Source organism: Dendrobates tinctorius, unplaced genomic scaffold (assembly GCF_039654945.1).
Source record: "Dendrobates tinctorius isolate UK_male_01 unplaced genomic scaffold, ASM3965494v1 ptg000223l, whole genome shotgun sequence".
NCBI lineage: Eukaryota > Metazoa > Chordata > Amphibia > Anura > Dendrobatidae > Dendrobates > Dendrobates tinctorius.
Genome location: NW_027361890.1, coordinates 3005527 through 3127422, shown reverse-complemented (window position 1 = coordinate 3127422; position 121896 = coordinate 3005527). Strand labels below are relative to the sequence as shown.

General features: G+C 42.9%; 1 protein-coding gene across 1 annotated transcript; it reads right to left on the bottom strand.

Annotated features, from left to right (window-relative positions):
- Positions 1-1448: 1448 nt before the first annotated feature.
- On the bottom strand, positions 1449-70007 carry LOC141059045 (BPI fold-containing family C protein-like). Its single transcript, XM_073555255.1, has 16 exons — positions 69905-70007; positions 55918-56039; positions 51931-52042; positions 50710-50838; positions 49410-49565; positions 39644-39707; positions 36958-37018; positions 35423-35514; positions 34044-34223; positions 33901-33948; positions 15743-15913; positions 15566-15651; positions 14601-14643; positions 6301-6364; positions 6137-6204; positions 1449-2985 (listed from the first exon to the last, which is right to left on the bottom strand). The coding sequence occupies exons 2-16, from the start codon at positions 56024-56026 to the stop codon at positions 2953-2955; spliced, it is 1416 nt and encodes a 471-aa protein (XP_073411356.1). The 5' UTR covers positions 56027-56039; positions 69905-70007; the 3' UTR covers positions 1449-2952.
- Between the last annotated feature and the right edge of the window lie 51889 nt (positions 70008-121896).

Sequence of the window (121896 nt, the reverse complement as noted above, 5' to 3'; positions counted from 1 at the left end):
CTCTGCCTATAATCCGGAGTCTATTGGGCAAACTGAATGCACTAATCAGTCCCTGGAGCAAATTTTGAGATGTTTGGCATCCTCCAGACAGGATGACTAGTGTGATGCATTACCTGTGGCAGAGTTTGCTTTCAACGGTCAGGTGAGTCAGTCCACGGGAATGTCTCTCTTCCTGGTCAACTATGGGTTTAACCCATATTTTGGGGAGTTTTCTCGCATGGACTCAGATTGTCTGGGGGCAGAGGGTACGGTGCAACACTTAAAGGCCCTGTGGGTGGAGGTTCAGCGAAACCACCAAGGCCCAGGGAAGGTATAAATTTTTCCCGGACAAGAGAAGGGGGTCGGGTCCTGCGTTCCTAGTGGGCGAGAAGGTGTGGTTATCCACCGGTAATATTAATCTCAAGGTCCCCTTGGCCAAATTGGGTCAAAAGTTTATTGGCCTATATAAAATTATTTAGGTTGTCAACCCAGTGGCCTACAGGTTACAGCTTCCCGTCTCCTTCAAAATATCCAAAGTCTTTCACAGGTCCCTTTTGAAACCAGTGGGAGGGGTCGAGGAGGACTCCTCGTCCGTCAGTCCTCCTGTATTGGTGGAGGGCCACCTGGAATATGAGGTGGGGCGCATCATTGATTCTCGGTGGGTGTGCCGGAATCTACAGTATTTGGTGCACTGGAAGGCGTATGGTCCGGAGGATCGGCCATGGGTCTCAGCTGGTTCAGTGCATGCCGATCGGCTGATTCGGGCTTTTCATGCCAGGCATCCTGAGAAGCCTGGGGGTCCAGTGGCTCCCCGTTAAGAGGGGGGTACTGTCATGATTTTGGACAGTGTTCCTTCCCTGTCCTCTCAGGGTTAATTTTGTATAGCCTTCTTTGGTTTGGAGAGGGCTATATTTACCCGCCTTCGCCTGGGGATCCTTGTCAGTGATACATCTGTCTTGGATGTGTGTCTGACCCTCTGGTATGCATGCATACTGTTTAGTCTGATTGCTTTCTCATGTGTTACCTGGTCTGTTTTCTCATTCTATGCATTGCCTTGTGACTCTGTGCTTGTTGTCTGTTTCTGGCTCTGACCTTCGGCTTGGTATTCTAACTTCCAACCTGTCTGCCCCGTTTGTACTGTAATGCTATCTCCGGCTTCCTGACCTTTTGGCTACGTTCTGACCTCTCTTAGCGTCTCACCTTTTGGCACCTTATCGATCTCCCGGCTCGACTTCGACACGTTCAGTCTACTCTCGGGCTTCGCCGGTCACCGCCACTATTCGGCGTCTGGCTCTGCCTCCAGCCACTCCCCCTGGTGGTCACGGTCCTGCACTCTGGCAGGAAAGTTCACCGCAGTGCTTATCACACACTCTCTGTCCATCCGTAACACGTGCACAGACTCCTGCTGTAAGTCTGCAGCAGGGATCTTCATATATGCATTCATTATATGAACATATGTGTAACAGGAAAACAGTTTGACCAGAATTTTTATTTCTAAACAAATCATTAAAAAAAGACTCATTTGTCAGTTTAGCAAATCAGCTTGAGTGACTCTAGAAAGATGCGGTAGTTACCTTTATTTTATGATCTGTCCCTTTGAAAGGATGGACTGTAATATTAGACACAGCCCGTGTATATCAGGATTGCTATTTATCTGACATTTTTTCCAATCTCAGACAACCTTTTAATTTGTCAATATCCTTATTAAAGGGTTTGTCCACTGGAAACACACTATCACCTATCCAATGGGGAGCCTTAATCTCCGATAGAATAGAGCGACAGTGCACTGCACATGGATAGGTAGTTTAACCAGACAACCTTTTTAAAGGAAATCCATCAGAAGATTTTCCACTCCTAAGCTATTCATATGTGAATGCTAGCTCTTTCAAACACAATTCCATCAATAAGATTCCGCCACTCCAGATCTATTTTCGCCTAGCACCACTTTCTCCTTCTTGACTCACAGCCTCTATGCTGGGTTACTTCAAGCAAAGGAGTCATCAGTCAAGCAGGAGTAGGCCACACCGGGCAGGGAATAGAATGGAGCTGGAGTGATGGAGGCTTGAAAATTACAATAGTTCTCCAGCCTCTCAGTTAAGGAGAAATTGACTGACCATGTAAAAGAATTGCTGGACTTGTCTTTAAAAGAGCTACATGCACATATAAATAGTTTGAAGGGTGAAATGCTGCTGACAGATCCCATTTGAAACATACTTTTAGGTGAAAAAGTGAGCATAACAATTCTGAGGATAGGGCTAATTAAAATCTGTTAAACATATCTAAAGTCACTTATTTTGGGGAAAGGGATAGATAAAATTGAATCCATAGATAATTACCTTTTGCATTAAAAAAAAAAAAAGTAGTAGCCCCAAAAATGAATTTGAGGCATCTAAAGGTAAAAATTGCTCTATTTATATATTTACAGTTGACTTTATTACGTATTTTTATCATATTTGCAGTCACTAAACAGATAAATTCAGGCCTCATTTAGATATACATGATTTTCCTCGTACGGACCATTCTTCATCAGTGTTTTGTATCCAAGTTTCATTGTTTGGTCAGTGCGTCGGTTTTTACTATCAGTGTTTTGTTGATGAAAAAAAATTATTGCAAAGCTTCTTGTATATAAATCACGAATAACACATGGATTGTACACAGATGCCGTCCGTTTGCTGTCTGTTATTTTCATAGTAATTTTGATACATGACTCAAATAAAAAACGGACCAGTCGGTATGCAAAAAAACATGGATATTTGAACAGCTTCATACATTGTAATGGGCATGTTCTATCCGTATAAACCAGGGATAGGACACGCATATGACTCTTGGACATCTGAACAAGGCCATAGGATGAAATTCCAGTAGTTAGATGTTCCTTCATTTTGTCTAATAGCCATCAAAGAAAAATCACAATCCTCGCCGGTCATACGTAGTATACTTCCACTTGTACATCAAAAGCCACATGCTGCAGTTCTACTTCATATCAGCTGCCACTATAGCAAATCCCTGAAATAAAAAAATAAAGAATTATATCCAATAGTAACAAAGTCCCCATCCATGAAATGCTGGGTAGCTGCCCTTTTTGAAGCCACAATATTGATTAGTTGTTCTTCGAGGCTCAGTAATGAAAGGATAGTCACGTGTGCGGCTACAAAAAGTCTATATAAGATGCAGACCCTAGTTTCACCAGCTTCTCCCTCCAATACTAAGGCTCTGTTCATATGTCTGTATATCCTTTCTGTTTATCTAATCAGTGTTGAACAGACATATAGAACGGATAAATTAATTTAATATCTTGTACATTCCTGTTTCAAATGGAAACAGAGGGGCCCCATTGATTTATATGGGGTTCATCTCATTTCACTTTGGTTTCAGTGTTTTCTAGAATATGAACAAAAAATCCTGCATGAAGAATTTTATCTTCTTTTCTAAAAAATAGGCACACAGAAAACAGGCGGACACCTCTGCTTCTGAATGCAACAGGAATGCACAAGAAACTAATTCAGCTTATTTGTTCTAAAGGGAGTAGGCAAGCAGACAGCATACGGACACGTGAACATAGCCAAACCCTGAACTGTAATCTAAGACAGTAAGACTTAGGGTACCGTTACACTACGCGACGCACCAGCGATCCCAACAACGATACGACCTGGTAAGGATCGCTGGAACATCGCTAAATGGTCGCTAGTAAGCTGTCAAACAGACAGATCTACTCAACGACACAGCAATGATCCGGCGATCTATATAACAATCTCGGAGGTCGTTGGGACCTTGTCACACAGCAGCTCTTCTGACGACTCCCGCCTGCGTCCTTGAGTTCTGAGTCACCAACGAGGTTGCTCATCGGCATCAAACACAAAAATGCATGCTGGCCAGCGGGACCCCAGCGGTCAAAAAATGGCCCAGGACATTCGAGCATGATCAGCGAGATCGCAGCGGGGCCCGGTCGCCGCTATGTGTCACATGTAGCGAGATCGCTGGCGAGGTCGCTGTTGCGTCACAAAATCTGTGACATTTCAGCGATCTCGCTAACGATCTCGCTATGTGAGACAGGGCCTTTATTCCAAGTTTGCACCAGCTAAAAGGCAGCTGACAATGGTGGGGATTTTCTGCCACTTGAGTGAATCTGTCTCTCCACTAATGCGCACTAATGCTACGTTTCCATGTATAAGAATTATCTGGCCATCCGGATATGCAGAAAACATCCATCTGACGCCACAAATCTCATAGTTTACTATAGGATCATTCACATTCAGCCAGTTGTTGCCCTGGATCCTTCATAGATCGAGATCAGAAAATGCTACATATTGCGTTTTTTTATCCAACCCACGAGATTAGCAGTAGAAAGCTAGATGACCACTGATTCTGTTTTGGCATCAGTTGTCATCAGCTTGTGGCTCAAAAAAACTGCTGGCCCAGATATAGAGATACTGTACCAGTAGTGCTCCAATACTGCAGTTTGGCATGTACAGTGGGTACAGAAAGTATTCAGACCCCTTTAAATTTTTCAATCTTTGTTTCATTGCAGCCATTTGGTAGATTCAAAAAAGTTCATTTTTTTCTAATTAATGTACACTCTGCTACTCCCAACATACTCCCCCTTGCTGCCTTCTCTGCAGCTTTCCTTTGCTGCATCACACACATGCCAAGTCACCAGGCTCTTTCTGGATTGGCTGTCATCATCAATGCCTTCTCTTGCACTCTATAAGTGGTCCCAGTGACACACTGCCTTACTGTCCCATACTTTTCTTTTATTATAGTATGTGGTGCTGTAGTGGTATTCTTGGGCTCAAGGAACATTACAGAAGTACATTCAATGCACAAAATTACACTGGTGTGGGTATAACGAGCAATACTTACACATAAAGTATTTTGTAAAGGTGTAAGCTTGTGTTTTACAGTGCACCGCTACACAAAAACACTATGCACTTTTCTTCTGTTTGCGGCATTTGACTATGTTTGATGTATATGCATACAGTATAAGTATGCCAAAGCATGCGCCTAAGTCACCATACACCATAAATTACTAAGTAATAGTGTTGAGCCAACGTGCTCAGATAAGGTGTTATCCGAGCATGCTCAGGTGCTAACCAAGTGTCTTCGGTGTGCTTGAATAATATATTAAAGTCTTTGTGCCTGCATGTTTTGCGGCTGTTCGACAGACGCAACATATGCAGGGATCGTCTAACAAACAGGCAATCCCTGCATGTGTTGCAACTGTCATGCAGCTGTGAAGCATGCAGGCGCAGGGACTCAAACTTATTATTTGAGCACACCGAAGACACTTGGTTAGCACCCGAGCATGCTGAAGACACTTGGTTAGCCCCCGAACACACCGCAGACACTTGGTTAGCACCCGATCACACCAAAGACACTTGGTTAGCACCCAAGCACACTGAAGACACTTTGTTAGCATCAGAGCACATTGACGACACTTGGTTAGCAATCGAGCATGCTGAAGACACTTGTTAGCACCAGAGCACACCAAAAACCCTTGGTTAGCACCAGAGCACACCAAAAATCCTTGGTTAGCACCAGAGTACACCGAAGACACTTGGTTAGCAACCGAGCATGCTGAAGACACTTGGTTAGCACCAGAGTACACCGAAGACACTTGGTTAGCACTGGAGCACACCAAAGACACTCGGTTAGCACCCAAGCACACTGAAGACACTTGGTTAGCATCAGAGCACATTGAAGACACTTGGATAGCAACCGAGCATGCTGAAGACACTTGGTTAGCACCAGAGCACACCGAAGACACTTGGTTAGCAACCGAGCATACTGAAGACACTTGTTAGCACCAGAGCATGCTGAAGACATTTGGTTAGCACCCGAGCACACCGAAGACATTTGGTTAGCACCCGAGCACACCGAAGACATTTGGTTGGCACCCTAGCACACTGAAGACACTTGGTTAGCACCCGAGTATGCTGAAGACACTTGGTTAGCACCCGAGTATGCTGAAGACACTCGTTTAGCACCTGAGCATGCTGAAGACACTTGGTTAGCACCCGAGCACACCGAAGACACTTGGTTAGCACCCAAGCACGCAGGCTCAGATAGCACCTTATCCCAGCATGTTCTCTCATTACTACTAAGAAGTTAATGAACAGACATGTGAATGAATTGCATTATACAGGAAGAATCCTCTCACCTGCTGAATACTGACAGTAGCATTTGTCAGGATATTGCTGGGAATAAAAATTCCTCCTGCTAATTTTTCTGCAAAGTAAAATATATATGACATATTAACACATGAAAGGACTTGGTAGATAAAAATAAGAAGTTCTGAAATTAAAATAGGATTGTATTCCTCACCATTAACAACTGGCATTACCACGTCACGAAAGAGCTCCTGGACTCTTTTTTCTGACACATCCCCCTGGGACAATGAGAATGTGGTTACAATTACAAATTTCTGAGAATTTTAGAGAAGATGTATTTTTTGGTACATAGTCTGCACTCAGTCACATTGTAATCTGTAGGAAATACAGTAAAAGCCAAACCAGTGACTAAATCTGCTACTCTAAATACACTTGAATTGATGGAGGCGGGCACATGCTCATGGTTTAATTTTCCCAAAATAATATTTGTGAATCTCCCCACCTATTAGACGTTTATGAGCATAGTATTGTAAGTGCGGTCGCACTAGTGACTTGTAGAGAGGAAAAACTGTGTACAGTTTTGGTTTCCAATATATAAGAAGGACATAAGTGAACAACAGTGGGTGCAGAGAAGTGCAGCCAAGGTTATTCAACCCCTTGGCGATTTTACGTTTAACTTTATATTTTTCTGTCCACATAGCTGTAGAAGGGCTTGTTGTTTTCTGGACCAAGTTGTATTTTTGAATGATATAATTCATTGTGTCATGTGATGTCCTAGTAAGCAAGATAAAAATCTAAGTGCGTATAAATTGCAAACAAAAAGTGCAATTCCACAATTGTTTTTGGAGTTTTTTATTTACCATGTTCACAAAATAGTAAAACAGATCTGTCAATATGATTGTCCAAGTCAGTATGAGTAGGTTGATATTACACATGCATAGTTCTTTTTATTTAAGTAGTGAAAGAAATTCAGAAATGTATAAGAATTTTTTTGTATGCTTTTTTGCTATTTTCTCAGACCATTGACACTAATTTTTCAGGATATTGGGCTGTGTGAGGGCTTATTTTTTATGCTCTGAGCTGCCTTTTTGTGCTGATACCATTTTGAGTAGATATCATGTATTGCTCGTCTCTTTTGCATTTTATTGCATTGTTGCAGCTCAAAAGAAACATGATTCTGACACTTTGATTCCGTTTTTTGTTACATCATTTACTGATCGAATAATTTGCTTTATATTTTGCTAGATCAGAGTTTGACGAACAGAGCAATTCCAAATATGTCTATTTTTTTAATTGCTTTATTATTAATGGGACAGAAAGGCGATGATTTGAACTTGTTTTTTTGTCATTTTTTCATATTTTTTAAAATTTCTTTTTTTACACTTCTTACTGTATTTAATAGTCCCTTTAGGGGACTTGAATCTGCGATTGTCCGATCACTTGTGCTATACGATCTCCTATGTTCCATGAATGGCAACTGAGAACTCGCTTTCACATAAGAATCATAATGACAGGCACAGGGGTCATGAGCAGACCCCCATCTGTCATGAAAATCCATCGGCGCCCCGTAATCATGTCACGGGTGCACTGGTGGGAGCATGGAAAGATGCACCCACTGCTGGCACATGTTAAATATCACTGTCAAAGATTGACAGCAGGATTTAGCAGATTAACAGGCTGTCAAAAGTATATGTTGGCTGATTCAGCCATTATGTGTGGGGAAAGATGTACGTCAAAAGTTGTGAAGAGGTCAGGGAATGGGTGGACTGCAGTACAGAGACAACTTGGGGTTATTCAGTTTGGAAACACTAAGGCTTAGGGATGATGTTATTACAACGTACTAGGAAATGATGGGGCAGTAAAGATAACTTTGTTATGATCTTTTGACACCTATACCTGCAATGGTGGCAAAGGGGCATCTTCTACATGTAGAGGACAGAAAACTTAAAGGAGTTGTCCTGTCCATATCGACAAGTCTGTAGTCACTCTGGCCAGGAGTATAAGGAGTATAACGTATACATACCCTTCGGTCCCAGCTCAGAAGCTGGCAAATCCCTGCAGGGGTTGTCTGGTCTAAAGCTACAAGTCTGCAGACACCCTATGTGAGAGAAAACTTGGGAATCTTAACAACACGCGCACTGCTCGTTGTGAGGATTCTCTGTCGCCAGGAGTGGGAGGTCATTTGACTGCAAGTATGCGTTATGCATACTCCATCTAGATTATTTCTGGCCTCACTCAGTAAACTTGCATTGAGTGCAGCTGTGCACATCTAGTTGGAATGTGACTGGAAGTATACATATCACATACTTGCAGTCACATGACCGCCGTTCCTAGCCCCGGGGAATCCTCACAGCGCGTAGTGCGCACAATGTGAGTGTTCATAAGTCTGCAGTCACATAGTGTCTGCAGACTTCTATCTTTAGACTGGATAACCCCTTTAACCCCTTAGTGATGGAGCCAATTTGCAGATTAATGACCAGGCCAATTTTTACAATTCTGACCACTGTCACTTTATGAGGTAATAACTCTGGAACGCTTTAACGGATCCCACTGATGCTGAAAGGGTTTTTTTCGTGACATATTTTACCTCATGTTAGTGGTAAAATTTCTTCAATATGACTTGCGTTTATTTATGAAAAAAACGGAAATATGAGGAAAATTTTTACAATTTTGCAATTTTCAAACTTGTAATTTTTATGCTCTTAAATCAGAGAGATATGTCTCACAAAAAATACTTAATAAATAACATTTCCCACATGTCTACTTTACATCAGCACAATTTTGGAACCAAAATTTTTTTGTTAGGAAGTTATAAGGGTTAAAAGTTGACCAACAATTTCTCTTTTTTACAGCAAAATTTACAAAACCATTTTTTTAGGGACCACATCACATTTGAAGTCACTTTGAGAGGTCTATATGGCAGAAAATACCCAAAAGTGACATCATTCTAAAAACTGCACACCTCAAGGTGCTCAAAACCACATTCAAGAAGTTTATTAACCCTTTACGTGCTTCACAGGAACTGAAGCAATGTGGAAGGAAAAAATTAACATTTAACTTTTTTTTTACAAACATTTTACTTCAGAGCCAATTTTTTATATTTTCACTAGTCCAAAAAGAGAAAATGAAGCCCAAAATTTGTTGTGCAATTTGTCCTGAGTACGCTGATGCCCCATATATGCAGGTAAACCAATTTTTGGGGGCACGGCAGGGCTTGGAACTTATCTAGATGTGTGGTGAGCACTTTGAACCTCCAAGTGCTTCACAGAAGTTTATAACGTAGAGCTGTGAAAATAAAAAATAATTTTTATTCCACAAGAATGATCTTTTCGCCCCCAAATTTTTATTTTTACAAGGGTAATAGGAGGAATCCCAAAGTTGTTGTGCAATTTATCCTGAGTACACCCATACTCATATGTGGGGGTAAACCACTGCTTGGGTGCACGGCAGAGCTCAGAAGGGAACAAGCATCAATTGACTTTTTCTATGCAGAATTGACTGGAATTGAGATTGGACGCCATGTCACGTTTGGAGAGCCCCTAAACAGTGAAAACCCCCCACAAAAGACACCGTTTTGGAAACTAGACCCCTTTAGGATCTTATCTAGATGTGGGGTGAGCACTTTGAACCCCCAAGTGCTTCACAGAAGTTTATAATGCAGAGCAGTGAAAATAAAAAATCATTTTTTTCCTCAAAAATTATTTTTTAGCCTGCTATTTTTTTATTTTCCCAAGGGTAACAGGAGAAATTGGACCACAAAAGTTGTTATGCAATTTGTCCTGAGTACGCTGATACCCCATATGTGGGGGGAACCACTATTTGGACACATGGGAAAGCTTGGAAGGGAAGGAGCGCCGTTTTGGAATGCAGACTTTGATAGAATGTTCTGCGGATGTCATGTTGCTGCATTTGCAGAGCTCGTGATGTGGCTAAACAGTAGAAACCCCCCACAAGTGATCCAATTTTTGAAATTAGACCCCCACAAGGAGCTTATCTAGATGTGTTGTGAGCACTTTGAACCCTCAAGTGCTTCACAGACGGTTATAATGCAGAGCCGTGAAAATAAAAAGTTATTTTTTTTCCACAAAAGTGATTTTTTCCACAAAAGCCCCCAATTTTTTTTATTTTCCCAAGGGTAACAGGAGAAATTAGACCCCCAAAGGTGGTTGGTGGTGGTTTTGAACGCAAAATTGGCAGGAATCACTGGTGGCACCATGTCGCGTTTGGAGACCCCCCTGATGTGCCTAAATAGTGGAAACCCCTCAATTCTGGCTCCAACCTTAACCCCAACACATCCCTAACCCTAATCCCTAAGGCTAATCCCAACCCTAATCCTAATCCCTAATCCCAACCCTAATCCTAACCCTAATTCCAACCCTCACCCTAATTCCAGCCTTAACGCTAATTCTAACCCTTATTCTAACCCTAATTCTAACCCTAACCCTAATTCCAACCCTAATTCTAACTCTAACCATAACCCTAACCCTAATGGAAAAATGAAAATAAATATATTTTCTTTATTTCATTATATTTCCCTAACGAAGGGAGTGATAAAGGGGTGGGGGGTTATTTACCATTTTTTTTTATTTTGATCACTGTGATAGGATTTATCACAGTGATCAAAATGTACGAATGAATGGAATCTGCCGGCCGGCTGATTCGGCAGGCGCACTGCGCACACGCCCGCCATTTTCTTCCCGGAAGATGGCGGCGCCCACTAGAAGATGCAGGAGGGCCTGAGGACCACCCAGAGGTACCGGGGGGATCGGGGACCCTATTTCTCTCTCCTCTGATGTGCGATCACTTAACTACCGCCGTAGGCGTATCGGCGGTCGTTAAGGGGTTAACCATCATAACAGACATAGATTTTTTTTACTATAAAAGCAGTGAGACTATGGAACTCTGTCACATGATGTTATAATGATTGATTCACTCAAAAAACTCAAAAATACAAGCACTTGGAAATCTTATGCGTACTAGATTCTGTGATGGGACGTTGATCCAGCGAACTAGTTTGATTGCCATAAGTGGAGTAGATGAGGAATTTTTTCCATAATATGGGGCAATTAGCATCTGCCTCATGGGGTTTTTTGCCTTCATCTGGATCTACAAATTAGAGTATAGGTTGAACTCGATGGACGTACAGTATGTCTACTTTCAACCTTAAAACCTATTAAAGTATTTCAAGGATGAAAGTTTGGTGAATGATCAAAGCCAAAAAATAATTGCTTCTTAAACTGCAAAGCTAAGTTTACCAGTGACGTGGCAGCTAGCTGTGATCATTAGCTACACAGTGTTTTCTGTGGCTGCAGCAACTTCATGATTAATAACAAAATTGATACAGGAAAGATGTATATCTTTGTACCGTGTTAGCCAGCAGATAGAAAAATATTCAGAATTGAGAGTCCTCAGTGGTTGATACCTTTTAATGGCTAACTGAAAAGATGGTAACACATTGCAAGCTTTCGAGACTACTCAGGTCTCTTCATCAGGCATAGACTAATACAAAATCTGAAGAGTCACATATTTATGCACAATCTCGTCTATTGCATTTTTTCTGTGCTCTATTGTGCATAAATATGTGACTCTTCAGATTTTATATTAGTCTATGCCTGATGAAGAGACCTGAGTAGTCTCGAAAGCTTGCAATGTGTTACCATCTTTTCAGTTAGCCATTAAAAGGTATCAACCACTGAGGACTCTCAATTCTGAATATTTTTCTAACAAAATTGACTAATTCTTTAGTTATTTTAAATGCTATCATGAATCAGGAGGCTTAAATACTGAAAGATATTTCCAATGTGGGTATCAAATTCCGCAACAGATGTTGAGGCTCAGACACTATCTTGGTCTGTCTAGTGAGGCCCAAGCATAAGGGAACCCATAAATGTCCATTCGTTAAGTGTTTCACAGGTAAAATACAATTATTTTAGGCAAAAAGATATTTGTAAATATGTGTATATTTCATTATTTGGGCTTCAGGCACATCAACATTGGAGCAGATTCAAGAAATCTGTTAGGGGTCTTACGATTAAAGAGGTTGTCATGTACTTTTTTTTAAAATCCTGGCCACCGTAGTCCAAAAAATATATATTTTTATACTCACATAATACCTCTTCATACTGCTGCCAGAAGAGGATAGGTAAAAAAGTATAGATTCTCCAGATTCTCATTGTACATATATATGACACCTGCAGACAATCACTTTTCACAGCAATGACCCATTGTTCACTGACACAGTCATTGATTGGCAGCAATGGTCAAATTATATCCTCACTAGAACAAAAGGCTTGAAGATTCAAAGGAACCTAGAAGCAGTATGGAGGGGAATTGGCAGGTGAATATTTTTTGATATGCTGGAAAAAAACTAATTTAAAGGGAATCTGTCACCCTTTTTTTTTTACTATCAGCTGCCGGCATTGACATCAGGGGCTTATCTACAGCATTCTGTAATGCCGTAGATAAGCCCCTGATGTAACCTGAAAGATAAGAAAAATACGTTAGATTATACTCACTGGAGGGGGCGGTCCGGTCCGATGGGTGTTGCTGTCCGGTCCGGCGCCTCCCATCTTCATACGATGCCGCCCTCTTCTTCCCTTCCTGTAGTGGCTCCGGCGCAGGCGCACTGCTCTGCCCTGTTGAGGGCAAAGCAGAATACTGCAGTGCGCAGGCACCAGACCTCTTCCAGATGAAGGGAAGATGAGGACGGCATCGCATGAAGATGGGAGTAGCCGAACCGAACTGCAATACCCATCTGACCGGACCGCCCCTCCGGTGAGTATAATCTAACGTGTTTTTCTTATCTTTCAGGTTACATCGGGGGGCTTATCTACAGCATTACAGAATGCTGTAGATAAGCCCCTGATGTCAATGCAGACAGCTGATAGTCAAAAAAAAGGGTGACAGATTCCCTTTAAGTAAAAATTACGAACACCAGATGTAGTATTATATATATAAATTATATATATATATATATATATATATATATATATAGTAGAAAAAAATAGCGTTAAATGACCATAAAAATATTAATTATACAAACTACCACCAGTGTTCAGTGAAGGTAGAGAAACCACTAGAATGAAGAAACAACAACCAAACAACCAAGGGATCAATTGTCCAGGAAAGACCAAGCAGGATATAATTAATAAATGATCTTTATTATTTAGGTGGCAATATACAAAAAAAAAATTAAAAACAATGTGCACGATTAGGGACAACTTACAAAATTGTAAAAATAATAGACCCAATTTATATATTATATCCTCGATACATATTCCTCAGAAACACAGTAAAGTGAAAAGGTGTATAAATAACAAATATAATTTTTTTTTCAAAAGTGCATGTGCAAAAACAACAAGAGAACCATAATGTAGTGTCTCAACCAATGAAAAAATAGATAAACATCACAGATACTGCAATGTAAAGTGCAGAGTGCATGTGCTGAAACAACCAGAGGATGTCACAATAGTATCTCAAATAATGAAATCCTGATGAAGGAAGTGCTCTGAAACGCGCGTCGGGGTGCGCGTTAAATGGACGTGGTGACCCTTATTTATATTCCTCTCACATTGCACTCTGCACTTTATATTGCTGCACTTGTGAACCTATTATCCATTTGTATTTCATTATTTGAGATACTATTGTGACATCCTCTGGTTGTTTCAGCACATGCACTCTGCACTTTACATTGCAGTATCTGTGATGTTTATCTATTTTTTCATTGGTTGAGACACTACATTATGGTTCTCTTGTTGTTTTTGCACATGCACTTTTGAAAAAAATGTTTATATTTGTTATTATTTCTACACATTTTTACTTTACTGTGTTTCAGAGGAATATGTATCGAGGATATAATATATAAATTGGGACTATTATTTTTACAATTTTGCAAGCTGTCCCTAAATGTGCACATTGTTTTTAATTTTTTTTTTGTATATTGCCACCTAAATAATAAAGATAATTTATTAATTATATCCTGCTTGGTCTTTCCTGACCAACTGGTCCCTCGGTTGTTTGGTTGTTGTTTTTTGATATGCTGGAGCAGTTTATAAAAAAAAAAAAAAACTCCATTTGTCTACTGTATTTATTTTACTCACTTATATATCGCTATTAATTCCGCACCACTTTGCCGATATTATCGGCACTGTCTCCATTGGGGCTCACCATCTAGATTCCCTATCAGTATATCTTTGAAGAGTGGGAGGAAACCCATGCAAACACAGGGAGAAGATACAAACACCTTGCAGATGTTGTCCTTGGTGGGATTTGAACCCAGGTCGCCAGCGCTGCAAGGCTAAAGTAGTAACCACTGAGCCACTGTGCTGCCCGATAACCATATATAACAGTAAAATAATAACCAGATCAACACCAGAGAACATCTTATGTACAAATGCATTCATCATGTCATCATGACAAATTACTAATGCAGCAATTACTAGACATCTCTCAACTGGAACACAGAAACTCATATCAGTCCACTATTGACAAAAGATCGATGGGTATTTATCCTACCTTCTGTCCTTTACTGTCAGGATGACGCCCTTCTATTTGTAACCTGTAGAAAGTCAATTTTTTTCTTTAGTAATAGGTTCCAATTATTGAAAGCTGTAGTCTGTGTGTTAATTGCTATCCGCATTCAGATCTCACAAACTCGTTACCCTCCTTAGGGAAATGGAAAATTTCTATGCACTTGCCAGAGACATATGCATGAGGGTGTATTAGAGAGCCTCCTGGACTCTGTGTGTCTCTCTTTGAGGTATGATATGACTATAGATATCACTTTCAATGGTAATTTGATATTAAATTCTGTCCATTTATACTTCCCACAAAACGATTTATCAGTTTTCTCAGCTTCTCATCTATAATATGGAGCATGTGGATTGGATTGCATATTCAGTGTGACTGTCTCCTGCTAAATAACCAATATTGATGGGTTCATCCAACAGTCTAATTTTTCAGATTTTGGACTGCCGATCCTTTTTATCTCCTTGAGATAAGCTTCTGCCTGAGTTTTCTCATGCCAGCCCTCTCATAGACAAAACAGACAGAGTGAGCAGTCTTATGTATGGGAGTGTCGAACTAGATAGCTGCCAGCCGAATGATAGGCCAAATCATTATTCGTCCCCACTGTTATCTAAGGTGTATGGAATGATCCCTTCTAACAATATCTATTAATTTATTTTACTCGCTTATATAGCGTCATCATTCCACAGCGCTTTACAGACATCATTGGGACTCACAATCTAAATTCCCTATCAGTATGACTTTGGACTGTAGAAGGAAACCAGAGAACCCAGGGAAAACCCACGCAAACATGGGAACAACATACAAACTCCTTGCAAATGTTGTCCTTGGTGGGATTTGAAACACTGAGCCACCCATATGTGAATGACCTTTAGTTTTCTATAATCACTAAATACAAAGGAGTAGAAATAAATATGGCATACAAAAGGAAGTCAGATAAACAATGAATTTACCTGTTGAAGGTCAAAGAACCTGTGAAATTCAAACCCTGCGCTCCTATGGCTTCTGCCAATGAAATGCTGGCTTGGAAGGTGGCCACCTATACAAGAAATACACAAATGTTTCAGACTGACATGTTTGCATCATATGCTAAATTTTTATCTATTAGAAATGCTTAGTAGGTTACTTACTATGTTAACATTGAAGATACTTTTGGTTTCGTTCTCTGAAGGATAGGCATGTGTTTGTAAAGACCCACCAAACTGGATAGTCAAATTGTTTAGTTGAAGGAATACTAGTGGAGGCCTTGTTGAATGCAATTCGATTTTCACTGGTGTAGCGTCTGGAAAATGTTGAGAAATCTAAAAAACAGCAGCAAAATAGTTCATGTGACTCAAATGTGGCTCAAAGGGCAAATTTAGACATTGTGTACTTGTTGGAATTCGGGTTGTGGAATCAGCACCAGAATTCTGAAAGTTTCAGTACACTGTAAGTAAATAGGTTGATTGCATTAAAAATCGAAACTCTATCGTTTGCCCGAATGCCACTGATATTCACTGGATTTCATTTTTTTGTAGTGCACCAAAATTGACTGCTAAAACCTGCAAATAACACACGCTTAGGATTGTTTCACAATGTAATTTCTACACTGTGTGCCCATACCAAAATGGCTTCTGTAATAAGTCTTCTGCTCCATTATGATTATTTTTAGTAATATCAATGGATGACAGATTTGTAATAACACCCAGCCTTATGAGTCTGCAGTAATTTAAATTGTCACTCATACCAATCATATGTTATTAAAACTTATTAGTGATATTAGTGATTATGTACCTTGTCATGGATGTTGCTCTATTTATTGTACAATTATCAGGCTATGTGCACACGCTGCGGATCCGCAGCAGATCTGTAGGTGATGTACAGTACCATTCTAGCCTATGGAACATTGAATCCGCTGTGCAGACGGTGCGGATTTTTCCATGCGGTTTTGCCTGCGGATTCAAATCCGCAGAAAGAATTGACATGTCATTCTTTTCTGCGGATTCCGCTGCGGTTTGCGATCTCCTCCATTGTAGAGGTGATGAACCGCAGGGCAAAACCGCAGGCTAATCCGCAGGTAAATCGCAGGTCTTCTGACCTGCGGATTTACCTGCGGATTGTGCAAAATCCGCAGCTCAATCCACAGCGTGTGCACATAGCCTTAGTGACAGGTCACAATAGTCACACATTAGCTATTTTGCAAGGGTTATAGGACAGCCTGCATGCTCTTCTGTCGCATTCTCCTACATCTTATAGATGAAGGTGCAGTATGGACGATATAGAGTTTACAGAATGGCTAATCTGTAGAAGTAACCTTAAAGATATATAGGGGACACCATAATAAAACATAGCTGTTCCTCTGCAGTCTTTATTTTACAACTTTACTTTAACCCCTTCACAACCAGAGGTATTTTCATTTTTGCGTTTTCGTTTTTTGCAGCCCTTCTTCCCAGAGCCATAACTTTTTTATTTTTCTGTCAATATGGCCATGTGAGGGCTTGTTTTTTGCGGGACAAATTGTACTTTTGAACAGCATCCTTGGTTTTAGCATATCGTGTACTGGAAAATGGGAAAAAAATTCCAAGTGCGGTGAAATTGAAAAAAAAGTGCAATTCAATAGGTTGGTTTTTTTTTTAACCATGTTCACTAAATTCTAAAACTGACCTGCCATTATGATTCTCCAGGTCATTATAACTAGAGATGGGCGAACTTGAACAGTAAAGTTCTGCGTCCGTACTAAACACCCACTGTTCGGGCACGGACACCGAAAACGGACTTCACCAGGATGTCCGTGTTACTGTTCAGGTTTGGCTGCCCGAACATCGGGTATTTGTCACACTGTCAAGTGCGTGGCAGCGCGACAAACACAGCTTCTGATCGTTGGTGACTAGAGATGAGCGACTTTGCCTTTTTCGGGTCAAGTCGGGTTTCATGAAACCCGACTTTCGCAAAAGTAGGGTCGAACGAAATCGGCCGACTATAGGGAAAAGTCAGAGGCCGACTGAAACACGAAACCCAATGCAAGTCAATGGGGAAGCAAAGTCAACAGGGAGTGGAAGACAGTAAACACACCTACAGTGCATTTCAATGTCAAAAACATCAATTCTTATAAATGAAGCTTGTCAACCTTAATTTACTTCCTAATAATAGTTACGCATTGAAAACTGGGGGTTATTTGGCTAAAGTTGTGGGGGGTGTTTGGGTTGGCTCCAGGTTTTCGTGTGCCCTGGGCCAAAGAGTGTTAGTGCGCCCCTTTAACACATACCACAACTCATGATGCTTCGATACGCCACAGAAATATAGGTATAGTACAATGACACATACTTCACTGCTTACATGACATGACTGATCTATTTTAAATTGTACAATAGCTCAAAAACAGGTCAGTATATTACTCCATACAGTGTTATGGCCACCACATTGTGCGCCATACAGAATAATGAGCCCCATATATTTCTCCATACCAAATAATTAGTCACATATAATGTTCCATACAGTATCTGATGAGCTCCACATAATGCTCCATATATAATGGGCCCCATTTGTAATGCTCCAGTGTATAATGTGCCCCTTAGATGCTGCTCCAGTGTCTGATCTGCCCCATTTACTTTGCTCCAGTACATGATGGGCCTCATGGATGATGCTCCATCGTATCATGGGCCCTAATAATACTCCATATATAATGGGCCCCATTTGTAATGTTCCAGTGTATAATGGGCCCCTTAGATGCTGCTCCAGTGTCCGATCTGCCCCATTTACATTGCTCCAGTACATGATGGGCCTCATGGATGATGCTCCAGTGTATGATGGGCTCCAATAATGCTCCATATATAATGGGCCCCATTTGTAATGCTCCGTAAGATGGGCCCTAATAATGCTCCATATATAATGGGCCCCATTTGTAATGCCCCAGTGTATAATGTATCCCTTAGATGCTGCTCCAGTGTCTGATCAGCCCCATTTACAATGCTCCAGTACATAATGGGCCTCATGGATGATGCTCCAGTGTATCATGGGCCCTAATAATGCTCCATATATAATGGGCCCCATTTGTAATGCTCCGTATCATGGGCCCTAATAATGCTCCATATATAATGGGCCCCATTTGTAATGCTCCAGTGTATAATGGGCCCCTTAGATGCTGCTCAAGTGTCTGATCTGCCCCATTTACATTGCTCCAGTACATGATCAGCCTCATGGATAATGCTCCAGTGTATGATGGGCTCCAATAATGCTCCATATATAATGGGCCCCATTTGTAATGCTCCAGTGTATAATGTGTCCCTTAGATGCTGCTCCAGTGTCTGATCTGCCCCATTTACAATGCTCCAGTACATGATGGGCCTCATGGATGATGCTCCAGTGTATCATGGGCCCTAATAATGCTCCATATATAATGGGCCCCATTTGTAATGCTCCGTATCATGGGCCCTAATAATGCTCCATATATAATGGGCCCCATTTGTAATGCTCCAGTGTATAATGGGCCCCTTAGATGCTGCTCCAGTGTCTGATCTTCCCCATTTACATTGCTCCAGTACATGATGGGCCTCATGGATAATGCTCCAGTGTATGATGGGCTCCAATAATGCTCCATATATAATGGGCCCCATTTGTAATGCTCCAGTGTATAATGTGTCCCTTAGATGCTGCTCCAGTGTCTGATCTGCCCCATTTACAATGCTCCAGTACATGATGGGCCTCATGGATGATGCTCCAGTGTATCATGGGCCCTAATGATGCTCCAGTGTATCATGGGCCCTAATAATGCTCCATATATAATGGGCCCCATTTGTAATGCTCCATATCATGGGCCCTAATAATGCTCCATATATATTGGGCCCCATTTGTAATGCTCCAGTGTATAATGGGCACCTTAGATGCTGCTCCAGTGTCTGATCTGCCCCATTTACATTGCTCCAGTACATGATGGACCCTATTTTTAATTAACCCAGGCATGGTATGTGAAAAGAGCTCCATGGAGTAATCTGAGGTGTGTGCTTCCACATCCTTCACTTTTGGTGTGGGTGAAAGACACAAGGAAAGGGGTTGCTCCTGACTAGAAGCCTGCAGCTACGACTCAGTGCTTGCATTTTTTACAACTTCAGAAGAGGAGGCGATAGAGCTGGAGACTGTTTCAGCAATGTAAGCCACAAACAGTTCCTGATACTCCGGCTTTAAAAGCAGTCTACCTACTCCCAGAAAAGGGAGCCTTACAGGCCTTCCAGAGCTACTCCATGAGGCTGGCTCAACACCTCCTGCCTTAGCTGCTATTGTGTTTTTGGCACCAGCAGCAGATGCACCACCACCACCATCAGTACCAGGTGGCCCTCCACGCCCACATCCGCATCCTCTTCCACCATACTTCCTCATGTTTTTGAAAATGGACCCAAAATACCAGCAGATATATGGTACTGTATCAGAAGCGTACAGCTCTTTACAGTCTATGGATAACAGTAAATCTCTGTATATATTTAATGAGGCATACACAGACGCTCATAGGCTAAGTATGGATTACCCAATAAAATAACAAGTTGAAAAAGGGTACAGTATCACCAGATACAAGGTATATATAGTATAGTGTAAACATTCTGATTCTCCGTATACATTTCAGGAGGCAGACACAAACACTCTCAGGCCCAGTATGGATTACACAAGAATATGAAAAGCTGTAAATGGGTTATGTAACACAAGCGTACAGCTGTATACAGTGTTGGGGTAAATCTTTAAGTTCCAAATATATTGCCAGAGTAACAGAGAGACGTTTACAGGCTCATTATGGATTACACCAGAATCTAAATAGCTAAAAAGGTTACTGTATCAGAAGCGTTCTGCTGTATACAGTGTTGGCCAAATTGAAAATATCGGTATATATTTCCGTAGTGACCCTCAGACGCTCACTCAGTTTGGTTTTGACCATAATAAAAAATGTTGTAAAAAAGGTCCTGGATAACAAGATAGCAAGTATTTATTTTTTAGGGTACAATTGAAATCTCCGTATGAATAGTCCCATAGTCACTCTCAGACACTTACACAGTATGGATTTGACCGTAATGCTAAATGTCGAACAAAGGTTCTGTATAACAAGATACAAGCTGTAACGAGTATAGTGTAAAAATTTGTTTCTCTGATTCACCGTATATATAGAAGGCGTAACCCACACACGCTCACTCACTATAGATGATGTAGGGAAGGTGGACTGACAGACAAACCAGCCTGTAGTGAGAAGCAGAGGTGTAGCGCAGTGTAGGTGTGAAACCACTAAGATAAAGAGAAAGGGTGCAGTGTTTTAGCTTGCCCATTGGAGGGCAGTGGAGAGTGTAGGAGTGGGACTGAATAACTGCCATTGGTCAGAGAAACTGTTAGGTGATGGAGGGCGGAGTTACTAGAACTGGAAGTAAAAAAGGCTGAGGGAAGGTTCTGGAGGAGTCAGTCAGCGAAGGGAGCACAGTAAAGAGGAAGTTCTGCTGAGGAAATAGAGACAGTGGAAAGGCTCCAGAGAGGACTGACAGTTGAGGCGGTCACGGGGGGTGGCCCAGAGAACGGTAGCTGCAGACGAAGATGGCCTGGGGCTATCATACGGACGGTGTGCTCAGACTGATGCAGCGCTGTGGTGGTTGGGCCTAGGCCAGCCACAGTGGAAGAGCCACAGAGGACGCCACGATTATATTTACAAAGGAAGTGAAGGTACCGGGGCCTGTCTACAGAGAAATGTGAAATGGCTGTGGTGAATTGCTGTTGTCGACAGAAGGATGGGCACTAAAAACGGACCTGTTCAATACAAACTCTGTCTCAGTCTCGTGTTTGTCTGCGGCAAGAAGAGGGTCCCCCCCACAGTTGGTTATCCTACAGATGATACCTTAATACAATTTTTGAAACAAGGTTACTGTATCAGCACATACCAGATGTGTCCAGTCTAGGGTTAAATTTCCGTCTATACTTCCGGAGTCGGACACAGACACTCACAGGTTCACTATGTATTACACCAGAATTAAAAAAGTAGAAAAAGGGAAAGGTATTCATAGCCTACACCAGTATACTGTGTTGTGGTACTTTTAAATCTTCGTATATATTTTAATCTCAGTAAGCCAGTCCAGAATCTCCGCTATCCGATACTGGAAACTACATGGATACAAGTATAGATGCAAAGTGGAGTGTTAGCAGAAATTTTGGAATTACTCATGGGGGGAAAACCTCCCGGTAGATGTTGCAGAGGCGATGCAGACCCTCAATTACTGTGTCTGTGGAGAAAGCGAAAAAGGTTCTTTGTGAAAAAAGGATTAATTTATCGAAGTAGCGTGGATCACATCACCGTTACTCGTCTCCATCAAATTGTGATCACGGGGAGAGATGTACCCATGGTCCTCACTGCCTATCATGATGTGTCTGGTCATTTTGGAGTGCAAAAGAAAGAAGCCACAGGCCGTAAGCGATTCTATTGGATTGGCATGAGAGGAGACATTGAAAAATGGTGGCAGGAATGTCACACGTCTGTGACTATCACAACTGTGAAAGGTGATCATAAACCACCACTGCATCCGCTTGTAAGTTGACGTCCATTTCAAATGGTAGCCATTGATCATCTGAAGGTAGAGGCCAGCAGGACAGGCCATAGCTACATTTTAACCATCATTGATCAATACACCAAATTTCTAGTGGCCGTCCCTGTGAAGGATTTAACTGCCCAGACTACACAGCGGTGGAGCAGGGAGAGGTAAGTATTGCAACTTGTAAGTGCTGTGGCCATGACCAGGCAGGGGGGCACAATCATGGTCGACGGTACTGGCACAGGGCCCCTCATAGTACGCAGGTGTGCATGACTGCGAGTGGGCCCTCCCACCATCTGAGACACTGTATTGTACTATGAGGGGCCCTGTGCCATTGCCGTCGGCCATCAGTGGGCCCATCCACCTGTTCAGAGCAACGGCACTTGCCCGGGTGCGCCAGGTCTTGACCCCAGCCATTGGGGGGGTGGGCAGCCCAGTTAGGGAGGTTTAAAAATTGGCATATGTAGATGTGTTGGCTGGACATTCAACTGCTGCAAAGGGCGTAATTGGGCAAATCGAGGAAGAGGAGGAAAAAACCGAGGCACTTTTCTGGTAACCTGTGTCATCAGGGGAAGGTGGGACAAAATCCTTTGAAGCCCATGCATGGTTCATTTTAATGAAGGTTAGATCATCAATATTTTGGTTCGACAGACGGGTCCTTTTTTCTGTCAGGATTGATCCAGCAGCACTGAAGACTCTTTCAGATAACACACTAGCAGCAGAGCAAGCGAGCTCCTGTAAGGTATATTGTGCCAATTCAGGCCAGGCATCCAGTTTAGAGGCCCAATAGTCAAAGGGGAATGACCTGTGAGGGAGAACATCGATATGGGAGGAAAAGTAGTCTGTAACCATAGTTGACAACTGCTGTCTCCTGTCACTTTTAATCGATGCAGTATTAGCAGTCGTGTGAGCGGTACTTGAGAAATCATTCCTCAACATGGTCATTAAAACCCTGTCTCCAACGCCACTTCTGCTGTGTGCACCATGAACACCTTTTCCATTGTGCCCACTACGGCTCGTAGGAGAACCAGCACCGCTGCTGTGTGCTGGGAAAGCCTCAAACAAACGGTTTACCAGAGTTGCTTGTTTGTTTGCCAATATTATCTCTAGGTTCTCCTGTGGCATGATGTTGTGTAATTTGCCTTTGTAGCGTGGATCGAAGATACTGACCAGCCAGTAGTCGTCATCCCTCATCATTTTGGCAATGCGGGGGTCCCTTTTTAGGATCCACAAGGCATAATCGCACATGTGGGCCAATGTTCCAGGTGTCAATGCTGCACTGCCACTGCTGGGTGGAGGAGCACTTTCTGGCAAATCCACATCCCTACAGTCACGCACAAACACTGTCCCTAACCTTGGAACGCCAACATTTTCTCTTGCCCCCTGAGAAACATCCTCCTGCCCAAAATAATCATCCCCCTCATCCTCCTCCTCTTCCTCTTCTTCCTCCACCTCATCCAGGACAGTTCCCTGACCAGACAATGGCTGACTGTCATCAAGGCTTCCTTCCTCCGCTGCAGATGCCTGATCCTTAATGTGTGTCAAACTTTGCATGAGCAGACGCATAAATGGGATGCTCATGATGGCATCGTCTGCGCTTACCAGCCATGTGCATTCCTCAAAACACTGAAGGACTTTACAGAGGTCTTTCAGCTTTGACCACTGCACACCCGACAATTTCATGTCTTCCTTCAAACTGCCTGCCCGTGTATCCTCCCACAAATGCATTACAGCCTGCCTCTGTTCGCACAGCCTCTCAACCATGTGCAGGGTGGAGTTCCACCTTCTTGCAACATCTATGATTAGGCGGTGCTTGGGGAGGTGGAGTAATCGATGCAGCTTCTGCATACGACTGGAGTGTACGGCCGAGCGATGGATGTGCGAGCACAGTCTTCTCCCCTTATGGAGCAGGGATGTTAACTCTGGATAATTATTAAGGAAGCACTGCACCACCAGGTTCAAAGTGTGAGCCAGGCAAGGTATGTGTGTGAGTTTTGCACGGGCTATGGCTGCCACAAAATTATGGCCGTTATCAATGACTACCTTGCCTGCCTCAAGATGTAGACTGCCCAGACATGACTCTGTTTGTCGCTGCAAGTAGTCGGCCAGTACCTCCGCGGTGTGTCTGTTGTCGCCTAAAGACATCATCTTTAACACAGCCTGCTGGCGCTTACCACTAGCTTTTCGATAGTGGGACACCTTGTGTGCAACACTGCCAGCTGCGGATGTAGTGCTCGTGCGACTGCACTCTGTGGATGAGCTTTCGCTGATAGACGAGGAGGAGGAGCGAAAGTCTACAGCCAACTGTTTCCTATACCGTGGGCTAGGCAGCACTGTTCCACCGCTGCTGTCCCCAGTGGAGCCTGCATCCACCACATTAACCCAGTGTGCAGTGATGGACACGTAATGGCCTTGGCCATGCCTACTGGTCCATGCATCCATTGTGAGGTGCACCTTTCCACTCACTGACTGTTTTAGTGCATGGACAATGCGGTCTTTCACATGCCGGTGGAGGGCAGGGATGGCTTTTCGAGAAAAGAAGTGCCGACTGGGAAGGTCATAGCGTGGGACAGCGTAGGCCATGAGGTCGCGGAAAACTTTGCTTTCAACCAAACGGTAGGGCATCATCTCTAATGAGATTAGTTTGGCAATGTAGGCGTTCAAACAGTATGCAGATGAGAGGATGAGTACTTTCTTGTCCTACTCAGAGTGTCTGGTAGGGTGAGCTGGACGGGAGAGCTGCATATGGGGAAAGTAGCAGTGGACCGGATGGAGTGAGAGGGGGTTGGTGATGGTATTGGTGGTGATGGCCTAGATTCAGTGTTGTGTTGCAAAACCATTGTGATTCCCTGAGTGCTTTGGCCTTGCGACGACACCTCCACATTTAGTGCTGGTGGTGTGCTTAATGGTGGCAGTGGTCTTACAGTGGGGGTAGCAATGGAGCGTTGTTGGCTACCTTCAGTTGGAGCAGGTGCACATGTGCTACCTGAGGTTTTGTAGTCCGTCCACGCAAGTGCATGTTGATTAAATGTCTAAGCATGCAACTGGTATTCAAATTTCTGAGTTGTTTACCTCGGCTAAAGGTCCTTCCGCACTTCTTACAGGTAACCTTTGCCTCATCTGTAGGATTTTGGACAAAGAAGTGCCACACTGCACTCTTCCTACTATGGTAAACATTTTCTGGCTTTGCACACTGTGCAAAGTTGACCGTCTGGTCAAGCTGTCCTGCAACTCTTTTAGTTTTTGTTCCACGTTTTAGGACAGCTACGGGCCTGATAGATAACCGCTGCTGTGATGTCAATGCCAGCTGCAGATCCTTCTCCTTATCTGAACTATTGCCAGCGCCACCCTCCTCCCCCAATGGATGCCAATCCGGGTCCAGAACTGGGTCATCCATCACCTCCTCTTCAAAGTCATCTGCACCTTCCTCTTTACCTTCCTCTGTGTCAGCGTGTAAGGTGGTATAGTATGCGGGAAGGGGCACCTGGGTTTCATCAGGGTCAGATTCTGGCTCAATAGACTGCGAGGGAAATGTAATGCTGTGTGTCAATGTACCAGCAGAATCATCTAGCAGTGGCTGTGCATCAGTGCACTCCATGTAAGATTCATCTTGGACTGGGGAATTCAGGATTTGACTGGATAACCCAGGCATGGCATGTGAAAAGAGCTCTATAGAGTAATCTGAAGTGTGGGCTGCAGCATCCTTAACTTTTGGTGGGGGTGAAGGACACAAGGAAAGGGTTTTTTTATGACCAGAACCCTGCACTGACGACTCCGTGCTTGCAGGTTTCGACCGTTCAGAAGAGGAAGCAATAGAGCTGGTGGCTGTTTCGGCAATGTACGCAAAAACCTGTTCCTGATGCTCCGGCTTTAAAAGCGGTTTTCCTACTCCAAGAAAAGGCAACCTTACAGGCCTTCTTGGGCCAGAGGATGACGCAGGCTCAACACCTCCTGCCTTAGCTGCTATTGTGCTTTTGCCAGAACCAGCCCATGCACCACCACCATCAGTACCAGCTGTGCCCCCCTGCCCAGGTCCACGGCCTCTTCCACCATACTTCCTCATGTTTGGGAAAATGTACCAAAAATACCAGCAGAGAGATGGTACTGTATGAGGAGCGTCCAGTTGTGCAAGGTGTATTAAACAAATTAAATCAACGTATATATTATGTTAGTTACAGACACTCTCACAGTATGTATTGGACCGTAATCCAACAAGCAGATATAGGGAACTGTATCAGAAGTGTACAGCTGTAAAAGATTTTTGTGCAACTCACAATCTCCGTGTATGTATTTACGGAGTGTCACACATACACGCTGACTAGGTAAAAAAGTGACTGTAATGCGAACGGCAGATATACAATATTGTTGGAGAATCGGACAGCTCTATACGATGTGTGTAAGGAAAATTGTCAAGCTCCTTGTATTTGTATACGGACTGACACACGCTGTCTCTGTCTAGTTTTGACCGTCATCAAACAGAAGATATACGAAACTGTTTGAAAAACAGACACGACTCTAAGGTGTAGGTCTGGAAAAACTGAAAAACTCCTCGGATTTTTTCCAGAGTCACACACAGGTAGCTTCTATTTGTCCATGCTAGAAGGCGGTACATGGTAGTGTGTGAGGAGCGTACACCGCTGTACGGTGTGTGTATGTAAAGTTGTCAAGCTCCGTGTATTTGTATACAGACTGACACACGCTGTCTCTGTCTAGTTTTGACTGTAATCAAACAGCAGATATACAAAACTGAAAAATGGACATGACTCTAAGGTGTAGGTATGGAAAAATGGAAAAACTCCTCGGCTTTTTTTCCAGAGTCACACACAGGTAGCTTCTATTTGTCCGTGCTAGAAGGCGGTACACGGTAGTGTGAGGAGCGTACACCGCTGTACAGTGTGTGTATGTAAAATTGTCAAGCTCCGTGTATTTGTATACGGACTGACACAGGCTGTCTCTGCCTAGTTTTGACCATCATCAAACAGCAGATAAACGAAACTGTTTGAAAAACGGACACGACTCTAAGGTGTAGGTCTGGAAAAACGGACAAACTCCTCGGCTTTTTCTTCCAGAGTCACACCCACATAACTTCTATTTGTCCGTGATACCAGCCGGTACACGGTAGTGTATGAGGAGCGTACACCACTAGACAGTGTGTGAAAAAATGAGCGCTCATTAACTCACCAGGAAAAAATAATAAAATTTGGAGCAATTTGAAAAAAGCAGTTTGAACAGCAGTGTGCACACAGCAATGCAGCTAGCAGGTAGCCTTAAAAGGCAGCCTAATCACCACCAGCTGCACACAACAATAATCCTCCCCTTTCACTGCACACTAACTGTACAGTGAAAAGCACTATCAGCAGAAGCAGTTTTTTTTTCTTCTTCCCTGCCTAATGCTCTCCCTGTTCAGAATCAGCAACAGCACCTCTCCCTATTGTAAGATCGGCAGAAGTAAGATGGCGGTCGGCGTTCACAGCCTTTTATACCCACTGTGATGCCACACAAAGCCAGCCAATTACTTCAATGCCCGTCTCTAAGATTGTGCTGCACGCTGCGCATGTCATCGCGTTGCCCACAGTGTGCGTCCTCCATCATTGGGTGAGAAAAGGCGCTGAAAGCATCATTTGAAACACGACTTTGGTGCGCTGATCGGCGACCTCATGGCAGACCTCATGCTAGGGTTGTGTTTCGATCGGCGTAACCCGATTTTGGCGAAAGTCGGCGATTTTTGAATCTGACTGACCTGTTTCGCTCAACTCTAGTGGTGACATCATTCCCGCCGGTCAGAGAACCATGGTTCCCACGCTGTCAAAAGGCAGCATGAGCGCTCAGCTGTGATCGGAGGTAAAAAGCTTACCTCTGGTCACTGGTGTCAGCTGATGTGACTATTACTCCCATCATCCAACTCCTGCTGCCCTACTAACAGGAGAGCAGGAGTGGCTGATGGGTGTATTCATTAGCTGGTTTCTGCTCTGTAAATAAATAATAAAAAAAACCAACTTGGGTTCCCCTGTATTTTTTATAACCAGCCAGATGAAACTCACAGCTGGGGCCTGCAACCCTCAGCTGTCAGCTTCAACAAGGCTGTTTATCAAGAATAGAGGGGTCCCCACAATGTATTTTATATTTATCTAAATAATTTAAAAGGTGTGAGGTCCCCACATTTTTTACAACCAGCTTTGCTAAAGCAGACAGCTGGGGGCTGGTATTCTCAGGCTCGTAAGGGGCCATGGATATTGGCCCCCCAGCCTAAAAATAGCAGCCTGCAGATGCCCAGAAAAGACACATCTATTAGATGCACCAATTCTGGTGCTTTGTCTGGCTCTTCCCACTTGCCCTGTAGCAGTGACAAGTGAGGTTCATATTTGCGGGGTTGATATCACCTTTGTATTGTCATGTACCATCTATAAGACACCTATCCATTACCAATCCTATAGTTATATGGTAAATAAAGACACAGTCCGAATAAAGTCCTTTTTTAGAAATAAAACAAAAAACAGTTTTCCATTTTTATTTAAAAATAACAAAGTTATACTCACCTAACGCCTAATTCCACCGAAGCCCTCGTTCTCCTGCAATAAAACATATATAAAAAAAAAAACACAAAACCCCTCACCACTCCGCATGCAGTCCCACGCTGTAATCCTTGTCTGGGGATAAATAGTTTTCAACCTGGATGGTGCCAAGATGCGACTGTCCAGGCTGAGAACCACTGGTAACTGAATTGCTCTGAGCACAGCCTCAGTGACCGGTGGTGACGTCATGGAGGTTACTGCCGGTCAGTGAGGCTGTGTTACCAGCCAGGCTGAACCGCCGTGACCACGGTGAAAACTCTCACGATGCTAGTGGGGATCTCACGGAGGTCACGGCAATTCAGCCCGGCTGGGAACGCGCAGAGTTGACGTCTTTATTGGTACCATTTTGGTGTAGATACAATCTTTTGATCGCCCGTTATTGCATTTTATTGCAGTGTAGCGCAAACCAAAAAAGTAATTATGACGTTTTTAATTTTTTTCTCATTACACCGTTTAGTGATCAGGTTAATTCTTTTCTTATATTGATAGATCAGGCGATTCTGAACGCTGCAATACCAAATATGTGTATATTTGATTTTTGTATTGTTTTATTTTGAATGGGGCGAAAGGGGGGTGATTTGAACTTTTTTTGTAATATTTTTAAAAACCTTTTTTTTAACTTTTTGCATGCTTCAATAGTCTCCATTGGAGACTATAAGCTGTACTAATTCGATCGCCTCATCTACACACAGGCAATGATCAGATTGCCTGTGTATAGCAGAAATGCTCACTTGCTATTAGTGCCAAGACCTCTTGTAGTCATGCTGACCCTTCGGTAACCCGCGATAATGTGACAGGGTCACCTATGGGCAGGATTAGTGATGCACTTCTGGTAAATGCGAGTTAAATGCCACTGTCAGAAGTTGAGAGAGGCATTTAACTAGTTAACAGCTGCAGATGGATCGCGATTCCACTCGTGGCTGTTGCGGGCACATGTCAGCTGTATATATCAGATGACATGTACCCGGAAAGATGGGTAATTCGGCCTCGTCGTACTATTACATCCGATGTCAGAAAGGGGTTGAAAAAATGAAGACGATAAAATACTGCAAGTTTATTATCTTCTTCCAAATATGCACAGCGAAGTGAGCTGGGAATGCAGCCTCAGTGACCTGCGGTAAACTTGATGACGTCACCTTTAGTCATTGATGCTGCACTCACAGTAGCTCATTGTTCCATGGTTTTCAGCCTGAACAGTTGCATCCTGGCACCATCCAAGTTGAAAACCACTTATTGCAGACATGGATTACGGCGTGGGACAGTATGTCAGACAGGTCAGGGATATAGTTGTTTTTTATTTATTAATTTTTTTACAGGAGGCCAGGGCTTCAATGGAATTGGCATTAGGTGATATCATTGCTATTTATTATTTTCTATTTTTTCTACAGGGGACGGGGTCTTCAATGGAAAGGGCATATACTGAGTATAACTTTGTTTTTTTTTTTAAATAAAAAAATAAAACTGCATTTTTATTTCAAATAAAAGACTTTATTCTGGCTGTGTGTTAATTTACAATATGCCTATGGGGTTAGTAATGGAGAAGCATCTTATAAATGCCTCTCCCTTACTAAACCGTGGGCTTGATGTCACCTGGTAATTAAAGGTGACATCAACCCTACAAATATTAACCTCACTTGCCACAGACCACTACTAGGCAAGTGGGAAGAGTCAGGCAAAGTGACAGAATTGGAGCATCTACTCTTGGGAGGCTTGGGCTATTTTAAGGATGGCTGGAGGGGGCCAATATATATGGCTTCTTACCAGGCTGAGAATACCAACCCCTAGCTTTATGATTTAGCTTGACTGGTTGTCAAACATGGTGGGGACCCCACATCATTTTTTAAAATTATTTATTAACCTAATTAAAAAATTGTGTGGGGTTCCTATTGTTCTTTATAACCAGCCATGATAAAGCTGACAGCTGAGGGTTGCAGCCTACAGCTGTAAGTTTTACCATACTGATTATCAAAAATAGAGGGGAACCCTCGTCATTTTTGTTTAATTTATAGCACATGCGCCAGCTGATGAATACTCCCATCATCAGTACCTGCTCTCGCTGTTATCAGTGACAGAAGGCGTAGGCTGATGATAGTAGTACTCTCTCATCAGACGACACCTCTGTGACCGGCAGTAAACTTTTTACTGCTGGTCACAGTTGCTGGCTCACGTGTAATCTTACCGCTGATCAGAACCACCAATGTTTCTCGTATTGTCATGCACATCATAGCATGGCAAACATCAGATGTTTGGAGTGCCGAACCAAAACAGTGGCACAGACTTCCTGGAGAAGTCAGTGTTCAGGGTCCTTGCTTGAATAGTAGGTGTTCATTACGGATTCCGAGCTTTTCTGTTCGGGTTCTCCCACCTCTAATCATGATCAGAACTGTGGATGTGTGCTGTGTTGATTTAAGAAGAGACAGAGACTGAGGCTTTGGTCACACTATCAGTATTTGGTCAGTATTTTGCATCAGTATGTGTAAGCCAAAACCAGGAGAGGAACAATTAGAGGAAAAGTATAATAGAAACACGTCACCACTTCTGTATTTATCACAAACTCCTGGTTTTGGCGTACAAATACTGAGAGAAAATACTGACCAAATACTGATAGTGTGACTGTAGCCTTAGTCTGAGTCAAGCAACTGCTTTACACTATCATTTGTCTCAGTTCAAGCCTGATACCTTTTAAAGAGATTTTGTAACCATCAATCACATTGCCCACAAAGCTCTCCATAGTTCTCCACCACCCTACAGTTATTATTATTATTATACATTTATATAGTGCCATTTATTCCATGGCGCTTTACATGTGAAAAGGGGAAATATAGACAAGTACAATAAGCATGTGCAAGACAAGGGACACACAAGTACAGAAGGTGAGAGGACCCTGCCCGCGAGGGCTCACAGTCTACAGGTTCCAGTTCCTCCCTCATCTCTGTCTATCACCCTACCTTTGGTCTCCGCTCCACAGCTGATCTAAGACTAACATCTTCCATAATCCAAACCTCTTACTTCCATCTCCAAGACATCTCCTGCTTCACCAATGACCGTCAGTAACCTTAGTGACGTCACCGCCGGTCACAGGCAGCCACATTCTCACACTCAGCTCATCGTATTCCGGCTGACGTAGCGAGCGGTAGCATCACTAATATCACCGCTCACCACACCCTCTGGATGAAGCCGATTTTGGGATTGTCGTGGGACATGAGCATTATGGATTATTGTCAGAAAGGAGTATAACTTTGTTTTTTTAATTTTATTTATTGGTTAATAAATGGGTAAAAAGAGGGTCAGGGAGTGTTTATTTCAATTAAAGGATTTTATACTGTCTATGTCTTTATTGAATCTGATAGACATCTCTCGATTACTAGTCCTTTGACTTGATATCAGCGAACATAAAACAGCTGACATCAATCCCACAAATATTACTCCACTTACTACTGCACCAGGGCAAGTGGGAAGAGCAGAGGCTAAGTGCCAGAATTGGCACAGCTAATGGATGCACCATTTATGGGGTGGCTGAAAACTGATGTTCTTAGCGTGGGAGGGGGCTAATGTCCATGGCCCCTACTTAGGCTTTTAATATCAGCTCGTAGCTGTCTGTTTAGCCTTTCCTGGTTAATAAATATAGGGAGATCCGATGTCTTTTTACGGTGTCTCCTGTAATAACCAGTAAAGGCTAAGCTAACAGTTGTGAGCTGATATCAATAGCCTAAGAATCTTCATGGCTATTGGTCCCTTCCCAGAATATTAACACCAGCCCCCAGATGTCAGCTTTTCCTCAGCTGGTTAGGAAAAGTAAGTGGACCCCACGTCGTTTTTATTATTTCATGATTTAATATCTGCCTGCGATATACAAACAGCAGTGCTGACTACAACTCTCATTAGCGTCCCCTAGTCTCGCTGGTTTCATGGAGATCAGGTGACCATGATGAGAGCTGCATTCAGCACCCGGCGTCTGGAAACAGTGTTAACTGTACAGTTTTTTTCAGGTGTCGGTGCATGTCATACTTGTGCAGCATATGGAGGGGACATGGATGCCACTAGTATTTAACACATGAACACGGATAGCACCAGTACTGGTCTTTCCATTACTGGTGATATCGGTGGGCATTAGACCTGATTATTACATTGAGGATTTTATGAATCCAGCTGAGATGTATTATATTTTGCCCAGTCACCATGGCTAATGGTTGCAGTGTGATCTCAGCAGCAGCAGCAGAGATGGACACTGAGGAGACATCATTCAGTCTAGCAGATTAATGTTCAGAAAGTACTATACATCCATTCTGACATTTTGCTTAGAGCAGAAAATGTATTGGAAAAATCTGGTGATAAACCTGTTTTAATATCAATGGTGACTGTGTGTTTTCTGCATCTACCCCTAATGTGCATCTACGAGAGAATTTGTACTAAACAAAACAATTGCATCCACTTTATGATCTCATTCTCATGTTCCCTTCTGGAGCAGATCTCTGTGCTAGACATTATGCACATTTCAGAAAACAAAAAACACAAATATCCTAAAATAAAAAAGTAAACTGCAAATAATGCATAAAGGTAATAATAATAAGGGTATTTAGTAAACATAATTTTGATCAAAATAATGTACAAGCCATCCCGCCACGTCACGGCAACCCTTGTGGGACAGTACCTACTCTAGTATTTAAAACCTTTCCACTTGCCAAGTGATGTGAATGTGACCATGGATCAAGCGACTGAACCACTAGTAAAAGCTTAGGCCAGACAGGATGGTTTTCCCAGCTCAGAAAGAGGGCGGTCACACCCATATATGCACTGAATGCACAATGAAATGAATGAAAAACTGGAGTCTGAACTGCGAAAGTAAGTTAATGTGTATGCACAATGTAAGTGCATATTAACACATGACCATTACACAGATAAATTAAAAACAAAAAACACAAAAATCCTAAAATAAAAAATTAAAAGTAAACTGCAAATAATGCATAAAGGTTTTTTTTTTATTATGCACATTTCAGCTGACTAGTTGTACCAAATCAGATGAGACAATAAAATCAGTTGATACAAAAGCATCCAATAACTAGATCACCTCAGAAATTCAGCACATCAAGCAAGAATAACCTGATCATAACTTTACCTTCCTGATGATTGCACAGGAAATCCTAAAAAGCTTATTATATACTAATCTAGCCATTAATATAATACACTCACCTCTGGTATGTAGTTAGCTAACTCTGAAGTTGTTAACTCTTTGGAGCCCTGCACAATATAATTATTGAAATTGTCAGCAACAGGTAAGACAACAATATACTTACTATGTGTGCACTACTATCCTAGTGAGTCATCATGCTTACCATCATTTGAGAGACCTGAAAAGTCATAAAACCAGCAGAGTAGTAAGCAGAACATAGGGACTCCAATGAAGACTGGGATATTCCAATATAAAGCATAGCTCCATTCTGGACCGGAATGGTTATGGGTGCAGGAGAGAAGGTATTCCCATTATGGGATGCATTAGGTGAATGGAAATGACCCTGTATGGAGGAGATTTTTCTTTTTAACTTACATTCATATTTTAACGCCCTAGTTTGGAAGTTTTCTTACATATTCGGTGCATACAAAAGACAAAAATACAGATTAATTCTACATGTAAGGTAATTATATTTACTTGTGATAATGATTAACAATGTGCTACTCTTTACATTTGGTCTAGTTTTCAAAGTACCAAACAATCAGGACATACACGCAGGGGTGGACATACCATTGGTGTAGCAGGGGCCCCCAGAGGTAAGGACATGAAATTATTTCTCTCAGAAAATTACAATTACACATTTTGTAATACACAAGTTTATTCCCTTTGTGTGTGTTGGAACAACACCCAAAAAACAGGGAAAAAAGACAAATTGGACATCATTTCACAAAAAACTCCAAAAATGGGCCTGACAAAATTGTTGCCACCTATCCAAAATTCTGTTTTGTAAGTATCACATCTTGAAAATGGATGTAGTAAAAATATATGTGGCTGCTGAAAAAAAGGAGACACAAGAAAATTGGCCCATCATTAAAGACTTCAAGTGAAAATAAGTTATTACCTATCCACAGGATAGATGATGCCTTATTGATTAGTGGAGGGTCCGACCAAGGCACCAATTGGTTAGGAAGGAAAATATTTAGATGTGATAAGGAACTTTTATGCCTGTTACAAAATAGAGCATTAGGTTGGATGCTAAACTGTCATTCCATTCATTGTCTATGGCTTGGGTCTGCTGTAAAAAGCCATAGGCAGTGATCGACAGCCTCATTGAGAGTGAATGGAACAGCAGTCAAGCACGTGCACTGCCATTACATTACAATGGACTAGAAGTTAACAGATCTGCCAATCGCGGCAGATCCCAGCGGCATGAACATCACTGATCGACAAGTTATCACCTATGCTATATATAGATGATAGCTTGTTTTCAACGGGCAACTACTACTTTAAGACACATTTAGGTTTGATGGCTAAAGGGTTAAAGAAACAGAAAAGATTTTTTTTTTACCCTGGAAGATTAAACAATGAAGGCTCTGATGAAGAAGTGGCAAATATTGCAGAATTGTATCATTTTACAATAAACGACTTTTATTTGCTGAATCTAGAAGATAGCACAAACAACTGAATGCTATTTTTGGCAAGTAATGAGCCTTGGAATACTATCTTACCAAAACTTTAGTATTGCAGATGGGAAACACTCACCTTTAATCCCATGTTAGCATAGAGATCTGAAATTTCTGGATTACCCACAAGCGATAGGTCAAACTTGATTAAATGATTTAGAGTCAAATTCACTGAAACACAATGTAATACAATAATATTACTCTATCAATGATTATCCCATGTTTTTAAGTAATAAAAAGCTCAGGAACAGACAATTTGGTTGTAGAAGAAAAATGTCAGACTACAGCTCTATGCAAAAATATCATTATTACGTCATCACAATTTTGGGTAGGATTGATGGGCTAAAGCCCCATATAGATGTCTTGTGCTATCCGTGTTTTTTTTATATGTACCTGTTATAGTTTATGGAGCTATTCACATGTCCTTGTTTTTTCACGGTCTGTGTGTGTGTGCACAAATTGCGGAGTCATGTCCCCTTTTTTCAGTATCACTGATTAAAAATGCCAATACAATTCTATGGGTCTGTGAAAAACACGTATAGCACACAGATGTCATTCATGTGCCATCCATGTACTGTAATGTGTAATGTACCATATTTTTCAAACTATAAGATGCACCCCAAATTTTCAGAAGGAAAATAGGGAAAAAAGTTAGTGTGTCAAATGGGTGTCCGTTTTACAGTCCGAATTCAGCTTACCAGGGGTAGAAGTCGGCAGCGCTGATGGTTCAGTGATGATCTGACTCCCATCCCAGGTCGGTGCAGCAGGTTCGGCAGCATTCGGTGTTGTGTAGGCTTTACTGACATTTTGTGAAAGCCCCGAGCCCCGCACTTCCATTGCTGCAATGCGGTGACCTCCAGGAAAATGGCCACCGAAGACAGATTGAGATCTTGGCACTGAGATTTCATCTTCCGAGATATCGGAACGAGATCAAATTGCCGAGATCTCAATCTGCACATGTCTTGACTCCGGCGGCCATTTTGCCAGAGGCCACCGCATTGGAGCAATGCAAGTGCAGGCGCTCTGGGCTTTCACAAAACATCAGCAGAGCCCGTGCACTACCATGCACCGCCGCACCAGCCTGGGATGGGAGTCAGATCATTGCCCTGCAGTGTCGGACCAACGAAGACCCCCTCTTCCCAGCCCAGTGCCAGCAGAATCACTTGACTCCTGCTGCCGCCACACTAATGGTAAGTACATTCAGATTGTAAGATACACCCGCATTCCCCCCCCCCAATTTTTTGGGAAAAAATGCATCTTATAGTCTGAAAAATATGATATTTAACATTGCAAAGCATACCAGAAGCTTTTAATTAATTTATTTATTTATCCATCTGTGAAAAACATTGATGACACAATGATGGTAAAATAGACACGCGGACCATACATTGATGACACACTGATCCAAAACATTGATAATATCGGTACAATTTCATCAGGTACATGTTTAAACACAGATGTATGAATGAGGCATAATAGAGCGGATTATATTTCCCTATAGTTACTCAATGATGCTAGTACTAAAACCACATACATGACATTAATATTTGAACAATTGCTGATGTGTTACCAACCATTTCATACCCTTTTTGGCAGTGCATTTCTGGTACTTACAGTTTAACTGATTAAATGACTGATCCCATTTCTTTACTTCATTTCTCATAGATGAACACAACTATAATAGAGACCGTAGATTACATGATATAATGTATTATAATCCACATAGTGAAACAAGTATATAAGATTTATGCGCTGTACACATCTCTCTTCTAGCTTATATTGGAGGTATGAGTCTGCAGTATTCCCGGGCATATACTTATTATTTTAATCTATCGCTCAGTACTGTATAGGAGAGTGCAACAGACTACACCTTCCTATATAATATAAAAATTAAAAAAAAATGTTGCTACTTCTGCATAGGGGTGGACATTATTATTATTTATATAGCACCATTGATTCCATGGTGCTGTACATGAGAAGGGGTTACATACAAATTAGAGATATCACTTACAGTAAACAAACTAACAATGACATACTGATACAGAGGGGAGAGAGGACCCTGCCCTTTCGGGCTTACATGCTACAGGATGGTGGGGAAGGAGACAGTAGGTTGGTGGATTTCAGCAGTTTCGGTGTTGGTTGAGGTGATATCACCGGTAGTGGTGAGAGAGAAGGAGGTAGCGGGGTCATTGCAGGCTGTAGGCTTTCTTGAAGAGGTGGGTTTTCAGGTTCCGTCTGAAGGATCCAAATGTGGTTGATAGTCGGACTTGTTGGGGCAAAGAATTCCAGAGAATAGGGGCTATTCGGGAGAAGTCTTGGAGGCGGTTGGGTGAGGAGCGAATAAGTGTGGAGGAGAGAAGGAGGTCTTGGGAGGACCGGAGATTATGTGAAGGAATGTATCGGGAGATTAGTTCAGAGACATATGGGGGAGAGAGGTTATATAACTGGTGTAACCTGTGCAGTCAAACAGGGGCCCCAGGAGATAAGGGGGCCATTTCTACCTCTAAAGCAGGTGGATTTGTACTTTACAATTCTGATCGCTGCTGTTTAACCATTTAAATTACTCTGTCAATCTCCGACCCAATTACACATCCGGTGATGCAAATACAAGGTGCCAGTGCATTGTCAAGATAGCCAGGGCCCAATGGCTGCCATTTTAGTCCTTCCATGAAGCACAACCTCTAGTTGATCTTCAATGGTGAATGTATTTTCTTATATACTACATTATTCTATTTCAGTATGTAAAGGAAGTATTCTTTAGGGAGCAGGTGTCCCTAATGGGACTAAAATAAAAAGTAAAAAATTATACAAATGTTTTAACATAAAGTAAAAATATCAAATTTTGAATCACCTCCTTTTCCCAGTTTCAAATTGAAGAAATGAAAAAAAGAAACATATTTAGTATTGCCATGTCCCTAAAAAAATGAATCTATCAAAATATAAAATTAATTAAGCCATATTGTAGATGCCATAGTAAGAAAAATAATCAAAAGCTTGATTTGAAGTTTTTCAATAATTGCACTCTAAAAATGCAATAAAAAGCTATCAAAATATTGCATGTATCCCATCATAGTGTCAAACAAAACATCAGTTTTGTGATGTAAAAAAATCAAGATCTCTTACAATTACATCATTGGAAAAAAAAAAGATGGGGGACTCAGAATATGGCAATAAAATATTGACTTTTTTGATCATTTGACCAAACTTGGATGGTTTTTCTCGTTTTCCAGTATGTTATATGGTAAAATGAACAGTGTTATTTAAATAACTCGATCAAGCACAAAACAAGCCTTCATATGGATATATCACGACAGGAAAAAAAAAGCTATTACTCTTGGAAGAAGGGGAATAAAAAATAAGAATTGGTGTGGTTGGAAGGGGCTTGCCTCTTTTAAGGAATTACACAAACAACAATTACCAGTTTTAAGACAAGGCTCCTCCAAGAGAATCGGGGCAATTATGCTATTGACACATATTTTGGTGGTGCAAAATTGCAATTAAATTCAATAACATGCAATCAAAACACATGTTCACCAAAATTGTAGCGATAAAAACATCAGCTCTCACCCAGCTCCAGATCCTGAAAAATAGGGTTTCTGAAAATGGCGCTTTTTATATCTTTACAAACTTTGGATTTTTTTTTCACCATTTATATAAAAAAAAGAACTTATACTTGTTTAGTATCTGGGTACTCATAATGACCCAGACAATCAAAATGCCAGGTCAGCTTTTGCATTTAGTAAACATGGTAAAAAAAAACATAAAACAATTATGGAATTGCACTTTTTTTTGTAATTTCACTTGGAATTTTTTTCCCGTTTTTCAGTAAATATAACGATAAAGTCAATAATGTTATTCAAAACTAAAACTCGTCCCACAAAAAACAAGCCCTCACACGGCCATATTAACAGAAAAATAAAAAAGTTATGGCTCTTGGAAGTAGGGGCGCGACATAGGTTCTCTATATGTATATGCACATAACCAGAATAAGTATTAACTTTTCATAAATACAATCCCTGACTTCAGATTATCGCATGCACAGCATTATTTCAGTGCTTATCCTCAGGGAAGTTGCAACAAACCAAATACTTTCCTTGCAATTGTTGCTGCAGAGGATTTTATGATGATTGTTAATCCGTGTAATGCATGGATACATCATGTCTACCAGAATGGAATCTGCTTTCTTCCTAACAGAGTCCATGTACAGGTGTTGTCCTGATAAGACAACCCTCTTTACCAAAAAGCTTACAATCTTATATTCATTAGGACTAGGGCATCTAAACACTCTAGAGCCGCTCACCTGCTGAGTAACACTTCGTTTTACGACAGTTTCAATGGGTTCTTTTAGGCTGTCAAAGACATAGCTAGAAAATAGAGAAGAATTATTCTAAGAGCTGCATGGTGGAATACAGTAAAAGCTTAGTCATTGTCCGGTTTTGTGTGTTAAACTATTTGGACAGAACATGTAGATAAAGTGATGGTAGTCCAGCACTCAGTATAAAAAGTAATTTCTTCTTTATTTCATCAAAATACACATGATAGAAAAATTTTATACAAAGGTAAACCAACGCATTTCGAGAGGGAAAAAAAGCCTCACTTACTCATGGTATTCAATAAACTGCACTACGTGAATGTTCTCTTTATAACACGGAGGACATGAGAAGTAGATCCTATAAGGCACTGCGGTCATTAAAACCTAAACAATGTTTTCTGAATACAATCCTTTGTTAAGATCTATTGGTTGGTACATAGGATTTATAGATGATATCCTCATGTACATTTTCTCATAGCACTATTACTTTTTTAATCTGAAATTAATCGGGGGTCCAAAGTCAAGGGAAATCATTGTAGGAATTAATAGGAAACCCACTGCCAAAATGACTATTTTAGAGGCTACTAACAATCTCTCGAAACCTACAGTGAAAAGCAGTACAGTGTCAGAGTATAACAGGGAATTAAGATCCTGTTCACATTGTCTAGACTACAAAAAGGAATTAAATATTGCTGATAGCAGGTTGACTGCAAGAGGATATAAGAGGATGCTTAAAAGAGCCAGAAATATGACATCCAATCTCATTCGTAAGAGTAACAAATGGGATAATCAGTGCAGTTATCCAGTAAATTGTGTGACCAAATATTATCAAGAAATATTTACCCACTCTATTTCAGGATAATAAATCTAAAAGGATCTTGGATTAAGAATGTCATTATACAGGGTGTCTGTAAAGTCATGGTGCACTTTTGACCAGTCACTGGATAGCAACAAAAATAATAGAAATGTGAAATCTGCTCCAAATAGAAGAAAAACTCTCCGACTTTCATACCTATTCATCGCAGTCCGATGTGGGCTCCATTTGTTGCCCTGCACACATCCAAACGATAGTGAAGTTCTTGCTACACACGGGTAAGGACGTCTGGTGTAACAGAGTGAATAATATCTGTGATTCTCTGTTTTCAGTGATTAATGTCATTGATACATTTAATGTACACATGTTGCTTCACATAACCCCAAAAGTAAAAGTCAAAGGCCGTCAGATCCGGGGACTGTGGTATACTTGTATACTTTCCAGTGACTGGTCAAAAGTGCACCATGACTTAACGGACACACTGTATATTTAAAAGAGGTACCACTTTAGGAAATATACTGTGATCTTCCATGTTTATTTCTAACTCCCTCAGGGCATAAACTTGGTTAACCCCTTAATGACCAGAGGTATTTTTGGCTTTGCATTTTCATTTTTCTCTCCCCTTCTTCCCAGAGACAAAACTTTTTTACTTTTTTGGTCAAAATGGCCATGTGAGGGCTTATTTTTTATGGGACGAGTTGTACTTTTGAACGACACCATTGGTTTTACCATGTCGTGTTCTTGAAAATGGGGAGAAAAATTCCAAGAGAGGTGAAATTGCAAAAAAACTGCAATCCCACAGTTGTTTTTTGCATTTTTTTCACCATGTTCACTAAATGCTAAAACTAATCTGACATTATAATTCTCCAGGTCATTATGAGTTCATAGACACCAAACATGTCTAGGTTCTCTTATATTTAAGAAGTGAAAAAAAACCCAAATTTTGTTAAAAAGAAAAAAAAGCGCCATATTCCAATAACTGTAACATCTCCATTTTTTTCGTGATCTCGGGTTGGGTGCCGAGCAGACAATTTTAATTATACAATTTTGGAGCAGATACAATCTTTTGATCGCCCGTCATTGCATTTTAATGCAATGTTGCGACGACCAAAAAAAGGTAATTCTGGCGTTTTGAATTGTTTTCTCATTACACCATTTAGCGATAGGGTTATTTTTTTTTATATTGATAGATCGGGCCATTCTGAATGCGGAGATGCGAAATATGTGTTTTTTTTGTTATTGTTTTATTTTGAATGGGGCGAAAGGGGGGTGATTTGAATTTGTATATATTTTTTTATTTTTTCATATTTTTAAAAACATTTTTTTTACCTTTGTCATGCTTAAATAGTCTCCATGGGAGACTAGAAGCTGCCATAATCTGATTGGCTCTGCTACATACAGGCGATAATCAGATCAACTGTATGTAGTAGAATTGCTGACTTGCTATGAGCGTCGACCACCAGGCAGAGCTCATAGCAATCCAGCATTGACAACCATAGAGGTCTGCACGAAACCTGTGGTTGTCATGCCGACCCATCGGTGACCCCAATGGGCGGATTTCCGGCGCGATTGCTGTAATCGCATGTTTAATGCCACTGTCAGAGTTAACGGGTTAATAGCTGTGGGTGGATCGCTATTCCACCCATGGCTGTTCCGGGCACATGTTAGGCTGGTTTCACACTTGCGTTTTTTTTCGCGGTATTTTAGCGCTAAATAGCGCATGCGTTTTTTTTCCTATACTTTGCATGGGATGCGCTTATGTGCGCATACACATGCGTTTGTACGCGTTTTTCCGCGCATGCGTTTTTTTGCGGTATGCGCTCGGGCGCACAAAATGCATCCTGTTGCATTTTTTGGGCGTCCGACTTGCCTCAAAAAAACGCATGCGCGCAATGCGTTTTTTTACAGCAAGACACCCATTATAAGTCTATGGGTGCGCATATGTGCGCATTGGCATGCTTATGTATGCGTTTTTTTGCACATGCGTTTTTTTTTGTTAACCATGGAATTTAGGGGTTTGGGTTAGAGTTAGGGTTAGTTAAGGGGGTTTAGGGTTAGGGTTAGGGTCAGGGTCAGGGTTAGGGTCAGGGTCAGGGTTAGTTAGGGTTTAGGGTTTGGGTTAGGGTTAAGTATGGTTTGGTTAAGGGTTAGGGTCAGGGTTAGGGTTAGGGTCAGGGTTAGGGTTAGGGTCAGGGTTAGGGTCAGGGTTAGGGTTAGGGTTAGGTTTAGGGTCAGGGTTAGGGTTAGTTAGGGTTTAGGGTTTGGGTTAGGGTTAAGTATGGTTTGGTTAAGGGTTAGGGTCAGGGTTAGGGTTAGGGTCAGGGTTAGGGTTAGGGTTAGGGTTAGGGTCAGGGTTAGGGTTAGGGTTAGGGTCAGGGTTAGGGTTAGGGTCAGGGTTAGGGTCAGGGTTAGGGTTAGGTTTAGGGTCAGGGTTAGGGTTAGTTAGGGTTTAGGGTTTGGGTTAGGGTTAAGTATGGTTTGGTTAAGGGTTAGGGTCAGGGTTAGGGTTAGGGTCAGGGTTAGGGTTAGGGTTAGGGTTAGTAAAGTCATGGTTTGGGTTAGTGTGAGGGGCCACCTAATGTTGGAAAAACCGCAAACGCCGTAAAAACGCACTAAAAACGCATACAAACGCATAAAAACGCTGCGTTTTTTTCATGCATGCTCATAAAAATGCTTGAAAAAAACGCAGCAGTTGTATGCTTTTGTATGCGTTTTTTCAATGCGTTTTTTTGCGGGAAAAACGCGCTGCAAAAAAAAGCAAGTGTGAAATTAGCCTTAGCTGTTCAAAAGAGCTGGCATGTGCTGGGAAAGAAGTGGGCTCAGTGCCGGAGCCCACATCAAAGGGAGGTAGTCCGACATCAGCGTACTATTACGCCTGATGTCGGAAAGGGGTAAATCCAGCAAAATGTTTTCAAAAAGTAGACAATATTATTATATGATTCATTTTATTACTTAAATAAATAAGATTGACTGATTAATAAACATAATACACAAAGGAGAACATAAAAAGTGTTATAAAAAGAAGGGGGAGGGGGATGAATGTCGTACAGTATATCAATATTTCCAATTATAGAATGTGCACTGTGCATGAAAATTAATTTAAATACACAATTGATGGATGTTATTAAATGTAAACTAAAATAAATATAATTGTCTAGTGATCAAACAAGCAAAATGATCATTTCAAGTCAGATAAATAAATATTGCACAATGATGCAGTATTCAAGATCCCATGTGAGGGATCAAAAAAGATTCTTGCAACACCCAAAGAATTGAAGACATCATACTGCCAAAGTATGGCACAAGACAGCAACCTCACATTGCTCCATTGCGAGTTTCGCTATCTCTTTGAAAGGGAGAAATTTGAGTGTTGTCAGGGTGCAATTAGATTTTAAGTGCTGTAGTGCTTTATGGGATCTATTCCTCATGTGCTCTGTTTGATAAAGAGGACAGTCACATTGTGTGGTTTGTTATACACCATGAGTAAGAGCAAAGTAAGTTTTGTTTCACTTTGTTTTTAATTTTTCTATCATGTGTATTTTGAAGAAATAAAGAAGAAATTGCTTTTTCTCCTGAGTGCTGGACTGCCTCCACTTTGTGTATATGTTCTGTCTCTGGAACGCCAGCCCTGCTATTTTTCTTTGTGCACCAAGGAATTCAATAATATCGCTTGTTTTCTATAGAGTCCTAAGCTGATACCTTAATACCCATACTAAATGTCGCTGACTGATCTTGCCATAAGGAGTCCACAACCACAGAAGCTAATATCCTGTGTCCCCCTGGTGTTGATAGTACCAAAACCACAAAGAGTAGAGTTTGCAGAGACAAGTAGCTATTAAGAGATAAGAAAGTATCCAAAAAGGGTCTGGTGTACTAGTGACCCTAAACTACCTCTATCTAAACTGCGTCTAAAGGACTCAAGAATTTAGCAAACCTTCCACTGTTTGCAATAAACAAATCAAAGAAGAACAATTTAAATAGCTCAATGCAACTAACATAAAAAGTGGCTTCTCCAAATCCAACATAAAGTGCCACTTCTACTGACTATTTCAGTCTTAGAATTGTTCAACCCCCTTCAATGCAAGCATCTTTTTTACCTAGCAGAGCCCCTATTGCTGAATATAACCTGCTGCAAATATGAAACAGAGCCAGAGACTGCCTTCCGACAGTATTTCTGAGGAATCTTAGTCAATTCCTAATGTGCAATGTTATGAGTTCATTTTCTCCTTCACCTCTGATGTCTGATGAACTCCCTCTGCTGGTGAAAGGAGGTAGTGAACTTGATCAGGATGGGAAGAACCTGTCATCTGGGCAGGCGAAGTGTGATTGGACATCCGGAGTTTCTGAGTGGATATAAGGTAGCTGACGCCCTGCTGGGTTGCTGGTGATCCTTTCTGCTCTGAGCTCTGGCATCCAGTTTAGTTCCTGTCTACTAAAAGCTAAGTTTTTGCTCTGCTATTTTTCCATGAGATTTTGTCTGCTTACTTAGTGTTTGTTTTCAGCCTGCCCTGGTTGGGACGGGCTGAACTCCATTTTTGTCTCTGATCAGTTGATCTCTTTGCTCTGTCTTCAGAATATACCTGAGTGCTGATATAGTGATTTTGAAGTCTAGTGACTTCAGGGCCTTTTTTATCAGACGTGTTGGACATTATTTTTGACAGGGTTTTTTGCGGATTGCAGCCAGCATCTTTTCTGTCCTGTCCTATCTAGTTAGTTGGGCCCAATTGTTTGCTCAGCCTGTCTTTCTGTCTGTGTTTGTGTTTTCATCTGTTTTTCACCGACAATACATGTTGGGGGCTGTCTATTGCTTTGGGGTCTGCTCTGGGGCAGTTTAGATTTCCCCTTTCTTTCTTTAGGCTTATTTAGCCCTCCGGCTGTGACGAGGGGTCTAAGGCACTGTAGGAACCCCCCACGGCTACTGTTAGTTGTGGTGAATAGGATCAGGGGTCTGCAATCCGCTAGCTACCAACCTCTCCGGTTTTCTGGGCTTAGCTTGTGTTTTTGTTTTTTCCTCCTCCGGTGACTCACTCATAACAGAATCACCAGCCATACCGCAGATTCTAGGGTACTCAATAGCAGGAAGGAATTGTAAAAAAAAAAAAAAAAAAGGTGTCAGAATTTTTTTTTGTGTGTATATTTTTTCCTCTATTTCTTTGAGGCCGTAGGGGGAATTTTTTCTCAATGGAGATTAAGCAATTTTCTGATCGTGTGGAGCAGCTTGCTTCTGAAGTGCGGGGAATTTCCGCCTATCTTGCTCATTCACATGCTGCTGAACCAAAGGTGTTTTTTGGGGATCGGTCTAAATTTTTGAATTTTAAGAATAATTGTAAATTATTTTTTGCCTTGAAGCCTAACTCATCGGGGAGCTCTGCGCAGCAGGTTAAAATTGTCATCTCTTTGCTGCGCGGCAATCCCCAGGATTGGGCGTTTTCTTTGAAACCTGATGATCCTATCCTAACTAATGTGAACGCATTATTTCAAGCCTTGGGGTTGTTGTATGATGAACCTAATGCTATTGATTAGGCTGAAAAAGCCCTGTTGGCATTGAGCCAGGGTCAGGATTCTGCAGAGTTGTACTGTCAAAAATTCCGAAAGTGGGCGGTCCTTACTATCTGGAATAATGGTGCCTTGGCAGCTCTCTTTCGGAAGGGTTTGTCAGAAACCGTAAAAGATACTATGGTGGGATTTCCTGTTCCCTCTGGTCTTGACGATTCTATGTCATTAGCCATTCAGTTTGATCGGCGTTTGTGTGAACGCAAGACTGCACGAGAGGTGTTGCCACCTGTTGAACAAATGTCTGAACCTATGCAATGTGATAGAGTTTTGTCTAGGGCGCAACGTCAGGAGTTCAGAAGGCGTAATAAGCTGTGTTTTTTTTGTGGAGATGCCTCTCATATGATTGCTGTCTGCCCTAAACGAGAGAAACGGTTTGCACACACATTTGCTGTGGGTGGTGTTCAACCTAAGTTTCTTCTGGCAATTACTCTGATCTGCTCCTTGTCCACATTTTCCGCTAAGGCCTTTGTGGATTCCGGAGCGGCTCTGAACCCGATGGACTTGGATTTTGCTAAACGTTGTGGGTTTCCTATGACACCTCTGCGGACGTCTATCCCTTTGAGGGGTATTGATGCTACTCCTTTGGCGAAGAATAAACCTCAGTTTTGGACCCAGGTGGTAATGCGGGTCGCCCCAGACCATCAAGAAAATTGCAGATTTTTGGTGTTGCATAATTTGCATGATACCATTGTTCTGGGGTTTCCCTGGTTGCAAATCCATAATCCAGTTTTGGATTGGAAATCTTTGTCTGTGGTGAGTTGGGGTTGTCGGTGTGCCCTTAGTGATGCTCCTGTTTTCTCCACCTCTCCCCAGTCGCATGATGTTCCTGACTATTTGGCTGATTTTTATGATGTATTTAGTGAGAATGAATCTGCGTCTTTGCCTCCTCATAGGAGTTATGACTGTGCAATTGAGCTGAGCCCTGGGTGTAAATTTCCCAAGGGTCGACTTTTCAATTTATCTGTACCTGAGCATGAGGCTATGCGATCCTATATTAAGGAGTCGTTGGAGAAGGGTCATATTAGACCATCCTCTTCACCCTTAGGTGCTGGTTTTTTTTTCGTGGCCAAGAAAGATGGTTCATTAAGGCCTTGTATTGACTATCGTTCCCTCAACAAAATTACTGTTAAATATCAGTATCCGTTACCCCTGATTTCTGATCTATTCTCCAAAGTTTAAACCTAGATTTATTGGACCTTACAAGATTTTGGAGATTCTTAATCCAGTCTCTTTTCGATTGGCTCTTCCTGCTACATTCAAGATCCATAACGTGTTTCATAAGTCTCTGTTAAAGAGGTTTGTTGAGCCAGTTGTTCCTGTGGTGGCACCTCCTGACCCTGTATTGGTTGAAGGTAATGTGGAATATGAGGTTGAGAAGATACTGGATTCTCGTCTAGCTAGACGGAGACTCCAGTATTTGGTTAAATGGAAGGATTATGGCCAGGAGGATAATTCTTGGGTCTCTGCATCCGATATTTCTGCCGAAAGGTTGGTTCGTGCTTTTCATCGGGTCCATCCTGATCGCCCTGGTGGCGTGGAAGAGGGTTCGGTGACCCCTCAAGGGGGAGGTACTGTTATGAATTCATTTTCTCCTTCACCTCTGATGTCTGATGAACTCCCTCTGCTGGTGAAAGGAGGTAGTGAAATTGATCAGGATGGGAAGAACCTGTCATCTGGGCAGGCGGAGTGTGATTGGACATCCAGAGTTTCTGAGTGGATATAAGGCAGCCGACGCCCTGCTGGGTTGCTGGTGATCCTTTCTGCTCTGAGCTCTGGCATCCAGTTTAGTTCCTGTCTACTAAAAGCTAAGTTTTTGCTCTGCTATTTTTCCATGAGATTTTGTCTGCTTACTGAGTGTTTGTTTTCAGCCTGCCCTGGTTGGGACGGGCTGAACTCCATTTTTGTCTCTGATCAGTTGATCTCTTTGCTCTGTCTTCAGAATATACCTGAGTGCTGATATAGTGATTTTGAAGTCTAGTGACTTCAGGGCCTTTTTTATCAGACGTGATGGACATTATTTTTGACAGGGTTTTTTGCGGATAGCAGCCAGCATCTTTTCTGTCCTGTCCTATCTAGTTAGTTGGGCCCCATCGTTTGCTCAGCCTGTCTTTCTGTCTGTGTTTGTGTTTTCATCTGTTTTCACCGACAATACATGTTGGGGGCTGTCTATTGCTTTGGGGTCTGCTCTGGGGCAGTTTAGATTTCCCCTTTCTTTCTTTAGGCTTATTTAGCCCTCTGGCTGTGACAAGGGGTCTAGGGCATCATAGGAACCCCCCACGGCTACTGTTAGTTGTGGTGAATAGGATCAGGGGTCTGCAATCCGCTAGCTACCAACCTCTCCGGTTTTCTGGGCTTAGCTTGTGTTTTTGTTTTTTCCTCCTCTGGTGACTCACTCATAATAGTGCAAGGCCTCCAGTTCACCACTACTGTTGGGTTGTCCAATGAATGATCCCAAAAGTTAAGAAAAGAAATCATTGCTTTGGAAATATAAGAAAAAAAGATACAAAACAATAGCAAAGGTATTGAACATTCCAAGAGATACAGCTGGAAAGATACTTTGCAAGTTCAAAGCAAATGTACAGTGGCAGAAAGAGGAAAACTGAGGAGGCAAGTAAATATTAACCCTAAAGTGACTGCAAAAGATCTGTAACAAGATTTGGTGGCAGCAAGCAGTAAGGTTTCCATTTGCCCAGTAAGGCGCGCAATAAATGCTGAATGTCTCCATCTTTGCCATACACCTCTACTGGTCCAAAAGCACAAGAAAAACTGTACTCCAGTATGCACAAAACCATATAAATAAGGCACAGAAGTTTTTTGATTCTGTTCGTGGACAAATAAATCATAACAAATTTTCTGGGGTCTATGGATCAGCACAGGTGCAAACCACTGATGAAGACAGCCAGTAACCAAACAAAAGAGGGTCTGGCTGCCTAGTGGGAAAAATGCACAAGAAAAAGGCTTGCATAGGACATCAGTCACACAGATAAGTGTGGTGCACAGTGTCTGAACAGCCTATTAATGACGCCCATAGTATTAGGAGGCGGGCTGCTCAGCACTATATATATACATCACACAGAAAAAACCAAGCCAACATAAAGAGGCCTAGCTGCATCCTGCAAAAATGATAAAAAGTGCAAAAAGATATGGGGTATTAGTTACTATTTTGGCCAAAGCAGATAAGCTCGCAACCTGAATGTCACACTTATCTGTGTGACTGATGTCCTATGCAACCCTTATGTCCTTTCTAAGTTGGCAGGTATGCGCAAACAAAATGATTGCTTACAGCATTATGTAGTGCTGTTGCATACAGTAGTTCTCTTTTTTTGTTCTAAACAGAAATAATGTAAGCATGAAAAAAGATGAAAGTCCATACTAGTTTATTACCTTACTCCACCCAACATCTGAATATCAACATCTTGAACACTAGACTGGCAGTCAAGCAGGTATATGGATGGCACACCTGGATCGATTCTTCGAATCCCCATCATGATGTTGACAGATAACCCATTTAAGGTCAGCACAGATGATCCACTATCTTTGCTGAAATTAAAATTAAAAAAATCATTATTTTTCACGGTTTCATCTCTAAAATGGCTTAGTGATCGGACCCAAAGAGTGGTCGTAAATGGCTGCACATCCAGTTGGAAGAATGTCTCAAGTGGGGTACCACAGGGCTCTGTCCTGGGCCCTGTATTGTTCAACATCTTTATCAACGATTTAGATGAAGGAATTGAGGGTAAACTGATTAAATTTGCTGATGACACAAAGCTAGGAGGGATAGCTAATACTAGAGAAGAGAGAGAGAGGATTCAAAAAGATTTAAATAAACTGGAGAAGTGGGCAGCAACTAACAGAATGGTTTTTAACAGGGAGAAATGCAAAGTACTACATCTGGGCAATAAAAATGAAAAAAGCATATATAGAATGGGAGGAATAGGGCTAAGTGACAGAACATTTGAAAAAGACTTGGGTATACTAATAGATCACAGACTGAATATGAGTCAACAGTGTGATGCAGCAGCAAAAAAGGCAAATGCAATTCTAGGATGTATTAACAGAAGCATACAGTCTAGATCACGTGAAGTCATTATTTCCCTCTACTCCTCTTTGGTCAGACCTCATCTGGAATATTGTGTCCAGTTTTGGGCACCACATTTTAAAAAAGACATCAACAAACTGGAGCAAGTTCAGAAAAGAGCGACCAGAATGGTGACCGGTCTGCAAACCCTGTCTTATGAGGAAAGGTTGCAGGATTTGGGAATGTTTAGTTTGCAAAAGAGAAGACTGAGAGGAGACTTAATAGCTGTCTACAAATATCTAAAGGGCTGTCACATTGTAGAAGGATCAACTTTATTCTCATTTGCACAAGGAAAGACTAGAAGCAATGGGATGAAACTGAATGGGAGGAGACACAGATTAGATATTAGAAAAAACTTTTTGACAGTTAGAGTGATCAATGAGTGGAACAGGCTGCCACGAGAAGTGGTGAGTTCTCCTTCAATGGAAGTCTTCAAACAGAGGCTGGACAGACATCTGACTGGGATGATTTAGCGAATCCTGCTTTGAGCAGGGGGTTGGACCAGATGGCCCAGGAGGTCTCTTCCAACTCTACGATTCTATGATTCTATGATTCTATGATTCTATGAAAATGTAGGCGTCAATGTCCAGCAATTGAAGTGCTTACATTAGCCAGGTGTCTAGTTTCCAGTTAGAGTTGATAATAGCTTTGCCATTTTCCATTATTACATGCATTCCAGTCTCAGGCACCCACTGTGAGGAAATAGTTCCATGATGAAACTTTACCATTCGTATCCTAGAACACAAAGAAGCAAGAGGGTTAACTGGTTAATTTTATTATCTAGTTAAATTATTATTAGTATTAGTATCATCTTGATCAGTTGACAGTGGGTCCCGTATAGATTAGATGTGGGTATAACAAACCAAACCTGACAGTAGATGTTGGGAGTAAGCAGGATCAGACATGGTGGGTTTCAACATGCCTGATTCTATATTCTTGCAGGAGATAATCCACTGCCAAATTAGACTGGCAGTGGCTTATTTCCATCTCCTCACTGAAGATGCATTCATGCTTTGACAAGCTAATCATGCATGTTTATGGGGAAGAATATTCTTATTCTTTAATAGTTCAGGCCAAAACACAATCGGTAATATCATATACAGTATGAAATTTTTTTTTTTACATTTTTGCTATTTATGTTTGGGAAAAGGAGGGTGATTGTAGTGTAATCTAACGGTATGTATTTATTTATATACAGTGTATATGTATACATTTTTTTATTTTTCTTAAGTACTATTATTATGTTTAATTATGGTGACTTGAACATGTAATCATCTATGTAGTGCACTTCAATACTATAGTATTGCATTGTATTGTGAAATTGATGATGGATCTCATAGGAGATGGCTTTCATTGAAGATCTCAAGTGGCAGATATGGGGGGAGGCATCAGAAGGCCCTTGACTGCCATGGGAACTGATCGGCACCCACTGATCATGTCTCGCAGAGTGCCGATGCTTGTCAGAAGTGACAGATGCCACTTTGAAATGCTTGATATTGCAGTGATTAAACTGATGCGATCAGAATGCATCATTTATTGTCATTTGTCGGCTATGTTACAAAGCCGGAAGCCACGCTTCATGGAGCGGGCTCAGGAACTAAGCCTACTCTATACACTGATAGCAGAAGGCTGCTTTACATGTACAGTAACTATTGATAAGTCACCAAGGTACTGATCGTACCATGATTCATGTTTGCTGTAATGTTCCGATGACTAAAATAACCTGCTCCTCACCTTACAAGCCTTCCATGAGGAGTAGCTATATAATGCATCCACTGTAATGCTATTCATTATGCATATACTAGTATATCCAAACTGTTTACTCACTGTGTGAACTCATAACTCATATCTTCAGATGCTATGTTTTCTCTCCCGACCATATCTGGTAGCTTGTATACAGTGTTATTTGACATCATTTCACTCACTAGATATTCCACTCCTGCCAAGTAAAATAGAGAAATGTTACCTTGTTTTAAAGAAAAATTTGGTCTTGTACATGAACTCCTTTGAAAAAATTTATAGATATTGGGCACAGAAAGAAAATACTCTTGAACATCTGATGTGATATGCTAATGACCCTCGGCTCCATGTCTGTGAGTGTGAGCCAAGTGTCAGTGCTTTGAACCTCTCGCCAATTCGCAGCACAGCTGTGGAGGGGACAGAGAAATTAATTTCTCCATCTCCTCTGCTGCCGGCAGGAAACAACATCGGATATCACCGACGTTTCACACATTCCTATAGATTTGTGTTAGGCGTCGGGTTCCTGCCACTGCACAGCAGGAATCCAGAAACTTGCACTCGGCGGTCTCCCATTCTCCTTTGGCCGCAGAGGAGCCTGCTCAGCAGACTCGTCGTTCCCAGTGCTGTGCTCAGACCAGCACTGTGGGCTTGCTGGCTGCTGCCACCTCTGGTCCACATATAGCAATGCAGGCAGGCCAGCAGCGAGTCTTTCTAGGGTCTAAGTCCTCCTTTCGGTCCACTGAGCATGCCTGTGGAGTGATCTCCAATTGGAGACCGAAGGTCACGTGCTCAGGTCCTTCTCCAGCTCGGATTGGTCCATCCGAAAGGCCAGGAAGGCCCCGGAAGCACGCGACTATAAAAGGTTCACATGGCCGCTCGGCCATGCGCTAGTATAGACTGCATTATCCGACTATGAGGAGTGAGTGCTGTATGCATGTATGAATGTCTCTGGTGAATGACTCATTAAGAAACCCCTACCCTTGGTATGCATGTATTGTGCAGCCTAGCCTGTTAAGCACCCAGGCTTAGGTGTAGGTAGGACAGAGTCTGAGACAGGCATCAGTCTCCACCAGTGGCTCGGCACGCCTCAGTGCGCGTGCTCTACACTCCGTAGTCAGCGTCTATCGCGGCGTCCGCAGTTGCGGCGCTGCGTGCTCAGAAGGTCTAGAAGGACTCTGACCCCGTGTCCTTGGGGCAGATTTCTGTGACCGCTTTCTGTGCGCTCCTTGGCCGGGCTCTGTGAGCTAAACAGGCTCCGGCATTTATGTCAGCGGTAGTGAGGCTCTGTGAGTTAACAGAGTTCGCTTCTGTTCACACTGGGTGACGTTAACCCACGTGTGATCTTTCCACACCGCTTTATACTCCCGTCATTACCTAGCAGCAGTGTACCACCTCTGCACGGTGGACCCCGGGCTGCGAACGCACCTACTATTTTATAATTTGGTGCGTTCCGCCAGCCCTAACATTTGTATGCTGCGATTGTTTTCGCATGTCGAATTGCCATGTGAAAATTATCACAGATGTGAGCTGCCCCATAGAGTGACACTGGGACAAGTGCAATCAGATTTTTTTAACGCATAGCATTCAACCAATTTATTCACTCCTGTGAGCGAGCCTTCACATTCTGTATTTGGGATTGGCAGCATCATGTGGCCCTCATAAATTAAAAGTGCACACTAAGATGAGAAGATTGCAATTAATTGCCAAAAATAGTGTGCACAGCCGATATAATGCAATCAACATTCATACAGCTTTATTGGTAACATGGACAAACAACTGATTAAAAACATCTAAAAAAATGGAAGCATGATACAATAAACTACCACCACCCCTGAATATTGCATCAAATATATGGGTGAAATGGATATGCCACAGGGAGCACTAGTGAGGCAAGAAAGCTGTTAGTATTAGTAGCACGTCCAACTAATATATAAATAACCCCAAAGAAAAATAGTAACATTGCATGGTATAAGGGTCACAATGAAGTAGATTAGCTGATATTGGAGATGAACTGCAAGCAGAAGGGCAAATGGTAGACAGGAAAAAATATAATGCTTAAATAATACCAGGAGTTCCTGACAAAGCTGTTGCTTAACATCGATGCACATGGGGTTCACTCCCCACACCCCTGTCTTCTGTGTTTTTTGCTTATCATGGCAACTTTTGGTGTTCTAGGAGCATTTTCTATGCACGTGAGGTAGTACCATCTGTGGTAAACGCTCTGCATATTTTCTGAATTTCCCTTCATTTGCTGGCATTATGTAAACATTATTATTTTCCTGCTTACCATTTGCCCTTCTGTTTTCAGTTCATCTTCAATATCCAATATAATATATATATATACAGTTGAAACCAGAAGTTTACATACACTGTATAAAAAGACACACAAGCATGTTTTTCTCAATATCTGACATGAAATCATAACAAACCTTTCCCGTTTTAGGTTAATTAGGATTACCATAATTATTAATATTTGCAAAATTCCAGAATAATATGTGAGAGAATGTTTTAAGGCATTTTTATTATTTACTGCAAAGTCAAAGGTTTACATACATCTCATTAGTATTTGGTACCATTGCCCTTAAACAGAATGACTTGGGTCAAACGTTTGGGATATCTTTCCACAAGCTTCTCACAATAGTTGATCGGAATTTGGGCCCGTTCCTCCTTACAAAACTGATGTAACTGATCCAGGTTTGTAGGATGCCTTGCTTACACTTGCCCTTTCAGTTTTGCCCATAAATTTTCAATAGTATTGAGATCAGGGCTTTGTGATGGCCCCTCCAAAACATTGACTTTGTTATCTTTAAGCCATTTTGTTACCATTTTGTCAGTATGCTTCTTGTCATTGCCATTTGGCAGACCCATTTCCACCCAAGCTTTAACTTCCTGACTGATGTCTTGAGATGTTGCTTCAATATTGCCATATAAGTTTCTTTTTTCTCATGATGCCATCTATTGTGTGAAGTGCACCAGTCCCCCCTGCAGCAAAACAACCAAACAACTTGATGCTGCTACCCCTGTGTTTCACTGTTGGGATGGTGTTCTTAGGCTTCCAAGTTTCTCACTTTTTCCTCCAAATGTAACGATGGTCATTATGCCCAAAAAGTTAAATTTTAGTTTCATCAGACCACAGGACATGTCTTCAAAAATTAAAGTCTTTGTTCACATGTGCATTTGCAATCATTAATCTGTCTTTTTATGTTTCTTTTGGCGTAATGGCTTCTTCCTGCAGAGTGTCTTTTCTGCTTATGTGAATACAGCACTTATTTCATTGTGGACATTCACACAATCTTACCAGCCACTGCCATCATCTTCACAAGGTCTTTTGCTTTTGTCATTGGGTGCACATGTTGGACCAAAGCACGTTCACCTCTGGGACACAAAACCTGTGTCCTTCCTGAGTGGTATGATGACTGGACATTCTCATCTTGTTTGTACTTGAGTATAATTGTTTGTACAGATGAACGAGGCACCATCAGGTAATTTGAAATTGTACCAAAGGAGGATCCAGATTTGTGCAAGTCCAAAATTCTCTTCCTGATATCTTGGCTGGTTTCTTGAGACTTTCACATGATTCTATGCAAAGAAGCAGTGTGTTTCAGGTGTGCATTAAAATACATCCACAGGTGTGTCTCTAATTAACTCAGATGTTGCCAAAAAACCTATTAGAAGCTTCCAAACACATGACATCATCATATGGGCTGTCTAGACTTGTTTAAAGGCATAATAATCTTTGTGTATGTGAACTGTTAATTTTGCAGTAAGTAATAAAAATGCCTTAAAACATTCTCTCTCTCTCATTATTCTGTCTTTTGACAAATATTAATAATAAAATGGGAAAGGTTTGTTCTTATGTCATGTCAGATATTGAGAAAAACATGCATATGTGTATTTTTATATAGTGTATGTAAATTTCTGGTTTCAACTGTATGTATATATATATACTGTATATATTCATATATGTATACATATATACATATATATACACCGTATATACTGTATATGTGTCACAAATTATTACAGTTAGTTAATATTAAGTACGGTAACTAATTATATCAATTTTACTGATACCTTTTTGTAGGCCTTGTTCTGTAATTAGAATCTTGGCCCCAGGGTTTTCTCCATAACAAATAGTGGACAGGGTTAATAGAAGGAAAGTGATACTTGGAACCCACATCATTGTACTTCAATATCTGACAAATGAAATACAACACAAAATGATAGAACATGTAATACATAAGATTAAATCAGATTACTTTTCCTCCTCCATGATGATAAAGAAGATTGATGGTGTCCACCTTCCACTGACTTCTATGGTTCCAGAGAAAACGTAAACATATACTGTATATTATTACAGGCTGTATTGCTAAGTGTCACAAACTATGTGACTTGAATACAGCAAAAGTTCCATTGACTTACTTTTATACTCTCTGACATTAATAATTACTGTGCATCAATTTCTGAAGTTTGAGTTAATAAGATATGTTCAGACAGTCTTTTGATGAGGATGTTGGTACAGATTCTGTTTCAAAATCTGTATAGAAAACGATAATGTGAATAAGCCCCGTTTTGATCATGGCAAACATGGCATGAATCTAACACTCATCTCTTTCTTCTTCATACAGATACAGTATATATTTCATTCATCTACGGTATTGCATTCATCCCATTTAAAGCATGAACCCTCATTTTAATCTGGGCAGCATATATTAGTGGTATATATATTTCATTCATCTATTGAATTCATCCCTTTTAAAGCCTGGACCCTTATTTCAAACTGTGCAGCATGTATTAATGGCACAGATGAATCTCACAAAATTAGAATATCATCAAAAAGTTAACTTATTTCAGTTTTTAAATACAAAAAGTGAAACTCCATTATAGAGTAATTACAAACAGAGTGATTTATTTCAAGTGTTTATTTCTGTTAATGTTGATGATTGTGGCTTACAGCGAATGAAAACTCAAACGTCATTATCTTAATAAATTAGAATCCTCTATAACACCATCTCGAAAAAATTATTTTTAAAATCTAAAATGTTGGCCTACTGAAGTGTATGTTTAGTAAATGCAGTCAATACTTGGTCGGGACTCCTTTTGCATCAATTACTGTATCAATGCGGCGTGGCATGGAGGCAATCAGCCTGTGGCACTGCTGAGGTGCTATGGAAACCCAGGTTGCTTTGATAGCAGCCTTCAACTCATCTGCATTGTTGGGTCTGATGTCTCTCATCTTCCTCTTGACAATACCCCATAGATTCTCTGTGGGGTTAAGGTCAGGTGAGTTTGCTGGCCAATCAAGCACAGTGATACTGTTGTGTTATGAGTTCACCTGGGCAGGCAGAAGGCTCTACCTGCCCTGAAGAGAATCGAGGATGAAACCCAAAGTTACAAAAAAAAGGTGACATCAAAGTGGCCGAACTAGCTCTATTATTTAAAGCAAATTCGGCCAAGGGCAAAAATGAAACCCAGTCATCTTGATCAGCAGAAATAAAACATCTCAAATACGACTCCAAAGTCTGGTTTGTTCTCTCCGTCTGCCCATTGGTCTGAGGGTGAAACGCAAAGGAGAAGGACAGCTGAATTCCCAGCTTGGAACAAAAAGTCCTCCAAAATCTAGAGACAAACTGAACTCCTCTGTCAGATACAATGTTCTCTGGAATCCCATGCAAGCGAACCACCTGTTGCAAAAACAAGGGCACCAACTCTGAAGAAGATGGCAACTTAGAGAGTGGTACAAGATGGACCATCTTAGAGAATCTATCACAAATCACCCAAATCACAGTCATTCTCTGAGAGTCAGGCATATCAGAGATAAAATCCATTGAAATATGGGTCCATGGCCTCCTGGGCACCGGCAAAGGCATCAACAACCCACTGGAGCGAGAACAAGGTTTAGACCAAGAGCACATCCTACAGGACTGCACAAAATTCCTGACATCACGAGACAAGGCGGGCCACCAAAAAGACCGACTCACCAAATCTCTAGTACCAAAAATACCTGGATGACCAGCCAATGCGGAGCAATGAACCTCAGACATCACTCTCTTCCTCCACTGGTCAGGAACATACAATTTTCCAATGGGACAATGCTCAGGTTTGTCCTCCTGAAACTCTTCCAGAGCACGTCTCAAATCGGGCTAGATGGCAGAAAGAACCACCCCCTCACCCAAGATGGTAGCAGGCTTGGTCACAACAGGAGAATCAGCAAAGAAACTCCTAGAGAGGGCGTCAGCCTTGACATTCTTAGTGCCCGGAAGAAAAGAAACCACAAAATCAAAACGTGTGAAAAACAAGGCCCACCTAGCCTGTCTAGGATTCAAGCGTTTGGCCGTCTCAAGGTAGATCAAATTCTTGTGGTCAGTAAGGACCACGACTTGATGCCTAGCTCCCTCCAACCAATGTCTCCACTCCTCAAATGCCCATTTCATGGCTAACAGTTCCCGATTCCCCACATCATAGTTACGTTCAGATGGGGAGAACTTTCGGGAAAAGGAAGCACAGGGATTCATCTTAGATGTTACAGGATCTTTTTGGGACAAAACAGCTCCTGCACCAATCTCAGAAGCGTCCACCTCTACCTGAAACGGGAGTGAGACATCAGGTTGCCGCAAAACCGGAGCAGAAGTGAATCTTCGCTTCAGCTCCTGAAAGGAAGAAACAGCCTCCGGAGACCAATTCAGCACATCAGCACCCTTCTTAGTCAAATCAGTCAATGGTTTGGCAATACCAGAAAAATTAGCTAAAAATTTACGATAAAAATTAGCAAAACCCAAAAACTTCTGGAGGGCCTTCAAAGAAGTGGGCTGAACCCAATCGTAAATGGCCTGTACCTTGGCCGGGTCCATTTCAATAGTTGACGGGGACAAAACAAATCCCAAAAATGAAATCCTCTGTACCCCAAAAAGACATTTTGATCCCTTAACATACAGGGAATTCTCCCTCAAAATCCGGAATACAGTCCGAACATGTTCCACATGAGAATCCCAATCCCTGGAAAAAATCTAAATATCATCCAGATAGATGATCAAAAACTTATCCACAAAGTCCCAGAAAATATCATTCATGAAGGATTGGAAGACAGAAGGGGCATTAGTGAGCCCAAAAGGCATCACCAGGTACTCAAAATGTCCCTACGGAGTATTAAACGCCGTCTTCCATTCATCCCCATTCTTAATGCGAATAAGATTATACGCCCCCTGAGGTCAAGCTTGGTAAACCAGCAAGCACCTTTAACTCTGGAGAATAGATCAGAAATCAGGGGTAACGGATACTGATATTTAACAGTAATCTTGTTGAGGGAACGATAGTCAATACAAGGCCTCAATGAACCATCTTTCTTGTCCACGAAAAAAAACCCAGCACCTAAGGGCGAAGAGGATGGTCTAATATGACCCTTCTCCAACGCCTCCTTAATATAGGATCGCATAGCCTCGTTCTCGGGTACAGATAAATTGAAAAGTTGACCCTTGGGAAACTTACACCCAGGGCTCAGCTCAATTGCACAGTCATAACTCCTATGAGGAGGCAAAGATGCAGACTCATTCTCACTAAATACATCATAAAAATCAGCCAAATAGTCAGGAACTATGAACATAAGGATGAGTGACCTCATGGAGATCAACATCCAACACTGCGGAGACACCATCACATGTTTCTCAACGCAGTGATCTAGAGCAATGCCCCCATCCCTTATGGGAAATATGCAAAAGCATGTAAATCAACAGCCGCGGAGACACCATCACATGTTTCTCAACGCAAGCAATGACTAGCCAGGTCTTTCCCCGGGAAGGAACAACCACGGGAAGGGCAGTCTCCAATGAAGGAAACCACCTATGCCAAAACATGGTATCCATCCACAGACAGCTGTTTCGGGGTATTGCCCCTCATCAGTGTGGAGTAGGAAACTGGCTAGTAGGAGCAATGCCTAGTGAAAGGCTATGAACATAAGGATGAGTGACCTCATGGAGATCAACATCCAACACTGCGGAGACACCATCACATGTTTCTCAACGCAGTGATCTAGAGCAATGCCCCCATCCCTTATGGGAAATATGCAAAAGCATGTAAATCAAATAGTCAGGAACATCATGCGACTGGGGAGAGGTGGAGAAAACAGGAGCGTCGCCAAGGGCGCACCGACAACCCCAACTCACCACAGACAAAGATTTCCAATCTAAAACTGGATTATGGATTTGCAACCAGGGAAACCCCAAAACAATGGCATCATGCAAATTATGTAACACCAAAAATCTACAACTTTCTTGATGGTCTGGGGCGACCCGCATTACCACCAGAGTCCAAAACTGAGGTTTATTCCTCGCCAAAGGAGTAGCATCAATACCCCTCAAAGGGATAGGTGTTCGCAGAGGTGTCATAGGAAACCCACAACGTTTAGCAAAATCCAAGTCCATCAGGTTCAGAGCAGCTCCGGAATCCACAAAGGCCTTGGCGGAAAATGTGGACAAGGAGCAGATCAGAGTAATTGCTAGAAGAAACTTAGGTTGAACACCACCCACAGCAAATGTATGTGCAAAACGTTTCTCTCGTTTAGGGCAGACAGAAATCATATGAGAGGCATCTCCACAAAAAAAACACAGCTTATTACGCCTTCTGAACTCCTGATGTTGCCCCCTAGACAAAACTCTATCACATTGCATAGGTTCAGACATTTGTTCAACAGGTGGCAACACCTCTCGTGCAGTTTTGCGTTCACGCAAATGCCGATCAACCTGAATGGCTAATGACATAGAATCGTCAAGACCAGAGGGAACAGGAAATCCCAACATGGTATCTTTTACAGTTTCTGACAAACCCTTCCGAAAGAGGGCTGCCAAAGCACCATCATTCCAGGTAGTAAGGACCGCCCACTTTTGGAATTTTTGACAGTACAACTCTGCAGAATCCCGACCCTGGCTCAATGCCAACAGGGCCTTTACAGCCTGATCAATAGCATTAGGTTCATCATACAACAACCCCAAGGCTTGGAAAAATGCGTTCACATTAGTCAGGATAGGATCATCAGGTTTCAAAGAAAACGCCCAATCCTGGGGATCGCCGCGCAGCAAAGAGATGACAATTCTAACCTGCTGCGCAGAGCTCCCTGACGAGTTAGGCCTCAAAGCAAAAAATAATTTACAATTATTTTTAAAATTCAAAAAATTTAGACCGATCCCCAAAAAACACATCAGGAGTAGGGATCTTTGGTTCAGCAGCATGTGAATGAGCAAGATAGGCAGAAATTCCCCGCACTTCAGCAGTAAGCTGCTCCACACGATTAGACAATTGCTCAATCTCCATTGAGAAAAAATTCCCCCTACGGCCTCAGAGAAATAGAGGAAAAAATATACACAGAAAATTCTGACACCTTTTTTTTTTTTTTTTACAATTCCTTCCTGCTATTGAGTACCCTAGAATCTGTGGTATGGCTGGTGATTCTGTTATGATTGAGTCACCGGAGGAGGAAAAAACAAAAACAAAGGCTAAGTCCAGAAAGCCAGAGAGGTTGGTGACTAGCGGATTGCAGACCCCTAATCCTGTACATCACAACTAACAGTAGCCATGGGGGGCTCCTACGATGACCTAGGCCCCTCGTCACAGCCGGAGGACTACATAAGCCTAAAGAAAGAAAGGGGAAATCTAAACTGCCCCAAAGCAGACCCCAAAGCAATAGACAGCCCCCAACATGTATTGTCAGTGAAAACAGATGAAAGCACAAACACAGACAGAAAGACAGGCTGAGCAAACGATGGGGCCCAACTAACTAGATAGGACAGGACAGAAAAGATGCTGGCTGCGATCCGCAAAAAACCCTATCAAAATCATGTCCAACACGTCTGATAAAAAGAGGCCCTGAAGTCACTAGACTTCAAAATCACTATGTCAGCACTCAGGTATATTCTGAAGACAGAGCAAAAAGAACTACTGATCAGTGACAAAAATGGAGTTCAGCCCATCCAAACCAGGGCAGGATGAAAACAAACACTAAGTAAGCAGACAATATCTCAAGGAAAAATAGCAGAGCCACACTTAGCTTTTAGCAGACAGAAACTTGAACAGGATACAAGCGCTCAGAGCTGAAGGATCACCAGCAACCCTGCAGGGCGTCGGCTGGCTTATATCCACTTAGTATTTCCGGATGTCCAATCATCTTCTATCTGCTCTGATGATAGGTTCCTTCCATCCAGATCACTTTCACCACCTCCTTTCATCAGCAGAGGAAATTCCTCAGACATCAGAGGTGCAGGAGAAAATGAACTCATAACATGAGGGGGTAGTTCTTTCTGCCATCTCGCCCGATTTGAGACGTGCTCTGGAAGAGTTTCAGGAGGACAAACCTGAGCGTTGTCCCACATTGCTCCGCATTGGCTGGTCATACAGGTATTTTTGGTACTAGAGATTTGGTGAGTCGGTCTTTTTGGTGGCCCGCCTTGTCTCGTGATGTCAGGAACTTTGTGCAGTCCTGTGGGACTTGCTCCCGGACTAAACCTTGTTCTCGCTCTAGTGGGTTGTTGATGCCTTTGCCGGTGCCCAGGAGGCCATGGACTCATATTTCTATGGATTTTATCTCTGTTATGCCTGTCTCTCAGAGAATGACTGTTATTTGGGTGATTTGTGATAGATTCTCTAAGATAGTCCATCTTGTACCACTCCCTAAGTTGCCATCTTCCTCAGAGTTGGTGCCCTTGTTTTTGCAACAGGTGGTTCGCTTGCACGGGATTCCAGAGAACATTGTATCTGACAGAGGAGTTCAGTTTGTTTCTAGATTTTGGAGGACTTTCTGTTCCAAGCTGGTAATTCAGTTGTCCTTCTCCTCTGCATTTCACCCTCAGACCAATGGGCAGACGGAGAGAACAAACCAGACTTTGGAGTCGTATTTGAGATGTTTTATTTCTGCTGATCAGGATGATTGGGTTTCATTTTTGCCCTTGGCTGAATTTGCTTTAAATAATAGAGCTAGTTCGGCCACTTTGATGTCACCTTTTTTTTGTAACTTTGGGTTTCATCCTCGATTCTCTTCAAGGGTGGTGGAGTCTTCTGCCTGCCCAGGTGTTGACACTGTGGTGGAGAGAATGCACCAGATCTGGGACCAAGTGGTGGATAAGTTGTCTCTCTCCCAGAAAAGGGCCCAGCGGTTTTCCAACCGGCATAGGACCATTGGTCCCCGGTTTAAGGTGGGTGATATGGTTTGTTTGTCATCAAAGAATATCTCTATGAAGATGGCTTCTCCAAAGTTTAAACCTAGATTTATTGGACCTTATAAGATTTTGGAGATTCTTAATCCAGTCTCTTTTCGATTGGCTCTTCCTGCTACATTCAAGATCCATAACGTGTTTCATAAGTCTCTGTTAAAGAGGTTTGTTGAGCCAGTAGTTCCTGTGGTGGCACCTCCTGACCCTGTATTGGTTGAAGGTAATGTGGAATATGAGGTTGAGAAGATACTGGATTCTCGTCTGGCTAGACGGAGACTCCAGTATTTGGTTAAATGGAAGGGTTATGGCCAGGAGGATAATTCTTGGGTCCCTGCATCCAATATTCATGCCGAAAGGTTGGTCCGTGCTTTTCATCGGGCCCATCCTGATCGCCCTGGTGACGCGGATGAAGGTTCGGTGACCCCTCCTCAAGGGGGAGGTTCTGTTATGAGTTCATTTTCCCCTTCACCTCTGATGTCTGATGAACTCCCTCTGCTGGTGAAAGGAGGTAGTGAAATTGATCTGGATGGGAAGGACCTGTCATCGGATCAGGTGGAGTTTGATTGGACATCCGGAATTTCTGAGTGGATATAAGTCAGCCGACGCCCTGCAGGGTTGCTGGTGATCCTTTCTGCTCTGAGCTCTGGTATCCAGTTGGTTCCTGTCTACTAAAAGCTAAGTTTTTTCTCTGCTATTTTTCCATGAGATATTGTCTGCTTACTTAGTGTTTGTTTTCAGCCTGCCCTGGTTGGGACGGGCTGAACTCCATTTTTGTCACTGATCAGTTGATCTCTTTGCTCTGTCTTCAGAATATACCTGAGTGCTGATATAGTGATTTTGAAGTCTAGTGACTTCAGGGCCTTTTCTATCAGACGTGTTAGACATTATTTATTTTTGACAGGGTTTTTTCGCGGATTGCAGCCAGCATCTTTTCTGTCCTGTCCTATCTAGTTAGTTGGGCCCCATCATTTGCTCAGCCTGTCTTTCTGTCTGTGTTTGTGTTTTCATCTGTTTTTCACTGACAATACATGTTGGGGGCTGTCTATTGCTTTGGGGTCTGCTCTGGGGCAGTTTAGATTTCCCCTTTCTTTCTTTAGGCTTATTTAGCTCTCCGGCTGTGACGAGGGGTCTAGGGCATCATAGGAACCCCCCACGGCTACTGTTAGTTGTGGTGAATAGGTTCAGGGGTCTGCAATCCGCTAGCTACCAACCTCTCCGGTTTTCTGGACTTAGCCTGTGTTCTTGTTTTTCCCTCCTCCGGTGACTCATTCTTAACACTGTTGTTTTTAAACCAGGTATTGGTACTTTTGGCAGTGTGGACAGTTGCCAAGTCCTGCAGGAGAATGACAATTCCTTCTCCTAAAAGCTTATTGACAGAGGGTAGCATGAAGTGCTCTAAAAATTTCCTGGTTGATGGCTGCGCTGACTTTGGTATTGATGAAACACAGTGAACCTATACCAGCAGATGACAAGGCTCCAAAAACCATCACTGATTGTGGAAACTACACACTTCTTGTTATAAGAAAACTAACTCCTTCCCTGCTACACTCAGAAACCTTGTAAATCTCATTGATATTCCTTAAATGCCTTCTGTCTCTTTTAATTGTGCCCTCAGGCATGCACGGTCAGCGTGCAACAAACTCTCCTACATCCATTACTTTTTCCTTTTCAAATTACCTTAACCTTCTAGCGCTTGCTGAAACCTGGATCCAGCAGACGAACATCACCGCTGCTGCTGTTCTCTCATCTGGTGGCCTACATTTTTCTTATATCCAGAGATATGACAACAGATCAGGTGGAAGTATTGGTCAGCTCCTTTCAACAGAATGTTTTTTCAGGTCATCCCCCATCACTATCCCTTATCTTCCCTTATTTTTAGGTCCATATTGTCAGACTCAACTAGCCTTTCTCCTTGCGAATGGCGGCTGTGTATCTCCCTCCAGTCCCCCTTCTATTAGTTCCTGGATCACTTTGCCACCTGGCTTCCAAACTTGCGATCCTGTGACATCCCCACTCTCACTATGAGGGACTTTAACATCCCCATTGGTGATTCTCTCTTCTCATCTGACTCCCACCTTTTATCGTTAACTTCCTCCTTTGGCCTTTCACAGCTTTCTAATTCTCCTATGCATGAAGACGGAAATACGCTGGACCTAGTCTTCTCCTGACTCTGCTCAGTGTATAACTTTACTAACCCTCCTATTCCCTTCTCTGACCACAATCTTTTCTCATTCTCTCTCAAGAACTGTCAAACTTGGTCAGGACACCCCCACTTTCCACACTTAGGCTGCGTTCACACGTCGCGGTTTTTTTGCATTTTCGCTGCGGTTTTTAACGTGCGATTTTGCCGCGAAAACGCAAAAAAGCATCCCATGCAATCTTATGGGATTCCGCAATGCTGTGCTAATGCTGCGTATTTTCCCATGGTGGAATAGCATCGCGGAAAAATACGCAGCATGCTCATTATTTTGCGGAATCGCGGCAATTCCGCCCACATAGGAATGCATTGTTCTGCTTACTTTCCGCATGTGGCTGTGCCCACCATACGAAAAGTAAGCAGAACATTTGCGGATAGTACCCATGGTCCAGAGGAGAGGAGACTGTCCTCCGGGCTGTGGGTACCATATCCCTGTAAAAAAAATTAAAATAAAAAAATCGGGTTATATTCACCTTCCAATGTCCCGTGCACCGTCCCCAGGCTTCAGCGATACACGCGGCAGGTCCCGTTCCCAGTGAGGAATTGCGATAATGACCTTTGCTGTCATCGCTGTCTCGCAAAACTGTAGTGGTCTGCGAGACCGCAACGTCATCAAAGGTCATTGCCACAATGCATCACTGGGAAGGGGACCTTCTGGAGCATCGCGGAGGCCTGGGGACGCTGCGAGGGACATCGGAAGGTGAATATAACCCGATTTTTTATTTTTTAATTATTTTTAACATTAGATCTTTTTACTACTGATGCTGCATAGGCAGCCTCAATAGTAAAAAGTTGGTCACACTAGTCAAACACTATGTTTGACGAGTGTGACCAATCTGTCAATCAGCTCTCCAAGCAATGCTACAGATCACTTGGAAAATGCTAGCATTCTGCAAGCTAATTACGCTTGCAAATCACTAGTTTTTCCACGGGAAAATCACGGGAACTTAAAATGCGATTTTCCCACGGAATGGAATTCCGGAATTCCCGTGGTAACTTCAGAGGGAGTTCCGCTACGTGTGAACTTAGCCTTATAGAAATATACATGCCATTAACACCCAGAAACTTGTGAAGATATTGCAGTCATCGTTGACCCCAATCTCCTCCCTCTCGTGTCCTGACTCTGCACTGAAACAATATAACACCTCAACACAGACAGTGACAACCCTGGCACATGCTGCAAACACGTTTTCTCCTGTGGCGCTGCAGGTGCGCTTAATGATTGTGACTAATATTTATTCTGTCCGAAGATTTCATCCATTATGAATTTGAGCTTAAAACACCTCTTCAAATAAGCCTACTTTAACACCCTTATCACCTCAATATCGAATAATTTAACGACTGTTTGACACTTCTCACTCTCTCCTCAATCCAAGACTGCAGGCCCCCACCACCGACTTCAGCGCTGATGATTTAGCCAATTATTTCAAAGAAAAAATTGACCATATCTGACAAGACATTTTCTCCCAATCCTATAACTTTATGCATTCTCCACTCACTTGCATTACTCTACTTGCATCTAGCTCAGTTTCTGTCTTTGAACCAGTCACGCAAGAAGAAATAACCAGGCTCCTTGCATCTTCTCGCCCTACTACCTGCCCCAGTGACCTTATTCCCTCACATGTCCCACAGTCCTTTTTCCTGGCTTTCACCACTCACTTAACTAAAATATTTAATCTCTCCCATCTGTTCTTTTTCCTTCCTCATTTAAAAATGCCATAATACATCCATTATTTAAAAAAAATCCCTTGACCAGACATGTGCTGCTAACTGGAGACCTGTCTCCAATCTTCCATATACCTCTAAACTCCTGGAGCATTTGGTCCATTCAAATCTAATCCACTATCTCTCTGACTACTGTCTTCTTGACCCCTTACAATCTGGTTTCCGCTCTTTACAAACCACTAGATACTTTAGTAAGTGTAGTTTTCGTAATCTACTAACAGCTAAATCTAAAGATCATTACTCCCTGCTGATTTTCCTGGATTTCTCTGCAGCATTCAACACTTTGGATCATCAGCTTCTCCTCGCTATGGTATGCTCTATCAGCCGCAAGAACACTGTTCTCTCTTGATTCTCATCCTACCTATCTGACCGCCCCTTCACTGTATATTTTGCTGGTTCTTCTTCCTCTCCTTTTCCCCTTACAGTCAGGGTTTCCTCAAGTTTCCATCCTAGGCCCCCTCCTTTTCTCCTTAAACACTGCCGTATTGGACAAACCATCTCTATGCTGATGATACCCAATTATACACATCATCCCTGCATTACTACAAAATACCAGTGATTGTCTTACCACTGTCTCTAACATTATGTCCTCCCTCTATATAAAACTGAATCTGTCATAAACTGAACTTCTTCCTCCAGTAACCTATGTGTAGTTCTACCATGTTTTTGTCAAATTTGATTCAGATCTTTCCTTCACTCACCACAACCGATCACTCGCTCACTCATGTCCCCAGACCTCAAAACCATCTCTAGAATATGATCTTTTCTTACCTTTGACTAGGCAAAAACTCTTGCTGTAACTCTTATTCATTCTTGTCTGGACTATTGCAACTGTCTATTAATTGGTCTCCTCTTACTAAACTCTCCCCATGCCTATCTATCCTGAATGCAGCAGCCAGGATCTTATTCCTTTCCAACTGCTACACCAACGATGCCTCTACCGGTTCATGCAGCGTTATGTGCACACCCCATGTAGTATATTATGGCTGGACTCTTACATGAATAGCACATTGTATTATTTCCCTTTCGTGCCTCCCCTATGTCCTCATAGATTGTAAGCTTGCAAGCAGGGCCCTCACTCCTTTTGGTATCTGAGTCATGTGTTATTCTGTAATGTCTCTATTGTCTGTACAAGTCTCCTCTAAAAGTGCTGTAGAATATGTTGGCGCTCTAAAAGTAAAAAATTCTGTTATTATTATTATTATTGATTTTAACAGGAAACCATGCCTGGGAATCCATGTTTCAGCATGGAGAAAAATGCAATATGTCAATTCTTAAAGCTTTCTGCTTTGAATAAAGCTCCAAATTTGTCCAATGTGTAAATAGAAGCAGTAATAATTCCAAGTACCTTTAATACCAGGAGGCGAAATGTTCATTAGGCACACTCATGATGTGAGATTTGTACTGTTGTTGATGTACTGACTTTTTTCTTATGCCTATTTATGCATTGCATGCCTTTCCCTGATTTGTGGGTTTATCATGTCTACGGCAGTGAATTTTATTACTTTCATTATCCTGAGTGTAGCTCGTCAGTTTACTTCATAACACTGTGTTTTATTTGACCACTTATTATCATGGCTAATTGATTTTTTATTTTTTTTATGTTTCTTTATTTAGTCATATTTTATTATAATCTTTTCAGCACTAGTCACTTTATCAACATGTTTACACATTGGGACATTCAAGGTAATTAATTTGACAGACACAAATATGTCAGTACTTCATCATGATTTTTTTTGGAATTTTGAATACTATTTTATTTTGCATATTTATGGTAACACCTTAATCATGCATTTTAATCCTTTCTACAATCCCTTCTTCTGAATTTGTTTAATTAATATAATTAAAGCTGTAAATAGACATTTGTTTTGTGTATTGTATGTATATTGATGTTAGATGTGTTGTATGTTATATAGGCTATTTATTATAGTAGAACATGCAAAAAAAGTTTAAAAAAATGAAAAAATTAAGAAAAATGCAAATGTTTGAATGCTTTGTCCCATTAAAAATTAAACAATGATAAAAAAATGCACATATTTGCTATTGCTGCATTTGTAAAAGTCCGATCTGTCAAAATATTAAATAAATTAATCCAATTGGTAACGGTGTAACAAGAAAAAAGTCAAAATGCCAGAATTATGTTAATTTTGGATGCTGCAACATTGCAATAAAAGGCGATCAAAACATTGTATATACCCCAAAATGGTATCAGTAAAAATTTCAGGTTATGGAGCAAAAAATAAGGCCTCACACAGCCCCATATCCTGAAAATTGGAAATATTATAAGTCTCAGAAAATGGGAACATAAGCAACATTTTTTTTTGCAAATTTCTTAATTTTTAAAAAAAGAAAATATACATGTTTGGTGTCTGTGTACTCATACTGACCTGGAAAATCATTTACCATTTGCTATATATTGAACATTGTAAATAAAAAAAACCCAAAATAATTTCGGAATTGCACTTTTTTTTTTTGCAATTTCAATGCACTTGGAATTTTTTTTACCTGCTTTCCAGTGCATTACATGCCACAATGAATTAACTTTTCCCACAAAAAAACAAGCCCTCAGATGACTATGTGGACAGAAAAATAAAAAAAATGATGGCTCTTACAAGAAAGGGAGGAAAAGCAAAAAAAAAAATGAAAATTGGCCGTGGCATGAAGGGGTTAAAAGGATTTCAGCTTTGAATTTGTATGAACATTGCTGATATGGTCTCATCTTGAAGACTAGTTTTATAAAGAAAACTAATGTAATTCACCCATTCTCTATCTTTGTTTCCTGTCTCTGTTTTCTTCCCTTGTTACTATTTTATGTGATATCATATCTGAGTAGTAACTAATTGCATGTTTATTATGGCCCTTTCTCAAGTCTACAATCTTACCCTCTTTGATTAGGTTCCTCTAGAAGACAATCAAATGTAAATGTCTACAACTGGGTACATACCTCTGTGCGATCTACAAGCAAACTCAGATGTTTCTCACTGCAGCGACATCTGCGACGATCACAGGCAGAAAGCTAATAAATGATCACTGCAATGACTGGTCTGGTTCTTCTTCTTTTATTTTGGGTGTGTGAATAGGGAGGAGTTAGATGCATGAGACATTACTTTCATAATTCTAGCAGTGTTATGAATCTGTAGAAGGTAATACATATCAAATACTTGCTTTTAGTTTGACAGTCTTCATTTCAGGCCACACTTAACTGTCTTTCATTACTTGACTTTTGTAACTCGTTTCTACAGAAGGATTCAGACTGTTTGAAAAATTGATCATGGCACAATGACTTTGTCGTCATGAGAACCACAAAATTGTCATTCACATATAAGCTATTTTGTATATAAGTTATAACCCTTTCATGACTTGAGTATTGTTCATTTTAAAATGTTATTGTACAATAAGGTTGCAGAGGTCTAAAAAAACTCTCCAAAAGCCCAAAGTTTCCGTAGCTTTGGTCTGTGTCGGTCAGCTGCAGCTGTGACATCATGTCTAACCACTCAACTGGGTTCTACATCAGCGTAGCTGCTAAGTCCTGATTGACAGCAGTGGTAACAAGTAAAGTAGATGTAACATTACTACTGCAGACCACAGACCAGAGGAGCATTATCCGGCAGTAGCTCTGTTTGTTATTTGAATCCTCTGCAACCCTAATATTAATTTAATATGGTCTTGCTTTTAATACATATAGGAGGCCGCAATGGCACAGCGAATATAAAAAACGTAGAGTCGGACTGCCCCATATGAGATTGCCTTGGCGTGGCAAATGATTGATCAGTTGTTTGCTAAATGTCTCATTTTGAAATACAGTTAGAAATTAATATGTACATATGCACTTTATGTATTGCGTTCTAACCACAAGCAGCGCTGGCTTCTCCCCCTTTTTTACATTAAACTGGCAATAGCTCTGTTTGTTATTTGAAACCTCTGCAACCCTATTGTTTAAAACATTTTCAACTGAACAACCCCTATAGCTTTCAATGTTCGAAAACCACTAACAAATGTTTGGTATAAGCTGATTTAGAGGGTGTAAGCTAAGGGCGGTATTGTGCCTCAGTTGCACAAATCCCACTAATGACAACATCTGCAAGAAGTTTGTATGTTCTCCCCTTGTTTGCGTGGGGTTCCTCTGGGTTCTCTGATTTCCTTCTACATTCCAAAGACATATTGATAGGGACCGGTGAACTACTGAAGAATAAAAATAAGCACATCCATTTGAAGGGTCATACCCATTAAAGCTGAAATGACTGAGATGGAAATATCAGAGTTCAAGGGCCAGCCAAATGAGATATGGCTCCAGAAAAAGGATTGCACTATTCTATCTCTAAATCTCATAGAAATGAGTTTACTGGCCTCACCTCCTGTGGTCAGGACTAGAACATTGATATTCCCATCTTGGACATGAATGGCTTAGTTGAGAATGACTGTTAAGCTTAAAAGATGGTAATTTAATGTAAGGTATCAATGTAAGCAGATGGACATTCCCCCCTTGAAGACAAATGTATTTTTATGTGTAATGTGTATTGTAACATTCGTGATTACTGATGGCATTGTAGTTTGCCAGATAGCAAGGAGAGTTAGGGTTAATGTTGGAGACTAGCCCAGAGTAACAGGCGTCAAAGTGTAGGGACAAACAGTTTCCTATAAGAACGTCAGATAGGACTCTGCCTGCAGTAAAAGCAGACCCACAGTCACATGACGTGGATGTCCCTGACGGATGACCGAGGCAATGGATAGTGAGATCCGGAGTAGAGACAATGGAAAAGGACAGAAATAAAGAGTTATACTTTGGAGATGGGTCCTTAGACAGGACACCTAGTAGTACATCCCCAGGTACACAAGCCAGAGAGGTAACAACTCAAGAAGGAACAGGGAAGATGAGACAAGGAGAGTTTCCCAAGCGTGAGTTCCAAGGCGTCAACAAGCAGAAAAGTTAAGTAACGATGTTGGGTTGTGGTGAAGACACAAGAGCATGTGGGCAGAAGCAAGTAAGCCTGGAAGGGGTAGAGACTGTGTGTGAAGATGTATGTTGTAAAAGAAAAGTTCCTGAAATGATGCACCAGCTAGCTATTACATTACATTTGTATAGCTCCCATTGGCTGTGTGCCCATGTTCTGTACCTCATCCTTTTTTAGTCCTTATTCACACTGACGTCACTATGACGCGTAGTAACTTAAGGTTTTAATACTAGAGATTCGAACAATCCCAAATTTGAGTACACCTTGATGCTGGTGGAATGGCCTTTACGCTTTTTTTTGAGCAAAAACAGCGTTTACAATGTACCTTATGTATTTATATGCACTATTGCTTTTACTTATTCACATACAGCAGGGTATATATAAATTTGGTTTCTGTATTAGGTTTTGTCCCTTTAATGGCCATGCTCCTATTTTGCATTCATACCAACTTATACTCAAATTCCTTTTTTTTCCTTTTTAGACCCGCTATCAATTGTACATAGTTCCCACCAAGTTATTGTTCAGTTAAAAGCTGTTTATTGCTGGCTGGCAGTCTCCCTCATTGAACCTTTCAACACCTGCTCCTTGCCAGCCGAAGTCACCGGCATCAAGCTGCCTACAAGGATGTAGCTTCCCCACAGACAAAGGCCACACACCCTGCCAGTACCCCAATCTTCATTGTTCCGGGGCGTGAAAGACGAGTACCTCGCCCACGACTACCGCCCCGAGCTATGCTACATCAACAAGCCACACAGTGTAAAATCACGGGAAAAAATTAGTTGAATACAAATGCTGCTGGCAAAATATTAGACTGGCTCTGTTATTATTAATTATGCTATGCTGTGTGTATGTGGGTGGGGGAGTTTGTGAATTTTTTTTCTTTTAAAGAAAAAACATTGTGTAAAAATCAGAAATGTTTTAAGTTGTGATGTAAAGATTAGGAACTTGTGAAGCCCTAGTTGTAGACTGTCATGATGTCATAATAAGCTCCTCTTGTGTATATAGAGACAGAGCAGACTGTAAATGAGATCTTAAATGGGAGACTTTATGTTTTGTGGGGCATAAATGAGCTGAACTAGAATGGATGAAGAAAAGAGCGACCAAGGTTATTAAGGGAATGGGTGGACTGCAATATCAAGACAGGTTATCAAACTTGGGGTTATTCAATTTTGAAAAACAAAGCGTCAGGGGTGAACCAATTACAATGTTAACATGTATGAAGGGACAGTAGATCTTTTTATACTTAGGTCTGCAATGATGATAAGGGGCATCCTCTACGTCTAGAGGAAAGGTTTAATCATAATTACAAACTGTGATTTTATAAGAGTAGTGAGACTATAGAACTCTCTGCAAAATGATGTAGTAATGGTTGATTCAGTAAAAAAAAGTTCATGGAGGGCCTGATTGCCTTTCTTGTAAAAAAAAAAAATAAAAAAAAAAATACCGGTAATTATGTAGCTTTTGACTCTGAATCAACACATTAGGTTATATGTGAATTCAATGGACTTACAGTCCTGCTCATCATACTTGGCACCCATAAAGTGAAAGTAAATAATATGGAATATCTTCTGAAAATAATTAATCAAGTGAAATAGTTAAATACAAAAGAGCAAATGATAAACAATAATTTAAAAGAAAAAACAATAGGAAGGAAAAATAGAAAAACCTAAAGCTTGCTGTGACACTGATATTGGCACCCTTTAGGCTAAGTGCACACGTAGCAGAAAATTTCTGCTAAAAAACCTGACTCCCTTCCCAGAAACCGTGCGTTTTTTCTGCGCGTTTTCTGCGTGGTTTTTTTGCAGAAAACGCGCTGTTTTTATGCGTTTTTTTCAGCGCATTTTCAAAACGCATAGAACTAGCCAGAAACGCTGAAAAATCTGCAAAATTAATGAGCATGCTGCGGTTTTACCGCGATGCGTTTTTTTCGCAGTATAAAAAACGCATCAATATGCACAAAAAGTGCAAAATGCATAGAAATTAATGGGAAGCTTATTTTTAGCGGTTTTATTGGAAAAACCGCTAAAAATACTGCTAAAAAACGCTGTGTGTGAACACAGCCTAACAATAAATTAGTATGGAAACACATTTTGACTCACTTGTGGTAAATCAGAAATGAGAATCAACTATGAATAATTGTTGGTGCTCATGAGGCCTGAATTAGCCAATGAATGAAGACTTCAGTGTTTTAAAAAGCCACATGGTAGGCCCTGTTCCATTGTCACAACTTTGTAGACAAAGAAACTGTCTGAGGATATCAGAACTTTTTTATTAACAAACAAAAGACTTTGAATTGGTATAAGGTCATCTCCAAATTCCTTGGTCTACATGTTTCAACAGTGCACAGTGTTATTAAAAGTTTGCCAAGCATGGAACCGTCAAGAACCTCTCTGGATGTGGTGCAAGAGGAAAGGTATTTGAAGGTTGGTGCAAATGGTGGAAAAAACACTGCGCCATACATAGAAAGACCTAAATGCCAACCTGGAACAGACTTGGGTCATCGTTTCAACAAGTATCTTATGCCGCACACTAGACCAAGCAGAGGTTTATGGGCTAAGGACAAGGAAGATCCATTGCTGATGTAAAGACATAAAAAGGAGCTACTGAAGTTTTCCATGTTCTGTGGACAGATGAAACAAAAATAGAGCTTTTTGGCAATGCAAAGCAACAGTTTGTTTACAGGCGGCGCAATGAAGCTTATAAGGAAAAGAATACCCTACCAACAGTAAAGCATGGTGGTGGATCCATAAAACTGTGGGGTTGCTTTTCTGCACCTGGTACTGGAGGCCTTGACTGTATCACAGGACTTATGAAATCAGAGCATTATCAAAAGATTTTAGAGCAAATTGTCCTACCCAGTGTAAGAAAACTTGGTTTGAGTCGAAGATCATGGGTCCTCCAGCAAGACAATGCCCAAAGCACATATCCAAAAGTACACAGGAATGGTTGAAAAAAGAAAAAATGGACAGTTTTAAAATGATAAGCAATTCCTTTGAAAATATTTGGGGTGAGCTGAAATCTGCTATTGGGAAAAAAAAACCCTGCAAACATTCAAAAGCTTGAACAAACTGCAAAGGAAGTGTGGAAGAAAATACCAGCTGAGAAGTGCAAGTCTGCAAGAATCTTATAGATGGCTACAAGAAACCTTTGGAGGCTGTCATCAATGCCAAAGGGTGTGCAACCAAGTATTAAATAGGGGTGTCTTTATTGCTGCACATGCTGTTTATTCTGTTTCTTCTTTGAAATTGCAACATGTAAGTTGAAAAACAATGTTTTATTGTTGCATTGCTTTTGACCACCAATTAAAAAATCCTGAATATATAACTATGGTACATTTCCATTTATTTCTGAAGATATTGTACAGTCTATGAAAAAAGTAAGGGTTGCCAACAATGGTGAGCAGCATTATATGTCTTTGAAGAATAAAACTGTGACTTATTTTTGTAAATTTTATTGCATCAATATAAATACAGATACAAATACATGTAATTCCCAATCTGGATGGTTTGTTTCACAGCTGCATTGAAAAAAAAACACTACATGTGGTATGGTAATTGATATAATAGTTGTCTTACATGCATGCTAATCTGCTAATGATACACTACTACAAGTAAAAGTCACCAGGCAACCAGAATTCATCTCATATGGGAGAGAGCCACTAGATCACATGATCAGAAAAAAATAGGGTTAGTCAGCACATCCTAAAAAAATGCTGTGACCTCATTGAAGACTGCAAGCACACTGGAAGCATCAAGAAATATGCAAATATGATGTGATGTATAAGAATTTTTCTAAAATTCATTGGTGCTTTATTTACTATTAGTGATGAGTGAGCATACTCGGTAATGCTCGTTACTCACCTGAGCATCGTTGTACTCGCGGTACTTGGCCAGCGCTGATCATTTCCAGGTTTGCTCAGCGGGAATTCGGGTTCCCGCCCTGCATGTTTGGCGCTCTTTAGAGCACCACTCAACATGCAGGGATTGTCTGCCACGCACTGTAATGCCGCAGCCATGTTGGTTGTGGTATTACAGTGATTGGCTGGCCGCACAGCATCATCGGTCTGTATGAGACCTGCCGTTGCCCTGCTCATCACATTCACCTCCAGAATCAGACAGTGTAGGGAAAGCTGCTGCCAAGATAGGGTCAGATTTGGGGGTTTATAAGTTAGTATGGTTATACCATAATAGAATACACAAATCCAGCTTAATCAACAGTCCTTCTAAGGATTAATTACGGGGTATATAGATTGCAGTGCTAGGTAGGCAGGGAGTGTCTGTGGGTATATAGATATCAGTAGCAGGCAGGCATTGTATGTGGCATACTTCATAGCAAACATCAAGAGGGTCCATTCCATTACTGTCTGCTGCCTATTATATATTTTGACCTTATATACATAGCCCTAGATATATATTATTTTTTGCATCTTAATCCTGAATATTTTATTTGAAAGCAATCCTTTTTTTCTCCATTTGCTTGTTGACACTGCAGAATACAGCCAGATCCTTTTCATAGTACAGTGTGAAAATCCAGCTATTTTAAACGGGTTTGCCTGTTCCAGCCATCACATCTGACAGTGCAGAAAACTCTGCCATTTTTGAAGTACTGTGAAAAAAATTTTTTAGTGTCTTATATTATTTGTTTACACCATTTTGCTGGCCAAAAAATATTTAGCTGCCAAAAAAAATTTAGCTACAGAGCAAATATTTTACACTGGGTTTTGTCCGCCACATGGGTCAAATATCATTGCACTCCAAATTGTGCAATTTCAGGCCTCCATAGAATTTTTTTGTTGTGTCTTAGCCTACTTATTGACACAATTTAGCTGGGCATAAAAAAAAAGAAAATACAGGCCAGATATTTGAAAGTGGGCTATTTCCATGAGACGCCTCATCTATCTGTGGGCTACAAATTGTGGCACTTAAGGCCTCTATTCAACTGTTTTTGCTGTGTCTTAGGCTAATTTCACACTTGCTTTTTTTTGCAGCGCGTTTTTCCCGCAAAAAAATGCATTGAAAAAATGCATACAAACGCATACAAATGCTGCGTTTTTTTCAAGCATTTTTATGAGCATGCATGAAAAAAACGCAGCGTTTTTATGCGTTTGTATGCGTTTTTAGTGCGTTTTTCCCGCGTTTGCGTTTTTTTCCAACATTAGGTGGCCCCTCACACTAACCCAAACCATGACTTTCCTAACCCTAACCCTAACCCTAACCCTGACCCTAACCCTAACTCTAACCCAGACCCTAACCCTAACCCTAACCCTGACCCTAACCCTAACCCTAACCCTGACCCTAACCCTAACCCTAACCCTGACCCTAACCCTAACCCTTAACCAAACCATACTAACCCTAACCCTAACCCTGACCCTAACCCTTACCCTTAACCAAACCATACTAACCCTAACCCTAACCCTAACCCTGACCCTAACCCTGACCCTAACCCTAACCCTTAACCAAACCATACTAACCCTAACCCTAACCCTGACCCTAACCCTAACCCTTAACCAAACCATACTAACCCTAACCCTAACTCTGACCCTTAACCAAACCATACTAACCCTAACCCTAACCCTAACCCTGACCCTAACCCTGACCCTAGCCCTAACCCTTAACCAAACCATACTAACCCTAACCCTAACCCTAACCCTGACCCTAACCCTAACCCTTAACCAAACCATACTAACCCTAACCCTGACCCTAACCCTGACCCTAACCCTGACCCTAACCCTAACCCTTAACCAAACCATACTAACCCTAACCCTAACCCTAACCCTGACCCTAACCCTAACCCTTAACCAAACCATACTAACCCTAACCCTAACCCCGACCCTTACCCTGACCCTAACCCTAACCCTTAACCAAACCATACTAACCCTAACCCTAACCCTAGCCCTAACCCTGACCCTAACCCTAACCCTAAACCCCCTTAACTGACCCTAACTCTAACCCAAACCCCTAAATTCCATTGTCAAACTAATGGTAAAAAAAAAACGCATGCGCAAAAAAACGCATACATAAGCATGCCAATGCGCACATATGCGCACCCATAGACTTATAATGGGTGTCCTGCTGTAAAAAAACGCATTGCGCGCACATGCGTTTTTTTGAGGCAAGTCGGACGCCCAAAAAATGCAACAGGATGCATTTTGTGCGCCCGAGTGCATACCGCAAAAAAACGCATGCGCGGAAAAACGCATACAAACGCATGTGTATGCGCACATAAGCGCATCCCATGCAAAGTATAGGAAAAAAAAAAGCATGCGTTTTTTAGAGCTAAAATCCCGCGAAAAAAAACGCAAGTGTGAAACCAGCCTTACCCTAGTTCTATACACTATTGTGCAGGGAAAAACAAAAAAATACAGGCCAGATATTTGAAAGTGGGCTATCTCTGTCAGATGCCTCATCTATCTGTGGGCTACAAAATGTGGCATTTCAGGCCTCCATTCAACTGTTTTTGCTGTCTTACCCTTGTTCTATACACTATTGTGTAGGGAAAAACAAAAAATACAGGCCAAATATTTGAAAGTGGGCTATCTCCATCAGACACCTCATCTATTTGTGTGCTAAAAATTGGGGCATTTCAGGCCTCCATTCAACTGTTTTTGCTGTGTGTTACCCTAGTTCTATACACTATTGTGCAGGAAAAAAAAATACAGGCCAGATATTTGAAAGTGGTCTATCTCCATTAGACTCCTCATCTACCTGTGGGCTAAAAATTGGGGCATTTCAGGCCTCCACTGAAATATTTTTGCAGTGTGTTACTCCAATTATTAACATTATTTTGCTGTAAAAAAAGTCTTTTTTGCCACAACCCCCTCGGCGGTCTTTTTAGCGAATCAAAACATCAGAAATCAATGGGAACAGTGCTCAAGTGACATGGGAACATCATGGGGAAGACCCCTGTAAGCATTTCTGACTCCTAGGTCACTGCTGTGAACAATGTTGTTAGAGTGTTAAGCCACTTTTACAGGAGCGCACTAAAACACAAAAATTAATCCAAAATGGATTTTCCTGGCAAATATGTTAAGGAACACCCTTTCCAGGGTAATAATTTGTATGTAATGCAAAATAAATAACTACCCAAAAAATGTACCTCCACCACTTTTGCTTTGTTCATACGCAGCGTTTTTTATGCGTTTTTCATCTTTAGCATTGCTTTCAACCAATACAAATACAGTCACTGGGAAATGTCATTTTAACATTTTACAACCTTAGCTGGCCGTGTGGTGTGTGACACAACATTAGACACATCCTGTTTCATTTAAGAAGGAGGGACTCAGTAAGTCACAAAGCCTATTTTTATAGGGGCATCTGGCAGCATTTATATTCTTAAAGGGCCATCAGCCGGCTATGCTTTGTTGTTCCCATTAATAAACAGTGGGTCTCCTATACTGTTATTGCCTATGCAGTGAGTGGCTGGGCTGCTAAAAATTAGGATGCACCCCAATACCCCATTGACAAGACGTACAGGAGGGCCTCATGAAAAAATATTCCCAATTATAAGATAGTGTGTCTCCCATAGTGTTTGCCTATGCGTTGAATGCAAGGCCTGCCTTGCCCCAAACTTACACACACCCCAATAACCCTTTGAACCGATGTCCTGGATAGCTTCATGAAACCAAATTTCCCATTCTTTTTCATTTGATACTGCTACATTGTTTGTCTATGCATTGAATGCAAGGCCTGCCTTGCTACTTTGTTACACGCACCCCAATAACCCTTTGAACGAATGTCCTGGATAGCTTCATGAAACCAAATTTCCCATTCTTTTTCATTTGATACTGCCACACTGTTTGTCTATGCATTGAATGCAAGGCCTGCCTTGCTACTTTGTTACACGCACCCCAATAACCCTTTGAACTAACGTCCTGGATGGCTACATGAAACCAAAATATTCAGAATTGAGAGTCCTCAGTGGTTGATACCTTTTAATGGCTAACTGAAAAGATGGTAACACATTTCAATCTTTCAAGACTACGCAGGTCTCTTCATCAGGCTGACTAATACAAAATCTGAAGAATAACATTTTTATACACAAGACAGCACATAAATAACTCAATAGATAAGACAAGTGATGTGAAGCAGAATAGTCATTGTGGGAGAGAGATAAGCATAAATATTGGACCAGTTCATAGATAAGGAGTCTGGATGTTTTATTGTCCTCTGATTGGGGTCTCCTAATGTGTTGTGATGCCTCCACAAGGTCTTAGGAGCAAATTCCTTAATTGATGTAAAAAGACATAAATCCATGCGACACATTCATTCCAGCATTGAAAGTGTCAAAGGTCATCATGAACTTGACCTCCCAGTCTCTTCTCTCTCTCTGGGATGTGAAGTTACTTTTCAATACCAGTAACTTCATACCCATGGTGTTATGATCAGGCATACAAAAATGTTTTGCCACAGGTAGATTTATTCTTTTTTCTCTTATTGTGTGACGATGAGAATTCATCCTTGTTCTAAGCTTTTGCCCTGTCTCCGCCACATACAGACCACCAGTTTGACCTTTCCTGTACATGAAACCAAAGTTCCCATTATTAGAAATTTGTTACTCCCATACTGTTTGCAGGCTATGCATTTAATGCAAGACCTGCCTCAAAATTGCACACAACAATCCCCCTTGGAAAAAACGTAGAGGAGGGCCTCATAAAAATTTTTTAACATTAGAAGGAGCGGGTCTCCTATACTTGTAATAGTCATACACTAAGTGTATGGTCTGACAAACATTTCCACCTGGGGATATGCATCAACATACTGTGTAACCATTTATTTTACTGGTATCATAAACTCCCTTGAAAACAATAATGTGGAACTCCCTTGAAAACAATAATGTGGCTGTTGCATCACGGAAAATGTTCACCCTGGTGTTCTAGTGGTGGTGTCTGAAGAGACGTGGAGGATGTGTGGTATCCCACAAAGTGGCCATTTCTATGGGATACCCGATATATAGTGTGTTGTCACATAAATGCTGTGAATGGGGACTGGGCATTTTAAATACATTTTAAATACATTGTGAGACCTGTTGACAGGCAGCACAAAAAGGGTTCATCTTCTCCTCCCAGGCTTGATCAGGTGACCCAGCTCTGTTTTAATATGCAGAAGGTTCTTGAAAAACACCTCAGGGCACTTAGCCAATGACTGCAGCTCTAAGGAATGGGGATGAGCCAAGTCCTGGGGGAGAGTTTTAAAATTTGAAGTGGCAGTTGGTGGTCAGACATCTTGGTAAGAGGAGGCCATTTTGTAGGTGAAGTAATTACCTACTTGCTCCCTTTTGGCTTTGCTTTAAAAGTGGACTGGCACAAAAAGGGGAGTTAATAGTCTTCATATGAGGAAGACTACCATTGCACCTCTACGAGGGAGAATTACCTCAGGGCAGAACCGGAGCACAGTGCTGAAGAAGAGATATTCAGACTTAATAAAACCAGAGGTTGCTAAGATCTGCCTGTCTGCAGGTACACAGCAATCATCAACCGTGAGTGTAATCCCGTACCTCAGTTTACTGCTGTTTGTAAATAATAATTTGCCCCATTACCTTCAGTAAAAATACTTCTGTTTCAAATTCTTATGGCTGCTTCATGACTGAGGCTCAAATGCACCAACTACTACCACAACCATCTTCTGCCTTGAGGCAGTTACTGCACAGATAGAAAGTATTAGGAGCAGAGGGTGAACACTTGGGCAGTGTGGTACTCTGTCAGCGGATTACGAAGGTGAAAGTTTCTAGATTAAATCCTGACTGGAAGAGCCAGAGCAAGAGCATGTGGAAGAGCATGGGGCCAGGACTCACAACCACCCAAGCCTGGTGTTCCTGGGCTGGAATCTGACCAGTCATCACCTAGTAATACTTTATTTGTTGGACGATGATGTTAAAAAGAAGCCCCTGCAGTTGCTAGAACAGAAGCTAGAGATTTTGACATTTTGGCTGGATTTCAAGATGTGTCAATTGGAGAGCGTGGTGGTCGTAGAAGTGACTTCCATAATATGGGTGTTTCCACTAGACAATCCATCCAACATGTCATAGAATCAAAATCTGTTTTTTTCAGACAATCCTATTCAGCTGTCAAATTGATTGCTAGACTCCAATAGGTCTTGTCCCAGTACCATGTGTTAGGGACGGTGGAACGCACTAAATATAAATAATAGGAAGTGCGTTTGCCGCCCAGGGTCCACCGTGCAGTAGGTGTAACAACTGCTGCTGAGTAATGGCAGATTCGCTATATGGCGGTATACTGCACTCGGGTTAAACGTCACCCGAGGTGCACAGAGCGGACTCTGTTAAACTCACAGAGGCGCTTTAGTATAAATAAAGCATAAATGTCGAGCCTGTTAGCTTCACAGGTCTCAGCTGGCGTGCACACATGGTATATGATCACAGGACACGGCCCAAGGCAGCGGTCGTTGTCCGTCTTGACCTACCGTGCGTGCGGCGTCGCTACCGCGGACGCTGGTAAGTGCTACTAACTGCATCGCGGCGGTCACTACTGCCGCTGTACGACAGTGCCGTGAGGCATAACACTATCGGACGCTAGTGTAGCGGTGACTATAACTCTAACTCCCTAACGACATACGTAATATCAGAGGGAAGGGGTTTTATAATGAGTCAGTCACCAGAATCATACATCCGTCACCATTCACACATAGCAAGTATAGTCTATACTAGCGCATGGCCAAGCGACCATGCGGGCCTTTTATAGCCATGTGCTTCCGGGACCTTCCAGACCTCTGAGATGGGCCAATCAGATCAGGAGAAGGACCTGAGCACATGACCCCCGATCTCCACTGGGAGATCGTCTCGTGGGCATGCCCAGTAGTGCGGCGAGAGGACTTAGCCTCTGGAGTGGTTTCCTGCAAAGCAGGTTGCGCTACCATTTCTGGTCTAGAGGTGGCAGCGACAACCAGACCCAGAGAGCTGGTCTGAGCAGGGCGCTTGGATCGCCAAGATTGCTGTGCAGGTCCCTGAGCGGTCAGAAAGGAATGGGAGACTGCTGGATGTATGGCTCTGGATTCCTGCTGTGCAGTTGCAGGAATCCGACGCCTAACATGGCCCCCCCTCTGAGCCTCGCTACGCTCAAAGGCGGCGCCGCGAAGGACTGTTCCCGTCGGCTCCTGCTGCTAACAGCGGGACTCCAAGAGAGCGAGGCATCGTGTACCCAGTGACCACCATAGGGTGAGGTGCCTTAGGCTCCAAGACCATGAGTACAGTGCACGTTCACAGGATTGAGAGCCAGTTTATGCCACGTGTCCAGCTTGGATACCCAATAATTAGAAGGCACAGATGAATCACAGAGTATGTTGGTACGGTCAGCAAGGTACTCCCTCAGCATCTTCCATAACTTTGCACTCCTCGTGAGAGTACCCGGCGCCTCAGGACCAGGCGATAGGAGGGTCTGAGGAAACACTCCCAGAACTTTGCCAGTGTTCCACTGCTGCTGCTGTATTGGAGTTGTGTCTCTCTCACCTGTACTCCTTGGTTGTCCAATGAACTATGACCTCTGCCATAAGCGTTTTCAGATGGGAATTTTTTTAATAATTTAGCATGAAGGGCCCTCTGGTACTGCAACATTTTAGTGCACCTGTCTGCCTCTGGAATAATAGATATAAAGTTCTTCTTGCAGCATGGGTCTAGAAGTCTTACCAATCAGTAATGCCTGTCACCCAAAATTTTGAGAACGCGAGGGTCACGGGAAAGGCAGCGTAACAAACTCAGCCATGCATGCCAGACTGCTGACAGGCAAGACTTCCGTGTCCTCACCAAGAGGACGACAGACCATGCTGTCCTCCTCTTCCTCCCTTTCCTCAGACCATCTACACTGAACAGACAAGATGATTTTCTGGATTTGGTTTCTCATTTTGACTGTCGTAGTTGTGGTCTATCTATGATGTCAATTACAGGCCTCTCTCATCTTTTTAAGTGTGAGAACTTGCACAATTGGTGGCCGACTGAATACTTTTTTCCACACTGTATGTGTAAGTGTGTGTGTGTAGCCCATTCACTATCTTTATCTATCCCCCACTCCCTCAAGAAGGCTGGTCCATCATTGTAAATACACTCCTGTACTTTGTATCTCCCCCACCTCATTGTAGATTGTAAGCTCTCACAAGCGGGGTCGTTTTATTTTGCTTTAATTATTGTATTATTGATAACGTTGTTACTTATGACTGTTGTGTTTGATACTGTTAAACTGTAAAGCGCTGCAGAATGTTTGAGCTATATAAATAATAATAATAATAATAATAATTATTATTATTATTATTATTAGAACACACAGAAGTGGGATGGTGATGCTAATTATGGCGTCATCACCACTCACCATCTTGGTGGAGTCCTCAAAGTTTTGGAGGATGAAAAAACAAGAAAAAAGTAGCATGGAGACAAAGATTACTGTAAATAGATTCAAAATAACGTTATTGAAGTAACAACACTGCAAAAGGTATTATTAACCACTTAATAACCACCAACACGCCTTTTAATGTGACTGTGGAAAAAGTCTATAGTGTCCCCCAGAGTCAGATTTTCTCCGGGGTCTCAATTGCCGGGGGTAGCCAAGACCCTAGAGAACATGATTGGGGTCGTTTTTTTCCGACCCCGGGATTGCGATCACCATTATTTACCGAATAACGGCGACCGCAAAAAAAAAAGTCTGATGTGCCATTTAATTTCTCTCTTCTCTGATGTGATCGCACATCAGAGGAGAGCGAAATAGTGACCTTGATACCCCCCGGTACCTCCCAGTGTCCCTCTGTCTCCTGGCCTTCCCCCACGGCTGCCAGCATCTTCTTCCGGTAAGAAAATGGTGGGCCTGCCGAGATCTGTCGGCCGACACCCGGCAATAATTGGAAGATTTTTCCTATTGGTTCATTTTGGTCACTGTGATAGACCCTACCACATTGATCAAAATAAAAAAAATATTAAATAAACCCCCCCCTATATTTATTTTTATTTTCCCATTAGGGTTAGAGTTAGGCTAAAGTGAGTTGGGCTAAAATTAGGGTTAGGGTTGGAATAGGGTTAGAATTAGGATTAGGGTTAGGGTTGGAATTAGGATTAGGGTTGGAATTAGGATTAGGGTTGGGATTAGGGTTAGGGTTGGGATTAGGGTTAGGATTGGGATTAGAATTAGGGTTGGGATTAGAGTTAGGGATGGGATTAGGGATAGGGGTGTGTTGGGGTTAGGTTTATGGTTAGGGTTGTGGTTAGGGTTGGGATTAGGATTAGGGTTGTGTTGGGGTTATGTTTGTGGTTAGGGTTGGTATTAGGGTTAGGGGTGTGTTGGGGTTAGGATTGGAATTAGAATTGAGGGGTTTCCACTGTTTAGGCACATCAGGGGTCTCCAAACGCGACGTGGCTCCATCATTGATTCCAGCCAATTTTTGCATTCAAAAAGTCTAAAGGTGTTCCCTCCCTTCCGAGGGTTTTAAAGTGCTCACCACACATCTAGATAAGCTCCTTGCAAATGCAACATGACGACCGCAGTCCATTCCATCAAAGTCTGCATTCCAAAACATCACTACTTTCCTTTTGAGCCCTGACTTGAGCCCAAACATTGGTTCCCCCCCACATATGGGGTACCAGGGTACTCAGGACAAATAGGACAACAACTTTTGAGGTCCAATTTCTTCTGTTACCCTTGTGAAAATAAAAAAAATTGCAGGCTAAAAAATCAATGTGGTGGAAAAAAAATGATTTTTTATTTTCACGGCTCTGCGTTGTAAACTTTATTGAAACACTTGGGGGTTCAAAGTTCTCACAACATATCAAGACATATCCCTCAGGGGGGGTCTAGTTTCCAAAAATGGTGTCACTTGTGGGGAGTTTACATTGTTTAGGCACATCAGGGGCTCTTCAACCGTGACATGGCATCCAATCTTAATTCCATTTATGAGGAATAAGATGCACCTCAATAACAAAATGTTAATAATAGGGTGCTAAACCTTATTGGAATAAGTGACTGTGAAACGAGGAGAAAAAAAGACCAAACAAAATTGGCGTGTACACCTGATATAATGTAATGTATACAAAATATTTTATTACAAAATAACCCTGGACAAACAACAACATTAAAAACATCTAAAACCAAGATACAGCATGATAATCCAAACACCCCCCCATTAAAAATGACTAGTGTTGAGCGATACCTTCCGATATCGGGAAATATCGGATCGGATTGGATCGGACTGATACCCAAAAAGTATCGAATATCGCCAATGCTGATACCAGAAACCAATGCAAGTCAATGGGACAGAAATATCGGAATTAAAATAAACCCTTTCTTTCCTTGTAGGTTAATTCTACATGAAGGAAAACAACTAAGAATAATGTAGAATGTATTTGGGGAGGTGGAGGAGACATTAAAGGCATAGAGGTTTAGCCCAATCAAATGGAATAGCAGGAATAATTTTTTTTTTAAGACGCTCGGAGTTACAAAGATATTGACTATGTTAACCTTTTTTATATTTTGTCAGATATGTATGTTTCACTACTTCCATGCTCTTCACCTTCTTTTTTACTTCTCCCACACTTTCTCCTTCATGATCCTCAGCAGCAGCATCTTTTTCATCAACTTCTTCTTCACCTTATTCATCTTCTTCTTCTTCACCTTCTTCCTATTATTCTGTTTTTTTTCCATTCTTCATATTCTTCTTATTCAACTATTATTCTTCTTCATATTCTACTTCATCTTCTTCCTATTCTTTTTCTTCATCATATTCTTATTTGTGACAGGCATTCCTGTAGTTGTTATCTATAAAAGTTTGAAGATTACACCTTCCGTTCTGCCTGTCACAAAAGATTTACAACAGGATTTGTCCACGTTCAGTTTGGCCTGCTGCAGCAAGCATTTTCCAGGGGCACCACGAGGAGGAACGGACTCACCCCCATACACTGCTTAGTCTTCTTCTGCTTATAATTTAGATAAAATGTTTTGCTCTGATTTTTAGTCTTATGCTTAATGTTCTGCTTTTTGTTTTTCTGCTTCTTGGTCTTCTGTCTATTGTTGTTCTGTATCTTGGTGGTTGTCTTCATGTTCTTTGTCCTCTTGGTCATCTTCTTCAGGGTCGTCTTTTTGGTCTTCTTTGCGGTGGTCTTCAGGGTCGTCTACAGGGTCATTGTCTTCTTCTGGGTGGTCTTCACGGTCGTCGTCTTCAGGGTCATCGTCTTCGGGGTCGTCGTCTTCTTCGGGGTGGTCTTCAGGGTCGTCGTCAGGGAGATCCAGAGTAATTACCAAAAACCATTTCCAAAAGCTTGAACTTGGAAATGTAGCAGAAGGTACAAGAAGGCTGAGGAACTGCCGAGAACCAGCTGACGGTACTGGAACCCGGATGGGTAGCAGAAGGAACAAGAGCCAATGGCACTACTGAGGACCAGCTGATGGTACTGGTTACCCGGTTACTAAGCAGGAGGTACCTGTGCTAGAAAGCACTACCAAGGATCAGCAGACGTTGCTGGAACTCGGATACCGAAAAGGAGGCACCGAAGCTAAAGGCACTGCCGAGAACCAGCTGACGGTACTGGAACCTGGATGGGTAGCAGAAGGTACCCCTGAAAAACAAAGTTGCAAGGCCGCAAGCCGGCAGCAGTTACCGAAACTGTAGAAGGATCAACTTTATTCTCATTTGCACAAGGAAAGACTAGAAGCAATGGGATGAAACTGAATGGGAAGAGACACAGATTAGATATTAGAAAAAACTTTTTGACAGTTAGAGTGATCAATGAGTGGAACAGGCTGCCACGAGAAGTGGTGAGTTCTCCTTCAATGGAAGTCTTCAAACAGAGGCTGGACAGACATCTGACTGGGATGATTTAGCGAATCCTGCTTTGAGCAGGGGGTTGGACCAGATGGCCCAGGAGGTCCCTTCCAACTCTACGATTCTATGATTCTATGATTCTATGATTCTATGAAACCCACAGTCCTACAGGGGGTGCTTGTCCTATTGGCACTACGGAACCAGCCTTTATTGCCAGATCCCGCAGCCCACATAGGAAGCACCTAAACTGCAGGCACCATAGAGTCGGCTAACCCGACTGCAACACGACAGAACAACGTATTGGTGGCAAAGTGACGTTGACACTACCCGGATACAGCTGGCGTGCTGGAACCAGGCTGGGCAGGAGGGAGTACCCGTGCCAAAGAAACTGCCAAGAACCAGCTGACGGTGCTGGAACCCGGATGGGTAGCAGAAGCTACAAGAGCCAATGGAACTACAGAGGACCAGCTGACGGTGCTGGAACCTGTAGGGGAAGCAGAAGGAATAAGAGCCAATGGCACTACCGAGGACCAGCTGATGGTACTGGAACCCCGTTACTAAGCAGGAGGTACCTGTGCCAGAAAGCACTACCAAGGACCAGCAGACGTTGCTGGAACTCGGATACTGAGAAGGAGGCACCTAAGCCAAAGGCACTGCCGAGAACCAGCTGATGGTACTGAAACCCGGAGGGGCAGCAGAAGGAACAAGAGTCAATGGCACTACCGAGGACCAGCTGATGGTACTGGAACCCGGTTACTAAGCAGGAGGTACCTGTGCCAGAAAGCACTACCAAGGACCAGCAGACGTTGCTGGAACTCGGATACCGAGAAGGTGGCACCTCAGCCAAATGCACTGCCGAGAACCAGCTGACGGTACTGGAACCCGGATGGGTAGCAGAAGCTACAAGAGCCAATGGAAGTACCGAGGACCAGCTGACGGTGCTGGAACCCGGTTACTAAGCAGGAGGTACCTGTGCCAGAAAGCACTACCATGGACCTGCAGTTACCGAAACCCACAGTCCTACAGGGGGTGCTTGTCCTATTGGCACTACGGAACCAGCCTTTATTGCCAGATCCCGCAGCCCACATAGAAAGCACCTAAACTGCAGGCACCATAGAGTCGGCTAACCCGAGCGCAACACGACAGGACAAAGTTTTGGAGGCAAAGTGACGTTGACACTACCCGGACACAGCTGGCGTGCTGGAACCAGGTTGGGCAGGAGGGAGTACCCGTGCCAAAGACACTGCTGGGAACCAGCTGGCGGTGCTGGAACCCAGGGTAAATACTACAAACAGAGTGGAGACAGGCCTAATTGGAGCAAGTTTAAAATCTGTAGTGTGAGTGTGGACAGAGCAGGAGAAATTGCCGGACACACAGCTGGGGATCAGCTGACATTACTGAACCCCAATAACACTGGAGCATATGTTGACTGTGCAGACTAGTAGTGGGAATGTGGACAGAGCAGGAGAAATTGCCGGACACACAGCAGGGGATCAGCTGACGTTACTGAACCCCAGTAACACAGGAGCAAGTGTTGATTGTGCAGACGGCACTTCTGAGCAGCAACTGGCGGTGTTGGAGCCCAGGTAAATACTAGAGACAGAGTGGAGCCAGAGGCCTAATTGGAGCAAGATTAAAATCAGTAGTAGTGTGAATGTGGACAGAGCAGGAGACATTGCCGGACACACAGCAGGGGAGCAGCTGACGTTACTGAACCCCACTAACACAGGAGCTAGTGTTTTTCTTTGTGCAGACGGCACTTCTGAGCAGCAACTGGCGCTGTTGGAGCCCAGGGTCAATCAGGGTGTAGGCTGAGGCCTAATTGGAGCAAGTTTAATATCTGATGTTGTGTGAATGTGGACGGAGCAGGAGATATTGCCAGACACACAGCAGGGGAGCAGCTGACATTACTGAACCCCACTAACATAGGAGCTAGTGTTTATCTCTGTGCAGATGGCACTTCTGAGCAGCAACTGGCAGTGTTGGAGCCCAGGGTCAATCATGGTGTAGGCTGAGGCCTAATTGGAGCAAGTTTAATATCTGATGCAATGTGAATGTGGAGGGAGCAGGAGACATTGCCGGACACACAGCAGGGGAGCAGCTGGCGTTACTGAACCCCACTAACACAGGAGCTAGTGTTTTTCTCTGTGCAGACGGCACTTCTGAGCAGCAACTGGAGGTGTTGGAGCCCAGGGTCAATCAGGGTGTAGGCTGAGGCCTAATTGGAGCAAGTTTAATATCTGATGTAGTGTGAATGTGGAGGGAGCAGGAGACATTGCCAGACACACAGCAGGGTTTTTCTCTGTGCAGATGACACTTCTGAGCAGCAACTGGCGGTGTTGGAGCCCAGGGATTACAGTTCAGGTGGTAGAAACATGAACACAACAGGAGACCTGGATACTGTTGCCAACCAATTATTTAATCTGGAAGAGGACTGGCAAATTCTGGCGAGATCCAGGCCTTGTTCATTTTCAGAAAAGTAAGCCGGTCAATGTTATCGGAGAATAGTCGCATGCGATGGTCTGTTAGTACCCCACCTGCGGCACTAAAGACGTGTTCCAATAATACACTAGCAGCAGGGCAAGCCAGCACCTCCAATGCATACTGGCTAAGCTCTGGCCATGTATCCAGCATAGAGACCCAAAACTTGAAGGGGGAAGAGCCGTCTGGGAGTACACTGAGAGGGCAAGACATGTAGTCTGTCACCATCTGACGGAAACGTTGCCTCCTGCTGACTGAAGCCGTCTGTGATGGTGTAGACATTTGTGGCGGGGACACAAAACTTTGCCACATTTGGGCCATACTGGTCTTGCCGTGTGGTGAGGCGCTGCTTCTGCTCCCTCTTTGTGCAGAGCTTCCTCCACTGCCTCGACGCACAGAGCTGCTTTGTAAAGCACTAGCAGCACTGCTCTCGGGTGGAATGGAGAACATGATGGAATGCACCAATGTGTCTTGGTACTCCTGCATTTTACGCTCCCAGTTCAATGGTGTTATGAGGCTTTGTAAGTTGTCCCGGTAGCGAGGATCTAGGAGGGTGTACACCCAATAATCAGCCGTGTTGAGAATGTGAGCGATGCACTGCAGCATGAAATCAACCATGTGCTGCAGACTCCCAACTGGCCAAGAAACGCTGTCCCCTGCTTGAGGTGTCATCTCTGCCTGCTCTGCATCACCCCACCCTCGCTCTACATACTGACTACTAGAGCATTGTGTACCTCCCTCCTCTGGAGAGATGTCTTCCTCCTCCATTGACTCCTCCTCATCCTCCTCACAAAGTGTCCCCTGCCTAGACCTTTGTGAGGAACCACGTTGCGCAGACTGTCCAGAAGCAGATGGCATTTGTGACTCCTCATCCTCCACCTCTTCCAAAACCTCTTCCCTTAGTGCTTGCAGTGTTTTTTGCAGCAGGCAGATAAGGGGGACAGTCATGCTGACTAGTGCATCATCTGCACTCACCATCCGCGTGGAATCATCGAAGGCACGCAAAACGTGGCAGATGTCCTTCATAGAGGCCCACTCAGTGGAAGTGAAGTGTGAACAGCGCGCAGTGTGACTTGTTTGTGCCTGATGCAGCTGGTACTCCTTTACTGCTGCGTGCTGCTCACACAACTGCTCCAACATACGTAACGTTGAATTCCACCTGGTGGGTAGGTCACATATGATGCAATGTTCCGGAAGGCGGAATCAGCGCTGCAGAGCTGCAATGTGCGATCTTGCCATGCTGGAATGCCGCAAGTGAGAGCACTCTTTGCGGACCTTGTGCAGCAGTGCATCAAGATCCGGACAGTCCCTCAAAAAACTCTGCACGACCAAGTTGAGCACATGTGCCAGACATGGGATGTGAGTGAGGTTGCCTAGACCCAGAGCTGCCACCAGATTTCGGCCATTGTCACTCACTACCAAGCCTGGCTGCAGATTCGCTGGCACAAACCACACGTCGCTCTCCTGCTTGATGGCATTCCAGAGCTCCTGCGCTGTGTGGCTTTGATTCCCCAAAGAAATTAATTTCAGTACAGCCTATTGACGTTTGGCCACGGCTGTGCTCATATCGGTCGTAACAGGTAAGCGTTCACGGGTCCATGTGGAGGTAGACCATGACGGCTCCTGCAGCGCTGATTCAGAGGAACTGGAGTATGAGGAAGAGACAATGTGTACAGACTGGATTCCTGCAATCCTTGGAGTTGGCAGAACACATACAGCACCACTCTTAAGATCTGTACCCGGCTCCACAACATTTACCCAATGGGCAATGAGGGAAAGGTATCGTCCCTGTCCATGGTTACTGGTCCACGCATCGGTGGTCAGGTGGACCTTGCTACTGACGGCGTTTAGTAGCGCATGTTTAATTTTTCCCTCCACATGCTTTTGCAGGGCAGGGACAGCTTGCCTGCTGAAATAAAAGCGGCTGGGCACGTTGTATTGTGGGACTGCCAATGCCATGAAGTTACGGAAGGTGTCAGTCTCCACCAGCCTGAATGAGCGCATTTCAAGGGACAGTAGTTTTGCAATGCCAGCATTCAGAGCCTGTGCTCAGGCATGTTTTGCCGAGTATGGCCACCTTTTCTCCCATGCCCGTGCTACCGATGGCTGTAGAGTGGCCTGGGAGTGTGAGGATGACAGGGAACGTGGTGCTGTGGGTGGAATTACACTGTGTCTCTGTACAACAGTGCCAGAGGTTCTTCCATGGCGATCCTGTGAGGAAGCCGAACCAGCTGTGTGTGAGCTGGAGGAAGAGGCTACAACACGAGCTGAAGAGGTGGTAGGTGGTGCTGTAGGTTGGCCTACGTCTTCAGTGTGTCTTTGTAACTCCACCACGTGCTTGGTCCGCACATGTTTCCACATATTTGTGGTATTGAGGTTGCTGACACTTTTCCCTCTTTTCACTTTCTGATTACACAGCTTGCATTTGACAAAGCAAATGTCATCTGCAACTGTGTCAAAAAAGTATCACGCACTGCAAGTCCTGGGAGCGCCCGTTTTGGGTTTTGGAAGAGGAATGCTCCTAATGGGTGCCGAAGTGGAGGCTACAGGCAACCAAGTCTGCCCCCTCCCTCTCCCTCCTGTTTTGGCGGTTCGGGGAATCTCTTCCTCAGAGCTTCTCCCACCACCTTCCTGTTCCTCACGCCATGATGGGTCAAGGACCTCATCATCTACACTACCCTCTTCAAACACCTGCTTCTCCTGGGTAGTCTCACCAGCACAGTACGCACCAGAAGGTGGCACCTGAGTCTCATCATCAGATGCGTACTGAGGTGTGCTGACCATAGGCACTGGCCCACCCGCCTCTTCAGATTCAGAGAGACAAAGCAGTTGCGCATCACTGCATACTCCCTCTTCTTCACATTCTAGAATGCTGCTTGGCTGGCCCCCTCTTTCCAAGCCAGGAGATTCAGAGAACAGAAGTAGAGATGGCCCCTGTCCAGGGCTCTCTGACTGCCTGGGCAATTTGGCAGGTGGTGAAGAGACAGATGGTTGCTCTTCAGTGCTCTTGACCTGAGAGGATGTGGAAGTAATTGAAGTCGATGCATTAGCTGCCATCCATCCGACAACGGCTTCAGTTTGTTCGTCCCGCAGCAGTGGGGTACGGCGAGCTCCTACAAAGCTGCGCATAAAGGACTGTTCCCTGGTAAAACTGAGGGAAGCTGAGTCACTGGTGCCCGCAGCAGGCACAGAATCCCCATGTCCTTTCCCTGCAAAAACTCCGCGCCCACGACCACGTGCCTTACTCCCTGCCTTCTTCTTCTTGGTAGACTGATAAAGATAGGCAGAAAAGTACTAAGGGCTTAGTGTGCTTATTCCTGAACAGCTGCTAACAGGTATAAGAAACACTAATTTTTTAAAGTGTGGACTAGACTATAATATGAGCTAATGTGGCCCACACAACTGTAAAGTGGAGTGTTTGGTGAATTTTCGCAAAAAAAAAAGGATGTGACCAAAGATGTAAAAGTGATACTATCACAAACTTTTTGTAGCTATTACAATGCAGGAAGGTAACCTACAATGCGATGAGGCTCCAAAAAATAGGCTAATACTAATCTGGCTGGGACTGCAGGGCACAAGCCAGCAGAAAGGCTCCTCTATCTACTCCTATATAGTGTTTGCAACCAATCTAGCTGGATACGGATGGAAGCACACTAATAGGAGAAATTCAGGAAAAATAAGCAGCACTACAGCAAAAAAGGACAATGTATGAGGCAGTGACGCACGCTGAGCGGACTACAACCAGAGGTGGCTGCAGAACACACTACGGCGTGAGCTGTACTCACACACAGAGACCTCACAGACAGCCGTGAACAGTGCAGAGAACTGTGCACTAGCACTGAAAGGCTGCAGAAAGGCTCCGCTATCTACTCCAATATAGTGTTAGCAACCAATGTAGATGGATACGGATGGAAGCACACTAATAGGAGAAATCAGGAAAAATGAGCAGCAATAAAACAAAAAAAGGACTATGTATGAGGCAGTGACGCACGCTGAGCGGACTACAACCAGAGATGGTGCAGAACACACTACAGCGTGAGCTGCACTCACACACACAGACCTTGCAGACAGCTGTGAACAGCGCTGCAAGGCAAAAGAAAGCTTCACACAGCGGTTGCTAAAGTAGCCTGGTTAATGCACAATATAGCAAATCGCTATCTCAAACTGTCCCTCAGAGTCAGAACAGCAGCGTCCTGTCCCTAACTGAATTCACAGCAGAGTGAACCCAAAATGGCGGCGGCGGCTTTTATAGTGCATCATGACATCATTTCAGCAGCCAATCACAGCCATGCCATTAGTTAACATGCCTACATGCCTAACAGGATGTGCCCACACTTCTTAGGATTCCTCATTGGCTGAATCAAATCAAACTGGCTCATAGCATTATGGGAACTTCTGATTCCGGTATTTGATATACAAAAAGTATCGGAACTCAGTATCGGAATTACGATACCGCAAATATCGGCCGTTACCCGATATTTGCATTATCGGAATGCTCAACACTAATAATGACATGTGTATAAGGCAATAATGTTATAAAGTTACACAACCATTATTTGATAATGCAACAAATGCATAACATCCCCCTCTGAGAGCTAAATACACTGGTGATTAACGATAATACTCATTCCCATATGGCTAGATCTATATAATCACCTAATAGAAAACCTGAAAAAATTGCATGATATGGATGTCAAAAACAAAAAAATTAGAAAAATTAAAAAAAAAACATTGTGTGTATATAATATATAGTGGTGTCTTAAAATAAAGACACCAACTGCAACATACCAATAGCTTTAATGAGAGAAAGAGAAAAAAAAAGAGAAAAAGAAGGCTCATGGAGGGGGAGATATAATTAATAATAGCTACCCAGGTACAGTAGCTCATAAGAAAGGAGCCATAAATCCAATTTGGCAGTCAGTCACATGTCACAGGGGTATGTGGGACGCGTATCGCTGTGCAAGACAGCTTCATCATATTTCCGTTTCTTTTAATAAATAAATGCGTCATATCGAAGAATTTTTACCACTAACATGAAGTACAATATGAAGTACTCAGATTGGGCCAGGGTTACTAGTGGGGTACCACAGAGTTCTGTATTGGGCCCCCTACTATTTAATATATTTATTAATGATCCAGTGGATGGCTTACACAGTAAAATATCAGTATTTGCAGATTATACAAAACTATGTAAGGTAGTTAACACAAAGGAGGACAGTTTGCAACTACAGACAGATTTGAGTAAATTGGAGAATTGGGCTGAAAAATGGCAAATGAGGTTTAACACAGATAAGTGTAAGGTTATGCACATGGGAAGGAGAAACAGATACTACAATTACTTACTAAATGGGAAACTGCTGGGGAAATCAGACATGGAAAAAGACTTAGGCATCTTAGTCAATAAGAAGCTAAATTGGAGTGCCCAGTGTCAGGCAGCTGCCACCAAAGCAAATAGGGTCATGGGATGCATTAGAAGAGGTCTGGGGACACGAGATGAAAACATAATTCTCCCTCTGTACAAATCACTCGTCAGACCACACGAAGTATTGTGTGCAATTTTGGACGCCGGTGCTCAAGAAAGACATTACTGAACTTGAAAGGGTTCAAAGGCGGGCTACTAAAATGATAAACGGAGTTGGTTCACTACAATACCCAGAAAGGTTATCAAAATTAGGTCTATTTACTCTAGAAAAGAGAAGACTTAGGGGAGACCTAATATATATGTACAAGTATATCAGAGGGCACTACAGAGATCTCTCCAATGAACTGTTTGTACCAAGGACTGTGACAAGAACAAGGGGGCATTCTCTTCGTTTGGAGGAAAGACAATTTCTGCACCAGCATAGAAGAGGGTTCTTCACGGTAAGAGCAGTGAGGCTCTGGAATTCTCTTCCTGAGGAATTGGTGATGGCGAACTCACTGAATGAATTTAAGAAAGGAATGGATGCTTTTCTTTTGATTAACAGTATAGAAGGTTCCGAATAACAGAATATTATAGGTAGATGGTTGACCCAGCTTAGGGGAAGGAATTTTTTTCCCTATGGAGAAAATTGGCATCTACTCTGTGGGTTTTTTGCCTTCTCCAGGATCAAAAAATGCAGAACAGCTGCACTAAAAATAGGCTGAACTAGATGGACATAAGGTATTCCTTCAGCCTTCAAAACTATGTTGCTATGTCATGAAAAAACAATCTCAGAATCAGCGGGATCCGTTAAAGCGTTCCAGAGTTATAACCTCATAAAGTGACAGTGGTCAGAATTGTAAAAATTGGCCTGGTCATTAAGTGGCAAATTGGCTCCATCACTAAGGGGTTAAAAACAACAAAACACCAAAAAAGCGTGAAATAGGGTTGTGCCCTTGTCATCCAGCAGAGATATACAGCTCTGGTAAAAATTAAGAGACCACTGCAAAATTTTCAGTTAGACTGATTTTTCTGTTTATAGGTATGTTTTTGAGTAAAATGTAAATTGCTCTTTTATTCTATAAACTACTGACAACATGTCTTCAGATTTCCAAGCACTAAATTTTGTATTTATTTTCAGAAAATAAGACATGGTCTTAATAACAAAAAAATGCAGTGCTTGCAGACCTCAAATAATGCAAAGAAAACAAGTTCATAATCATTTAGAAGCAACAATACTAATGTTTTAACTCAGGAAGAGTTCATAAATCAATATTTTGTGGAATAACCATGATTTTTAATCACAGCTTTCATGTGTCTTGGCATGCTTTCCACCAGTCTTTCACACTGCTTTTGGGTGACTTTATGCCACTCCTGGTAAAAAATTTAAGCAGCTCATCTTTGTTTGATGGCTTGTGACTATTAATTTTCCTCTTGATTACTGTATATACTCGTGTATTAGCCAACCAGTGTATAAGCCGACCCCCCTAATTTTGCCACAAAAAACTGGGAAAACTTATTGACTCGCGTGTAAGCCTAGGGTGGAAAATAAAGCAGCTACTGGTAAATTTCAAAAATAAAAATAGATACCAATAAAAGTAAAATTAATTGAGACATCAGTAGGTTAAATGTTTTTAAATATCCATATTGAATTAGGAGCACCATATAATGCTCCATAAAGTTCATGATGGGCCCTATAAGATGCTCCATACAAAATACACCCCATATAATGCTACACAAATAATAATAATAATAATAAATACATTTTATTTTTATAGCGCCGACATATTACGCAGCACTTTACATTTCAGAGGGGATTTGTACAGACAATAGACATTACAGCATATCAATAATCACATACAGTAGATTATAACAAATACCAAGAGGAAAGAGGGCCCTGCTCGCAAACTTACAGTCTATGAGGAAAGAGGTAGACACGAAAGGTGGGTGGTAACAATTGCCCTGATTGAATGGACCAGCCATAATGTTAAGTGTGTAACAGTACAAACACAAAGGGCTAATGGATGCATAAAGCATGTGGGAACATGATGCGGGAAATCTTGTTATGGTAAAACTTTTGGCTGTGCCACACAGGGATAGATTAGGTTAATGTGTTGAGGCGATAGGCCAGTCTGAATAAATGCGTTTTCAGGGCACGCTTAAAATTGTGGGGTTTGGGGACTAATCGTATTGACCTGGGAAGTGCATTCCAAAGAATTGGCGCGGCACGTGTAAAGTCTTGGAGACGGGAGTGGGAGGTTCTGACTATTGAGGATGCTAACCTCAGGTCATCAGCAGAACGGAGGGCGCGGGTAGGGTGGTATACTGAAACAAGGGAGGAGATGTAAGGTGGTGCTGAGCTATGGAGGGCTTTGTGGGTGAGGGTAATAAGTTTATACTGAATTCTGGAGTGGATGGGTAGTCAGTAGAGTTGAGCGATACCGTCCGATACTTCAAAGTATCGTATCGGATGGTATCGGCCGATCTTTAAAAAAAGTATCGGTATCGCCGATTCCGATACCGGAAGTCCCATTCAAGTCTATGGGACTTCCGGTATCGGAATAAGAAAAACCCTTTCCTGCCCTTGTACAGCCTCTCTGGGGTCTGTACGGGCCTTTCGGGGGGCTGTGCCGGCCTGCCAGGGGGTCTGTGCAGGCTCCGGTGGTCTGTGCCGGCCTGCCGGGGGGCTGTGCAGGCTCCGGTGGGCTGTGCCGGCCTGCCGGGGGGCTGTGCCGGCCTGCCGGGGGGCTGTGCAGGCTCCGGGGGGCTGTGCCGGCCTGCCGGGGGGCTGTGCCGGCCTGCCGGGGGGCTGTGCAGGCTCCGGGGGGCTGTGCCGGCCTGCCGGGGGGCTGTGCCGGCCTGCCGGGGGGCTGTGCAGGCTTCGGGGGTCTGTGCAGGCATCGTCCGATGGGACTACAAGTCCCATCGGGCGATGCCTGCTACCATGACAGTGATTGACACATTAGCCAATGATGGGACAGTAGTAGTCCCATCATCCGGCTAATGTGTTAAATGTAAAAAAAAAATAAAAAAAAATTACATGCTACATACATACAACATGCATACTACATACATGTTACATTCATACTACATACTACATACATGCTACATTCATACTACATAAATACTACATGCAACATACATACTACATATATACTACATACATACTACATATATACTACATGCATGCTACATACATACTACATGCTACATACTACATACATACTACATGCATGCTACATACATACTACATGCTACATACATACTACATATATACTACATGCATGCTACATACATACTGCATGCTACATACATACTACATATATACTACATGCATGCTACATACATACTACATGCTACATACATACCACATATATACTACATGCATGCTACATACATACTACATGCTACATACATACCACATACATACTACATGCATGCTACATGCTACATACATACTACATATATACTACATGCATGCTACATACATACTGCATGCTACATGCATGCTACATACATACTACATACATACATACCACATATATACTACATACATACAATACATTCATACAATACATACATAGACATACAGTACATATAACATAGAGTAACATACTTACCAATACTTGTCACATTGTTCCCCGAAGCCATTGTCGTCTACGGAATAAATATTAACATAACAAACCACAAAAATACTCACCCACGATCCGAAGCAGTCCACGAGTGTGTCCCACGACGATCTTGGGTAGAGAACTGCAGCATCAGATGATGCTGCCGTTCTCTACGGGCTGCAGGAATCCAATGACGGAAGGTAGGTATCCTTCCGCACTGTATTCCTCCGCCACTTAAAAAAAAAAAAGTCCCTAGTCTCACTTTATGCCATTGCTGTGTGGGAATTTCCCACGCAGCAATGGCATAAAGTGAGACTAGGGACTTTTTTTTTTTTAAGTGGCGGAGGAATACAGTGCGGAAGGATACCTACCTTCCGTCATTGGATTCCTGCAGCCCGTAGAGAACGGCAGCATCATCTGATGCTGCCGTTCTCTACCCAAGATCGTCGTGGGACACACTCGTGGACTGCTTCGGATCGTGGGTGAGTATTTTTGTGGTTTGTTATGTTAATATTTATTCCGTAGATGACAATGGCTTCGGGGAACAATGTGACAAGTATTGGTAAGTATGTTACTCTATGTTATATGTACTGTATGTCTATGTATGTATTGTATGAATGTATTGTATGTATGTAGTATATATGTGGTATGTATGTAGTATGTATGTAGTATGTATGTAGCATGCAGTATGTATGTAGCATGCATGTAGTATATATGTAGTATGTATGTAGCATGCATGTAGTATATATGTAGTATGTATGTAGCATGTATGTATGTGGTATGTATGTAGCATGTAGTATGTATGTGGTATGTATGTAGCATGTAGTATGTATGTAGCATGCATGTAGTATATATGTAGTATGTATGTATGTATGTAGCATGTAGTATGTATGTAGCATGCATGTAGTATGTAGCATGCATGTAGTATATATGTAGTATGTATGTAGCATGCATGTAGTATATATGTAGTATGTATGTAGCATGTATGTATGTGGTATGTATGTAGCATGTAGTATGTATGTAGCATGCATGTAGTATATATGTAGTATGTATGTATGTATGTAGCATGTAGTATGTATGTAGCATGCATGTAGTATGTATGTAGCATGCATGTAGTATGTATGTAGCATGCATGTAGTATATATGTAGTATATATGTAGTATGTATGTGGTATGTATGTAGCATGTAGTATGTATGTAGCATGCATGTAGTATGTATGTAGTATGTATGTAGCATGCATGTAGCATGCATGTAGCATGTATGTAGTATGTATGTAGTATGTATGTAGTATGTAGCATGTATGTAGTATGTATGTGGTATGTATGTAGCATGTAGTATGTATGTAGCATGCATGTAGTATAAATGTAGTATGTAGTATGTATGTGGTATGTATGTAGCATGCAGTATGTATGTAGCATGTATGTAGTTTGTATGTAGTATATATGTAGTATGTATGTAGCATGTAGTATGTATGTAGCATGCATGTAGTATGTATGTAGTATGTATGTAGCATGCAGTATGTATGTAGCATGTAGTATGTATGTAGCATGCATGTAGTATGTATGTAGTATTTTTTTTTTTTTTTTTAACATTTAACACATTAGCCGGATGATGGGACTACTACTGTCCCATCATTGGCTAATGTGTCAATCACTGTCATGGTAGCAGGCATCGCCCGATGGGACTTGTAGTCCCATCGGACGATGCCTGCACAGACCCCCGAAGCCTGCACAGACCACCGGCAGGCCGGCACAGCCCCCCGGAAGGCCGGCACAGCCCCTCGGAGCCTGCACAGACCACCGGCAGGCCGGCACAGCCCCCCGGCAGGCCGGCACAGCCCCCCGGAGCCTGCACAGCCCCCCGGCAGGCTGGCACAGCCCCCCGGCAGGCCGGCACAGACCCCCACAGGGTGCACAGACCACCGGCAGGCCGGCACAGCCCCCCGGCAGGCCGGTACAGACCCCGGGCAGTCCACACAGCCCCCCCTGTAGGCCGGCACAGCCCCCCGGCAGGCCGGCAGAGACCCCCGGAAGGCCCGAAATGACGGCGCATCATGATGCGCACACACCGCGCATCATGATGACGTCAGTCTGTCAATCAACTTTGAACTTCCGATTCCGATGCCGAATTCCGATATTGAAAAAATATCGGAAGTCGGTATCGGAATTCCGATACAGCAAGTATCGGCCGATACCCGATACTTGCGGTATCGGAATGCTCAACACTAGTAGTCAGTGTAATGACTGGCACAAGGTAGAGGCATCGGTGTAACGATTGGTGAGGAATATGATCCTGGCTGCAGCATTCAAGACAGACTGGAGAGGGGAGAGTTTGGTAAGAGGTAGACAGATTAGAAGAGAGTTACAATAGTCGAGACGAGAATGAATAAGAGAAACAGTAAGAGTTTTTGCAGAGTCAAAAGTAAGAAAAGGTCAAATTGTAGAAATGTTTTTGAGGTGCAGATGACAAGAGTGAGCCAGTGATCGAATGTGGGGGGCAAAGGAAAGCTCGGAATCAAGTATGACCCCAAGACAGCGGGCCTGTTGCTGGGGAGTAATAGTGGAACCACACACAGAAATAGCAATGTTGGGTATAGGTACATTAGTAGAGGGAGGAAACAGCAGGAGTTCAGTCTTTGACAGGTTCAGTTTCAGATATAGTGAGGACATGATATTAGACACAGCGTTTAGACAATTGCCAGTGTTTTCTAGAAAGGCTGGCGTGATGTCAGGAGAAGCGTATAATTCGGTGTCATCAGCATAGAGATGGTACTGGAAACCAAATCTACTGATTGTTTGACCAATAGGGGCAGTGTACAAGGAGAAGAGTAGGGGGCCTAGAACCGATCCTTGAGGGACCCCAACAGTAAGGGGAAGGTGAGAGGAGGAGGAACCGGCAAAAGATACAGTAAAGGAACGGTCAGAGAGATAGGAGGAGAACCAGGAGAGAACGGTGTCCTTGAGGCCAATGGAACGGAGCATAGTGAGGAGGAGCTGATGATCCACAGTGTCAAATGCTGCAGAGAAAACCAAGAGAATTAGCATGGAGTAATGACCATTTGATATAGCTGTTAGCAGATCATTAGAGACTTTAGTGAGGGCAGTTTCAGTGGAGTGTAAAGAGCGGAAACCGGATTGGAGAGGGTCGAGAACAGAGTTTTCTGAGAGATAGCGGATAAGACAGGAGTGGACCAGGCGTTCCAGGAGTTTAGAGATGAAGGGAAGACTAGAGACAGGTCTATAGTTAGCGGCACAGTTGTGGTCGAGGGATGATTTTGTAAGTAGTGGATGTATGATGGCATGCTTAAATGAGGAGGGAAAAATACCAGAAGAGAGAGAGAGGTTAAATATTTTAGTTAGGTGAGGGGTCACAGCAGGGGAAAGGGACTGGAGGAGACGTGACGGAAATGGGTCACTGGTGCAAGTAGTTGGGCAAGAAGATGCAAGGAGCCTGCTTACTTCTTCTGTGACTGGTTCAAAATCAGAGAGTGAGCTAGATGCAGTGGGGGAGGGAGGACAGTGCATGGTATGAGGTGATTGGGAGATAATTTCCTGTCGAATCTGGTCAATTTTTTCTTTGAAGTAATTGGCCAGATCGTCAGCTCGGAGCTCCGTGGTTGGGGCCTGTACTCTTGGATTGAGTAGAGAATGAAAAGTGTCAAAGAGACGTTTCGGGTTATTGGACAGTGAGGTGATGAGGGTGTTGAAATAGGCTTGTTTGGAGAGGTGAAGGGCAGTGTTGTAAGTTCTAAGCATAAACTTAAAATGGATGAAATCTTCGTGTAGATTGGATTTTCTCCATAGACGTTCGACGCACCTGGAGCACCGCTGCAGGAAACGTGTTTGCACCGTGTGACGGGGTTGTCGCCGTCTACGTTGTGGTGTTCTATTTATAGGGGGTGCAAATTCATCTAGGGCACTTTGAAGTGTTTCATTGTAATGCTTCAATGCAGAATCAGGACATGAGAGGGAGGAGATAGGGGCCAATGAAGACTGCAAGTTCTTCACAAGTTTCTGGGTGTTAATGGCCTGTATGTTTCTATAAGTCTGGACAGTGGGGGTGACCTGAGCAGCCTGGCAGTTTTTGATAGAGAATGAAAGAAGATTGTGGTCAGAGAGCGGGAGAGGGGAGTTTGCAAAATCATCTACTGCACAAAGCCGAGAGAAGACCAAGTCGAGGGAGTTTCCGTCTTCATGCATTGGAGAATTAGTAAGCTGCGAAAGGCCAAATGAGGAGGTTAGAGATAAAAGGTGAGTAGCAGATGGTGAGAGGGGAAGAGCAATGGGGATGTTGAAATCTCCCATGATGAGGGTAGGGATGTCACAGGAGAGAAAATGTGGAAGCCAAGTGGCAAAATGATCCAGGAACTGATGGGAGGGGCCGGGAGGACGATATACCACCGCCACTCGCATGGAGAAGGGGGTGTAGAGTCTGACGGCATGGACCTCAAAAGAAGGGAAGACTAGTGAGGGTAATTGAGGGATAACCTGAAAGGTACATTTTGGTGATAGGAGCAGACCAACGCCTCCACCTGCTCTATTGTCTGATCTTGGGGTATGAGAGAAGTGTAGTCCCCCGTATGAAAGAGCAGCAGCAGCGGTAGTGTCTGACTGCTGGATCCAGGTTTCAGTGAGAGCCAGGAGGTTAAGAGAATTAGAAAGGAAGAAGTCATGGATGAAGGAGAGTTTGTTACACACTGAGCGAGAATTCCAAAGTGCACAATTAAGAGAGACAGATGGCATGCAGGGAATTTTAATAAGATTAGAGGGGTTTCTGAGTGTAGCAGTCAGGGGGTTTGACTTTCTATAACATGGGGGACCAGGGTTGGGAGCAATGTCTCCTGCGAATAGGAGATGGAGGATTGAAAGAGTGAGCAGATGGTTAAGTGATTTGTGAGAGCGTCTCTGATGTTGAATGGTGGGACTGACTGGATCTGTGCAATTTAACAATGTGAAAAGAGCGTGAGTGCTATACATAGGAGAGGAAAGGAGTGAGGGGCCAATATGGATGGAGTGTAGAGAGTTAATGCCAGGGCGGTGGATGTGTGTGAATGCAGCGGCCAGGATAAAAATTACACAAATGCATATGGTATTTATATGATGTGCTCCAAATGTACAGGGAGTAGATGTATATAAATGTCTTACCTGTCTCCTGCCCTGTCTAACTGCCATGTTGTAACTGCCAGTAGTACTTTGATCCATGTACTTCGATTACATGTGCATAAATGCTCCCCCCTAGCTATGTCTGACTGAATATATAGGAGGTTAAGGCTAAGATTTTTTTTTTTTTTTTTTTTGCTCTCTCTCTCTTCTCATTAATCAATCACACTAAATTGAGACACCAGGACCCAATAAAATGTTGTGGTCAAATAAACACATGTCCAGCACTACATGGATCATAAAGCACTTTGAAAAGTTTCTTGACCTCACAACATAAGGGGACAAGCATAATAAGTTGAAAAAACTATATACCAGATATAAGCTTGCATAGTTGAAAACACATAGATAGCATTCAGGATTAACTGCTTGCTGACATTGAATGGAGACACAGGAGTGGATTCAGAGCAGAGATTGGAAAAGCTGGTCACCAGATATAAGCTTGCATAGTTGAAAACACATAGATAGCATTCAGGATTAACTGCTTGCTGACATTGAATGGAGACACAGGAGTAGATTCAGAGCAGAGATTGGAAAAGCTGGTTACCAGATATAAGCTTGCATAGTTGAAAACACATAGATAGCATTCAGGATTAACTGCTTGCTGACATTGAATGGAGACACAGGAGTGGATTCAGAGCTGAGATTGGAAAAGCTGGTTACCAGATATAAGCTTGCATAGTTGAAAACACATAGATAGCATTCAGGATTAACTGCTTGCTGACATTGAATGGAGACACAGGAGTGGATTCAAAGCAGAGATTGGAAAAGCTGAGGTTAATAATGCCCCCATAAGATGTTCCATAGAATAATATACCCCATATAATGCTCCATAAAGGTTATGGCCCCATAAGATGCGCCATAGATTATGCCCCCATAAAATGCTTCATAGATTATGCTCCCATTAGATGCTCCATAGATTATGCCCCAATAAGGTGCGCCATAGATTATGCCCCCATAAGATGCTCCATAGATTATGCCCCAATAAAATGCTCCATAGATTATGCCCCCATATTATGCTCCATAGATTATACCCTCATATGCTGCTCCATAGAATATGCCCCCATATGCTGCTCCATAGATTATGCCCCCATATGCTGCCCCATAGAATATGCCCCCATATGCTGCTCCATAGAATATGCCCCCATATGCTGCCCCATAGAATATGCCCCCATATGCTGCTCCATAGACTATGGCCCCATAGGCTGCCCCATAGACTATGCCCTCATATGCTGCCCACAGGATATGCCCCCATATGCTGCCCCATATAATATGCCCCATATGCTGCTCCATAGACTATGCCCCCATTTACTGCCCCATAGACTGCCCCCATATGCTGCTCAATAGAATATGCCCCCTATGCTACCCCATAGACTCTGCCCCCATATGCTGCCCCATAGACTCTGTGTCATGATCCCAGTGCAGGTTTTTCAGCTTCACACCGGGGGTTAATGTCTGGAGCTCTGTGCAGGTTTTGACCTGCACACTTGGGGTTAATGATTGTAGCCTCTTTCTGGTTCTGGGAGAGCTTCATAAACCTCTGGGTAGCTTCAATCCCTGCCAGTTATACTTTTGCCTTTGGCCTAGTGTGCTGACCCCCGTGTGCCTGTTTGTTGCTATAGCTTGTTTATATGGTTCTGACCCGGCTCTGTTTCCCGTTGTGAGTTTGCCTGTTGTTTTGTACTGCGTTATTATCTGTGTATGACTCATTGCCTGTGACCTGACTACTCTCTGCTCGCCCCTCTTGTACCTTGCAGCTATCTGTGTATGACTCATTGCCTGTGACCTGACTACTCTCTGCTCGCCCCTCTGGTACCTTGCAGCTATCTCTGTGTGTGACTCATTGGCTACGTCCTGACTATTCTCCCTGTCTATGCCCCTTAGTAACTTTGTCTCGCAGTTACTCTGCTAGGAATTGTCTTGCAGCTCCTAGCTCTGTGGAGTTTAGGCCACGCCTCTAGCAGTCACGTGCTTCAGGTCCTGCGGCTCTGAAGTACGCATCTATTCGGTTGCTGCCCACTCCACAGGTAGCTTTGAGCATGCTTTCGCTTTACTCAGGGCACGCGCACTGGCTCAGTGAGCAAGTTCAGTGCGGTGTCTCTGACACTCTGCCCCCATATGCTGCCCCATAGACTCTTCCCCCATATGCTGCCCCATAGAATATGCCTCCATATGCTGCTCCATAGAATATGCCCCCATATGCTGCTCCATAGAATATGCCCCCATATGCTGCCCCCATAAGATGCTCCATACATTATGCCCCCATGTGCTGCTGCTGCAAAAAAAAATGCCATACTCACTTCTCCTGCTCAGGACCCGGCACCTGAGATATTCACCTGTCCAGGGTCCATAGTGAACGGAGCATAGTGAGGAGGAGCTGATGATCCACAGTGTCGAATGCTGCAGAGAGAACCAGGAGAATTAGCATGGAGTAATGACCTATTGATATAGCTGTTAGCAGATCATTAGAGACTTTAGTGAGGGCAGTTTCAGTGGAGTGTAAAGAGCGGAAACCGGATTGGAGAGGGTCGAGAACAGAGTTTTCTGAGAGATAGCGGATAAGACAGGAGTGGACCAGGCGTTCCAGGAGTTTAGAGATGAAGGGAAGACTAGAGACAGGTCTATAGTTAGCGGCACAGTTTTGGTCGAGGGATGATTTTGTAAGTAGTGGATGTATGATGTGTTGTCTTCCAGGTGCAAAAATTAAAGATGTGTCTGACAGGATATCAGGACTCTTCAGACCTACAGATGACTACCCATTCCTGCTACTACATGTGGGGACAAATGACACTGCAAGAAACGACCTGGAAACCATCTGCAGAGACTTTGAAGACTTAGGCAAGAAAGTGAAAGAACTGGGAGCGCAGGTGGTCTTCTCTTCCATCCTCCCAGTGGATGGCCATGGAACAAGGAGGTGGAATAAGATTCTGCAGGTGAATAACTGGCTACGTCGATGGTGCCGTCAGCAACGATTTGGATTTCTGGATCACGGAGTGAACTACTTATACGATGGACTACTTGCTAGAGATGGGGTGCACCTTACGAAGACTGGAAAACATGTATTTGGAAGTCGCCTTGCTACACTTGTAAGGAGAGCTTTAAACTAGAACAACATGGGAAGGGAAGCAAAAGACCAGAAAAAGCCATACACCTGACAAATGCTATTGAGAACTCTGCTATTAGAAGTGGAAAGGAAGAACAAAGACGAAAGAATCTAATTAATAAAAATATTGGAGAAAGAGAAACCAATCACAAACTAAAATGTTTCTATACTAATGCACAAAGCATGGGCAACAAACAAGGAGAATTGGAACTACTAACACAGGAAAAGAAATATGATGTCATTGGAATCACTGAAACTTGGTGGGACAATACACATGATTGGAATACAAGACTAGAAGGATACAACTTATTTGCAAGAAACAGACTTGATAAACGAGGAGGGGGTGTCGCATTGTATGTTAGAAACGCGTATATCTGCACAGAGATTGAAGCTTCAGAGACTGGGAGTTCTGTGGAAACTGTTTGGGTAAGAATACAAGGACAGAACAATGGAAAGGACACCATTGTAGGCATTTACTACAGGCCACCTGTGCAAGCTGAAGCTATGGATGAACTCTTTATGCATCAAATGGCCAAGTTCTCCAAAAAATATGACATAGTTGTCATGGGAGATTTCAACTATCCAGACATTTGTTGGGAATCTCTCTCAGGCAAAACTAACAGGTCAAGGAAATTCTTATCCTCTCTTGCTGACAACTTTATCTTCCAAAAGGTAAGGGAGAAAACAAGGGGAACTGCTACCTTGGATCTAATCCTTATAAACAGGGAGGAAATGGTTGAGGAGGTAAAAGTGGCTGGGACCCTAGGAGGTAGCGACCATGCTATTTTAGAATTTTGGATAACTAGAGGCGGAAGACCTGTGAAGACTCAGACATCAAGGTTAGATTTCAGAAAGGCAGATTTTAAGGGATTCAGAAAGAGAATTGGAGGGATCCAATGGCTGGATATCCTTAAAGACAAAAATGTCCAGGAAGGATGGGAAATCTTGAAAAATGAAATTCTCAAAGCACAGTTGTTAACAATTCCGAAAAGAGGGAAGAATAGGAAGCAGTTAAGGAAACCAGGATGGATGAACACAGAACTTAAGCACATGCTAAAAAGGAAGAAAAAAATGTTTATAAAATGGAAAGAGGGAGGCATATCTAAAGAAGAATATAATGCTGTCTGCAGAACCTGCAGGGCACAAATCAGATTATCTAAAGCTGAAAATGAATTGAGGCTTGCAAGAGATGTCAAAAGCAATAATAAAGGATTTTGGGGATATGTCAAAAGTAAAAGAAAAGTCAAAGATGCTATAGGATTTTTACAGGATGAAAATGATGAAATGGTAAGACAGGATGTTGAGAAGGCTGAACTTTTAAATTCCTATTTTGCATCTGTTTTCTCTCAGAAAGGAAATGTAACATCAACTGTTATTCACTGTCCTATTAAGGGAATAGAAGAATCCAGGATATCTATAAACAGAAAGATAGTGAGGAAACACTTAGCTAGCCTAAATGAATTCAAGTCTCCAGGTCCAGATGAATTACACCCCAGAGTACTGAAGGAGATAGCAGAAGAAATTTTTGAACCCCTCTCTATAATCTTTGAAAATTCTTGGAGAACAGGAGAAGTGCCAGAAGACTGGAGAAGAGCAAATGTTGTTCCTATCTTCAAAAAGGGGAAGAAGGTGGACCCAGGTAACTATAGGCCGGTGAGTCTGACTTCTATACCAGGAAAGATCTTTGAACAAATTATTAAACAACATGTATGTCAATACCTGGATAAGAATGAAGTGATTAAACAGAGTCAGCATGGGTTTGTAACTAATAAGTCATGTCAGACTAACTTAATTTCCTTCTATGACGGTATCACTGATTGGGTGGATCAAGGAAATGCTGTAGATATAGTATATCTCGACTTCAGCAAAGCATTTGACAAAGTCTCTCATACAATCCTTATTGAAAAAATGATTAAGTATGGAATGGACAAGGCAACTGTTAGGTGGATTCATAACTGGCTTAGTGATCGGACCCAAAGAGTGGTCGTAAATGGCTGCACATCCAGTTGGAAGAATGTCTCAAGTGGGGTACCACAGGGCTCTGTCCTGGGCCCTGTATTGTTCAACATCTTTATCAACGATTTAGATGAAGGAATTGAGGGTAAACTGATTAAATTTGCTGATGACACAAAGCTAGGAGGGATAGCTAATACTAGAGAAGAGAGAGAGAGGATTCAAAAAGATTTAAATAAACTGGAGAAGTGGGCAGCAACTAACAGAATGGTTTTTAACAGGGAGAAATGCAAAGTACTACATCTGGGCAATAAAAATGGAAAAAACATATATAGAATGGGAGGAATAGGGCTAAGTGACAGCACATGTGAAAAAGACTTGGGTATACTAATAGATCACAGACTGAATATGAGTCAACAGTGTGATGCAGCAGCAAAAAAGGCAAATGCAATTCTAGGATGTATTAACAGAAGCATACAGTCTAGATCACGTGAAGTCATTATTTCCCTCTACTCCTCTTTGGTCAGACCTCATCTGGAATATTGTGTCCAGTTTTGGGCACCACATTTTAAAAAAGACATCAACAAACTGGAGCAAGTTCAGAAAAGAGCGACCAGAATGGTGACCGGTCTGCAAACCCTGTCTTATGAGGAAAGGTTGCAGGATTTGGGAATGTTTAGTTTGCAAAAGAGAAGACTGAGAGGAGACTTAATAGCTGTCTACAAATATCTAAAGGGCTGTCACATTGTAGAAGGATCAACTTTATTCTCATTTGCACAAGGAAAGACTAGAAGCAATGGGATGAAACTGAATGGGAGGAGACACAGATTAGATATTAGAAAAAACTTTTTGACAGTTAGAGTGATCAATGAGTGGAACAGGCTGCCACGAGAAGTGGTGAGTTCTCCTTCAATGGAAGTCTTCAAACAGAGGCTGGACAGACATCTGACTGGGATGATTTAGCGAATCCTGCTTTGAGCAGGGGGTTGGACCAGATGGCCCAGGAGGTCCCTTCCAACTCTACGATTCTATGATTCTATGATTTTATGATGGCATGCTTAAATGAGGAGGGAAAAATACCAGAAGAGAGAGAGAGGTTAAATATTTTAGTTAGGTGAGGGGTCACAGCAGGGGAAAGGGACTGGAGGAGACGTGACGGAAATGGGTCACTGGTGCAAGTAGTTGGGCGAGAAGATGCAAGGAGCCTGCTTACTTCTTCTGTGACTGGTTCAAAATCAGAGAGTGAGCTAGATGCAGTGGGGGAGGGAGGACAGTGCATGGTATGAGGTGATTGGGAGATAATTTCCTGTCGAATCTGGTCAATTTTTTCTTTGAAGTAATTGGCCAGATCGTCAGCTCGGAGCTCCGTGGTTGGGGCCTGTACTCTTGGATTGAGTAGAGAATGAAAAGTGTCAAAGAGACGTTTCGGGTTATTGGACAGTGAGGTGATGAGGGTGTTGAAATAGGCTTGTTTGGAGAGGTGAAGGGCAGTGTTGTAAGTTCTAAGCATAAACTTAAAATGGATGAAATCTTCGTGTAGATTGGATTTTCTCCATAGACGTTCGGCGCACCTGGAGCACCGCTGCAGGAAACGTGTTTGCACCGTGTGCCGGGGTTGTTGCCGTCTGCGTTGTGGTGTTCTATTTATAGGGGGTGCAAATTCATCTAGGGCACTTTGAAGTGTTTCATTGTAATGCTTCAATGCAGAATCAGGACATGAGAGGGAGGAGATAGGGGCCAATGAAGACTGCAAGTTCTTCACAAGTTTCTGGGTGTTAATGGCCTGTATGTTTCTATAAGTCTGGACAGTGGGGGTGACCTGAGCAGCCTGGCAGTTTTTGATAGAGAATGAAAGAAGATTGTGGTCAGAGAGCGGGAGAGGGGAGTTTGCAAAATCATCTACTGCACAAAGCCAAGAGAAGAGAGATTGGAAAAGCTGGTTACCAGATATAAGCTTGCATAGTTGAAAACACATAGATAGCATTCAGGATTAACTGCTTGCTGACATTGAATGGAGACACAGGAGTGGATTCAGAGCAGAGATTGGAAAAGCTGGTTACCAGATATAAGCTTGCATAGTTGAAAACACATAGATAGCATTCAGGATTAACTGCTTGCTGACATTGAATGGAGACACAGGAGTGGATTCAAAGCAGAGATTGGAAAAGCTGAGGTTAATAATGCCCCCATAAGATGTTCCATAGAATAATATACCCCATATAATGCTCCATAAAGGTTATGGCCCCATAAGATGCTCCATAGATTATGCCCCCATAAAATGCTTCATAGATTATGCTCCCATTAGATGCTCCATAGATTATGCCCCAATAAGGTGCGCCATAGATCATGCCCCCATAAGATGCTCCATAGATTATGCCCCAATGAAATGCTCCATAGATTATGCCCCCATATTATGCTCCATAGATTATACCCTCATATGCTGCTCCATAGAATATGCCCCCATATGCTGCTCCATAGATTATGCCCCCATATGCTGCCCCATAGAATATGCCCCCATATGCTGCTCCATAGAATATGCCCCCATATGCTGCCCCATAGAATATGCCCCCATATGCTGCTCCATAGACTATGGCCCCATAGGCTGCCCCATAGACTATGCCCTCATATGCTGCCCACAGGATATGCCCCCATATGCTGCCCCATATAATATGCCCCATATGCTGCTCCATAGACTATGCCCCCATTTACTGCCCCATAGACTGCCCCCATATGCTGCTCAATAGAATATGCCCCCTATGCTACCCCATAGACTCTGCCCCCATATGCTGCCCCATAGACTCTGTGTCATGATCCCAGTGCAGGTTTTTCAGCTGCACACCGGGGGTTAATGTCTGGAGCTCTGTGCAGGTTTTGACCTGCACACTTGGGGTTAATGATTGTAGCCTCTTTCTGGTTCTGGGAGAGCTTCATAAACCTCTGGGTAGCTTCAATCCCTGCCAGTTATACTTTTGCCTTTGGCCTAGTTTGCTGACCCCCGTGTGCCTGTTTGTTGCTATAGCTTGTTTATATGGTTCTGACCCGGCTCTGTTTCCCGTTGTGAGTTTGCCTGTTGTTTTTGTACTGCGTTATTATCTGTGTATGACTCATTGCCTGTGACCTGACTACTCTCTGCTCGCCCCTCTTGTACCTTGCAGCTATCTGTGTATGACTCATTGCCTGTGACCTGACTACTCTCTGCTCGCCCCTCTGGTACCTTGCAGCTATCTCTGTGTGTGACTCATTGGCTACGTCCTGACTATTCTCCCTGTCTATGCCCCTTGGTAACTTTGTCTCGCAGTTACTCTGCTAGGAATTGTCTTGCAGCTCCTAGCTCTGTGGAGTTTAGGCCACGCCTCTAGCAGTCACGTGCTTCAGGTCCTGCGGCTCTGAAGTACGCATCTATTCGGTTGCTGCCCACTCCACAGGTAGCTTTGAGCATGCTTTCGCTTTACTCAGGGCACGCGCACTGGCTCAGTGAGCAAGTTCAGTGCGGTGTCTCTGACACTCTGCCCCCATATGCTGCCCCATAGACTCTTCCCCATATGCTGCCCCATAGAATATGCCCCCATATGCTGCTCCATAGAATATGCCCCCATATGCTGCTCCATAGAATATGCCCCCATATGCTGCCCCCATAAGATGCTCCATACATTATGCCCCCATGTGCTGCTGCTGCAAAAAAAAAATGCCATACTCACTTCTCCTGCTCAGGACCCGGCACCTGAGATATTCACCTGTCCAGGGTCCATCGCTGCTCACCGCTGTCTGCCGCTTCCTGTGTCAGTGACTGCTCAGCCAGCAGAGGGCGCAGCGTGCACAAACCACGTCACTGCGCCCTCTGCTGACTAAACATCACTGACAGGATGCAGCAGACAGCGCTGAGCAGCGATGGACCCCGGACAGGTGAATATTGCTATACTTACCCCCTCCTGGCGTGGTCTCTGCAGCCCCGCATCTCCATGGTCTCACTTCTTGCCTTCAGCGATCACATGATACCGCTCATTACGCTCATGATATTCATGAGTGCAATGAGCGGTACCATGTGACCGCTGAAGGCAGGAAGGGAGGCCATGGAGAAGCGGGGGGGCTGCAGAGACCGAGCCAGAGGGGTAAGTATGATCTCTGACACCCCTGCTCTCCCTCCCCCGCCGTCCCCCAGGTATATGACTCGTGTATTAGTCGAGAGGGGGACTTTCAGCCCCAAAAAATGGGCTGAAAATATCAGCTTATACACGAGTATATATGTCCTGCTGCAGAAACCAGTCCTCAGAGTTGGACAACATTGCAAGAGCAGAAGGAATCAACTGTTTTTCCAGGATAACCCTGTATGCAGCTTGATTTATATGTCCCTCGCAAAGATTGACCTGCCCAATTCTAGCCTTGCTGAAGCATCCCCAGATCATCATCGATCCTCCACCAAATTTCACAGTGGGTGCAAGACTCTGTGGCTTGTACGCCTCTCCAGGTCTACTGTTATGAGCTCATTTTCTCCTTCACCTTTGATGTCCGATGAACTCCCTCTGCTGGTGAAAGGAGGTAGTGAAATTGATTTGGATGGGAAAAACCTGTCATCTGAACAGGTGGAGTGTGATTGAACATCCGGAATCTCTGAGTGGATATATGGCCGCCGACGCCCTGCTGGGTTGCTGGTGATCCTCTCTGCTCTGAGCTCTGGCCTCCAGTTTAGTCCTGTCTACTAAAGCTAAGTTTTTGCTCTGCTATTTTTCCATGAGATTTTGTCTGGTTTACTTAGTGTTTGTGTTCAGCCAGCCCTGGTTGGGACTGGCTGATCTCCATTTTTGTCTCTGATCAGTTTATCTCTTTGCTCTGTTTTCAGAATATACCTGAGTGCTGATATAGTGATTTTGAAGTCTAGTGACTTCAGGGCCTTTTCTATCAGACGTGTTGGACATTATTTTTAGCAGGGTTTTTGCGTGATTGCAGACAGTTGCTTTTTTTTCCTGTCCTATCTAGTTAGTGAGGGCCCCATCGTTTGCTCAGCCTGTCTTTCTGTCTGTGTTTGTGTTTTCATCTGTTTTCACCGTCAACACATGTTGAGGGCTGTCTATTGCTTTGGGGTCTGCTCTGGGGCAGTTTAGATTTCCCCTTTCTTTCTTTTGGTTTATTTAGTTCTCCGGCTGTGAACGAGGTGTCTAGGACCACCGTAGGAACACCCCACGGCTACTGTTAGTTGTTGTGAATAGGATCAGGGGTCTGCAATCCGCTAGCTACCAACCTCTCCGGTTTTCTGGACTTAGCTTGTATTTTTGTTTTTTCCTCCTCCGGTGACTCATTCATAACAGTCTACATCTGACCATAAAAATTCTTCTTCAGAGAAGATTACCTTATTACAGTCCTCTATGGTCCAATCCTTATAGTTTTTGGCAAACTTCAGCCTGGCTCTCCTTTGCATTGATTAAATGCATTTTTCTACCTTTACTGACTTGAGCCCTGCCTCTAGGAGCCTGTTACGAACTGTTCTTGCCATGCACTTCACCCCAGCTGCCATTTGCCATTCCTTTTGTAGGTCACTTGATGTCATCCTGCGGTTGCTGAGTGACCTTTGAATAAGATGACGGTCATCCCGGTCAGTGGAGAGTCGTTTTCGCCCTCTGCCGGTCTGTAGCTTTGTTGTCCCCAATGTCTGCTACTTGACCTTGTTGCAATGGACTGCGGTCTTAGAAATGTTAAGGATGGAGGCAAAATGACACTTACTGTATCCCTCTGCTAGTAAAGCCAGAATTGAGCCCTTCTTTTCCTCACTCAAGACTCACTTTTCAACTCCTTTGGCATGGTTAAAAGTTATTTTTTCATTCCTATTACTTTTGGGATTTTGCTAGCACTTTTTTTTTTTTGCCATCCAGGTTGTCCTATTTCAATAGGGTTGTGAACACCACAGCAGGGTTTTTTTTATACTTTCCTTCGTTAAATAAGATTTGGTTCAGGTGATCATCTAATTAGAAGCACATTAAGTAGAATGAGGTATCATGCATATAATGAAATAGCATTATTAGAAACAACTCAAAAATATATATAAAGTGCTCTCAGTGAGAGAAACAAAATAGGAATCTTGTGGGTATGATACAGTACCTTTTAATGGCTAACAAATAATAGTGAATGATGTTACAAAGCAATCTTTCGGGACTGCTTACGTCCCTTCATCAGGCTGCGGTGTATATACACTCACTGGCCACTTTATTAGGTACACCTGTCCAACTGTGTGTTAAGACTTAATTTCTAATCAGCCAATCACATGGCGGCAACTCAGTGCATTTAGGCATGTAGACATGGTCAAGACAATCTCCTGCAGTTCAAACCGAGCATCAGTATGGGGAAGAAAGGTGATTTGAGTGCCTTTGAACGTGGCATGATTGTTGGTGCCAGAAGGGCTGGTCTGAGAATTTCAGAAACTGCTGATCTACTGGGATTTTCACGCACAACCATCTCTAGGTTTTACAGAGAATGGTCCGAAAAAGAAAAAAAATCCAGTGAGCGGCAGTTCTGTGGCCGGAAATGCCATGTTGATGCCAGAGGTCAGAGGAGAATGGGCAGACTGGTTCGAGTTGATAGAAAGGCAACAGTGACTCAAATTGCCACCCGTTACAACCAAGGTAGGCAGAAGAGCATCTCTGAACGCACAGTGCGTCGAACTTTGAGGCAGATGGGCTACAGCAGCAGAAGACCACACTGGGTACCACTCCTCTCAGCTAAGAACAGGAAACTGAGGCTACAATTTGCACAAGCTCATCGAAATTGGACAGTAGAAGATTGGAAAAACGTTGCCTGGTCTGATGAGTCTCGATTTCTGCTGCGACATTCGGATGGTAGGGTCAGAATTTGGCGTAAACAACATGAAAGCATGGATCCATCCTGCCTTGTATCAACGGTTCAGGCTGGTGGTGGTGGTGTCATGGTGTGGGGAATTTTTTCTGGGCACTCTTTGGGCCCCTTGGTACCAATTGAGCATCGTTGCAACGCCACAGCCTACCTGAGTATTGTTGCTGACCATGTCCATCCCTTTATGACCACAATGTACCCAACATCTGATGGCTACTTTCAGCAGGATAACGCGCCATGTCATAAAGCTCGAATCATCTCAGATTGGTTTCTTGAACATGACAATGAGTTTACTGTACTCAAATGGCCTCCTCAGTCACCAGATCTCAATCCAATAGAGCATCTTTGGGATGTGGTGGAACGGGAGATTCGCATCAGGGATGTGCAGCCGACAAATCTGCGCCAACTGTGTGATGCCATCATGTCAATATGGTCCAAAATCTCTGAGGAATGCTTCCAGCACCTTGTTGAATCTCTGCCACGAAGAATTGAGGCAGTTCTGAAGGCAAAAGGGGTCCAACCCCTTACTAGCATGGTGTACCTAATAAAGTGGCCAGTGAGTGTATATCTGTGCTGGATGACAAGGGCCCAGCCCTGTTACGGGCTTTTTTGGTGTTTTGCTGTTTTTAATGGTTTTAATAATACTGTTTGCAGTGTAGTTACTTCAATAAAGTTATTTTGTATCTCTTTACAGTGATCCCTGTCTCCATGCATCCTACTTTTTTCTTGTTTTTTTCATGTATCATTTTTAGCATGTGATAGGTGATCCCTTTGTTATTTTGTGGTGATTCCTTTTTTCTCAAAGTTTTGGAGGATGGTACATATGTCTGACATCCATGTCCACTCCTGAGGTCTTATGTGTGGAGTCTGAACTGAATACCGATGGCCTTGTTGATGCTGATAGTCAACAACTGCCCTCTTCTGCTCACAAATCCTTTCCAACATCTGCAGTGTAAAGTTCCAAGTGTGGGCACATGACACACAAGTCGGTGAGCCGGAAACTGCAAACGCTGCTGACGAACGGCAAGGGCGGCTGAAGCTATGGCTGACTTTCTAAAATGGGCACACAGGCAGTGTAATATCACAAGCAGATCCAGGTAGCTTTTGAGAAACCGTTGAACAACGAGGTCATTGTCACACACGACCATGCCTGGCTGTAGGTTCAGCGGTGTCAGTCCAGATCTGCCTGCTCTTTCAGAGCTGTCTACAACTCTTCAGTATTGTGCGGTTTGTCACCTAAGCATGTGTTCATTTCAGAGATGGAGACTGAAGAGGAGGAGGAGGTGGTGCAGGAGCTGTAGACTGTGGGGACCACCCCGATTGACGTAGGGCCTGCAATCTTTGGCATTGGGAGCAGGTGTTCCATCACAAGTACCTTTATTCCACAGCCTCTCCTCTCTGCCAAGCCCTTCAATGGCTTTCTATTTCCCACAAAATAAGTTCAAAACCCTAACTATGACATACAAAGCCATCCGCAACCTGTCTCCTCCATACTGTTACGGTTCTGCAGCACAGGACTAGGGTAGGAGGGGGGAAAACTGACCCTACACTGAACAGATTCTAACTGTACCAAAAACTAAATAGATTCTAACAGTACCTGCCGTTTAATGAGGATCCCCCAGATCCTCTAGCCAAGCCTTATTTAGAAATCCCATGTGAAAAGCCTTAATTAATCTTGAGGCTGAGACGTCCACAGCTTTCACCCAGGAATTGACCGAAACCCTTCCAGGACACGAGATACTGTAAGCCTCCTCTGTGCGACCTGGAATCAAGAATGCATGAAATCTCAAACTCACAGTCCTCATCAATTGGAGGAGCAGAAGGCATAGCCACCTTATCAGGCATGTCAACTTTCTTCAGCAAATATACATGAAAAACTGAATTAATTTTCCAGGACGAAGGAATGTCCAATCTGACCACTGCTGAGTTGACAATCTGAACCACTTTGAAGGGTCCTACAAACTTAGGCTCCAACTTTTTAGAAGGGATCTTTAAACACAGATTCCTAGAGGACAACCAAACCATGTCCCCAACAACCAACCTCACCTCCCTTCTTTTCTTGTCAAAATATTTCTTAGACCTCATATTAGCCTGATTCACACTGGTCCAAACCCTTTCCAAATTTCCAGAAAAACTCTCCTCCTCTGGCACCGCTGCCCTAATCCTAGAAAATGGACCGAAAGATGGATGTTTCCCAGTACAACAAAAAAAGGAACACCCATCCAAAGAAGACTTATGATTATTGAGATCAAACTCAGCTAATGGTAGATATTCTGACCACATCTACTGATTGTCTGCTACAAAACACCTCAAAAACTGCTCGATGTCCTGGTTCTTCCTCTCGGTCTGTCCATTGGACTCCGGACAGGGCCGCACTGACCATCGGGCACTTCTGGCAAATGCCAGAAGGGCCGGTGCCTGTAATGGGCCGCTCGATCCATTCCTGCTTCCAGGGCACTGCACGCAAATGCGGGGTCCCCCTCCTGCAGTGACGCCACATGGATACAGGCAGGGCCAGCCTTAGGGGCAGTCAGACCAGGGGGGGCCCGCCTGCCCCCAGCGCCGACTCCCGCTGCCGCCGCATTGAAGGAGGCAGTGATGGAGGAGAGAGCGTCAGCTGATGCTACCTATCCAATCATCACCCGCTCTGCCACTGACACAGTGGGGGCGCGATGACGACACAGCGGGAGTGCGATGGCGTCAATGCGCTCTCACTTTGTGCCAGACAGAGCAGGAGGAGATAGGAGCAGCCAGCAGCCCAGGCGTGAGGAGAAGGTGAGGAGTTTTTTTTTAAAATCAGTGTAAGTACTGGACTGTGGGGCCAATCTGGGGGGGACTATATACCATGCTCGGCTGTATCATTCCATACTGGGGGGCTATATACCATGCTGTTCTGTATTACACCATTCTGGGGGGGCTATATACCATGCTGGGCTGTATTATACCATGCTCGGCTGTATCATACCATGCTAGGGTCCTATATACCATGCTGGGCCGTATTGTACCATGCTGGGCTGTATTACACCATTCTGGGGGGATATATACCATGCTGGGCTGTATTATGCCATTCTGGAGGGCTATATACCGTGCTGGGCTGTATTATACCGTGCTGGGCTGTATTATACCATTCTGGGGGGACTATATACCATGCTGGGATGTATTATATCATACTGGGCTGTATTATACCATTCTGGGGGGACTATATACCATGCTGGGCTGTATTATACCATGCTGGGCTGTATTATACCATTCTGGGGGGCTATATACCATGCTGGGCTGTATTATACCATGCTGGGCTGTATTACACCATTCTGGGGGGATATATACCATGCTGGGCTGTATTATGCCATTCTGGAGGGCTATATACCGTGCTGGGCTGTATTATACCGTGCTGGGCTGTATTATACCATTCTGGGGGGACTATATACCATGCTGGGATGTATTATATCATACTGGGCTGTATTATACCATTCTGGGGGGACTATATACCATGCTGGGCTGTATTATACCATGCTGGGCTGTATTATACCATTCTGGGGGGCTATATACCATGCTGGGCTGTATTATACCATGCTGGGCTGTATTATACCATTCTGGGGGGACTATACACCATGCTGGGCTGTATTATACCGTGCTGGGCTGTATTATACCATTCTGGGGGGCTATATACCATGCTGGGCTGTATTATGCCATGCTGGGCTGTATAATACCATTCTGGGGGGGGACTATATACCATGCTGGGCTGTATTATACCATGCTGGGCTTTCACTTCCTGGCGCCGCTGGAGTGGCAGCCTGTTACAGTAGCTCCTTCTTTGCTCTCCTTTTTTCTCTATTTTTTCTATTTTTCCTTTCTCTTTTTTATTGTTACTCCAAAGGACATTGCACTATGGAAAACCATAAGAGGACCTGGACCTTCGATGGACTTTTTACCTTGTTTTTACTTGGATCTATTGTGTTGGGAAATCCAGGAACTGAAAAAGACCCTATTGTCTACTCCAGAGAAGCTATACTGCTGCTTAGGGATACAGCAAGGCAGCATGCTGCTAATAGACCAGAGGACATTCTGCCAGAATAAGGAGGACTAAGAGAAGAGGTTGCAGAGCTGGAGCCCTCAGGAAAGCTAGAAGAAGGCGCTATAGACCTGCTCTTCACTCCGTCATTATGGGCAATGTGAGGTCACTCGGGAATAAGATGGACGAACTGTCGGAGCTGACCAGACATCATTGGGAATTAAGGGAGTGCAGTATGTTGCTGTTTACAGACACCTGGCTCACCGAAGGTACTCCGGACACTGTTGTCTCGTTGGATGGCTTTAAACTCATTCGCGCGGACAGGACAAGGGAGAGCGGTAAGAGGAAAGGCGGAGGGCTGGCGATATTTGTGAATGATAGATGGTGTGAATCTAGGCATATCGTGGTCAAAGAGCAAACATGCTGTAAGGACATTGAGCTATTAGCTGTGGGCATGAGACCTTTTTATTTACCGAGGGAACTATTGCATGTAATCATGATAGCTGCATATGTCCCCCCTTCTGCGAAAGCTGATGCCGCCACTGAGGTCCTACAATCCACAGTGAGCATGATGCAGTCCCTTCACCCCCAAGCATTCCTTCTGGTTTTGGGAGACTTCAATCATGTGTCTCCAGCATCCATACTACCCGGTTGCACACAGTATGTTACCTGCCTCACTAGAGACAACAAAATATTGGACTTGTTCTTTGCCAATGTGAGAGGGGCATATGCCTCGTCAGCCCTACCGCCCCTTGGAAGATCGGATCACAAAATAGTGCACCTCCAACCCGTGTACAAGCCACTTGTACAGAGAGAACCTGCTGTCACTCGCACAGTGAGGATATGGACTGAGGAGAGTGATGATGCTCTGAGAGACTGCTTTGAAACAACCACTTGGGATGTGCAGCAAGATTCCTATGGTGATGACAGATCTGAAGAATCTAATCAGGCAGGGAAAGGCTAATTAGAAGAGAAAGATTGAACTGAAATTGTCACAGAAAAGGATTCATGAAGTCTGGGAGGGTCTAAAGTCTATATCTGGGCATAGGCAGACTGTCTCCAGGATGGTTGTAGATAAAGAGGGGCTTAATGAGCTTAATCTATTCTTTAACAGATTTAATCACACACTGGCTGCTCCTGCCCCTGCATACCATTCATACCTCTCTGCTACAATAACCTCACCCCCTGCTGCAACTTGTCAACCGAGCCAGGGTCTGTTCTTCACAAGTACCCAGGTTGCAAAAGAACTGGATAAGATCAAAGTTTTGAAGGCTGCAGGTCCTGACTGCATCAGTGCAAGGCTAATCAGAACCTGCGGGCACCAGCTGAGTGAGATCATTACATATTTGTTCAATATGAGCCTGAGAATAGGTATAGTACCACAACTGTGGAAATTATCGTGTGTGGTACCAGTTCCGAAGAAACCTTATCAGAAAGACCTTAATGACTATAGACCTGTAGCATTGACGTCACACCTGATGAAGGTACTAGAGAGATTGGTTCTCACACGTCTCCGTCCTCTAGTGAGCTCGGATATGGACCCTCTTCAGTTTGCCTACAGGCCGGGCATTGGTGTGGATGATGCCGTTATCCACCTTCTAGATAGGACTCTCTCTCACCTGGAGAAACCTGGGAACACTGTGAGAATAATGTTCTTCGACTTCTCTAGTGCTTTTAATACCAT

Coding starts and splice junctions, on each gene's coding strand:
- LOC141059045 (XM_073555255.1), bottom strand. CDS start 56,026: ATGATGTGGGTTCCAAGTATCACTTTCCTTCTATTAACCCTGTCCACT. Junction 50,839..51,930: donor ATGAGTTATGAGTTCACACA/GTGAGTAAACAG, acceptor TTTGTGTTCTAG/GATACGAATGGTAAAGTTTC. Junction 6,365..14,600: donor CTGACAGTAAAGGACAGAAG/GTAGGATAAATA, acceptor TCATTGTCCCAG/GGGGATGTGTCAGAAAAAAG.